Genomic DNA, 142680 nt, shown 5'->3' on the forward strand with positions numbered 1-142680 from the left:
CCGGGCGTGGATTTTTTCATGCTTGTGGAGGTTGGAACGATGGCCAAAGCATTTGCCGCAGACCATGCAACGGTAGGGAGTCTCCTTCGTGTGGGTCCTCTGGTGAGCAACGAAAGCCGATTTGTCCCGGAAACTTTTGGGACATTCGGGGCACTGATAGGGCTTTTCTCCCGTATGGATTTTCTCGTGCTGAACCAGCCCAGCGTTCTGAGAAAAACTTTTCCCGCACTCCGCGCAGTGGTACGGCCTCTCTCCGGTGTGGGATCTCCTGTGCTTCCGAAGAGAAGACGCGTCGCCAAAGCTCTTCCCACATTCCACGCAGACGTAGGGCTTTTCTCCCGTGTGGATCCTCTCGTGGACAATGACGTTAGCCCGATGCCGGAAGCTCTTCCCACAAACCGAGCAGGGGTAGGGCTTCTCTTCTGTGTGGATCCTCATGTGTACGTGGTATGCGGAGGTGTTGCGGAAGCTCTTCCCACAGACGGGGCACTCGTGCGGTTTCTCTCCTGTGTGGATACGCTGGTGCCGGATCACATCGAACTTGTGGGCGAAACTCTGCCCGCAGTCTACGCAGTGATACGGCTTCTCTCCCGTATGTGTCCTCTGATGAGCCAAGAGCCCACTTTTCTTGCTAAAGCTTTGTTCGCAGTCCGGACAAGGGAAAGCCTTCTTTGGCACGTGGCTTTTTTCGTGGGCGGTCAGTTGCGAACGCTGGCTGAAGCTCTGCCCGCATTTGGAGCAAATGAAGGGTTTTTCTCCTGTGTGGATGCTCTGGTGGGCCACCAGCACGTCTATCCCCGAAAAGCTCTCTCCGCAGTCCCAACAGGTGTACGGGTTCTCCACCGAAGCTGGAAAAGAAACAGATTTGCCTGCTAAATTACCTTCGCCGGTTTGGGACTGATCTATGGACGCACCTTTTGTAGGATCCAATCTGAGCCGGTCACTGGGACCAGAGGTTTGTTCTTCTCAGGTTTTCAGCCTTGTGCTGGAGCCCACTTCTCGGTCTCCAAGATACATCCTGGAGATTGACAATTTCCCTGAGGATGGGCTCCAGCCCAAGTCTGGAAGCTTGGAAGGACAAACCTCAGGTCCCACTGACTGACTCTGATTGGATTCTGTACCATTATCCTGGGACACGTATATTTGCCTTCACACAGCTTATGGTTCAGGATCCGGGGATGCGTTCGGCACTGCTCTGTCGGACAGCATCCAAGGTGCTGCAACTCGCCTAGAACTGGAGGGGGGAGGTATTCTTTACTTGCCCCAAAGGCTGAAATAAGGAGAGGTGCTTTATAACGTGGCTTTTGTCTCTGCCAGGGAAGCAGGAGGCTTCCAAGGAAAGGCCCAAACTGGAGTCAAACCACTGGTAGTGCCAATCCAAAGCTTTTTGTAAACTTGGCAATGCCACGATTGTCTCAAGAGTGTAGGGGCAGCTCTGGAAAATCTACCCAGCTCAATACTGGCCTCTTTATCAAAACTGAATGATTAAGTGGCAGCTTAAACAGAGGGATGGCATCGAAGCTATTTTAAATGGAAATTGAGTTTCGTGATCTTGGAGCAGGGAAATCAACATTCTGGAGGTCAGGAGGGGAATAACAAAAGCAAGTGGAACAGCGATGTCACAACATCACTGGAACCCCTAGGACAGGGGTAGACCACCTGGGCCCTTTTATGACTCATGGACTTCAACTCCCAGAATCCCGGAGCCAGTATGGCTCAGCTTGGAAACTTCTCTCTTTCCCCTCAGCATGGCTGGCTCAGGAATTATGGGAGTTGAAGTCCACCAGTCATAAAAGAGCCCAGGTTGCCTACCCCTGGGCTAGGAAGTGTGGGGAAGAATTCTGCTTTTTTATGCCAGTTTTGTTTACCTTTTACCTTGTTGTTTTGGGTTGAAAGGCTGGGAAATCCTTACCCAGTAAAGGGACATCCTCTTCTTTGTTCTCCCTGAACATCGGCCATTCGCTTGACTCCATCGGTGTCCCCACAGACCCATGGAAATCCACAGTTGCCTCTTTGAAGGGCCACAGACCCTGAAAAAGCAGTCAGACCCAATGTCAACACCAGCAGAAGGAAGGAGTGAGAAGTTAAGGAGGATCTGGCCTCTCTTGCCAGCCTAACTCTACGCCTAATCCTCAAATACATCCTTAATTGGGAAAATACGGTCTGTCTACATCAGGGGTCTTCAAACGTGGCCCTCTTTATGACTTGTAGACTTCAACTCCCAGAATTCCTCAACCTGGCTGAGGAATTCTGGGAGTTGAAGTCCACAAGTCATAAGAGGGCCACATCTGAAGACCCCTGGTCTACATATAAGTAGTCCTCGACTTATAGCCACAATTGGGACCGGAATTTCAGTTGTAAGTTGAGTCATCACGTGACTGGATCCAATTTTACAACCATTTTTACGACAATCGTTATGTTGAGTCACTGCAATCATAACCCAAGTCATGCAGTCGTTGTGGGCGAATCGATGGCTTAAGCCGTGGCAGGTTTCGCTGTTAGGTCGCATAAACGTCGCAAATCATGATCAAGTGTCCATGGATGCTGCAACCTGTCACAAATGCGAATTGATTGCCAAATACCCAAATTGTGATCATATGGCAGTGCAGAAAGGATGGTTGTAAACTCCAATTTAGGCTGTGACTAACTTTTTTGAAGGATGCTGTTAATTCAAGCCATTGTTAGTTGAGGGCTACTTATCCAGTGGACACCTGCGTATGCTGGACCCTTTGATTATTATACTGCCTGGTATATACGGTAGTATCTGTATAAGCCATGGGATAGGCAACCTTGGCTCTTTTATGACTCGTGGACTTCAACTCCCAGAATTCCTGAGCCAGTCATGTTGAGGGGAAAGGGAGAGGTTTCCAAGCTGAGCCATGCTGGCTCAGGGATTCTGGGAGTTGAAATCCACGAGACATAAAAGAGCCAAGGTTGCCTACCCCTGGCCTATACCATCTCAGACAATGACTGTCTGGTCCAGGGGTAGGCAACCTTGGCTCTTTTATGACTCGTGGACTTCAACTCCCAGAATTCCTGAGCCAGCATGGCTCAGCTTGGAAACCTCTCCCTTTCCCCTCAGCATGGCTGGCTCAGGAATTCTGGGAGCTGAAGTCCACGAGTCATAAAAGAGCCGAGGTGACCTACCCTTGGCCTAGGCAATCCTTGATTTACAACCACTTGTTTAGTGACCATTCAAAGTTACAACGGCACTGAAAAAAGTAACTTGTGGCCCCTTTTCACACTTACGACAGTGGTCACGCGATCAAAATTCAGGTGTTTGGCCACCGACTCATATTTACGACAACTGCAGTATTCCAGGGTCGTGTGATCACCTACTGTGACCTCCTGACAAGCAAAGTCGATGGGGAAGCCAGATTCACTTAACAACCGGGTCACTAACTTAACCACTGCAACGATTCGCTTAATAACTGTGGTAGGAAAGGTCGCAAAATGGGACAAAACTCACTTAACGAATGTCTCAATTAGCAAAAAAGAAATTTTGGGCTCAAATTTTAAGTGGTTTTAAGCCCAGGGCTGCCCGTACTGCTGATTCTTCTCAAGGATGGGACGAGAAAGCAAAACGGAAAATCAGCCCAGATGACTCGGAAAATCAGCCCAGATGACTCGCATCATCTTATCTCTACATCCCTCCTGATGTGCTGAGACGGCAACTCCCCAGAACTCCCATCTGGCAAAGCTTCTAGGAAGTTGGTGGCCACTCTCTGGCCTGTCAAAAGTGTTTTTTCTCTAGCCAGAAAGGATCCTTTGAACTCTATTGGAAAAAGCAGGGACTCTACCGCCTTCTCAGGCTTGGGGGGGTGATTTCAATGGGCGCAGCCCCTCTTAAAACTGAGATAACTGAGGCTTCCCTCCCCCAGGCATACAGGTAGTCCTCAATCTGCGGTCACACCATTTCTGTTGCTAAGGGAGACAGTTCTGTGAGTGTTGCCCCACTTTACGACTTTTCTTGCCACAGGTGTGAAGTGAATCACTGCAGTTGTGGAATGAGTAACACGGTTGTTAAGTGAATCTGGCTCCCCCATGGACTTTGCCTGTCAGAAGGTTGCGATATAGGAGCTCACACGACCCTGGGATACTGGAACCGTCATAAATGTGAGTCACTGGCCATACGCCTGAATTTCGATCACGTGACCCCGGGGATGCTACAATGATTCTAAGTGTGAAAGGCAGTCATAAGTCACTTTGTTCAGCGCTGTTGTAATTTTGAATGGTCACTAAATGAACTGTTGTTAAGTCACCGGTACTTCCAAAAGCAAACATGCAAAAAAAAAAAAAAAAAACCCAAAAAAAAAAACAAACCCAACAACACTAAGAATATTGCAAAGGCAGGTTACTTTTAATGAACACTGGAGGTTTTTAAGAAGAGACTGGACAGCCATTTGTCCGAAATGGTATAGGGTTTCCTGCCTGAGCAGGGGGTTGGACTAGATGACCTCCAAGGTCCCTTCCAACTTTACTATTTTTTATTATTATTATTATTAATTTTTGATCCAAATCTCTCATCTGCTCGTTTCCACAAAGCTTTCCAAAACAAAGACAGCAGAACCAGCCTGTTATTTTTCTATGCCTGCTCTTTCCCGGATTTAAATCTGCTGTTTGAAACGTTCAACGCTTGTTCCTCCTGATTTGTTTGAAGGAAGCCCTCAAAAGCTGCTACTCGTGGTATCTTTCCTAGCTCACAGTTAATCTTCCGTTCCTGTAATTCCAAACAAATTCCAAACATTCTGGAGAGACCAGGCCTTCCTGACTTGAAGGGGAACAAACATTTGCAGCCTCCGTGCCCGTCTGGAATTTGAAAGCGTTGTACAAAATGGCTGCCGAGGTAAGGTCTTTCCTAGTCTCAAAATGGCAGCCAAAATGCCCAGAAAGTTTAATAGCTATTGAGAAAAATGACTTGTTTCCAATCTCTCTCTCTCTTTTTTTTTTTTTAAAAAAATGCCTGCAAATTTCAAAAGTGAACGTGAAAATAGCTTGGAAGAAGGTATGGGGCAACCTTTATAAAAACATTTAACTTTGTCCAGAGGAAGAGGGTGAGGAATAAATTCAAAATTGGCCCACCCTGACTCTCTTAGATGTAAGAGGAAGAGAGAAGCTGTTAGGTTTTCAAGATTTTGTTATGATATGTAGACTAGACCAGAGGTAGGCAACCTTGGCTCTTTTATGACTCCTGGACTTCAACTCCCAGAATTCCTGAGCCAGCATGGCTCACTTTAGAAACCTCTCCCTTTCCCCTCAGCATGGCTGGCTCAGGAATTCTGGGAGTTGAAGTCCACGAGTCATAAAAGAGCTAAGGTTGCCTACCCCTGCTCTAGAGCATCCAGTGTTTTTCAAACATGGCAACTTTAAGAAGAGTGGACTTCAACTCCCAGAATTCCTGAGCCAGCCGTGCTGAGGGGAAAGGGAGAGGTTTCCAAGCTGAGCCAGGTTGGCTCAGGAATTCTGGGAGTTGAAGTCCACCAGTCATAAAAGAGCCAAGGTTGCCTAGCCCTGGACTAGATGACCTACAACAGGGGTCTTCTTGGCTCTTTTATGACTCATGGACTTCAACTCCCAGAATTCCTGAGCCAGCATGGCTCACCTTGGAAACCGCTCCCTTTCCCCTCAGCATGCTGACTCAGGAATTCTGGGAGTTGAAGTCCACGAGTCATAAAAGAGCCAAGGTTGCCTACCCCTGGACTAGACCAGTGTTTCTCAACCTTGGCAACGTGAAGATGTGTGGACTTCAAGTCCCAGAATTCCACACAGCTTCATACCTTGCCAAGGTCCAAAACGCTGCTTTCACCTGCTGCTTCTCTCCAGCTAAATTTTGGGAGCCGTTCTTGACACCCCTTGTGAAGGCTCAGTTTCACCGCTGACCCTGACCAACCTGTCTCCTCACCTGCCGTTCCCGCCGCTCTGTCCCTTGCTGACGCCCCAGGAACTCCTCCGCCAGGCTAACGGCTTGAAAGCAAGTCTCCGGATGCCTGGCTCGGACCCAATTCTGCATTTCTTCGGGCAAGATGGACAGGAACTGCTCCAGGATCACCAGCTCCAGGATCTGGCTCTTGGAACGCCGCTCCGGTTGCAGCCAGCGATGGCAGAGCTTCCAGAGCATGCCGCAGACCTCGCGGGGCCCCTCGGCATCCTGGTAGCAGAACTGACGGAAACACTGGCGCTCAATGTCCAGGCTGGCGCCGGTCACCTCCAGGCCTTCCTCTCCCACTTCTATGAACTCAGTTTTGTCTTTCGCAGAGGCGCTGTTGACCAACTGATGGGTTCCTTCGCCAAGGTGCAAGAGGGGCTGGGTCACCCTGTTCCGCCGGCGACGCGGCCCGAGGTCGGAGCTTTCCTCCAGGGAAGAGAGCTCGGCCTCCGAATGGCCACTTCCTTCTGCCCTCAGCAGCTGCTCATTCCCCGGCTCGGAAGTTGGGGACTGTTTGCCCATGATAAATTTCTCTTCTTCCACTTCCAAGCGACAGTCTTCCGGGTCGGCCTCTGGCTCCCGCTTAATGGCTTCCGCCGTTACGCTTTCCAGGGATTCCTTGGCCCTCTCCGAGGGGATCCTCACAGGCCTTTCCGCCACCTCCTTCTCGGGTTCTGCTTCTTCCTGCATCTCAATCTTCACCCCGTCCTCCAGATCGGCGTCCAGCTGGAGGTCCAAGCTGGCTGGGTTTCTGTGTTCTCCTGCCATTCTCGCGTCCTAATAGCAAGGTTGGGATCGTCCGAGGGAACACCTCCTTTCTCGGTGATGCCAGTTAAAGTGGAAGGAACAAGGAAGCGTTTCGGCCTGGAAGAAAATTAAAAAGACAATTCAAGAGAATGCCATGAATCAGATTTGGAGCCAGTCGTGGTGTCAGACCTGCCTCAGCTTGAACCTCTAAGTAAAAACGATCCATGACTCTATTTGTGGGTAAAGGTATGTTTATTACAAGTCAAGTGGATTATAGTTATGCAAAGCCAGAATTGAAAATTGTGCCAAAATTTGGTCGCCACGATGTAAAAAAGATGTTTAGACTCTAGAAAGAGTACAGAGAAGAACAACAAAGATGATCAGGGGACTGGAGGCTAAAACATATTAGGAACAGTTGCTGGAATTGGGTATGTCTAGTTCAATGAGGAGAAGGACGAGGGGGGACATGATAGCAGTATTCCAATATCTCAGGGGCTGCCACAAAGAAGAGGGAGTCAAGCTATTCTCCAGAGCGCCTGAAGGCAGGACAAGAAGCAACGGATGGAAACTAATCAAAGAGAGAAGCAACCTGGAACTAAGGAGAAATTTCCTGACAGTGAGAACAATTAATCAGTGGGACAACCTCCCTCCAGAAGCTGTGAATGCTGCAACACTGGAAGTTTTTAAGAAGAAATTGGACCACCATTTGTCTGAAATGGTATAGGGCAGGAGTAGGCCACCTTGGCTCTTTTATGACTCGTGGACTTCAACTCCCAGAATTCCTGAGCCAGCATGGCTCAGCTTGGAAACCTCTCCCTTTCCCCTCAGCATGCCTGGCTGAGGAATTCTGGGAGTTGAAGTCCACGAGTCATAAACGGGCCAAGTTTGAAGACCCTTGAGCTAGAGTGATGGAAAGCCCAAAGATGCTTTCTCAAGAGGCAACTGGACTTTTTTGTGTTTTTCCTTGAAAACGTTTCGCTTCTCACTCAAGAAGCTTCTTCTGTTCAGTTCAGAACTGAAGAAGCTTCTTGGGTGAGAAGCGAAACATCTTCAAGGAAAAAAAAAGTCCACTTACGTCTTGAAAAAACACCTTTGGATTTAACACTAATTAGTGATTGGGTTGATTTAACAAATGTAGAAATACTCCATTTGGAGGGTTGGGATTTACTTTTTGGATGGCATGCCTAGCTAATTTTTAATAAAAAAGTGGATCGGGTTTTTAAATCTCATATTATAAGGATTTCTTTACTTCGGGTTTGGAGGAAATATTATAAAAGTGAGTTTAAAATACCATTATGGGCCATACCTTGGCATGCGATAGAGGGGATAAGAAGAGGAGTTAAAATGGATAGTGTTTCTTATGCGCAGTTACTCAGGTGGGATGGTAAAAATTGGCAGTTAAAATCTTTGGAAGATTTAGCACATGAAAATATTATATATTCATGGTTTCAGTATAGACAAATAGCTGATAGATGGAAGATAGATCGTAATGTGGGTCTGCTCAGAGAAGATGAAAATCTCTTTAAACAAGTAAAAGATCAAAGGCGAACTCACATTAAGAGAATTTATGGGGTGCTAGTAGAACTGGACTCAGAACCAGAACTAATTAAAGAATGTATGATTAAATGGGCACAAAATTTTGGTGAAACAGTTCTACTAGATACCTGGGAAACCATCTGGGTGAGGAATGTTAAATTTACACAAGCCCAGAACTTAAGGGAGAATTTTTACAAAATGTTTTATAGATGGCACCTTGATCCACAAAAAATGTCTTGTATGTATCCTGACTTACAGCCTAAATGTGGGAGATGTGGTTGTTTGGATGCTACTTATTATCATATTTGGTGGTCGTGTAAAAATATAAAAGTCTTTTGGATTAAGATATGGTGGAATATTCAAAGAATTTTTAGAAAGAGGGTAAAATTTACCCACAATTGTTTTTGTTAGGTATTGTTACTGATTGTGATGCTAAGGAAGTTATATTGATGTTAAATTTGATTACGGCCGCTAGGCTGTTAGTAGGGCAATATTGGAAGAAGGAATCTTTGCCTACCTTGCAAGAGTGGTTTTTAAAAGTTTCTTATTTGGCGGAAATGGCAAAGATTTCGGCTTTCTTAAAGGAGCAATCGCAAGAGAAATTCTTTGCGGTATGGGAAAAATGGATAAATTTTATACAATATAAATTGGATATAAAAAATATCATTTAGTTTTTTAATAACTTGTATATAAACTTTAATATTTTATAGATTGTACTTTTTTATATCTCTTTTCTTCTTTCTCTTTTCTTTTTTATTATCTCTTTTTCTTTCAAGTACTTTTTCTTTTTAATACGTATGCTTTTTTTACATATATTTTATTGTTAATTATTTTATAAATTGTTTATGTAAGGTATTTAGATATATTTATGATTTATACTTTTTCAATTTTTTTAAGATTCTTAAAAATTTTAATTAAGCCTATATTCAGCTCTGGGAAGGTCGGGGGGGGATGGAGAGGGAGGGTTGGGGTGGGTGGGTTAGGGTTGTTTTTTTTTGCTTTTTGTAAAAATATCTAAACATTTTCAATAAAAAAGAAAAGAAAAGAAAAAACACCTTTGGGGAACACCGTGGCCTGGATGACTAAAAATCTCCACAGACATTTAGAGGGATGGAAGATCTTGATGTAACAGTAATACCATATTTTAGCCAAACAAATGCACAAAAGATGGCTTAATGTTCAATATATTTCTACTATTGGATTGTCATAAAGTAGCCTAGAGAAGAGACAATTAAAACTGGAGTAATCTTTCAGAATGTGCAACTCAGAGGTTTTGACTGCACTGATCTAATAATAGTAGTAGTAAAGTTGGAAGAGACCTTGGAGGTCATCTAGTCCAACCCCCTGCTCGGGCAGGAAACCCTACACCATTTCGGACAAATGGCTGTCCAGTCTCTTCTTAAAAACGAGGTCTCCCAATTTGACTCCTGCTGGTATCATCCCAATAATCCTAATATTTATACCCAAGTACAAAGTTATGCAACCTGAGGCCAGGTACAGCGATATCCCTTTATTACTCAAAGTTTTTATTAATTAGGCTGATAAACAGAGACAGACTTTGAGGAAATTCTGCTGGGATTACTTTTCTGATATGTTTGTACATATCTGTCTTTGCCTACCCCCTCCTTCCAGACAGACTGTAATTCCTTTTTAAATGGCTGGCTCAGGAATTCTGGGAGTTGAAGTCCATGAGTCACAAAAGAGCCAAGGTTGTCTACCCCTGGGATAGAAGCCCATAGAAGAGGTAAGGAAATTCCAAAAGCAAGGAGGACACCAGGGAAATCATTGATACTCATCAAGAGAATATCTAGCAAACGGAGAGATCAGTGTGTGGCTGAGCAAGAACACAGAGAGAGGGAGGGGTGCCCTGCAAAGCTTGGCAGTTGTGCGGCAAGAAGACTGGCTGGGCGGGCCGGTGGAGAAATCAGTGGCAGATTACTGAGAAATGGGGATGTGAGATGTGGAGGTCCGATCCATACTTTTATGCACCTGCAAACGGCAGACAGGTTTAACAGATCTTTAGGAAGGGAAGTTTTGAGAAAAAGAGAAACTGGAATTTCCAGAAGGCCGAGTTAACCCACCAAAACTGGCAAAGGGAAAGGAGGGAGGGAGGGAGGGAGAGAGAGAGGGAGAGAAACAAAAGGGGGATTGATCAGAGAAGGAAGACCCAGCATCGAACATGAACAGGCGGCTGTCATCCATGGATCAAATTACCTGACTGCCTACCAGGTATCACTATTGGGGTGGGTGGGTGGAGAAACAAAATGTGTAAAAGAAAACATTATTAATCAGAGTCTGGAGTCACCACATAGTCTGACTCACTGCAACGGGTGGGAAATCCAGTGCAATTTACCTCAAGAGGCGGCTGTCCGACCTTAAAAACCTCCAGAGATGGAAGGATTCACAATCTCTACAGAGGAGACCGTTCCAATGTTGCACAGACTCGCCCAAAGGTTTGTCCTTCTATATTATTGTTGTTATTATTATTATTAATAATAACAGTAATAATAAAGTTGGAAGGGACCTTGGAGGTCATTTAGTCCAACCCCCTGCTCAGGCAGGAAACCCTATACCATTTCGGACAAATGGCTGACCAGTCTCTTAAAAACTTCCAATGTTGGAGCATTCACTGCTTCTGGAGGCAGGTTGTTCCACTGGTTAATTGTTCTCACTGTCAGGAAGTTTCTCCTTAGTTCTAGGTTGCTTCTCTCCTTGCTTAGTTTCCACCTGTTGCTTCTTGTCCTGCCTTCAGGCGCTTTGGAGAATAGCTTGACTCCCTCTTCTTTGGGGCAGCCCCTGAGATATTGGAACACTGCTATCCTGTCACCCCTCATCCTTCTCTTCATTAAACTAGACATACCCAATTCCAGCAGCCGTTCCTTATATGCTTTAGCCTCCAGTCCCCTGATCATCCTTGTTGTTTTAAATCAAATGTACATAGCTGCAACTTACTTCTGCTATTTCAATTCTATAGGTAGCCCTGGACTTACGATGGGTTGCTTAGAAACCATTCAAAATTCCAAAAAAAGCTTGCTTTCGACCCCGATTTGAAGTTCCAACATCCGCCTTTCCTAACCCCACAGTCGTGTGATAGCATTTTGGGCACATTTAAGGCCATTTGCAGGCGTTCTGGGGTTACGTGACCACAATTTACGTTTTGGCTGGAAACTGACTTTGACTTACAGTTACTGTCAAAAATTGTCCCAAAGCGAACATTGGGTCCATTTAATGACCACGGGGTTTTCTTTACGATGGTGGAGTTCCCTTAATGACTACTGAAAAGTAGGTCATGAAGTTGGGCTTCGTCGTGACTTAGGACCCATATTAAAATTGAGGACTACCTGCCTTGGAAAACTGTTCTTAACCATCTCCCTTATACTGTAGCTTTCCTTTGTATACCCGATCACATCACATTTTTTCTTTTCTCCAGACAAAACCCCTCATCTTTCTCACAAGGCATGTTCTTAACCAAAGAAAATTATCGATCTATTCACCAAATGAAGTTATATGCTAAATTTAGGAGCCGGCCTCATTTTCAGCCATTCAACATCTTCCTTTATCGATCCTTTATTGCAGAATTGATTTTTCTCTCTCTGTGGGAAGGGAATAATATAGGCCATGTTGCCTGCAACAAAAACTAAGGATTTTCCAAAGTCATATCTTGTACCCAATCATTAAAAAAAAAAAGGAAAAATGGGTTAGATTACCTCCAGAGACTCTTTTGCTAAAAACAATTCCGATTTGAGGGTCAGAAAATTATTCCAAATCATAACGATATTAACTTTTCAGGTTACAAAGCAGGAAAGGGAAAAACAAAGCAAAGCAGGTCTGTATTAATACCCCTGCTGAAGCAGCAGCTTCTTGAACTGCTTCATCAAGAGTTACTTCATCAAGGACTATTCAGCTTGTATTCCTAAAACTGTTTCTTTCAGCATGTACACACTAAGAACCAATAGCCAATTTTATGTTATTGTTCCTCTTTCCGTTTTCTATCTTTCCTCTTAAATGTTAATCCTTAAAAAGCTTACTTTTAAGATCAAAGATTAAGTTTAAGCCTTTCTGTTGATCGTGCTGATTTTTATGAACCAATCCAGGAGCCAGTGTTTGCTAAAGAATTAAAAACATTGCTTTGAGCAACGTTTTTTTTTTTAACCAGGATAATTAGGGTGCCACCCTTTTAATTCATACCATTACAACTATCTCTCCGAAATAGTTACGCTGAATGGAATTCTGTTCAATATATCTGGAAGGATATATTGGACAAGAATATTGCTTGGCTTCCATTTCACTCTAAAATTATGCATTTAAATTCAGAATAATCTTCCTGATTAGACCACATTATGGAAAAGCTATCATTCAAAATAGAATGCAATACACGTGTATCCTATTTTGTTTTTCGTAATATGCAAGAAAATCTTTAACAAGATTTGGAAATTATGTCTGTGGGACCTGGTCTTTGGGTGTCACGTAAATTTCGTTGTATGTGTATACTGTGTATAAACATACAATGACAATAAAGTTTATTTATTTATTTTTAAATGAAAAAGTTCCAATTGGCTCTGTTCGGTAATCTGAAACTTAATAAATGTAGAATTTTATTTATCTCCGGCACAAGGTATTATCTTATATTGCTGTTTATCTTTTAGATTGTTCACTCTCAGGTGTAATATATGCAAATTGGATTCATGGGTTGCAGAGTTTGTGTTCACTGGAGTGGCAATTAAGCTCTGAAAATATCCCAGAGTGATGGACTGAACAAGCTTCTTGGATGAAAAAACGGAACGTTTTCAGAGAAAAAACAACAAGGAAGTCCAGTTACCTTTTGGACATCCCACAGTGGTATAGAAATGCTTATATAAGGTGGTGATCAAGCTTTTTAGACATGCATTCTTATTTGTTATGTTAGATTTATAAACCATGGATTTTGACATTAGACAGAATAGATTTTTCCCTTCTTTTGCTTCTGGATTTTTCCACACCACGCCAAAATTATCAGATCTATAGAGAACATCAGTAAGTTTTACTCATATAAAAAGATGCTGCTAAAAGGATGAAGGCTTTCTTTTTAAAATGGGATCCAAATTAACTTCTGCATTTTGCCCTTTCTGTGGTGTATCTTCCTTTCCATGAAATAAAACCCGGGTGCCTTCTTGCTTACAGCTTAGAAGGGTGCTAAAAAGATTGTCTTTTTAACCGGGCCTTCTGCTGCTGGCTTTTAATGACAGATTTTTATTAACATGTTTGTAAATTGCCTAGACAAGCCAGTAGGATTATGTGTTAAAATCAGCTAAAGCTGTGTGAGATAATTAAAATTCACTGCAGGATATTATTTTTAAAAACCTTATAAAATCCACTGTAGGGCAGTATCTTTTTTAAAAGGAAAATCAAAATGGCACAATCTGAAATCTCCAGGACATTTTCAGAGGAACTGGACTGCATAAAGCCAGGATTAAAAAGCAGCAAATACAGGCACCATTTTTTTTAAAGAAAAAGATTCCTGGTTCTGCTATTACTTTAATTTTGACAGTGACAGGAACAATGCTTACTCATATAATACAAAATTATTCAGAAAATTAAGTTACTTCATATTCTGACAGCCGGACATTTTAGTTTAGGAAAATATAGTAATAGGATTGAGTGAAAGCTTTTCATCAGGTAGAGAGAAAAAAATTTCTTCTAATTCAGGATTTAAAAAATGAATTTAAAAAAATCAATTCAGGACAGATCAGAGATAGCATCTATGGAACAAAGAAAATACATACGATTCCTCCCCAAGTTTTAATTATTTTTCTCTCTCGGATGGATTTTAAAACGGTTAATATTCTGTTTCCAAATGGTTTGTTTTACTTGAAGCACTGATCTGGATTAGGAGCATTTTTAAACTGCTATCTATGAAAATATTGCTTTTATTTTCTAAGAATGACTTTACACTAGCTGTAACCCATCTCAATTAATCTGGAACGGGGAAATAAACACATTTAAAACAAAACAAAAAATGTTGGCTCTTCGTATAATGCAGGGGTCTTCAAACTTGGCCCTTTTATGACTCGTGGACTTCAACTCCCACAATTCCTCAGCCAGGCAACGCTGGCTGAGGAATTCTGGGAGTTGAACTCCACAAGTCATAAAAGGGCCAAATTTGAAGACCCCCACCAAGTTTGAAGACCCCTGATATAATGTATCTGTAAAGCAAAAATATCTGGTTTGTGACCTCATTTGTCAACTTCTCAAAAGCCTCTGTCTGGGCTGCTGCCAGAAAAAAAATGCTCTTACAACAATCAGAGAACTTTAAGGATCTCCCTTTCTCTTATGCTTTTTTGATGGCAATGCCTGCTATTATACTTACTCCAAAACATAGAAAGGCACACATACAATATTCTACAGCTCTTTCTCCTATTACAGGCAGTCCTCTACTTACGACCACAACTGAGCCCAAAATTTAGCTCGCTAAGTGAGACATCTGTTAAGTGAGCCTTGCCCCATTTTTACAACCTTTGTCAAGAGTTGTTAAGCGAATCATCACTGCCGTGGTTAAATCAGTCACACGGTTGTTAAGTGAATCCGGCTTCCCCGTTGACTTGGCTGGTCAGAAGTTCGCAAAAGGGGATCACGTGAGCCAGGGATGCCCCCAAACCGTCAGAACTACGAGTCAGCTGCCAAGCATCCTGAATTTTGATCACGCGACCACGGGGATGCTTATGAGGGTAGTTAAAGCTGGGTGGGTCACAAGTCACTTCTTTCAGTGCTGCTGTAACTTCGAATGGCCACTAAGCGAACTGTCACTAAGCGAGGTCTACCTGTAATTCCGCTGACCCTCAGCATCGCTGGACTTTCTAAAGCAGGGGTCTTCAAACGTGGCCCTTTTATGACTTGCGGACTTTGACTTCCAGAATTCCTCAGCCAGCGTTGCTGGCTGAGGAATTCTGGGAGTCGAAGTCCGCAAGTCATAAAAGGGCCACGTTTGAAGACTGCTCTAAAGCAAGAGGTGAATAACCTAGAGCAGGGCTTTTCAACCAGTGGTACGGGTACCACCTGTGATCCATTGGCACCTGGCAGGTGGTATGCGACCATCCTAGAAAAGTGGTAGCTGGGGAGGGGAATGAGCTGAACCAGTGGCAGCACCGCACAAGCCTGAGCGAGAGATGGCTGGAGCTGCAGGGCTGTCAGGGCTCAGCGGAAGCGCCAGGATCAGTGCCGCTTTCCAGCTGATCGGCGCTTCTTCGGGGCTGAGGGCTCAGTGGAAGCGCCAGGATCAGTGCCAGGCTCCAGCTGGAGCTTGGCACTGATCCTGGTGCTTCTGCTGAGCCCTGAAGAAGCTCCAATCAGCTGGAAAGCAGCACTGATCCTGGCGCCTCTGCTGAGCCCAGAAGCAGCGCCGATCAGCTGGAATGTTGCAGCATCTCCAGGGTCTTGTGATTTACATTCAGATGCTTGGCAACTGATTCATATTTATGACGGTCACAGTGTCCCAGGGTCATGTGAAGTGACCAAAACCTGCTGCAACCACCCAGCAGACGGGGGGGGGGAATAAAAACCAAACACCCCCTCACCCCACTGCCAATCCTCAACAGAAATGCTCACAACAATGAAAACCTCGAACAGGAGGAAGAGTGCCGCCAGGTGGGCAGGCAGGTGTCTTGCTCGGCTATGGCTTGGGGGGCACTTTTTTCAGTGCCATTGTAACTTCAAATAGTCACTAAGTGAAATGTTGTAAGTCGAGGACTACCTGTACTTTATCAGTTTTTTCCTTTTGGGGGGGGGTCATCAAGTTGTTGACACCTTGCTCGGGCCAGGCGACTAGTGGTACTCGGATATTGCCATATCCTAAAAGTGGTACAATGGGTGGAAAGGTTGAAAAGCCCTGACCCAGAGCCCCCCCCTCCCATGGTCCTGGCACTACAAACCCCAGCATCCCCAGCCAACATGGTCTGCAGCCAGTGGATTGGCTGCAAACCCAGCGAGCTGCCTCCCAACCTCTCTGGGGGGAGGAGGAAGAGGGAACGCCTTGGGACCGTTATAGCTGGGAAGGGAAAAGCAGGGACGTGGCTGTGGCTTTCTTGGCAAGCTGCTCCGAGCCCCCCAGCATCCTCAGCCCCGGGTTTGGGAGTGGGGGTCTGCAAGGGCCTCAGCTTGCAAGGACCGCCTGGGGAAGGGGGGGGCTGGATTCGTGGCGATCGGAGACCCCCCCCGGCGCTTGGGGCTCCAGCCAAGCGCTTCCCCTCCAGCAAGGCTGCAAGAGGCGAAGTGGCAGGGAGTAACCAAGGCCCCCTTCTGGCTCCGGCCCCTTCCCACGTGGGGACGAGGCCGAGGAGGCTGCCGTGCTGGGGGGCTACCCCAGATCCCCCCCCTCCTCCTCCTCCCGGCGGCTTTCAACGGGGAGGCCTGCTCCGCGCTCGCCCTGCCTTGCCAGAGGCCTCCGGGACTCACCGGCTTCTTCCGCCCGCAAGAGCCGCAAAATCCCGCCTCGGAGGGAAGGGAGCGCCCGCTTCACGCGCCTGGCAGCCGGGGAGGGAGGGGGGTGAGCAAGAGACGACAGACGCCCCAGAGCGGAGGGTGCCGGGGGGGGGAGGGAGGAAAAGAACGCAAGGGTCCTTCGTCACATCCGGTCTGGACCGCTTCGCTGCTGCTTTTGTTTTTCTTTTTTCTTTTTCCCTCTGGCGAGGCGCTCTAGGACCCCGAAGATTCTCGGTGATAGGAACAACCGGCGGTGGGAGAGACTTTCTAGCCGCCGGCTATCGGTATAGTTAAAGAAAGGCCGGATGATGCCTCCGGGCTCGGCTCCGGAGAGGCGGAGGGCTAGAGCGGTCTTTTCCATGCTCCGGAGAAAGTTAACCCTTCCCTTGCCAGTTAGCCGAGGGGCACGTCCTTCCTCTTTCTTTTCGTACGCTTTTTTGTAAGGATGAACAATAATTGGAGTTGTGTTGGGCTGCTGAAATTGGGTATGTCTAATTTAATGAAGAGAAGGATGAGGGAGGACGTGATAGCCATGTTCCAATATCTCTGGAGCTGCCCCAAAGAAGAGGGAGTCAAGCTATTCTCCAAGGCGCCTGAAGGCAGGACAAGAAGCAACGGATGGAAATTAATCAAGGAGAGAAACAACCTAGAACTAAGGAGAAACTTCCTGACAGTTAGAACAATTAACCTGTGGAACGACCTGCCTCCAGAAGTGGTGAATGCTCCAACACTGGAAGTTTCTAAGAAGAGACTGGACAGCCATTTGTCTGAAATGGTATAGGGTTTCCTGCCTGAGCAGGGGGTTGGGCTAGATGACCACCAAGGTCTCTTCCAACTTTATTATTGTTGTTGTTGTTATTATTATAAAATAACATTTGAGGAAAAGCTCGCTCTAAATTCTGAAAAGCAAATTGCTACCACTTCCAGCTCCTGAATTACTCAACGTTTAATTTGTTTCAATCCTTGGAGATGGGACTATAATTCCCATTCTCCCCAGCGCCACTGAAAGAGGACACCGGATTGGAAAAATCACAGTGGTTATCATAAATCTCTGAAGAGGAGGATTCCAACTTTCCAAAGCTTTGCTATCTTTATGCTTCCTCCCCAAGTTGAATTTCAGTCTGATCTCCATTAAAGGCAGTCCTCACCGTCTGACCACAATTGAGCCCAAACGTTATGTTGCTAAGTGAGAAATCTGTTAAGTGAGTCTTGCCCCATTTTACCACTTTTTCTTGCCACATTTGTTAAATTAATCGCTGCAGTGGCTAAATTGGTGACACGGTTGTTAAGTGAATCCGTTTTCCCATGGACTTGGCTTGTCACAAGGTTGTACAAGGTGATCACGTGATCCCGGGACACTGCAACTGTCATAAGTGTGAGTCAGTTGCCAAGCATACAAATATAAATCACCTGACCATGGGGAGGCTGCTTAAGTGTGAAAAACGGTCATAAGTCACTTTTTTCAGTGGTGGTCATTGGTCAATGCTGTTGTAACTTTGAATAGTCACTAAGAGAACTATTGTAAGTTGAGAATTAGCTGTATACTCTACAGCAGGGGTCTCCAACCTTGGCAACTTTAAGACTTGTGGACTTCAACTCCCAGAATTCCTCAGCCAGCAAAGCTATCCTATCCTATCCTATCCTATTCTAGCCTATCCTATCCTATCCTCTTTCTATTCTATTCTATCCCAGTGGTGGCGAACCTATGGCATGGGTGCCACAGGCGGCACTCAGAGCCCTCTCTGTGGGCACGGGCGCCATTGCCCTAGTCCTAGGCCTTCAGCTGAGTTTTATAAAACCTTTTCTCTTTAGGCCTTTGCCACCGTGTGCAAAAAAAAAAAAGGTTCAATCAGTCAATTTCAACTTCTCGCGGGGAAAAAAAAAAGATCTTGCAAAGTTGGAATTGATTGATTGAACTTTTTAGTCCCACCCAGTCTGCTGTTACCACCACAGCCACGCCCCAATTGGTCACACCCACCCGGCACCCGATGATGCATAATTGGGTTTTGGGTTACAGTTTGTGCACTCAGTCTCTAAAAGGTTCACCATCACTGTTCTGTCCTGTCCTATCCTGTCGTATCCTATCCTATCCTATCTTATCCTATCCTATCCTATCCTATCCTATTCTATTCTTATCCTATCCTATCCTTATTCTATCCTATCCTATCCTATTCTTCCTTATGCTTTCCTCCCATTCCCAGCCCATGAATGAGGCAAGTCTAAATTGTTCTTGTTTATATTCTCGCCTTTATTCTGACATACAAGTAATCCTCGACTTACATTTAGTGACCATTCGAAATTCCTGCAGCTCTGAAAAATGTTACTTACCTCCGGTTTTCACACTTAACCATTGCAGCCTCCCCCATGATCATGTGATCAAAATTCAAACATTTGGCAACTGGCATGTATTTATGACGGTTTCAGTGTCCAGGGGGAGGGGTTTGTATCCCTTTTTGCAACCTTCTGACCAGCAAAATCAATGGGGAAGCCAGATTCACTTAACAACCGCGTTACTCACTTAACAACTGCAGATTCACTTTAACAACTGTGGCAAGGAAGGTCGTAAAACTGGGCAAAATTCACTTAGCCGATGTCTTGCTTGGCAACAGAAAATTCGGGCTGAGTTGTGGACTACCTTGTAATCCGATGGTAACCCCAGGATGTGTTAAATCCATTTGGGAGATCTTTAATAAACCAAAAAAGAAACAAAGGCCAAAGCAAATGTTGCTTGAACCCAGAATGTTACACAATTGTTGAAGGAAAAGTCTTCATCAGAGTTCAGTCCAAGCCGGGCATAAACAAAATGGAGACTGCTTTAGAAAAAAGTTTGCAATTTATTGAAGAGGAGAGCCAGACAAAAAGAGGGCTCTGGCAGAAAAGAGAGAAGGCACATGTAAGGAGTGGGTTTTTATACCCTCTGGGGCCTTTTGTTTGGAGTTGTTCCTGTGGCATGAACTTTGACCTGAGTCTGAGTGTGCCTTTCTGGTATTCTGATGGTGGTGGGTTAATCCTATTATGTCCCAAGGGTCATATCCTGCTTCCCTGGGGTTGTGGCTGATGACTTTTAGATTTTTGGTGCGAGGGGTTATTGATTCTAGGGATCTTTCTTCCTAGTTCCAGCTTCCTGACTCCAATCTTTCTGACAAGGTTATCATATCTGCATTTTTTGCAGACTTGGTTTCTGTTTGGGCAGAGAGACTTGGGGGTGGGGTTGGTTTCTGCTTTTAAAATACTTTAGGGCAGTGGTGGCGAACCTATGGCACGCATGCCAGAGGCGGCACTCAACCCTCTCTGTGGGCACGCGCACTATGCCCCGGAGATGGCAACCGTCCCTCTTCAACCAGCCGCCCACTAACTTTCCAAGGTCCCACTTGGCCGGATGCATCCCAGCATGGCTGGTTTCCCTCCCCCCATCCCATCCCTCCTGGCCTTGCATGGTTTCCCTCCCCCCATCCCATCCCTCCTGGCCTTGCATGCTCTCCTTTTCCTGGGCACGACCCACTGCATTGCCTTCTCAGCTGTCGGCCATCCATCCAGCTGAGAGGCAGCTTCTCTGAACTGCTGGGCTGTGGAGCCACAGAGTATGCTGGTTGAGGGGCCAGCAGGCTGTGGCTGCTAACGGACACTGTCGGCCCCCATGTGCTCGCTGGCCTCTGTGTGCAGGGGCCGACGGTGTCAGGCAGCAGCTGCCCTGGCCTCACCGTGCCCTGCAACAATGGCATTCCCACCCTACCTCACCTCACCCTACAGGATGAGCCTCCTGCCCACCGTCCCACCTGCCACAGACCCCCTGGATCTCCCCCAACCCTGCCCGGCCTCCACAGGTGTCCTTCCCCATGAGCAACATTGAGGTGGCCACACCCACCCAGTCTGCCAGGACCACAGCCACGCCCACCCATTGGGCCACGCCCACCTTGGCCCCCCCCATGATAAATAAGTGGGTTTGGGGTTGCAGTTTGGGCACTCGGTCTCTAAAAGGTTCGCCATCGCTGCTTTAGGGAAATATATTCTGCCTTTTAAATATTTCCAAAAATATTTCTTTCTCGGGGGGGGGAGCTGGGGGGGGCTGACTTCCCACACTCCAAAGCCCATATTGCAGACATAACAATGCAATGACATTAGTTGGAAAGCAGGAAAAACACCATGTGGGGGTTTTGCTGCCCGCAAACTACAGTGTCTCTTCCAGATGTTAACTGCAGCAGCCTTTTCGGGGAGGGGGGTGTTTCCTCCCCTTTTATTTCTTCTTCTGGAAATTTGCAATAAGGGTTAAATCCTGCAAGTCAGCTGCTTGGAGAAGCTGTTTAAAAAAAAAAAAGGAACGAGGGTCTACTGTGAAGTCACTTCCTGTGCCTTCTTTTCTTGGGGGGGGGGGTGTGGAGGAAAATCGGGGAATTTAAGGGGGGGGGCTGAAGATTTACTGGGAGGAGAACAGAGGCTTGCCAGAGAAGTGCACTGACATTGCTGTGCAAAACTAAAATCTGCAGTCAACCATAAGCAGCAGCCCCGTCCAGGTCTGTTTTTTTTTTCTAAAAGAGTTGGGCTTTTAGACTGCAAGGGGGAACACTTTCCAGATATGAGTTAAAGCAGATTCAGCCACGAAATGCTTTTTGTCTTGGCTCTATCTATGTCTGGGAAAGGTTGAGATGAGACAGGGCGGGTCTGACGGGAGCGAGAGAGCTGGGCTGCAAAAGAAAAAAAAAGAAAAAGTTCCAGCCTGCAGATCAGCAAAGCCATCCAGAGATTATTCTTTGACTGTCCGCTCCTGGTCAGCCTGGAGGTTTGACATCCTAAATCTGGGAGCTGAGAGACCTAGAAATAAATCTGCTCAGCTTTTCCATTTCTAAGAGGCTGTCAGTCTCCAGGAGGAGGAGATGGGTTCAGTGGCTGTAGAGCTGGAGAGGTGCTGTAGGCATTGTAGTGCCAGGTGAGTGCAGAGTTTTTCAAGATGGGTGGACTTCAACTCCCAGAATTCCCCAACTAGCATGGAGAGTAGAGGTCCGCATGCAAACAGGCTGGAGAGCTCTGGAAATTGAAGTCCGCCCATCTTAAGGTTGCCAGGGTTGGGAAATACTGGTTTTAGTGGCACCCTGCTTTGTACATCCAGCATTGCATTAGGTGTTAAATGCGTTGATTAACCACGGTTAATTAAGGTTAATTAACCGTAAATACATATAGTCCAGGCCATGGTTTTCCCAGTTGCAACGTATGGCTGTGAAAGCTGGACCATAAGAAAGGCTGAGCGCAAAAGAATTGAGGCCTTTGAACTATGGTGCTGGAGAAGACTCCTGCGAGTCCCCTGGACTGCAAGGCGTTCAAACCGGTCAGTCCTAGAGGAGATCAACCCCCACTGCTCTTTAGAAGGCCAGATCCTGAAGTTGAAACTCAAATACTTTGGCCACCTAATGAGAAGGAAGGACTCACTGGAGAAGAGCCTAATGCTGGGAAAGATTGAGGGCAATAGAAGAAGGGGACGACAGAGAATGAGATGGCTGGATGGAGTCACTTAAGCAGTAGGTGTAAACTTAAATGGACTCCAGAAGATGGTAGAGGACAGGAAGACCTGGAGGAACATTGTCCATGGGGTCGCGATGGGTGGGACACGACTTCGCAATTAACAACAACAAACCGTAAATAATTAAGGCTCTTTCTAATACTCTGCCTTCTATAGCTGGCTTATGCCATGCGGTAGGGCAGGCCATAATGGTTTACTAATTAACTTTTACATTTAAGGTTTGGATAGACATGTTTTAAAAATCATAAATAAAAACATGTTGATTAAGCTTTGGCAACTAAGCCCCTTGGTTTGTCAACCAGAGTTTGTGGCTTAAAGTACTGTGTGAATCTGGACAGTTTTGCACTCGTGTCAGAAGCACCGAAGCGTTTCTGGGTTGAAAGGATTAGCTGGTGACCTCACCATCCTTTGGGGATGTCTAGTTGGGGGCGCCTTTGATGTCCCCAGCAAGAGCTGGACGAGAGCTCAACCCCCACCCTATGGCAGTTTAATGTGAGCTTGCTAAACTCCTGCCTAGCATTCCAACCGCTTGAGCCACTGTGCCCCTATCTGGACAGTTATAGTTTATCCAGTAAGCCAGTGGTTCTCAACCTTTTTAATGCTGCGACCCCCAACCGGTCGTAAGTCGAGGACTACTCAACCGGTCGTAAGTCGAGGACTACTCAACTGGTGCAGCACCGTTTGCAGAATGGGACTTTTGGCGGGCTCAGCAGGGCAGAGACAGCCTGGACAATTCCTATTGGCTTTTGAAAGCCAATAGAATTAGACTCTATTCAAGAGAGTCTATTCTATTGGCTTTCAAAAGCCAATAGAATAAAAGGGAGTAGCACAGCTAAGGAAAAGGGGGAAAAAAATGGCGGACTGCGTTGTTTGGCAACCCCCGTGAAATGGTCGTTCGGTGGGGTCCCGACCCACAGGTTGAGAACCACTGCAGTAAAACATATTTAAGCAAACTGGTTTAGCACAAAGGTGGATAAGTTTTATTATCCAGTAAACCATAGTTAAACAAACTGGTTTAGCACAAAAGTCAGTAACTTTTATTGTCCAGTAAACCATAGTTAAGCAAACTGGTTTATCCCAAAGGTAGGTAACTTTTATTATCCAGTAAACCATAGTTAAGCAAACTGGTTTAGCACAAAGGTGGGTAGTTTTATTATCCAGTAAACCATAGTTAAACAAACTGGTTTAGCACAAAAGTCAGTAACTTTTATTATAGTTAAGCAAACTGGTTTAACACAAAAGTTAATAACTTTTATTATCCAGTAAACCATAGTTAAGTAAACTGGTTTAGTACAAAAGTTAGTAAGCTTTATTATCCAGTAAACCATAGTTAAGCAAACTGGTTTAGCACAAAGCTGGGTAATTTTTATTCCTCTGGTTGTTGTTGAATTACAACTCCCAGAATTCCTAGGAAATGTGGCTAGAATTGTGCGGGGTGCTAGGAGGGGTTATTCAGCAGTATCTGGAGCAGTGTCTCTCAACCACAGCAACTTTAAGATGTGTGGACTTCAACTGCCAGGATTCCCCAACCAGACACCGACATATCTTAAAGTTGTCAAGGTATTGAGAAATGCTGATCTGGAGGAATTCAGATGACCCTTAATCCTGCCAGTCAGCATGCTGGCTGAGGAATTCTGGGAGTTGAAGTCTGCATATCTTAAAGTTGCTAAGGTTGAGAAACACAGGCCTAGTGCAGGAGTAGCCAACCTTGGCTCTTTTATGACTCGTGGACTTCAACTCCTAGAATTCCTGAGCCAGCCTGGCTCAGCTTGGAAACCTCTCCCTTTCCACTCAGCATGGCTGGCTCAGGAATTCTGGGAGTTGAAGTCCACAAGTCATAAAAGAGCCAAGGTTGCCTATCCCTGGCCTAGTGGCTGAGAATAGTCGCCTAGCATCTACTCTTGTCTTGAATGACTAATTGGGCCTTCTCTCTTCCCATCCTGCCACAGGAGGAGTGTGGGGGAGAAAAGAAGAAAAAGTAGATGGAAGCACATGGGGTCTCTCTGGAAGTTAAAACCAAAGAGACAGAAGCGCCCCCAAGGATTCCAGATGACTCAGAAAGACAGCAGGAAAAGAAAATGGCTGCGGCCGAAAAACAGAGGAATGTATCCATCACCAGTGAAGAGGCTGGCCAGGTGATCCCAGCCGAGCTGCAAATAGCAAGGGAGAAGAGACAGAATGAATGCCACGCATGCGGGAAAAGTTTTTGTTCCACATCCCGCCTCAAAGTCCACCAGAGGATCCACACGGAGAGACGGCCCTATCAGTGCCAGGAGTGCGGCAAGGGCTTCCGGCAGAGCGGCCACCTGTCCCAGCATCGAAGGATGCACACGGGAGAGAGGCGCTACAAATGTTTGGAGTGTGGGAAAAGTTTTAGCCAGAGCACCTATTTTATCTTGCACAGGATCACCCACACGGGAGAAAAACCGTTCACTTGTCCAGAGTGCGGAAAGAGTTTCAGCCACAGCCGGAAGCTGACTATACACCGCGCCGTCCACACGGGCAAGAGGCCGTACAAGTGTTTGGAGTGTGGGCAGAGTTTCAGCCAAAGCACCCACCTGACTTCCCACCGGAGGATCCACACCGGAGAGAAGCCGTATCGGTGCACCGACTGTGGGAAGTGCTTCAACCAGAGCACTCACTTGTCCCTGCACCGGCGGATCCACACGGGAGAAAAACCCTACCGCTGTCTCGAATGCGGGAAGTGTTTCAGCCAGAGCCCGCACTTGACTTTACACCGGAGAATCCACACCAAGGAGAAGATCTATAAGTGCTCCGAGTGTGGGAAGGGCTTCCGTCGGAGCGATCACCTCATCTCCCATCAGAGGATCCACACCGGGGAGAAACCGTATCGCTGCTCCGAGTGCGGGAAGAGTTTCAGCCGAAAGTCGATCCTGCATAAACATCAGAGAATCCACAAAGATGGAGGATCGTCCGTCTGAATTTTTCTCAATGCTAAACTTGATGGGCAGAACTTTTGAGGGTTTTGAATATTGCTTGACTGCTTGTGGATCTAGTGCCTAGTTAGCCTTTAGACCAGGGGTCTCCAAACTTGGCAATTTTAAGACTTAATAACAATAATAACAAAGTTGGAAGAGACCTTGGAGGTCATCTAGTCCAACCCCCTGCTCAGGCAGGAAATTCTATACCAGTGGTTCTCAACCTTTCTAATGCTGTGACCCCATAATACAGTTCCCCATGTTGTGGTGACCCCCAAGTGGGTGTGGCCACCAATAAGAGGGAGTAGGACAGCTAGGGAAAAGGGAAAAAAATGGCGGACAGGGTGGTTTGGCAACCCCCGTGAAATGGTCATTCAACCCCAAATGGGGTCCCGACCCACAGGTTGAGAACCACTGCTCTATACCATTTCGGATAAATGGCTGTCCAGTCTCTTCTTAAAAACTTCCAGTGTTGGAGCATTCACCGCTTCTGGAGGCAGGTTATTCCACTGGTTAATTGTTCTGTCAGGAAGTTTCTCCTTAATTCTAGGTTACTTCTCTCCTTGATTAGTTTCCATCCGTTGCTTCTTGTCCTGCCTTCAGGAGCCTTGGAGAATAGCTTGACTCCCTCTTCTTTGTGGCAGCCCCTGAGATACTGGAACACTGCTATCATGTCCCCCCTCGTCCTTCTCTTCGTTAAGCTAGACATACCCAATTCCAGCAACTGTTCCTTGTATTTTTAGTCTCCAGTCCCCTAATCATCTTTGTTGCTCATCTCTGTGCTCTTTCTAGAGTCTCAGCATCTTTTTTACATCGTGGTGACCACTTGCAGTATTCCAAGTGTGGCCTTACCAAGGCATTGTAAAGTGGTATTAACACTTCACGTGATCTTGATTCTATCCCTCTGTTAACACAGCCCAGCACTGTGTTGGCTTTTTTGGGCAGCTGCAGCACACTGCTGGCTCATATCTAAGTGATTCTCCACTAGGACTCCGAGATCCCTCTCACAGTTGCTACTATTGAGCAAGGTACCTGTACATTTGGATATTTTTTCCCCTAAATGTAGAACTTTAATTTTTTCACCTTGTAGACTTTTCACTTGTAGACTTCAATTCCCAGAATTCCTCAGCCAGCTATGGGAATTCTGGGAACTGAAGTCCACAAGTCTTAAAAGTTGCCAGATTTGGAGACTCTTGCTTTTTAGAGAGTAGACTAAACTTAGGAATGTTTGGAGAATGTTACTTCATAACAAGCATGCTAGAAGTATAATGAAGTTGGATAAATTGCTGCAAAATATGGGTTAAATGTGGAAATAAGGTGAGGAACGGAAATTGTAATAAAGCAGTTTGGAAAAATACCAATGTTTCCTCCTTGGTTACCAACTGGCGGGGATCATCTCCAGCAATTTATCTGTACCAGATGCTTTTTGAATTTGTCAACTATAAGATGTGTGGACTTCAAGTCTCAGAATTCCCAGGCAGGCAAGGAAATTTTGGGAGCTGACGTCCAAACATCTTAAAAGTTGCCAAGTTATTTTATACCCATAGCACCGTGTGGACTGTCTAGGAAGCAAAGAAAGCTGGAATGAATATAGAAAAGAACTATGTATTGCGAGAAAGGAAATTTTAAAAATGGAACATAGGAAATGAAAAGCACATTTGGCAGTATATCCCATTTTAATATCCATTTAGAGGCTGACGCTGAAAATAGTGGAGCACTCTGGAACTAAACTGTTAGTCAAGGGTCAATGCCAGTGGGTCGGAAATTTTTAAGATTTTTCGGCTGAAGTTTTCATTTTAATTGCAGTTGGGCCATGCCCCAATTTTGGGTAGGGGGAGCATTTTATAGATGCACTTTTAACTTGTTTCTGATTTTGCAAGCATGCGCCGTTGTTAGAGAAGCAGTCCCTGTAGATTTTATCCGCTAGACCAGGGGTAGGCCACCTTGGCCCTTTTATGACTCGTGGACTTCAACTCCCAGAATTCCTGAGCCAGCCATGCTGAGGGGAAAGGGAGAGGTTTCCAAGCTGAGCCATGGGTGCCTCAGGAATTCTGAGAGTTGAAGTTCACCAGTCATAAAAGAGCCCAGGTGGCCTACCTTTGTACTAGACCAGTGTTTCTCAACCTTGACAATTTTAAGGCATGTGGACTTCAACTCCCAGAATTCCTGAGCCAGCCATACTGAGGGGAAAGGGAGAGGTTTCCAAGCTAAGCCATGGGTGCCTCAGGAATTCTGAGAGTTGAAGTCCACCAGTCATAAAAGAGCCCAGGTGGCCTACCTTTGTACTAGACCAGTGTTTCTCAACCTTGACAATTTTAAGGCATGTGGACTTCAACTCCCAGAATTCCTGAGCCAGCCATACTGAGGGAAAGGGAGAGGTTTCCAAGCTGAGCCATGGGTGGCTCAGGAATTCTGGGAGTTGAAGTCCACCAGTCATAAAAGAGCCCAGGTGGCCTACCTTTGTACTAGACCAGTGTTTCTCAACCTTGACAATTTTAAGGCATGTGGACTTCAACTCCCAGAATTCCTGAGCCAGCCATACTGAGGGAAAGGGAGAGGTTTCCAAGCTGAGCCATGGGTGCCTCAGGAATTCTGAGAGTTGAAGTCCACCAGTCATAAAAGAGCCCAGGTGGCCTACCTTTGTACTAGACCAGTGTTTCTCAACCTTGACAATTTTAAGGCATGTGAACTTCAACTCCCAGAATTCCTGAGCCAGCCATACTGAGGGAAAGGGAGAGGTTTCCAAGCTGAGCCATGGGTGCCTCAGGAATTCTGAGAGTTGAAGTCCACCAGTCATAAAAGAGCCCAGGTGGCCTACCTTTGTACTAGACCAGTGTTTCTCAACCTTGACAATTTTAAGGCATGTGGACTTCAACTCCCAGAATTCCACAGCCAGCCATACTGAGGGAAAGGGAGAGGTTTCCAAGCTGAGCCATGGGTGGCTCAGGAATTCTGGGAGTTGAAGTCCACCAGTCATAAAAGAGCCCAGGTGGCCTACCTTTGTACTAGACCAGTGTTTCTCAACCTTGACAATTTTAAGGCATGTGGACTTCAACTCCCAGAATTCCACAGCCAGCATTGCTGGCTGTGGAATTCTGGGAGTTGAAGTCCACATGCCTTAAAATTGTCAAGGTTGAGAAACACTGTACTAGACGTTGCCAACTATAAAAGACGGGGCTCATCTCTATTTCAAGGCCATTGAGTCAGCGCTAAAGATATTTCTGCGCTCATGTGGAGCACCGTTACCTTCCCACTGAAGTGGTACCTATTGATCTATTCACATTTGCAGGCTTTCGGATTGTTAGGTTGGCAGGAGCAGGGGCAAGGACGGCAGCTCATCCTGTCATGTGGCACTTAGGTCTTGGACCCAAGCTGCCAGCTTTCCAGCTGACAAGCCCAGCGTCTTAACTGCTGAGCCACTGCACTGGCCCTTGTTAGGGAAAACTCCAGAGAAAATTGTGGACAGCTAAAAAACCCAAATGGATCATCAAACAAATCAAGCCAGAGTTTTCATTAGACATGCAAATGAAAGCCCATTTGGCACAGTGGTAAAGGCACTAGGCTAGGAACTAGGAGACTGTGAATTATAGTCCCACCTTAGGTATGGAAGTTGGCTGGATGACTTTGGGCCAATCACCAGGAGACTGTGGGTTCTAGACCCGCCTTAGGCATGGAAGCTGGCTGGATAATTTTGGGCCAATCAGCAGGAGATTGTGAGTTCTAGTCCCGCCCCTAGCTGGATGACATTTGGCCAGTCCTCTCTCTTCAGTCCAAACCACCTCACAGATTGTTGTGGGAAAAACAGGAGGAGGGAGGAGTATTGTATATACCAGGGGTAGGCAACCTTGGCTCTTTTATGACTCGTGGACTTCAACTCCCAGAATTCCTCAGCCAGCCACACTGAGGGGAAAGGGAGAGGTTTCCAAGCTGAGCCAGGCTGACTCAGGAATTCTGGGAGTTGAAGTCCACGAGTCATAAAAGAGCCAAGGTGGCCTACCCCTGCTATATACGCTGCCTTGAGTTATTTATAAATAACAATAAAAGCAGGATATTAATAAACAAAATAAAGTGTCTTTTCCAGAGTAGCATGCACATAAATAACAAACCTTTAGGAGGATTTATATTCAATCTTTTAAAATTTCTGAGATGTGCATGTGTGAACGTGTACGCTTGAGGGCATGGGCACTGCATATTGACGGTGTTGCAAAGGTTACAAACAATACATTTAAAGATTGGATTTAGGGCTGGACTACAGACGGAAGGCGAACAAGTCTCAAATGGAACGATCCCGTGTGTCCTGAAAAAATAGGATAAAAAGAAGGAAACCTGGATGGAGAGGAAGACACCAGGGCCAAGATGGATGACAAGGCAGAAGAATGTTGACACACGTTAAGAGATCATTTTTATTATCTTTATTAATGCTCAAAAGAAACAAAGAAAAACCAAGAGCCCAAGTGAGGCGCGAAACAAAGCATATTCACATTCAAAGCAAAGCCAGAAAGCTGGGGAGGAGAGAACCCCAAAAAACAAGAGCGTTACAAACATTTTGAAAGGGGGAAGGGAGGGATTAAAAAACAGTCTATTTGGATACTGGAGCAATATTCCAGAGCAGGAGACAAGATCAAAGAGGCCTCCCCATTTCTAACAATGTACAATTCACACAAGTAGGTCTTGCTTATAGTCAGAAAGGTGGCTTTTACATAAAACCCCACGCCGTGTTTTTCAATCTTGCGGACTGGAAGGTGGGTGGACTCCCAACTACCAGAATTCCCTGTGGCTAGCTGAGGAATTCTGGGAGTTGAAGTCCACCTACCTTCCAGTTGCCAAGGTTGAGAAGCACTACCCCAGTGTTTCCCAAACTTGACAATTTTAAGGCATGTGGACTTCAACTCCCAGAATTCCACAGCCAGCGTTGCTGGCTGTGGAATTCTGGGAGTTGAAGTCCTCATGCCTTAAAATTATCAAGTTTGGGAAACACTGCACTACCCTAATAGGAGAACGCAAATGGTGATTGGTGGAGCGCCAGTCCCCCAGGATTTAAATTTTCAGTGTAAATTTCAGAATTTCTGAAAGCGCAGTAAAGTCCTTTCAGGGCAGGGGCAGGCAACCTTGGCTCTTTCATGACTCGTGGACTTCAACTCCCAGAATTCCTCAGCCAGCATGGCTCAGCTTGGAAACCTCTCCCTTTCCCCTCAGCATGGCTGGCTCAGGAATTCTGGGAGTTGAAGTTCACGAGTCATGAAAGAGCCAAGATGGCCTACACCTGCTCTAGGCTATATAAATAATACTTAGAATAGCCTTTAGACCAGGGGTAGGCAACCTTGGCTCTTTTATGACAAGTAGACTTCAACTCCCAGAATTCCTCAGCCAGCATGGCTCAGCTTGGAAACCTCTCCCTTTCCCCTCAGCATGGCTGGCTCAGGAATTCTGGGAGTTGAAGTCCACGAGTCCTAAAAGAGCCACGGTTGCCTACCCCCGTTTTAGAGTACCCAAACTAACGGGAAAAGCCCGTGAGGAAGCCATTGCTTGTACCTGTATTAGACTTTGTAAAAAAAAAAAAAAACAAGCAGAGAAAAAAAATAATTTTCTACAGCATCAGATTATAGGAGCCTATACAAGTGTCACGTATTTGACATCGAGGGACCAACAATCTTTCCAGATTCCCCAGCTCCAAAGAGTGCTCACAAGTTAATTATTAAAAGAAATGATCCCCCATCTCACAAAACATCAAGTAATCTTCCATTGGCCGTCGAAAACCTTATGTGATGTCTCGCAAAATATGGACGTCTCATGAGATGTTTAACAGCCTTGCAAAACAGCAGCTTTTTGCAAACACTTAAAAAAATAATAACTTAATCATGGTTATTTTCAGGTGTACTGACAGAAGAGGACATTTGAGGCTCAGGGTTGTAATGAGGGGGTCCTTGGTGCTCTCTCTTGCAGACCTTTCATTGCCCTAAAAGGCAACATCATCAGTGCTAGAAGAGGTAAACCCCGCTCTCTTCCAGCACAGATGATGTTACCTTTCAGGGAATGAAACATCTGCAAGAAACCAATCAAATTCAGAGAGGACCTCACATTTTCAGATGCACTTTGTGGTGGAAAGCAACCACTGATTTAGCCTCTAAAAGAGTCTCAGTGGCACAGTGGTTAGAGAGCTATAAAGTAAAACTAACTCTGCACACAGTTGAGTTCGATCCTGATCGGCTCAAGGTTGACTCAGCCTTCCATCCTTCCAAGGTCGTTAAAATGAGGACCCAGATTGTTGGGAGGCAATAGGCTGACTCTATAAACTGCTCAGAGAGGGCTGTAAAGCACTGTGAAGCGGCATATAAGTCTAAGTGCTATCGCTATCACTATATTAACCCAAAGCCTGGATACTCCTGGTTGTTTTTAACTCCAAATTCTGTTCACATTCACCCTAACTCTAAGGGTGATAGGAAACCCTAAGCCACAGTCCGTACAAACCAAGGTTGGGGATGGATAGCTTATACATGGTTTAACTTGCAAGTTAAACAATTTTGCAAGAGGCAAGTCCCGTGACAGAATCACACATCACGTTTGCACCAACACTTTGAGCAAAAAATGCAAAAGGATGGCCTGTGTGGTGAACTTCTCGGAAGGAAATAAGCATGAATTGGCTGGCTGAGGAATTCTGGGAGTTGAAGTCCACAAGTCTTAAAGCTGCCAAGTTTGGTGATTCCTGGTCTAAAGGAAGCTCTGTCCTAAGGATGTCAACGGTTTTTATTTTTTTTTCATGATTTTACTTCGCAAGGAATCCCAGCGGCCTTCGCGAGACAAAATTTGTGCAGAATTTTGCCTCGTGTGAGGAAAAATTCTGTCACAGAGACATTCCCCTCCCTTCTACAGAACCTCAGGACGCTTAAACTGGTTTATAACTGGATTCAACTGGGTGTGGCCAACGCAAAGCTGATGTCTTATAACCCTCTTTTTTTTTGCAGAATAAGTTGGCAATTATCCAAGCTTTATCTTTTACCACTTGAGAGGAAAAAATATGGATTCCCCCACTTAAGAAATAGTTTACTGTTTCTGTCTAGAACAGGGGTAGGCCACCTTGGCTCTTTGATGACTCGTGGACTTCAACTCCCAGAATTCCTGAGCCAGCCATGGCTCAGCTTGGAAACCTCCCTTTCCCCTCAGCATGGCTGGCTCAGGAATTCTGGGAGTTGAAGTCTACAAGTCATAAGAGAGCCCAGGTTGCCTACTCCTGGTCTAGAATCTACCGTGTTTCCTGAAAGTAAGACCCGGTCTTACTTTCTTTTGGGCTGTGAAGTAAGCACTAGGATCTACTTTCGGGGATGGCTTACTTTTTGCTGGTACCAGTAGGCCGCAAGCCCGCGGGTGGGGCAGGGCCTGTGCATAGGGTGAAGCAACGCAGCAGCGAAACGGGGTATGGTACCGGTGCAGGTGGGGCGTGCATGCCCTTCCAGTGCCAGGCCAGCCCCTGCAGCCCCGAGGCGGCCATGCTGGGTGGCAACCAGGCCGACCAAAGCGGCAGGTGGAGCGCCGGAGGCTCAGGGAGGGTGGTGAAACGGGCGGGCGTCCTGCCGTCAGCACCCATGCCGGCTGCCCCTTCCTTCTCCGTGGATCTGGAGAGCTGGCCCCCCACCGCCCAAATGCCCTTGGTTCCCCCAGGAATTGCATTAAGGAAAGTAATGCAGCCCCATTTCTCCTTCACGATCCTCCGCTACCGCGTGCAGGAAAACAAAAGAAGCTTGTGGGGGGCCCAAGAAGTTGAAATTAATTGATTGGCCTTTCCCCCCCCACACACACACACTTCTTTTTGTTTTCCTGCACACGGCAGCGGAGGATGGTGAAGGAGAGACGGGATGGGGCTGAAAGACTTCCCACGCCGTTGCCATTGTTTGGGGCAGGATGCCGCGAGCAATAGCAACGGCGTGGGAGGCCTGGCTGTGGTGGTCCTACCGGTAAGAGGGTGTGGAGCGCGTGGGGCAGCTTCACCCCTCCTACGCCGGCCACAAACCAAACTAGGGCTTACTTTCAGGGGGGGGACTTATATTAGGCCCACCCGTAAAAATCAAGCTGGGGCTTACTTACCTACCTACTTACTTACATACCTACCTGGAGTGAACTTGTAGTCTGCAAAGAGAGAGGGCCGATTCCTGGACCCCTAACTTATAATGAAGATAAAATCCAGAATTCTATACTTCTTCCCAAACCTCACACTCCTCAGATGTGTTGAAACTACAATTCCCATAATTCAAAGTCAGCAAGGAATGAGGCTAGGGCAGTGATGGCGAACCTATGGCACACGCGTGCCAGAGGCAGCACTCAGAGACCTCTCTGTGGGCACGCCTGCCGCCACCAGCATCTCGCGCAGGTCCATTAGGCCGCTGCTGGCGCCCGGAGCAACAGCCTCGTGCAGCACAAAGGAGACGAAGCAGCCAGCTAGCAAGCTGGAGTAGAGGTGGTAGAGCACGCCCCCATGCGCTCGCTGGCCTCTATGTGCGGGGGGCCAATGGTGTCAGACAGCAGCCGCCCCTGCCTCGCCTTGCCCTGCAGCAATGGTATCCTTGCCCTATCCCCTGCCTCACTCTGCAGGAAAAGCGTCCTGCCCACTGCCCCACCCACCAGAGATCCCCTGGATCTGCCCCAATCCTGCCCAGCCCGCACAGGCGTCCCCCCCCCACGAGCAACATCAAGGTGGCCATGCCCACCCAGTCTGCCATGACCACCGCTGCCACACCCACCCAGTGGGCCATGCCCCCCCCTGCTGCCCCCCAAGTGCACCACAATGCTGATGCAGCCCTGGCACTTTGCAATAAATAAGTGGGCTTTGTGTGGCGGTTTGGGCACTCGGTCTCTAAAAGGTTCGCCATCACTGGGCTAGGGAAGGCTAAAGGCTGGGTTTAGATTGGAAGTGCAAAGTTAATGGATGATTTGTGTTACTGTAGGATGGTGGGGTTTTTTTTTTTTTTAACTTTGGCAACTTTAAGACGAGTGGACTTCCAAGCCCCAGAATTCCTCAGCCAACCTGGCTGGCTTAGGAATTCTGGGGCTTCAAGTCCACCACCTTAAAGTTCCTACACGCTGCTGTAGGAATAAACGTGAAGAAAAATACTGCCTAAATAGGTTTGTTTATGGAACAGGTTCACTGCAAGCAGTACAAGAGATAGCCTTGTACTTGCCCCCTGAGCTACTAGCTTTCCACTTTCAGGGAGTTAAGTGCAAAACTGTTAAAATTTCGTTTTTGCCTCTCTGGCAACAGAGTTTTTTTTTTGTTTGTTTTTTTTTTTTTTAGGATTGTACCACACCTTCTTGATGTACCTGGAACGCCTTTCTTGAAAAAGATTTGTCTTCAGGCCTGTGTTTTCCTACAATCCCTCTTTATGGAGTGCCCGTCTGGAAAGCTGCCTCTGGTTCCAGCCATCTTGGAACTGGATGTTTCCCACGATAACTGGGATGTCCTACCAAATCACCTTCACTTCATCCAAAGGGAGAAAGTTCAAACTTCTATCTAGCCATCAAATAAATAATAAAAACCTAGTCGGCTGAGCTTGTTACCGAAAGCAAATGTGAAATGAGACAGGAATCGAATTCATTGCTCAAGGTCCCCTATTAATGTCCCCTCCTGTTTCTTTCCCGCTGTGCTGCTATTTTCCAATGCAAGGCAAAAAGGGCTCAGCACTTAGGCAGGCTGGCTCAAGCCGGAATCAAAGGCCAGCTCAGTTCCAAGTGTCTCACGTGCATCCAGTGGGACTTCATGAGATAAACGTTCGTTGCAGCTCAAATCCGTCAAAAAGCTGAGCAAAATTCATTTAAAACTCTTTGTGAAACCGACGACAGGCAACGAGGGGGCACTGGACCAAAGAAGAGCCTCAAAGACGCGTCCCGTGGTTCCTCTACTACAGACCCAACTCTCCAGTTGATCAGGAACTGCATTCTAGGCACTGGGTAATGAAGGACGATACGAAAAATTCAGGCATTCTCTTTCGTTTTCGTATCCACCCGATTCTGTGGTCCTCTCTGCATTTCCAGTTCCCCTCCCAAGGGTCTGAAACGGGCCTGGTTTGGCAACAGGAACCAAAACCGCGATGGCCATCCCATCTGGGGGGAAGGCATTCAGTTGCCCACAGTCACCTTTGGTCAGCGAAACCCGTCCTCTGTCGGCCGCAGGAACAGTCCCCTTTGCAGGATCCGCTCCGTCAAAAGAAGAAGCCGACGATGACCGGCGAAAAAAAAAGCAGAACCCGAGGCCCAGACGGCCTCGTCCGTTCACATCTTGGCGTCGCCGCTCTGTCCCGCTCCTTCGGCCGTTTCCCGATCGGCCTCTTCCGATGCCCGCGGGAGGCCCGGCGTCAGGTTCAGATTCACGCACTCGGGACACTTCTCCGGGCTCTCGGCGGCCGAGGAGAAAATCTTCCCGCAGTCGGCGCAGATGAAGGAGTTCAGCCCCAAGTGGCCGCGCTGATGCCGGAGGAGGGCGGCCTTGGCTTTGAAGCAGCTGCCGCACTCCGAGCAGACATAGGGCTTCTCGCCGGTGTGGGTCCGCTCGTGGGCGATGAGCTGCGAGCTTTCCCGGAAGCCCTTGCCGCAGCCCAGGCACATGTAGGGCCGCTCGCCGGTGTGGGAGCGCTCGTGCGCCACCAGGCTGGAGCGCTGGATGAAGGCCTTCCCGCACTGGGGGCAGACGTAGGGCTTCTCGCCGGTGTGCGTCCGCTCGTGCTTGCTGAGGCTGGAGCGGACGCTGAAGCTCTTGGCGCAGTAGAGGCACTGGTAGGGCTTCTCGCCGGTGTGGGTCCGCTCGTGGGCGATCAGCTCCGAGCTCCAGTTGAAGCCCTTGCCGCACTCCAGGCACTTGTGGGGCTTCTCGCCCGTGTGGGTCCGGATGTGGGCCATGAGGTGGGAGTTTTGGCTGAAGCTCTTCCCGCACTCGGAGCAGGTGTAGGGCTTCTCCCCGGTGTGGATGCTTTGGTGGCGGATGAGGTCGGCGCTCAGGCTGAAGCCCTTGCCGCACTCCAGGCACTTGTAGGGCTTCTCCCCCCGGTGGCTCTTCTCGTGGAGGACCAGGGTGGCCTTTTGGCTGAAGCTCTTCCCGCACTCCAGGCAGGAGTAGGGCTTCTCGCCCGTGTGGCTGCGCTCGTGGATGATGAGGCTGGACCGCTGGTTGTAGCTCTTCTCGCACAGCAGGCACTTGTAGGGCTTCTCGCCCGTGTGGGTCCGCTCGTGCAGCTGCAGGTGGGAGCTCTGGCTGAAGCGCTTGTCGCAGTGCGAGCACTTGAAGGGCTTCTCCCCCGTGTGGGTCCGGCCGTGGGTGTTCAGGGTGGAGCGTTTGCCAAAGCTCTTCCCGCACTCGTTGCATTTGTAGGGTTTCTCCGCCGGCGGGGACTTCTCCTGAGTCCGGAGCTCCGCCACGCTGGCGCTCCTCAGGCTTGGCCCAAACGTTTTGGAGAGCTCCTGGCCTTTCTTCTGGAGGAAGCTCTCCTGGACTGCAAACTCGCTGAAGTCGAAGAAGCCCCCGCCGAACGGGATCGAAATGGGGGCCCTGGCTTCCAGCAGACAATCCACCGTCCTCGAGGGGCTGTCCGGGGCGCCCAACTGGCCCCCAACGCTGGGGGTAAAGCTGACCTCGTCTCCGCCCCACATCATCCTGTTCAGCTGCAGGCGCTCCGAGCCCCCAGGCAAACCGTCCCGTTCCTTATTTTGGTTCCTCCATCCGGCTGCGGAAAAACAAGAGAACTGAGAAGTCAAACGTTCCCGACCAGGTCAAGGAAAACAGGGGACACCAGTTTAAAGGAACGGGGACGGCTGGGGAATTCTGGGAACTGAAGTCCACGCCTCTTAAGAACTGCCAAGATTGGGAAACAATGAGTCAGTGGGAGAGAGCCGGTTTGGTCTTTTGGTTAAAGCAGTGGTTCTCAACCTGTGAATCGGGACCCCATTTGGAGGCGAACGACCATTTCACGGGGGTCGCCAAACAATGCAGTCCGCCATTTTTCCCCCCTTTTCCTTAGCTGTGCTACTCCCTTTTATTCTACTGGCTTTTGAAAGCCAATAGAATAGACTCTCTTGAATAGAGTCTAATTCTATTGGCTTTCAAAAGCCAATAAGAATTGTCCAGGCTGTCTCTGCCCTGCTGAGCCCGCCAAAAGTCCCATTCTGCAAACGGTGCGGCACCAGTTGAGTAGTCCTCGACTTACGACCGGTTGAGTAGTCCTCGACTTATGACCGGTTGTGGGGTCGCGGCATTAAAAAGGTTGAGAACCACTGGGTTAAAGGTCAACGGGACAGAAATCAGACGGTTGCGAGTTCTAGTCTTGCCTTAGCTGGTTTGAGTGACTTTGGGCCAGTCCCTCCCTCTCAGCCCTAGGAAGAAAGAAGGCGGCAAAGGCAAAACTTCCCAAAAATGTTGCTACAGTAGTGGCCAAAACTGTGGAAACCTTTTGGGAAAAGTGTATTTTTGAGGTTTGATGGCTAATAACACCACTTTGGGGGGGGGGGAATAGTACCCTAAAATTATACATCAGTGGAAAGATAATTTAACCAAGAATGTAATGCAACATAGTTTGTTCAATTATCTGTACTGTATTCTATGAAAAGCTATAGCCAAATAACCAGAAAAAGGAAGTACAACTTGCTTAGGTTGATTTCAGGTAGCTTTCCTTCATCTGATTGTAGCCAAGGTGCATGACTGTTTAGACAGCCAATCAGGTGTCATTTTGTTTTGGCAACGAGCCAATCAGATCACAGTAGGATTCAGTTATTGATGTCATGCATTGAAGCTGAGAGGACATTTGTCAGTGTGTTATGTGATCGCTATCAAGTTGGTTGGGGTTTTTTTTTTGTGTGTTCTTTCATTTAGTGAGCTTGTAAAACGTAGTAAACTTAAAGTAACAGTGCAAAAGAGTTGACTGGTCGCCCAGAAAGCGATGTAAAATAGTATTATTAAGTGAACAAGGCTACAGTTGTAAAGAAATTAGAAGAAAAATGGGTGGGAACTTAACCGAAGATGGCATTTCTACTGTTCGCTTTTCCCAAAAGGTTTCCACAATTTTGGCCACTATTATAAGGACACTGCAGGGACTTGACCAGGCAGTCGCCAGGATTCAAGACTGGCTGAAAGGTAGGAAAACGGAATAGGAAGCCTGACTGCGCCACAGGAGTGGAGCTAAAAGTCCCACTGGAAGCCAAAGTATCCCCGGAGCCTCCGGAGACCATATTAGGCCCCGCAAAGTCTGGACATCAACGGGAGGAGACTGACCTTTGAGCCGCAGTATCATTTCTTGGAAAACGGTGCTGTTCTGACACAAACTGCCGTATCTCTGCTTGATCTCCTCCAGTCTCCCAGCCAGCGGCTCGTCGTCCTCTCTGAGGGTCCCAGTGAGACAGAAAGGAGGAAAGGAATTAAGACGACTGATTTACGGAACAGAAACAGGATCACAAAGTGCACATTTAAAAGGACGGAGTTCCTAAAGCAGTGGTTCTCAACCTTTTTAATGCCGCGACCCCAACCGGTCGTAAGTCGAGGACTACTCAACCAGTCGTAAGTCGAGGACTACTCAACTGGTGCAGCACCGTTTGCAAAATGGGACTTTTGGCGGGCTCAGCAGGGCAGAGACAGCCTGGACAATTCCTATTGGCTTTGGAAAGCCAATAGAATGAGACCCTATTCAAGAGAGTCTATTCTATTGGCTTTCAAAAGCCAATAGAATAAAAGGGAGTAGCACAGCTAAGGAAAAGGGGGGGGGGGAAATGGCGGACTGCGTTGTTTGGCGACCCCCGTGAAATGGTCGTTCGACCCCAAATGGGGTCCTGACCCACAGGTTGAGAACCGCTGTCCTAAAGTGTAATCTAGGTGTTCACTGAACTTGATGGGTTTTTTTTTTTACCTTCAGACATTTGATTACCCGATTTGGTAACAGCATCAGCGTTGAGGGAAGGTGGGGCGGAGGGTTGCTGCCTTTTATATGGAATAGCTTGTCCTGCCATTTTGGGCAGGAGCGCACACATAGTCCTCGACTTACGTACACAATTGACCTCCCGCGTTTCTGTTACTAAACAAAACCGTCATCAAGTGAGTTTTTGCCCCATTTTAGGACCTTCCTTGACCAGAGTTGTTGAGTGAATCACTGCAGCTGTTATGTTAGTAACATGGTTGTAATAAGTCAGACATTTCAAACACAAGGCCCGGGGGCCGGATGCAGCCCGCGAAGTGTTTTCATGTGGCCTGCGAAGCCATCCTGGAAACAGTGAGTGAACGGCCAACACTGTCTTGGCCCTGGCCCAGGCCGGCCGGGAGCCAATGGACAATTTTGTAGTGGCCATCTATGCTGAAACGCATTCAGTCTTAGCTCCACAAGGCCATCTGGAAACAGCGAGGAACCAGCCCCTGCCATGTCGGCCCCGCCCCCTGGGTGCATGCTGGGGAGGTGTCACCCTTTGTGAGGAATGAAGAAATGCACCAATGCCTTGGCGCTTGCCCCGGTCCCACCCCCTTCTGCCAGAGACCTTCAGATCTGTCCCACTCGTGCCCAGGCCCCCACAGGCACCCTTGACGCGAACGATGTAGAGCTGGCCATGCCCACCCAGTAGGCCACACCCACTCCATCCACACCCACCCAGTAGGCCACCCCCCCGGCCACCCCTCCACCCCCCCCCAAGGGCAACCGCAATACTGATGCGGCCCTCAATGAAATTGTGTTTGACACCCCTGTTATAAGTGAATCTGGCTTCCCCATTGACATGGTTTATCGGAAGGCCGCAAAAGGGGATCACGTGATCCTCTTAACTAGCTGTCAAGAGTTCTAGTTTCGATCGGTCACGTGACCACAGGGGGGATACCACCAGAGTCGTAAATGTGAAAAATGGTCATTAAGTCACTTTTTTCAGTGGTGTTGTAACTTTGAACAATCACTAAATCAGGAATAAGTAACCTGGGCTCTTTTATGACTCGTGGACTTCAACTCCCAGAATTCCTCAGGCAGCCTGGCTCAGCTTGGAAACCTCTCCGTTTCCCCTCAGCATGGCTGGCTCAGGAATTATGGGACTTGAAGTCCACGAGTCATAAAGCGGCCTAGGCCTAGGCCAGAGATAGGCAGCCTTGGCTCTTTTATGACTCGTGGACTTCAACTCCCAGAATTCCTGAGTCAGCATGGCTCAGCTTGGAAACCTCTTCCCTGTCCCCTCAGCATGGCTGTCTCAGGAATTCTGAGAGTTGAAGTCCACGAGTCATAAAAGAGCCACAGTTGCCTATCCCTGGTCCATAATATCTTCAGCAGCCATGGATGGATTAACTGATTGATTTAATTCAGGGGTCGTCAAACTTGGCCCTTTTATGACTCGTGGACTTCAACTCCCAGAATTCCTGAGCCAGCCTGGCTCAGCTTGGAAACCTCTCCCTTTCCCCTCAGCATGGCTGGCTCAGGAATTCTGGGAGTTGAAGTCCACGAGTCATAAAAGAGCCACAGTTGCCTATCCCTGGTCCATAATATCTTCAGCAGCCATGGATGGATTAACTGATTGATTTAATTCAGGGGTCGTCAAACTTGGCCCTTTTATGACTCGTGGACTTCAACTCCCAGAATTCCTGAGCCAGCCTGGCTCAGCTTGGAAACCTCTCCCTTTCCCCTCAGCATGGCTGGCTCAGGAATTCTGGGAGTTGAAGTCCACGAGTCATAAAAGAGCCAAGCTTGCCTGCCCCTGTGCTAAATGAACGGTTGTAAATTGAGGACTATGTGTAGTTTCTTTCTTACTCCTTCTTCCTTCTGCCAAGAAGGAAACAACACCCCTCATCCAAAACTGGCAAGGAAAACTACGACATTTAAACAGGCAGCGTCCTAATTCTTAGCCCGGAAGAAACTCCACGAACAAAGCAATAAACAAAAAAAACACCACCTCCAATTCTTACCTGCTCCCAATATTTCCAGACTCCTAAGGGAGAAGAAAGACATAATTATACAGGTGGAAAAAAATCTACTTAGGAAGTCCCGCAAAACTAAGGGCCCATGGAACTATTTCACTGGCACGGGATACTGCAGCGGCAGCAATTTCTTTCCTTTTTAATGTCAGTTAAAGTTCATTTATGTCTTTTTAGCTTTAAAATTTGAACGCAACCAGTAGCAACAAAATTTAATGTAACCTGCACACAAAATATTCCTCTTGGCCAATTTTTCTGTAACTTGGCTGGCCGGTAGCCTTCGGTATAACTACTGCCGTATTTTTGCTCAGAGAACAAAAGACGAGAAAGCAAAGAGTTTGGTTCAATTCCCCCTGCCCTATGTGGAATAACATTGAACAAAATACTTAGTTTTGGCTGTATTCAAGGCAATATTCTAGAACTCGGTCTTTTTTTGTTTTGTTTTGTTTTGTTTTTTAAATCTGAATCAACCTTATTTGTCCAAAATGGTATAGGGTTTCCTACCTGAGCAGGGGGTTGGACTAGATGACCTCCAAGGTCCCTTCCAACTTATTATTATTATTATATGTTGAGGTCAGATGGGATAATAATAATAATAATAATAATAATAATAATAGTTGGAAGGGACCTTGGAGGTCATCTAGTCCAATCCCCTGCTCAGGCAGGAAACCCTATACCATTTCAGACAAATGGCTGTCCAGTCTCTTCTTAAAAACTTCCAGTGTTGGAGCATTCACAACTTCTGGAGGCAGGTTGTTCCACTGGTTAATTATCTGCAGAAGATGGGCAGACAGCTTCAATACCATAGAGACGTATAATAATAATAATAATAATAATAATAATAATAATAATAATAATAATAATACACTCCAGACTTAACAATTGTCGATAAGAAAGGCAAAAAAGTCTGGATAATGGACATGGCAGTGCCTGGAGACAGCAGAATAGACGAGAAAGAACTGGAGAAGATAACAAAATACAAAGACCAACAAATAGAAATAGAAAGACTGGCAAAAGCAAGCAAGGGTAGTACCAATAGTCATAGGCTCCTTGGGCGCAATCCCAAAACAACTGGAGCACCACTTGAACACCATTGGCATTGACAAATTCGCTATTAGTCAGTTGCAAAAGGCAGCCTTACTAGGAACTGCTTCCATCCTGCGACGATATCTGTAATACCATCAAACATCCACCTCTGCCTATCCCAGGTCCTGGGTAAGGACTCGATAGGTAGACAAAATGCCAAATCCAGTCTGAATATCTGGCTGACTGTGCGATGATTAATAATAATAATAATAATAATAATAATAATAATGTTGGAAGGTACCACTATCTCCTCACTGCTGTCCTCTTCCTCTTCATCTTCTTTCATGTTGCTCAGGTCAATCATTTCCGAATCAGGCTGCACCTTCCATGGAATAAAACTGTATTAATAGAAACCATGAGGACTTTCTCCTTTTCCAGTTTTCCATCCCCCCGCGACTGAAAAAATAATTGGTTTCTGCTTAAAGACATCCAGGCAACATTTTTCACTCACTCACTCACTCACTCAATCAATCAATTTCAGGAAAGAAAACTTATGCTAGGCAAAGAAATAAAACCATCAACTGATTTTGGCCATAGTGTCTTGGTTTCAAGAAAAAGCTCTTTCAGACTTCCTTATTCAAGCTCTGCTCTATTAGCTTTTAGTAGCAATGAAAGGAGGGAGGGGGGGGGGGAAGGAAAAGAAACAAAGAAAGGGGAAAAGAGGGAGGGGAAGAGAGAAGAAAATCCGTATAAAGGCATCTCAAATTAAACCCCAATTAAACCATTTCAAGCTCCAAAAATCATTGGTTAACAAGGGGGTCCTTGACCATAACTGAGCCTGGAATTACGTGACATGACATGAATTACAGTCGTCGGTAATACCACCTGATTTGACGACCTTTTTTTGGCCAACCTTTTTCGACAACTCTTCTGAGTGTATCTCCGGAACTTTTGCACTCACCACTTCCTAAAGTGGATCACACAACAGTGCGGGATCGGGTGGGGGGAGGGTGAGCAGAAGGGAAATGGGATGAACACGATTGCTACCTGTAGATCATCCTTGGGCGGTGGAGAGCCCCGATTCTTGTTATCTTCTGTTATCTTTTTCTCGCTGTCTTTCACCTCCTGACAATCCTGTCCCTCGTTCTCTCTTTCTTTGCTAAGGTTTACGAGCCTGTCCTAAAGAAAGGGAAAAAAATAAATAAATCCCAGGAGGATTGCAAGAAATATTTCAGCTTCTGTAAACTTTATGTTGTAGGTTTTGCATTTAGCTCCAGGCGGTGCTTCTTTCGTCTTTTTCTTCTAACGCGGTGGTTCTCAACCTTTTTAATGCCGCGACCCCCAACCGGTCGTAAGTCGAGGACTACTCAACTGGTGCAGCACTGTTTGCAGAATGGGACTTTTGGCGGGCTCAGCAGGGCAGAGACAGCCTGGACAATTCCTATTGGCTTTTGAAAGTCAATAGAATTAGACTCTATTCAAGAGAGTCTATTCTATTGGCTTTCAAAAGCCAATAGAATAAAAGGGAGTAGCACAGCTAAGGAAAGGGGGGGGGGGAAATGGCAGACTGCGTTGTTTGGCGACCCCCGTGAAATGGTCGTTCGACCCCAAATGGGGTCCCAACTCACAGGTTGAGAACCACTGCACTAACGCTTCTATCGATGGTTTATTCTACAGTTCTTTCCCCATTTCAAGTTTTTGTACTGAGCTAAGGATGCCGGTTGAATTTTGGTTTCCCAGCACAGCCATTTTTTAACTTGACTATTCCAGTAAATAAAATAAAACGCTTCTATTCAGCTGAATAAAACCAAATTGTAAATACAACCCTGTTTGGCATCGTGGACACCTATAACGTGGTTTGTTTGAACTGGCTTTGTACAAGCAGCAAATCCAGCCCTTAGGCCTCATAAACCACGGTTTACGGCTGTTTGCACACTCAAGTCATGGCGATTCACTCAATAAAACTCATTCGAGCGTGTGATCCAATCCCAACATTCGGAAATTATTCAATGATTACCTCTGGCCTAAGTGGCCAGTTTTCCCATTAAGGTGACTTCTTATTGGGATCGAAGATTGTCTTCGTGCATTGCTGATCTGTGCCTCTTTTCCAAAAAGAGTGGATGCAAAAGATTTGCTTTTTTCAAGATTGGGGCAGTGAATAATCTGGGATGTAAAAACCTGCACTGGGTTCTAAAGCTGTGGGGGGGGGAGCCCATGCCCAGTATTTCTTGCCACTTAAAATGAGCAATGCAAAAAAAAAAAGCACTGTTTCTTGGCAAGATCCGTTCTAAACCTTGAGCTGTGGTGAAGCAGTGGTTAGTAGGCTACTGCTACTAGCAGCAGTTCGGCAGTTCGATTCTCAACGGCTCAAGGTTGACTTAAGCCTTCTATCCTTCCGAGGTCAGTAAAATGAGGACCCAGATAATGATAATGATAATAATGATAATAATGATAATAATAATAATAATAAGAAGGAGAAGGAGAAGGAGAAGGGGAAGGAAAAGGAGAAGGAGAAGAAGTTGGAAGGGATCTTGTAGATCATCTAGTCCAACCCCCTGCTCAGGAAGGAAATCCTATACCTGTAATGGAGAACCTATGGTACGGGTGCCAGAGGTGGCACGCAGAGCCCTCTCTGTGGGCACGTGCACCGTCACCCCAGTCCTAGGCCTTCAGCTGGGTTTTATAAAACCTTTTCGCTTTAGGCCTCCGCCGCCGTGTGCAAAAAAAAAAAAGTTCAATCAATTTCAACTTCTCGCGGGGGAAAAAAAAGATCTCGCAAAATTGGAATTGATTGAACTTTTTAGTCCCACCCAGTCTGCCGTTACCACTGCAGCCACACCCACCCAATGGGCCACGCCCACCCGGCACTCGGCGATACATACAGTAAGTGGGTTTTGGGTTGCAGTTTGGGCACTCGGTCTCTAAAAGGTTCGCCATCACTGCCCTATACCATTTCAGACATCTGTAGAAGGTAAGATTGATTTCTTAAATTTTTATCTTTTTCATTTCCATGAAATATGCCCAAGAGGTCTGATTGCAATAAAAGATGCACCATTCACATGACCTAATAAGATAAAATTATAACATTAAAAATAAATGTGTGCTAATTATAACTACCAAAATGAAACTAAAGTGTTCTTTCGCTTACCCATGGACTCCCCTTGAATTGGGCCTTTGATTTATTAGGTGCCATCAAGTCGATGGTAGCAAATACAGAAGTAGACAGATTTTTTCCATAGGCTTTTCTAGGACTTATTTATGGCAATAAATGTGCTCTAATTCTAGTTGTTTTTCACTAAGACTTATTTGTGGCAATAAACTGGCTCTCATTCTAGTTCTTTTTCACTAAGATTTATGGCAATACACGGGCTCTTATTCTAGGTTTTTTTCCCGCTAAGACTTATGGCAATAAACTGGCTCTAATTCTAGGGGGGGTTTTTTTGCTAAGACTTATTTATGGCAATAAATTGGCTCTAAATCTAGCTTTTGTCCCACTTTGTAATATGCTAATAATAGTAGTAGTAGTAGTTGGAAGGGACCTTGGAGGTCATCTAATCCAACCCCCTGCTCAGGCAGGAAACCCTATACCAGTGATGGCGAACCTTTTAGAGACCGAGTGCCCAAACCACAACCCATAACCCACTTATTTATTGCAAAGTGCCAGGTCTGCATCAGCACTGTGGTGCCTTCAGGGGGGGCAGGGATGTGCCTCTGAGTGCTGCTTCTGGCACTCAAAAACCAGGGGCACAAAAATGGGCCACTGTGCTGCAAGACACAAAAACAGCTGCCATGACACCGCAAAGTGCAGATACAAGGTGCTGCACCACATAAGAACGGGGCAGGGCTAGTGAGTATCATGAAGGCACTAGCCCCGCCCCATTTGCAGTGCGTCCATGCTCGCGGCCCCGTGTGCGCATGCACGCATGTAAAATGCTTCCCCCTCCCTTTTCTTACAGTCCACCAATCGACAATGGTTGGTGACCTCTGCTCTACCACCTCTACTCGAGCTTGCCAATTGGCCTCTTCACCTCCTTTGTGCTGGGTGGGGATCCTGCTCCAGGCGATGGTGGCGGCCTGATGGACCTGCTGCTGGTGGCGGTGGCGGACGTGCCAACAGAGAGGGATCTGAGTGCCGCCTCTGGCACACGTGCCATAGGTTCGCCACCACTGCCCTACACCATTTCAGACAAATGGCTGTCCAGTCTCTTCTTAAAAAGAAGAGGCATTTACAATGCCTTGGTAAGGCCACACTTGGAATACTGCATCCAGTTTTGGTCACCACGATGTAAAAAAGATATTGAGACTCTAGAAAGAGTATAGAGAAGAGCAACAAAGATGATCAGGGGACTGGAGGCTGAAACATATAAGGAATGGCTGCTGGAATTGGGTATGTCTAGTTTAATGAAGAGAAGGACAAGGGGGGACATAATAGCAGTGTTCCAATATCTCAGGGGCTGCCCCAAAGAAGAGGGAGTCAAGCTATTTTCCAAAGCGCCTGAAGGCAGGAAAAGAAGCAATGGATGGAAACTAATCAAGGAGAGAAGCAACCTAGAACTAAGGAGAAACTTCCTGACAGTTAGAACAATTAACCAGCGGAACAGCCTGCCTCCAGAAGCGGTAAATGCTCCAACACTGGAAGTTTTTAAGAAGAGACTGGACAGCCATTTGTCCGAAATGGTATAGGGTTTCCTGCCTGGGCAGGGGGTTGGACTAGATGACCTCCAAGGTCCCTTCCAACTTTACTATTATTATTATTATTAATTTATTATTTATTTATTTATGAGACTTATATACCGCTTTAAGTGCAAGCACTCTCTAAGTGGTGTACACCAGTAAGCAATGTATATATATATATTTTACATTGCTCCCAACAATCTGGGTCCTCATTTTACCTACCTCGGAAGGACGGAAGGCTGAGTCAACCTTGAGCCGGTGAGATTTGAACCGCTGACCTGCTGAACACAGTCAGCTGAAGTGGCCTGCAGTACTGCACTCTAACTGCTGCGCCACCTCGGCTCATTAACTTCCAGTGTTGGGGGCAACATGCTAACCATGAACCCGCTTAGAGAGGGCTGTAAAGCACTGTGAAGCAACATACAAGCCTAAGTTCTATTGCTATTGCTAAACACATTTTGGTATGACGGCAGCATCACATTGCTGAACTATTCATTCAGGAGCCCGATCACTCGTTTTGTCACCAAGACGCACATTTTGCTGAGCTTTTTGAAAAAAAGGCACAGATTTTTTTTAAAGACAGTATTTCCCAATCTTGGCAACTTTAATGGACTTCACCTCCCAGAATTCTGTCTGGCTGGAGAATTCTGGGAATTGAAGTCCATATATCTCAATTTAGATTAGATAACCTTTATTGTCATTTTTTTCCTGTGGGCACAACGGCACACATTAAAAATGAAATTTAGTTGCTTCCTCTCAAAGTGTACACATACATAACACATATTTAAAACATACTACATACAATATATGTATAGACCTACACCAGGGGTAGGCGACCTGGGCTCTTTTATGACTTGTGGACTTCAACTCCCAGAATTCCTCAGCCAGCTATGCTGAGGGGAAAGGGAGAGGTTTCCAAGCTGAGCCATGCTGGCTCAGGAATTCTGGGAGTTGAAGTCCACGAGTCATAAAAGAGCCAAGGTTGCCTACCCCTGTCCTACACCCTTACATATAAGTAACATATGAATATTAATCACTGTCCATCTTGAATACATAACGAAAGGAGGAAGCTTTTGAGTTCACAAGGTTAAAATTGCCAAGGTTGGGGAAACACTGTTTAAGAAGCAGACAATAGATGTAGAGAGTTCCCATGCTGGGCCCAAAGCATCTTTTCCCACTTCAGATCAGATCAACACACACCCCTTGTTTTTCATCAATTCTTCTTCTGCCCCCTTATAAATCAGAATGTCAATGTCTGTGATCATATCAAGGCTTTTTAATGCCTCAAGGATTTTGTCTGCAGTATCTCAGGCTGCCATTAGAGGGCAGCAAAATGACAGAGACAATCTTCCCAGCTGCCACCTAGTGCAGCCTAATTTAGATGGAAAATTTGGTGTCTGAATCTCCACAATCATGTGCAAGCAAAGGTGATGATCTTTGCCACAGACCTACTGACACATCACAACTTAACAGTTAATTTCTACAGACTCAAAAAGAGACAAATACTCTTTTGTTTTAGGGGAATCAGGTTTCCCCTCTCTTCTTTGCCAAATTCTTACTTGCATTTGGTCCTCCTCCGCAGTCTTGTCAATTCCAGCATTCATGGTGAGATTGTTTCGATCTACCGCAAAAAACGAGGCCACTGGAAAAGAAAGGAAGGGACAGAAAAAAAGCAGTCAGGAGAAATGTTTGAAGGGATGGATATAAAAAAAGGAAAAGGGAAAAAGAAGAAAGTGATAAAAGTAATTGTCCCCACTATGACAAAGTGACTAACAGAATATTTGCAAATATAATAATATAATATAATATAATATAATATAATATAATATAATATAATATAATATAATATAATATAAGTAATGTAATATAATATATAATATCTCTTTTAAAAAATGGTTCTCCTCTGGACTTTTCCATCAAGCTGACACACATCAGCAAAGGCCAACATCTGGAACTTCAGATCACAATTCTAGGAGGAAAAAAAAAGTGCCTCTGAACATACGCAGAGTGCAAGTTTCCTTTCAAGAGAGAGAGCAGCCCAGTTCCTCGCCAGTTATCAGAAGGGAATAGGAGAATAAGAAACGAGCACGGCAAGATTTAAGCTTCAGAATTATTATTTTTTTAAATGTAGGGGGGGGAACCCGTCTTGCAAAAATGTGCAGAAAAAGTATTTCCCCCCCCCCGACTCCTCTATCCAAACACCCACGATTAAACGTCCGTCTTCCTCCAAGTCGATAATGGAGACCGAAACGGGGTGTGTGTGGGGAGGGGAGGCCGTCCCAGCAACGGAGGGCGTTGCAAGAGCAAAGGCGAGATTCCTTCCGAGCATGTGCAAAGCGCACTTCCTTCCCGTAATATCGGAGCGCGGCGGCCCTTTTCCTTCCTCGAGCGGGCCGCAAAAGACAAAGGGGGATGGGGGGGGGGAGCGAGAGGCGGCCGCGACTCGGAAAAGAGCCTCTGAGCATGTGCAAAGTCTCTCTGCGCTCTTCACCTCCGGGTGTGTGGGGGGGTGGTTTCCAGGCCGGGAAGGCCTTTCTTTGGAGAAAGGCGGACGAGAGGGACGTCGAGGCAACAAGAGAGGGGAAGAAAAAGCCAGGCGAAAGGTGGCCCCTCAAGGCAGCTGCTCGGCCCCGGCCCTCGCCATTCCTTCGGGGAGGAACGGCTACAGGGCAAACTTGAGACCGGTTGGACGCTTCATTGGCTTCCTCTTCCCGGGGATCGCTGGGAGTTGTAGTTCGCCTCCGCCGGCGGCGGGTCTCGGGCGGGCGGTCTTTCGGGCCCTTCGCGGACTGCGTTTCCCAGGATCCCTCGCGGCGACAGGCGGGGCGGGGGCCTCGCGGCTGACAAGGGCTCTCCGCGAGCGCCTTGCAGCAGCGAGCCGGGCTTTGCTGCAAAGTAAAAGTCGAGTTTCCTTCGCTGGCGATCCGGCGAGGGCGGAGAGGAACTCGGCTTGACACCGGATTAAGCGCCGTTTCCAACGGTCCGCAAGGTTAGCTTTCTCAAGGCAAAGGAACCTGGGACTTGGCAGCGTGCGCTCACCGTTCACACGGAATACAAGACTTAACAGTTCGTTTAGTGACCGTTCGAAGTAACAAGAGCAGTGTGTGTGTGTGTTTGTGTGTGAAGTGACTTACGACCGTTTGTCACTCGACTGGCAACATCCTCACAGTCACGTGATCAAATAGTCAGATGCTTGGCACACTGGTTTGTATTTATGACGGTCACAGTGTCCCAATGATCATGAGATCACCCTTTTTTTGTGCCCTTCTGACAAGCAAAGTCAATGGGATTCACTTAACAAGCGTGTCACTAATTTAACAAATGCAATGATTCACTTAACAACTGTGGCAAGACAAGTCGTAAAATCGGGCAAAGAAACTTAAGAAATGTTTCCTTTAGCAGTGGAAATTTTGGACTCATCTGGTGTCATAACTCGAGGACTATTAACCAGTGGCACAACCTGCCTCCAGAAGCAGTGAATGCTCCAACACTTGAAGTTTTTAAGAAGAGACTGGACAGCCGTTTGTCTGAAATGGCATAGGGTTTCCTGCCTGAGCAGGGGGTTGGACTCGATGACCTCCAAGGTCCCTTACAAGTTCTTTTATTATTACTACCTGGACCTGTGTACAGCCATCACTTTTGGAAGAAGCAAGGCTGCTTTCTCACCCCAGCAAGGAGTTACAACCATCAGTCTCCGTTCCCCAGGGCCTTCTGGCGGGGGCAGCGTTGGACCCTGTGTCTGCTAGGTCTATGGGACAGGTAGAGGTTCAACAGGTGTCACCCCAATATGTGAAGTGACCCCTTTGGTTTCCTAATGAAACAGGCAACTTTCAGCATTCAACCTACTGCACTTTATTATACTGTACATTGTACTGTAAGCTGACCAATTCATTCTAGAATACAGTCATATATACGTAGAGTGCAAGTGTGTTTATCTAGAACAGGGGTCTTCAAACTTGGCCCTGTTATGACGTGTGGACTTCAACTCCAGAATTCCTCAGCCAGCCAGCCTGGCTGGCTGAGGAATTCTGGAGTTGAAGTCCACACGTCATAACAGGGCCAAGTTTGAAGACCCCTGATCTAGAAGGTGCCACAAAAAGTTACTTTTCTTACATAATATTACCGAGACACTATTCTGTACAGGATCTCCTGGTGGTCTTCTATCCCAGGATTAATAACAACCCATACACACGTGATCTGTGTCTGACTTTCTCTTTGACTCCCCAACAATGGTAGCCCTAGATGACCATGTGCTTAAGTATTCTAGCTAGGGTTGATGACACGTAGCTTTTCAAGAGCAGCCAAGCCCAGCTATGAAAAGTGAAGTAAGTGCAACCAGTTTTAGTGGAATGTTTTTTTTAAAAAAGTCTGGATAGTGGACACGGGAGTATCCAGAGATAGCAGAATAGAAGAGAAAGTACTAAGCGACCAAAAAATGTATATATCACAAAACGTAAAGGCCTGCAAATAGAGCTAGAACAGCGGTTCTCAACCCGTGGGTCGCGACCCCATTTGGGGTCAAACGACCATTTCACGGGGGTCACCAAACAACGCAGTCCGCCATTTTTTCCCTCTTTTCCTTAGCTGTGCTACTCCCTTTTATTCTATTTGGCTTTTGAAAGCCAATAGAATAGACTCTTGAATAGAGTCTAATTCTATTGGCTTTCAAAAGCCAATAGGAATTGTCCAGGCTGTCTCTGCCCTGCTGTGCCCGCCAAAAGCCCCAGTTTGCAAACGGTGCTGCAAGTTGTCTGCAGCAAAGGCGAGCTGTCTGGAAGTTTCCACCCCTCCTGCTGATCAACTACTAAAAATGTAAGTAAAAGAGGGCCAGGGGTGGGAGGTGGGAGGCCGGCGGGCGCAGGGAGGGTTGCTGGCGCGCGTGGGGCCCGGCGGGTGCCTTACTTCCCTTGGTCTGGGCCAGCCGGTGGTCGCCCTGCGCCGTCACTGCCCCTTGTCAGCTACGCCTCGGCCGGCGCAAGGGGCGACACCGCGCATGCGCGGCGCTCCCGGGCAGGGAAAGTCCTCGACTTACAACCGGTTGGGTAGTCCTCGACTTACGACCGGTTGGGGTCGCGGCATTAAAAAGGTTGAGAACCATTGAGCTAGAACGACTCCGGAAAAAGAAAGCCAGGACAGCATCCATGGTAACAGGTGGGAAGGCAGAGAAATTCAAGGTTGGATGGCATGGATGAGCCCCTGGACAAAGAGTGGAGATATTTAAAGAACCAAAGGCAACGTATGAAGCAGGAGATGATGGCAGGATATATTTGGAAGGACTGAAAGACAGGAAGATCCTCTTGTCTTATTCCCATGTACTCTTGTCTTTACTCTGCACAAGGGTGGATATATGCCAGTGGTGGCGAACCTATGGCACGCATGCCAGAGGCGGCACTCAGAGCCCTTTCTGGCACACGCACCATGCCCTGGAGATGGCAACCGTCCCTCTTCAACCAGCTGCCCGCTAACTCACCGAGGTCCCACATGGCCAGATGCGTCCCAGCACACTGGCCTCTGTGTGCGGGGGCTGATGGTGTCAGGTCACGGTGAAGCAGTCATTAACTGCTATATAATGCAGGTGGAACTGTGGCAAGGAGGCCAGCCCCAGCCTGACATATATTCCTGGGAAGCTTTTCCTGACTGTGGATGAGGGATTCTTGATTCCAAGATGTACATCAGGAAACTCAGGAACACGGTTTGACAATTTGCATTTTGCAGCTGTGGAAGGCCTCTTAATTTCTCAGTGCAAGAAATATGGAAACGGCTTGCCTGCATTTGTGCATCATTTAACCTGGTTACTGAATCAAGATATTTTGGGGACTTGCATTCTGTGTTGAACCAGGAACTAATAGTACAAATGGGTTCGGCTCACTGTAACTCAGATTCGCCCAAAACAAAAATCTAAATAAACGGACATAGTTTAGGGCAGTGGTGGCGAACCTATGGCACGCGTGCCAGAGGCGGCACTCAGAACCCTCTCTGAGCACACGCACCATGCCCTGGAGATGGCAACTGTCCCTCTTCAACCAGCTGCCTGCTAACTCGCCGAGGTCCCACGTCACCAGATGCACCCCAGCATGGCTGGTTTCCCTCCCCTCCATCCCATCCCTCCTGGCCTCGCACGCTCTCCTTTTCCCGGGCATGACCCACTGCATTGCCTCCTCAGCTGTCGGCTGGCCTTCCAGCTCAGAGGCGGCTTCTCTGAACTGCTGGTGGCGGGCTGAAAAGCCCCAGAATGTGCCGATTGAGGGGCCGGCAGGCTGTGGCTGCTGACGGACACTGTCAGCCCCCATGTGCTCGCTGGCCTCTGTGTGCGGGGGCCGATGGTGTCAGGCAGCAGCCGCCCCGGCCCCTGCCTCACCTTGCCCTGCGACAATGGCACCCCCACCCTACATCGCCTTGCCTCGCCTCACCCCGCAGGACGAGCCTCCTGTCCATCGCCCCACCTGCCAGAGACCCCCTTGATCTCCCCCAACCGGCATCCCTCCCCACAAGCAACATCGAGGTGACCACGCCCACCCAGTCTGCCATGACCACCACAGCCACGCCCACTCAGTGGGCCATGCCCACCTGGCAATAAATAAGTGGTTTGGGGGTTGCTGTTTGGGCACACAGTCTCTAAAACAGTGGTTCTCAACCTGTGGGTCGGGACCCCATTTGGGGTCGAACGACCATTTCACGGGGGTCGCCAAACAAGGCTGTCCGCCATTTTTCCCCCTTTTCTTTGGCCACGCCCCTGGCACCCGGTGATGTATAAGTGGTTGGGGGTCACCACAACATGGGGAACTGTATTATGGGGTCGCGACATTAGAAAGGTTGAGAACCACTGCTCTAAAAGGTTTGCCCTCACTGATATATGCTTTGGAGAACAGGTTGACTCCCTCTTCTTCGTGGCAGCCCCTCAGATACTGGAATACTGCTATCAAGTCACCCCTATTTTTTCTTCTCTCTAGACCAGAGGTCCTCAACCTTTTAGGCACCAGGGACCGGTTCCGTGGAGAGAGGTTTTTCCGCGGACCAGAGGGATGTGTGGTTTCGTGTGCTGCCTGCATCCTGTGGATGGGGCTTTCCTTGTTTGTGTGGACCGGTTGCTGGCATGCCGCGGCCCAGTACTGGCCCACAGACTGGGGGTTGGGGACACCCTGCTCTAGATTAGCCATACTCAAATCCTGCAGCCCTTCTTCAAAGTCTCCAGGCCTTGGATCATCTTAGCTGCTCTTCTCTGAACTTTTTCCAAAAACTCAACAGCTTTTTTTTGTAATGCGGTGAACAAAATTGGTTGCAGTATTCCAGGTGTGTCTTATACTAAGGTTGTATAAAGTGGTACTAAGAAATTCAACCATAAGAAAGGCTGAGCACCAAAGAATTGAGGTCTTTGAACTGTGGCGCTGGAGAAGACTACTGCGAGTCCCCTGGACTGCAAGGCGGTCAAACCGGTCAGTCCTAGAAGAGATCAACCCCGACTGCTCTTTAGAAGGCCAGATCCTGAAGTTGAAACTCCAGTACTTTGGCCACCTAATGAGAAGGAAGGATTCACTGGAGAAGGGCCTAATGCTGGGAAAGATTGAGGGCAATAGAAGAATGGGATGACAGAGAATGAGGTGGCTGGATGGAGTCTCTGAAGCAGTAGGCATGAGCTTAAATGGACTCCAGAAGATGGCAGAGGACAGGAAGGCCTGGAGGAACTTTGTCCATGGGGTCGCGATGGGTCGGGTACGACTTCGCAACTAACAACAACTAATACAGTGGTTCTCAACCTGTGGGTCGGGACCCATTTGGGGTTGAACGACCATTTCACAGGGGTTGCCAAACAACGCAGTCCGCCATTTTTTTCCCCCTTTTCCTTAGCTGTGCTACTCCCTTTTATTCTATTGGCTTTTGAAAGCCAATAGAATAGACTCTCTTGAATAGAGTCTAATTCTATTGGCTTTCAAAAGCCAATAGGAATTGTCCAGGCTGTCTCTGCCCTGCTGAGGAATTGTCCAGGCTGTCTCTGCCCTGCTGAGCCCGCCAAAAGTCCCATTCTGCAAACGGTGCTGCACCAGTTGAGTAGTCCTCGACTTACGACCAGTTGGGAGTCGCGGCATTAAAAAGGTTGAGAACCACTGAACTAATACTTCACTTAACAACTATGTCATTAACTTAACAACTGCAGTGATTCATTCATTCATTTATTTTTTTATTTATTTAACTTATTTGCCACCCATCTTGCAGCGAAACAGCAAGCTCTTGACAAGCGTGGCAAGAAAATCGTAAAACGGGGCAAAACTCACTGAGCAACAGTCTTGTTTAGCGACAGAAATCTGGGGGGGGGGGTCAATTGTGGTCGTTAAGCCAAAGAGCCAGCCGCATTTGCTTCCAGCTTCACCGAGCATTACTGAAGTTTCTTCCTGTGATGCCGCAACAGCGTGTCTCTCTGCCCAAAATCTTCCCCGCCTACGAAACCCCGATACGGCTTCTCTCCCGTGTGGATTCTCCGGTGCCTCAGCAACGTCTCTCGTTGACTGAAACTTTTCGGGCAAGTGGGACACGCATACGGTTTCTCTCCGGTGTGGACCCTTCCGTGTCGAATCAGCTTGGCTTTCTCGCTGAAGCTTTTGCCACACTGCGAGCAGCTGTGCGGCCTTTCCCCGGTGTGGGTCTTCTGGTGCGCAATCAAGTTCCTTTTTCTCCGGAATTCCTTCTGGCACAACGGACACTCGTAAGCCGCCTCTCCGCCTTGCATTATGGGATACTGGTTGGGCTGAATCCACTCGCGGGAGCGTCTCCCGCATGCGCTACGTGCGGCTGACCTCTCCCCCGTGTCGATCGTTTGGCGCGTAAAGCTTTTCTCCACGCCGGGACAGCTGAAAGATGTTTTGTCCTTGGTGTGGACGTCCCGGTGCGCCTTCGGTTTAATGTCGGTGTGGATCATCCGATGCTGGACCGTCGGCGGCTGATGGCGGAATCGTTCCCCGCATTCGGGACATGAATGTTTTTGCTCACTTATGTGGGTTAGATGCTGGTTAAGGGTCTGGCCCTGTTCCCAAAGCCACCTCCTTGGCAGCGTTCTCCCCTCTGGATTGTTTAAATCGGTGTCCCCTTTCTGGAAAAGGGGCCTCACCAGTCCTTCCCCACAGGACCTTTGTGTTTTGTGCGCTCCCTCCAGTTCGAGGCTGCCTGGCTGGAGCGTTTCTTCCTTGATCGCGGTTGCAGTGAGGTGATCTGAGAGAACAGGAAAGAAATTGAAAGCAAGCAGAGGAGGAAAGAAGAGAAAATACAGCTAGTCCTCAGCGTAATTAGTACAGGTAGTCCTTGACTTAGATCATAATTCAGCCCAAAATTTCTCTCAAGCTTCCTCCTTCCATTATATCAGTGGTGGCGAACCTATGGCATAGGGCCAGAGGTGGCACTCGGAGCCCTCTCTGTGAGCACATGCACTGTCGCCCCGGCCCGGCCTCCTCCCACGAACCCCTCCTCTCCAGCAGCCCCCCTGAAGGAGAGTCGCCCTTGAGGGCGGCCCACATTTAGCAGCGCAGCCAAGGACATTTATTTATTTATTTATTTATGAGACTTATATACCGCTTTAAGTGCAAGCATTCTCTAAGCGGTGTACACCAGTAAGCATTGTATATATATATTTACATTGCCCCCAACAATCTGGGTCCTCATTTTACCTACCTCGGAAGGATGGAAGGCTGAGTCAACCTTGAGCCGGTGAGATTTGAACCGCTGACCTGCTGAACAGTCAGCTAAAGTGGCCTGCAGTACTACACTCTAACTGCTGCGCCACCTCGGCTGACATGGCAGCCAGGCAGCGTAGACAAGACTCTGCCCTCATACCCCATCATGCAGTTGATGCTGCAGGGCGCGGGCAGAGGGTGTGGCCGCCATAGCGCTGCTGGGTTGCCTGGGCGATCTGTGGCAGGCCCTGGAGGTGGTGAGTGGTCCTGTGGGCAGGTGGGGCAGGGGATGGGGGGGGGCAGAGTGGGAGTGGGCAGGGGCGGGGCCAGTTTTTGGGCACTCGGTCTCTAAAAGGTTCGCCATCACTGCATTATATATTCAAGATGGACAGTATTTAATATTTATTTGTTATGTATATGTAGGGGTGTGGGTCTATACATATGTTGTACGTAATATGTGTAGGTGTGTGTCATGCATGTGTTTCACTTGGAGAGCGGGCAACTAAACTTCATTTTTGATGTGCGCTGTTGTGCCCACAGTAAAAAAAAAATGACAATAAAGGTTATCTAAACGGGACAATTGTTAAATGAATGAATTTTGCCCTGTTTTGCGACCTTTCTTGCCACAGTTATTAACTGAATCAGTACAGTTGTTAAATTAGAGACCTGGTTGTTAAGTGAATCTGGCTTCCCCTCCCCCACCATTGACTTTGTTTGTCAGAAGGTCTCAAAAGGGGATCACTTAATCCTGGGATCCTGCAACCGTCATAAATATGAGTCAGTTGCCAAGCGTCTGAATTTTGATCATGTGATCGTGGGAATGCTACGACGGTCATAACTGTGAAAAAAAAGTCATGTCACTTTTTTTCCAGCACCATTGTAGCTTCAAATGGTCACTAAATGAACTGTTGTAAGTCGAGGACTACCCGTACAGTGGTACTTTGCGACTCGAAGTTAATTAGTTCTGGAAGGCACGACTGGTACCCAAAATTACAAGTGTCAAACAAACCAGGGGGACCCTTTGCTTTGGCTGGGAAAAAAAATTCTGTCCTTTTTCCTGTATCAGTGACCTTCCCAGCATGGCCAACTTCCTGTCCGCCCTCTGCAGCCGCCCCCCTCTTCCTTTTTAGAATCATTTAGAATAACATAGAACTGGAAGGGACCTTGGAGGTCTTCTAGTCCAGCCTTCTGCTCAATCAGGAGAACCTATAACATCTCAGACAAGTGACTATCTAGTCCCGGGGTGTCAAACTCAATTTCACTGAGGGCCACATCAGCATTGTGGTTGCCCTGGGGGGGGGTGTGGCCAGGGTGGGTGTGGCCTACTGGGTGGGCGTGGATGGAGTGGGTGTGGCCTAATGGGTGGGCATGGCCAGCTCTACATCATTCGCGTCAAGGGTGCTTGTGGGGGGGCCTGGGAAGGAGTGGGACAGATCTGAGGGTCTCTGGCAGAAGGGGGTGGGACCAGGGCAAGCGCCAAGGCATGGTCCATTGGGGCAAGTGCCAAGATGGCCACCACAAAATTGTACATTGGCTCCTGGCTGGCCTGGGCTAGGGCCAAGGCAGCGGGGGCCGTTCCCTCACTGTTTTCATGATGGCTTTGCGGGCCACATGAAACCACTTCGCGGGCCGCATCCGGCCCCCGGGCCTTGCGTTTGACATGTGTGAACTAGTCTCTTTCTTAAAATATCCAGTGATGGAGCACCCACGATTTCTGAAGGCAAACTGTTCCCCTGGTTGATTGTCCTCAACTGTCAGGAAGTTTCTCCTTAATTCCAGGTTGCTTCTCTCCTTGATCAGTTTCCCACCATTGTTTCTCGTCCTGCCCTCTGGTGCTTTGGTGAATAACGTGACCCCCCTCTTCTTTGTGGCAGCCCCTCAGATACTGGAACACTGCTATCGTGTCTCAAATTCTTGTAGAAAACGTAAGAGACTTTTACAAATGCCAGAGGGTTTTAGCAGAGATTTATTTTGCACAAGGTTCAGAAGCAATCAACAACCAGCAATTCTGAACGAAGAGGGTGGGTTCAAACTACAGTTTTATACTTTCCATTTCTCAGGAAAAAAAAAGTTCACATAAATCTACATTGTATTTCCTTCCGTTAGTTTCTCACAGGCATACAATGAAGAGAGTTTTGCTTCATATAATGTTTCTAAATGCCCCGCACATTTGGTTAGTCACAGATTGCTTACACAGCTTTATTCCAGTAACTATGCAGACACATCATTTTTCTTTTAGTGATTTTTCATTATCATTATTATTGTATTAATAATTAATAACTCCCATTAAAACTGGCAAAAATTGAACTCTGATTTAAAGAAAGACTATTTAATCTACAAGAAGTGGGGAAAAAAATTAGGTATAATTTCAAAGATAAATAACGTACAATGTCCTGGGGTCATGTGATCCACTTTGGTGACCTTCTAACAAGCAAAGTCCATGGGGAAGCCACGTTCACTTAACAACCGTGTTACTAACTTAACAACTGCAGTGATTCACTTAACAACTGTGGCAAGAAAGGGCGTAACATGGAGCAAAATTCACTTAACAAATGTTTTGCGTAGCAAGAGAAATTTTAGGCTCAATTGAGGTCAATAAATTGATGGTTATCTGTAATGGAAAGGGGTTCTTTACTTACCCAAAGATGTTCCCTTTTCACGACCGTCTTGCAGGATCTCTTTGTAAAAAGCTTTGGGGGCTGCGTCCAATGAGGAGCTTTCTTCCTCAGTGAAATGCACAGACAGCTCGAAGTCCACCGATTCCTGAGCAGAGAAGAAGCTCAAATTGTGATTATTTTATTTATAATAGTAATAATAGTAATAGTAAAGTTGGAAGGGACCTTGGAGGTCATCTAGTCCAACCCCCTGCTTGGGCAGGAAACCCAAACCATTTCGGATAAATGGCTGTCCAGTCTCTTCTTAAAAACTTCCAGTGTTGGAGCATTTACCACTTCTGGAGGCAGGTTGTTCCACTGGTTAATTGTTCTAACTATCAGGAAGTTTCTCCTTAGTTCTAGGTTGCTTCTCTCCTTGATTAGTTTCCACCCATTGCTTTTTGTCCTGCCTTCAGGTGCTTTGGAAAATAGCTTGATTCCCTCTTCTTTAGGGCAGCCCCTGAGATATTGGAATACTGCTATCATGTCCCCCCTTGTCCTTCTCTTTGTTAAACTAGACATACCCAATTCCAGCAACCGTTCCTTATATGTTTTAGCCTCCAGTCCCCTAATCGTCTTTGTTGCTCTTCTCTCTCTCTCTCTCTCTCTCTCTCTCTCTCTCTCTCTCTCTATATATATATATATATATATATATATATATATATATATATATATATCTACCTACTTACCTACCCAGCCACCTAGTGGTACATTGGCATCTGGCAGGTGGTACGCGACCATCCTAGAAAAGTGGTAGTGGGGGAGGGGAATGAACTGAACCGGTGGCAGCACTGCACAAGCCTGAGTGAGAGATGGCTGGAGCTGCAGGGCTGTCAGGGCTCAGCGGAAGCGCCAGGATCAACGCTGGGCTCCATCTGGAGCTCGGCGCTGATCCTGGTGCTTCTGCTGAGCCCAGAAGAAGCGCCAATCAGCTGGAATGTTGCAGCATCTCCAGGGTCTTGTGATTTACATTCAGATGCTTGGCAACTGATTCGTATTTATGACGGTCACAGTGTCCCAGGGTCATGTGAAGTGACCAAAACCTGCTGCAACCACCCAGCAGGCGGGGGGGAAACCAAACACCCCCCACTCCACCCCCGCTGCCAATCCTCAACAGAAATGCTCACAACAATGAAAATCTTGGACAGGAGGAAGAGCGCCGCGGGCGGGCAGGCAGGTGTCTTGCTCGGCTGTGGCTTGGGGGGCACTTTTTTCAGTGCCATTGTAACTTCTAAGAGTCACTAAGCAAACTGTTGTTAAAGTGGAATGAAATAGAATAACATAGAATAAAAATAAGTATAATAATAATGACGATAATGAAAAAAATCACTAAAAGCAACATGATGTGTCTGCATAATTCCTGGAAGAAAGCTGTGTTAACTATACGTGAATGACCTAATGCATATTGAGAAACATTGTATAAAGTGAAACTCTCTATTCATTGTGTGCCTGTGAGAAACTAACTGAATGTTATACAATGTAGGTTCCATCTATGCTCCCTTTGTTCCTGAGAAAAGGAAACCTAGAAAGCTGTCGTTCGGACCCTCCCCCTTGTTCAGAAATTTGCTGTTTATCACTTCTGAACCTTGTGCAAAAATAAACCTCCCTGTTTCACCCTTTGGATTTTGTAAAAGTCCTTTTTCGTTTTCCACAAGATTTAAAGTCAAGGACTACCTGTACTTTATCATTTTTTTCCTTTTTTTTTTTTTTGGCCATCAAGTTTTTGACACCTTGCTAGGCAACTAGTGGTGCTCGGATATTGCCATATCCTAAAAGTGGTACAATGGGTGAAAAGGTTGAAAAGCCCTGATCTAGCCTAACCCCTGCACAGTGCAGGATCTTCTAAATCAGCGGTTCTCAACCTGTGGGTCGGGACCCTATTTGGGGTCAAACGACCATTTCACGGGGGTCGCCAAACAACGCAGACCGCCATTTTTCCCCCCCTTTTCCATACCTGTGCTACTCCCTTTTATTCTATTGGCTTTTGAAAGCCAATAGAATAGACTCTCTTGAATAGAGTCTAATTCTATTGGCTTTCAAAAGCCAATAGGAATTGTCCAGGCTGTCTCTGCCCTGCTGAGCCTGCCAAAAGTCCCATTCTGCAAACGGTGCTGCACCAGTTGAGTAGTCTCGACTTATGACAGGGTGAGTAGTCCTCGACTTACGACCAGTTGGGGGGGCGCGGCATTAAAAAGGTTGAGAACCACTGTTCTAAGTCTTTTGGACCGACAAATATATCTAGCTTCTGTTGAAAACGCTCTAGTACCTAATTGAGACTGTCATCTTTCTCCGTACAGGTAGTCCTCGACTTACAACTATTTGTTTAGCGACCGTTCAAAGTTAGCAACCACCGCTGAAAACAGTGACTTAGTCCTTGCACTTATGACTATTGCAGCATAATCAACATTTCTATCATATATTGTAGTAACATTCAGAAAAATTATAAGAAATATGAGTATTGTTACTCCTTTGCTGACCATTCAAATATTAAAATACCTGAGAAGCAATGTCATTTCATCCATTTTTTAATGGTGTTCACCTTATGAACGGTTGCTTAGCAACTGTTTGAAGTTATGACGCACCACAAAAGAGATAGGAGCTAGATTCCAAAGACACACACAAACACACACACACACACACCCATGTGACTAGTTTGGGAACTTGGCAACCAGGCTGCATTTATAGCTGTTAGCAATGCCTCATGGTGATCTGACTACAATTTACAATATTTTTGCCAGAAACCAGCAAAAAACACACCCATCACGACTAATGGGTTCATTTAATAACTGTGGCGTTTGCTTAAAGATTGCGGTGTTCGCTTTATGACCACTGCATGGGCTTAATAATCAACATGACTTGAAATCATAATTGTGGGCTCAATGACAGTTGTAAGTCAAGGACTACCTATCCAATATTGCCGCTCTTACAGAAAGCTGGTCACGAAGCCTCCCCCCCTCCCGCCAGATGTTTACAAACCTCAGTTGGTCCAGTTTCAACAAAGTGTTGTCCCTCAGGCAGAGATACTGGATGGTTACAGGGGCTGTTCTCATTATCTAAGGAGGATAATAATAATAATAATGACAACAACAAAACAACAACAATAATAATATTAATAATAATAATAAAGTTGGAAGGGACTTTGTAGGTCATCTAGTCCAACCCCCTGCTCAGGCAGGAAACCCTATACCAGGGGTAGGCAACCTTGCCTCTTTTATGACTCGTGGACTTCAACTCCCAGAATTCCTGAGCCAGCATGGCTCAGCTTGGAAACCTCTCCCTTTCCCCTCAGCATGGCTGGCTCAGGAATTCTGGTATTTGAAGTCCACGAGTCATAAAAGAGCCGAGGTTGCCTACCCCTGCCCTATACCATTTCAGACATCTGTAGAAGACAAGATTGATTTCTTACATTTTTATCTTTTTCATTTCCATGAAATATGCCCAAGAGGACTGACTGCAATAAAATACAATAACCATTCACATGACCTAATAAAACTATAACATTAAAAATAAATGTGTGCTAATTATAACTACCAAAATGAAGCTAAAGTGTTCTTTCGCTTACCCATGGACTCCCCTTGAATTGGGCCTTTGGTTTATTATGTGCCATCAAGTCGATGGTAGCAAAATACAGAAGTAGACAGATTTTCTCCATAGGCTTTTCTAGGACTTATTTATGGCAATAAACAGGGCCTAATTCTAGGGGTTTTTTTTTCCGCTAAGACTTATTTACGGCAATAAATTGGCTTTCATTTTAGTTTTTTTTCGCTAAGATTTATGGCAATAAACAGGCTCTTATTCTAGGTTTTTTTCGCTAAGACTTATGGCAATAAACTGGCTCTAATTCTAGGGGTTTTTTTCCGCTAAGACTTATTTATGGCAATAAACGGGCTCTAATTCTAGTTTTTTTTTCCGCTAAGACTTATTTATGACAATAAATTGGCTCTAAATCTAGCTTTTGTCCCACTTTCTTATATAATAATAATAATAATAAATAAATAATAAATAATAACAACATCAATAATAATAATAATAATAGTTGGAAGGAACCTTGGAGGTCATCTAGTCCAACCCCCTGCTCAGGCAGGAAACCCTATACCATTTCGGACAAATGGCAGACACAGCAATTCTTTTCATTGCAACTGTGCAGGCAATCCTTGACTTATAAGCGGTTGCTTAGCAATCAAAGTTATGACCTACCTGGAACAAGAAAGTTATAATCTGGCTCTGAAGTTCCAAATGGCCACCCCCCCACCCCCACCCCCAACCACTGCAGTCACACAACCGCATTTCAGGTGCTTGACAACACAGCCATTTGCAGAATCTTGCAGTTCTATTATCACACTTTACAACGGTTGCGCCAAAAACGTGAAGTTACTTCCGTTTTTCAGCAAAACCACTCTGTCGTAAAAAAACGGCTTTGCTTAATAATTGTCAGTGAGCATTGCTGGCTGCGGAGTTCTGAGAACTGAAGTCCGCTTGTCTTAAAAGTTGCCAAATTTGAAAAAAAAAAATTCTGAGATTAAATGTTGAAAAAGTTTAATTCTCCTTGCGGATTCTAACACCGGTGTTATTGTCAGAGTTGCCAAATTCTGCTTTAGCCCCTGCGCTGAGACAAATTATGAAATCTGGCTTAGTTTGTCAAGGACAGCATATTGTTTTCTGCTATGAACTGACTGTTGCACAATGTGTTGCTCGTTTTCATGAACCATAATAAAGTATCAGTGAGTGCAAAATTGTAAGGTAATTTTTACACGCAAACCACTCATGAGCTCCCGTGTTCACTCTCCGGAGGACATGTAATAAGCACTTTAAATAAAATACCCAAACCAGGTGGTGCAGCAGTTAGAGTGCAGTACTGCAGGCCACTTTAGCTGACTGTGTTCAGCAGGTCAGCGGTTCAAATCTCACCAGCTCAAGGTTGACTCAGCCTTCCATCCTTCCGGGGTAGGTAAAATGAGGACCCAGATTGTTGGGGGCAATGTAAATATATATATACATTGCTTACTGGTGTACACCGCTTAGAGAGTGCTTGCACTTAAAGCGGTATATAAGTCTCATAAATAAATAAATAAATAAAATATCATCTAGTGACCTCACACTAATGGTTTGAAAGGATAGGATTTGGCACACTTAAATGTTTTTTTTTTTAAATATAAATTTTTTTCCCCCTTAACGTATGTTAATTTTTCCAATCAACGTTGTCTGGAGTTTGCTATGCTAATACATGTTCAATTCCTAATCCTTCATTCTTTTCTCTAGCCAAGAATAAAATAAGTTCCAAATTTGATAGTAATCTGTATCTTCTTTATCTTTTAACCTCATAGTTAATCTGTCCATCTCTGCACATTCCAATATTTTCCTGATTATTTCTTCCTCTGATGGCAGTCCTTCATTCTTCCAGTATTGTGCAAAAATTATTCTCGTTGCTTTAGTGATGTGTAAGATTAAATATAATTTCTGCTTATTAGTCTTTTGAGGCATAATACCTAGTAAAAAAAGTTCCAAGTTTAAAATCCACTTGTTCACCCAATATTTTTTCTAACCACATATGTATCTTTCTCCAATAGGCCTTTGCCCTACCACATGTCCACCAAATGTGATAATACGCGCCTATGTTATGTTTACATTTCCAACATCTATCTGACATATTTTTAAACCTTTTTGCTAATCTTGCTGCTGGTAGGTGCCATCTATAAAACATTTTATACAGATTTTCTTTATATGAAGTTGACATGGTTAATTTATAGTTTCTCTCCCATAACATTTGTCATTTTTCTAATTCTATATTACAGCCAAAATTTTTTGCCCATCTTGTCTCTGTTTCTTTCACTTGTTCACTTTCCATATCTAAAATTAACAAAAAGTTATACATTTTCTTGATTAATTTCTCATCTGAGGTTAACAAAATCTTATCAAACACAGTTTGATCCTTGTAAAATCCATACGTTTTTACATCTTTTTCATATCTACTTTGTAATCTGTAAATGTGGCACACTTAAATGTTTTCCTTGCATCAGACATCAAGTCAACGGTGCTAAATCACAAACCTGGATGTGTTGATCTCCAATCCCTCAGGATGTGCTCTTCGTTCTCCACAAACGGCACTTCCCTTACAGGATTGCGTGCATCTCCTATCCTGTCTTTGGGAGATACTGGCACCTGAAACAGAGATGGAAAAATCCAGTGAGATTTGAAGACTATGTTACAAAAACTATACTTTCACCCAGGTTTTGCGTGGTCTGCGCTGGCTCAGAATGCTTTAATTTCACAGCCTCACAATAAGCGTTTGTACAGAACTGCCATTTCTAAACACCCAACAGTCCTATGAGGAATGTTTCACTGAGGGAAAAAAGATCAGGAAAAGGTGACACTTTTCACACCCAAGTGCGAATTTGAACTCAGAGCTTATCATTCTTATCTAACAAAGTCAATCTGTGAGATGGGCGGTCTCTAAAATTAACATAAATAAGAGAGTACAGGTCGTCCTCAGCTTACAAGCCCAAAATTTCTTTTGGTAAGTGAGACCGTTGTTAAGGAAGTTTTGCCTCATTTTACGACCTTTGTGAATAATGGAAGTTGTTAAATTTAGTAACATGCTTGTTAAGTAAATCTGGCTTCCCCCGTTGATTTTACCTGTCAGAAGTTTGCAAAAGGGAAACAGGAAACCTAGGGACAACTGGGTCATAAATATGAGTCAGTTGCCGAGCATCTGAATTTTGATCATGTGACCACGGGGATGCTGCAACAGTGACAGGTGTGGAAAAATGGTCATGGTAACTTCGAACGGTCACTAAACGAACTGTTGTAAGTGGAGGACTAGCTGTTATAGCTGTTCCTTAGTATAACATTCCTTCCGTGACTCTCCCAGGCTCCCTGTTGTCTCTCCCGGAGCTCTTTAAAGGAGGAATATAATATACAGGTGGTCCTCGACTTACAACTGTTGGTTTAGTGACCATTCAAAGTTACAAAGCCCTGAAAAACGTGACTTACGGCCGTTTTTTCAGAGTTATGACCTTTGCAGCATCTCCATGTGATCAAAATTCAGAGGCTTGGAAAGTGGTTCATATTGCTGTGTCTCAAGGTCAGGGGGAGTCAACCTTGGCTCTTTTATGACTCGTGGACTTCAATTCCCAGAATTCCTGAGCCAGCTCCCAGGAATTCTGGGAGTTGAAGTCCATGAGTCATAAAAGAGCCAAGGTTGACTACCCCTACTCAAGGTCATGAGATCGCCTTTGACCATCTTCTGACCAGCAAAAACAAGGGGGACGCCAGGTTCAATTAACAACCATGTTACTAACTCAGTGATGGCGAACCTTTTAGAGACCGAGTGCCCAAACCGCAACCCAAACCCCACTTATTTATCGCAAAGTGCCAGGGCCGCATCAGCATTGTGGTGTCCCCGGGGGGGGGGAGGGCAGGGAGGCGCCTCTGAGGGCCGCTTCTGGCACGCAAAAACCAGGGGCGCAAAAACGGGCCACCGTGCTGCAAGGCGCAAAAACGGCCGCCACCGCACCGCAGGGTGCAGATACAGGGCGCCGCACCACGCAAGAACAGGGCAGGGCTAGTGAGTATCACGCAGGCACTAACCCCGCCCCCTTTGCAGCGTGTGCGTGCTCGCGGCCCCGTGCGCACATGCAACGCATGTAAAATGCTTCCCCCTCCTTTTTCTTCCAGTCCACCAATCGACAATGTTTGGCGACCTCTGCTCTACCACCTCTACTCGAGCTTGCCAATCGGTCTCTTCACCTCCTGTGCTGGGCGGGGGTCCTGCTCCGGGCGGCAATGGTGGCCTAATGGACCTGCTGCTGGCGGTGGTGGCGCACGTGCCAACAGAGAGGGCTCTGAGTGCCGCCTCTGGCACGCGTGCCATAGGTTCGCCACCACTGTACTAACTTAGCAATCGCAGTGATTCACTTAACAATTGAGGCAAGAAAGGAAATAGGCTTGAATTATTGGCCACCCCAGAAAATTTAGATAACAAAGGACACTCCATTATTAAGGTGATGATGTATTAGGGCAGTGATGGCGAACCTTTTAGAGACTGAGTGCCCAAACTGCAACCTAAAACCCACTTATGCATCGTCGAGTGCCGGGTGAGTGTGGCCCATTGGGTGGGCATGGCCCATTGGGTGGGTATGGCTGCAGTGATAATGGCAGACTGGGTGGGACTAAAAAGTTCAATCAATCAATTCCAACTTTGCAAGAACTTTTTTTTCCCGCGAGAAGTTGAAATTGACTGATTAAATCTTTTTTTTTTTCCACATGGCGGTGGAGGCCTAAAGCGAAAAGGTTTTATAAAACCCAGCTGAAGGCCTAGGACTGGGGCAACGACGCGGGTGCCCACAGAGAGGGCCTCTGAGTGCCATCTCTGGCACCCGTGCCATAGGTTCGCCACCACTGTATTAGGGGGAGAAATAGAAAATGTTTACGAAATAAAATTGGAATATATCTAAGTAAGTAATATGTGCATTTTAGACATTATAATTTTTACATAGTGAGACAAAGGAAATTTGGCTTACCCGAAACTTAAATACTTTGGATATTGAAGGTTAAATTGGAGTACTGTAACTGAAAACTAAAAATTAGGTAAAACTTCAAAACAGGATATGGATATGTATCAGCAAAAAAATGTATTGATACATGTGATAATGAAGTCTTAACAGAGTTTGATACAATTAGAAACTTACCAGCTTAAATAGGATATAGCAAATGTTAAGGGAAACAGAGAAGAAATATTTGAGGATGTAACCTGAGATATGTCCTAAAGATTCTGTTATTGAACTTTTGACTAACCCAATCACCACGTTACTTTCCAAATATTCAAATATAAAACTGGAAAATCAATAAAACTTATATATATAAAAAAAACCAACTGAGGCAAGAAAGGCTGTAAAATGGGGCAAAACTCACTTAACCAACGTCTCATTTCACAACAGAAATTTTGAGCTCAGCTGTGGTCGTAAGTTGAGGACTACCTGCAAATGTAACATATAAAGGTGTTACAAAGGGCTGATGAACTCACCCCTTTTCCAATACCTCCAGATCTCACCTGCCGTTTCCATGTCTTGGCCTCCGGTTGGCTCATCAGGAAATCCTTCGCCAGATCTGTAGTCTGGACCCAGTTCTCTGGGTCACACTCCCAGAACCAGCTCTGGATCTCTGCGGGAAGGATGGCCAGGAACTGCTCCAGGATCAGCAGCTCCACGATCTGCTCCTTGGTGCGTCTCTCCGGCTTCAGCCACTGGTGGCAAAGCTCCCGGAGGTGGCTGTAAACCCTTCGTGGGTCTTCAACTTCCTGGTAGCGGAACTGGCGAAAGTGCTGGCGCTGGGCCTCCATTTTGAAAGTTGCCTCTCGCAAGATGGCAGCCTTGACTTTCCCATAATCCTCTTGGTCCCCGCTTTCTAGGCCATTAAAGACTTCTCTGGCTTCTCTGCTCAGTGCCGGCAGGAGCCGGGCTGTCCATTCAGCTTTAGGCCACTGGCAAGCCTCAGCGACTTGCTCGAAGGAGATCAGAAAGGTCTTGGCATCGTCCCAGGGGTCAGAATTCCTCTGTCCCCCAACCGAATGAGGGAGCCGCCTTGCCATTAGGGAGTCCTGCCCCTGGCCTTCCCGATCCTTGGCCTGCCCTCCTTCAGGATCTCGTTTGATCTGTTTCGATGCTAGGCAGCCTGGAAACTCTCCAGGAACAAAGGCCTTCCCCAAATTCAGATCCATCAATGGGTCTAATTGTTTCATCTTTGCATCCCGCACACAGCCTCCGTTTTCACGCAACTTCCTTTCCTGGCTAGAAATCTTTATTTACAGGATTTATTTATTCATACGGCCGCCTGCTCATGTTCAGTGACTCTAGGCCAGTGGTTCTCAACCTTTTTAACGCCGCGACCCCCCCAACCGGTCGTAAGTTGAGGACTACTCAACCGGTCGTAAGTCGAGGACTACTCAATTGGTGCAGCACCATTTGCAGAATGGGACTTTTGGCAGGCTCAGCAGGGCAGAGACAGCCTGGACAATTCCTATTGGCTTTTGAAAGCCAATAGAATTAGACTCTATTCAAGAGAGTCTATTCTATTGGCTTTCAAAAGCCAATAGAATAAAAGGGAGTAGCACAGCTAAGGAAAAGGGGGAAAAAAAATGGCGGATTGCGTTGTTTGGCGACCCCCGTGAAATGGTCGTTCGACCCCAAATGGGGTCCCGACCCACAGGTTGAGAACCACTGCTCTAGGTGGCTTACAAATAATAAAAAAAATCCAGTATAAAAAGAGAAAAACAATAATACCACCCCCCCCCCGCACACACACACGCCTGGTGACAACAAGCAATCAAACCAATCTTTGCTCTACGTTTAGACTCTTCACCAGCCCAGCAAGAGTCCACTTGTTTGTCAAGTCGGCTGAAGTGATTGATTTGAGGAAGGCAGCTGCTCTTTCATTGAACGGTGCATTTCATGTGGGACGTAGGACAAACTGCATCACATTCCAGAAATCTCCCAACAGATTTCACCTCTAGTCACGGAGGTATCCTGTAGAGAAAAGAATTATTTTTAACTCCTTTGATGAACTCCAGGTCCCATTGTCCCCTCCTACTGTAACCAATGGTCAAATATAATGGGGGAGGGAATGTTACTCCGCAACGCTTGGAGGATCCACATGCTCCTTTTTTCCTGGTACAGGTAGTTCTTACTTAACGATAATTGGGATCGACAACTCACTAAGCCAGTGATGACGAACCTTTTAGAGACTGAGTGCCCAAACTGCAACCCAAAACCCACTTATGCATCGTTGGGTGCTGGATGGGTGCGGCCCGTTGGCTGGATGTGGTCCATTGGCTGGACATGGTGCGGTGGTAACGGGACTAAAAAGTTCAATCGATCAATTCCAACTTTGCAAGATCTTTTTTTTTTCCCGCGAGAAGTTGAAATTGACTGATTGAACCTTCTTTTTTTTTTTTTTTTGCACACAGAGGCGGAACTCACATCTTGTTAATCTTTTATTGCAAAATTATATATTCAGTTCTTAACATAAATTTAATTTGTTGTGTTTAAGGCAAATGTTTATAGTAAATTTTACACTAAAAATTTAAAAAAGATTTTAAATTCACCAATGATTTTTTTAAAATAAATTATTTACCTTTCGCACATAGTCAATCACTGTATGCATACCCACACACATCAGTGGTGTAACGAAACATAACGGTCGCCGCCTGCAATAAGCAGTCAGTGCGCGACCACATGACCCATCACAAGCTGAGCAGTGCTACAGGCCAAGTAGTGCCATCACAACCAGCTCCATCACAACCAAGCAGCGCCATCACAACCAACACGGACAAAATACGCATGCATTGGACTCAATGTACAAGCAGCCCGCATGAACCGTTTTAATGATTTTGCTGCCGACCTACTACGCTCGACAGGGCAATTCAAGTCCACATGGAGCAAACATCAAATTTTCAAAAATTACTTTTAAAAATCCATAGAAAAAAGGTGCCGGAACTCCAATCTGGTGCGTTCTATGACAAAAAAAGCAGTGGGCTTAGGGTTTCACTTCCACTGTGACTGTTAAGCGAATCATCGTGAACACCGAGCAAGACACCATGTCCCCACAATGGGCTTACGATATTACTTCCATTGCCGTCGTTAAGCAAATCGCCTTTAAGCGAGACTTCACACGACTTGCAATTTTACTGTGGGCTCCTTCGTTGATTCTGCTTGTCGGAAGCCAAGTTGGGAAGTGGACAAAAGGTGATCACAAGACACCACGAGAGTTGTACATTGTGAAGTGCCCGAGTCTCAATCACGTGACCGTGTGGGAATGCTACCATGGTCCTTAATTATGATCGGTCATAAAATTGCTTTTTCAAAGCCGTAACTTCAAACCATTGCCAAACTGGGCAGCTGTTAAGGAAGAACTACCTGTAGAGCAGGGGTGTCAAACTGCCGGCTCGCAGGCCGGGCGCGTCACGCAGAAGCCATACCCACCCCACTGCCGTCAAGGGCAAAACAGTCCCGATATGTTGCGCAACGTCACATGATGTCGCAAGTTTGACATGTCTGCTGCAGAGCATCTTTTTCTCAATCCTTTATGATATAGTTCAGTGGTGGCGAACCTATGGCACGGGTGCCAGAGGCGGCACTCGGAGCCCTCTCTGTGGGCACACATGCTGTTGTCCCAGCCCCGCCTCCCCCTCATCAGCAGCCCCCCCCAGAGGAGAGTCACCCCCGGGTGCCGCCCGGACAGAGCAGTGCAGCCAAACATAAGGCAGCTGGGCAGCAGACGATGCTGTGGGGTGCGGGCAGAGAGCGTGGCCACCATGGCGCTGCAGGCCGCCTGGGCGATCTGCGGTGGGCCGTGGATGGCCCTGAGAATGGGCAGGGTGAGGGTGGAGCAGAGCGGGGGCAGGCTGGGGGCGGGGCAGTTTTTGGGCACTTGGTCTCTAAAAGGTTTGCCATCACTGACATAGTTGCTGATGTGCTAAGAAACTGGGATGTGCCCGACTCCTATTGGCTACTTCAGGGGGCTCCTGGCATCTTCCCGCCCCCATCCTGTGTGAGCACCTTGATCCAGACACCTGGTTCCCCAGAGGCGCCTGGTACCCTGATGCTTGTCAGGTCTTATGGAGGCTCTTTCCCTTCATGGATTTAAGGCTCTTTGGGAAGAAGGTCCAGTCCTGGGCTGCACTGTAAGGACCCACCCCACTTTGCATCTTAAGAAGACAGAACTCTTGGAATATTTCTTCCAACAGGCATCCTTTATTAAGAGAAAATGGTTGCAGGCGTTCTAGACAGGACTTGGGAGCCAAGCCCTACGGTTCAAGGTTTTAAGGGGTTCTCAGCAACCCCACCCCACCCCACCATCCTTCCAGTGACAATCCCAGGCGTTACATTTCCACTCCCTTTTTCCTAACTGCCAGCAGAAGGGAGACTTCAGAGGGGAGTAGATGAAAGCTGATAGCCCCATTGTTATGTGTAGTCCTTTTGGTGGTATCCACAAAAACCCCTTTGTTCACCCCCCTTTCCCTTCATCGTATGACAGAATCCAGAGAGGGCAGAAATGGGGTTTTCCATAGTCGATAACTAGAGATGAAATATAATTGGAAGGTCAAGTGAAACGAGGAAAAAGAGCCCGTTATGTCGGTTTCATGCTGCCAATTCCTCCACCTCCCCAGTGTACATTCGTGAGCATTCAGCTCCTTCGGCCCACAAAGGGGGTTTCATTATTCCTGGTCCCTCCTGTGGGGGGTCTCTGCCCTCTTCCCTTCCCAGCTCAAGGAAGATCGGCTGAGTTTGGATCGGTCCCCTCTTTCAGCCAAGAGCTCGGGCACAACTGGAGAAAGAAGTTCAGCACAGGCAGCCATCAGCCTGCGACTGTTTGAAGTTACGACGGACCCAACTCACACACACACACAAAAGGTATTTATGCACCCGGATCCATAACGGGCAGACTCCATTATGGTTGTAAGTCAAGGACCACCTGAACGTATTTATTTTTATTTATTATGAAATTTAGAAACCGCCCATCTCACTCACAAAGTAATTGGTTTGCCTTGTTCGGAAAACATTCATCCATCCATTTGGGTCCACCTGTCTTGTAAAACACAACGCAGGAGGGGGGGGTGCACAAAAATGTTGTTGTTGTTAGTTGCGAAGTCATGTCCGACCCATCGCGACCCCATGGACAATGTTCCTCCAGGCCTTCCTGTCCTCTACCATCTTCTGGAGTCCATTTAAGCTCACGCCTACTGCTTCAGTGACTCCATCCAGCCATCTCATTCTCTGTCGTCCCCTTCTTCTATTGCCCTCAATTTTTCCCAACATCAGGCTCTTCTCCAGTGAATCCTTCCTTCTCATTAGGTGGCCAAAGTACTTGAGTTTCAACTTCAGGATCTGGCCTTCTAAAGAGCAGTCGGGGTTAATCTCTTCTAGGACTGACCGGTTTGAACGCCTTGCAGTCCAGGGGACTGTCTTGGAAAACACAACGCAGGATGGAGGGGGCGCACAACTATAATAGAACCAAAACCAACAAAATGGATGCCTGACACACAAAGACTCACACATGCCCAATCTCCAAATCCTCAGTCCCAACCTTACCGTGACCCAGGACCTGGGGGAAAAACAGCCCTCTACAGCTTTCTGGAAGGCTAGAAGGGTGGGGGGGCCTGCAGGCTCCCCCAGGAAAGGGTCTTCCACAGGGCAGGGGCTGCAACAGAAAAGTCACCCTGGGCCCCACTAGATCAGGGCTTTTCAGCCAGTGGTACGGGTACCACCTGTGGTACATTAGCACCTGGCAAGTGATATGTGAGCATCCTAGAAAAGTGGTAGCGGGGGAGGGGAATGAGCTGAACCGGTGGCAGCACCGCACAAGCCTGAGTGAGAGATGGCTGGAACTGCAGGGCTGTCAAGGGCTCAGTGGAAGCGCCAGGATCAGTGCCAGGTTCCAGCTGGAGCTTGGTGCTGATCCTGGTGCTTCTGCTGAGCCCAGAAGAAGCGCCAATCAGCTGGAATGTTGCAGCCTCTCCAGGGTCTTGTGATTTACATTCAGATGCTTGGCAACTGATTCATATTTATGACGGTCACAGTGTCCCAGGGTCATGTGAAGTGACCAAAACCTGCTGCAACCACCCAGCAGGCGGGGGGAGGAACCAAACACCCCCCCACCCCACCCCCACTGCCATTCCCCAACAGAAAAGCTCACAACAATGGAAATCTCAGACAAGAGGAAGAGCGCCACGGGTGGGCAGGCAGGTGTGTTCCTCGGCTGTGCCTTGGGGGGCACTTTTTTCAGTGCCATTGTTTTGGGCATTAGTTTCATGGAAGACAATTTTTCCATTGGCGGGGGAGGGAAGTTTCAGGATGATTTAAGTGCATTACATTTATTCTAAATTTTCTAAATAAACAAACCGATAAATAATGCCATTTATTTCTGAAGAGATCAAAATGTAACCTTTTATAACCCAGCCATTGTTCAAACTTTGTTTGCGCTCTGTACTTTGCTCAGAGAGAACTTAAAATTGTGCTGAGAAAGAAAATGCTAAGATGTAACTTTAAATGTGTTTGCTAGCCTGCAATGTATCCTTCTCCCGCTTTAATTATATCAGCTCAAGGAGAAAGCTCTGAGCTGCTTGCCAGCAATTGTGTATTCTTGCTCTGTAAATGTTTTTCTGCAGAAACTATAACTATTAGCGTGAGAAAGTACATTAGTTATAAAGGCGGAAAACTTTTTGATTAGTGTGTGTGTGTGTGTGTGTCTTTTCTCCTCTGTCTCTCTGCCTTAGAGACAAGAGATTAGAGACATCCCGGCTTTTCCTTTGGATCAGTGGTTCTCAACCTTTTTAATGCCGCAACCCTCCCAGCCGGTCGTAAGTCGAGGACTACTCAACTGGTCGTAAGTTGAGGACTACTCAACTGGTGCAGAACCGTTTGCAGAATGGGACTTTTGGCAGGCTCAGCAGGGCAGAGACAGCCTGGACAATTCCTATTGGCTTTTGAAAGCCAATAGAATTAGACTCTATTCAAGAGAGTCTATTCTATTGGCTTTCAAAAGCCAATAGAATAAAAGGGAGTAGCACAGCTAAGGAAAAGGGGGGAAAAATGGCGGACTGCGTTGTTTGGCGACCCCTGTGAAATGGTCGTTCGACCCCAAATGGGGTCCCGACCCACAGGTTGAGAACCACTGCTTTGGATCAAAAATGAAGCTGTGTTGTTTTCAGTCGCCTCACGTTCCGAGTGTCTTTGGAACTTATTTGGATGCTGAGGTGAAAAACCTTACATCTCTATTATTATTACATTGTATTAGATCAGTGGTGGCGAACCTATGGCATGCGTGCCAGAAGCGGCACCCAGAGCCCTCTTTGTGGGCACACGTGCCATGCCCCGGAGATGGCAATCATCCCTCTTCAACCAGTCCCATCCCTCCTGGCCTCGCATGCTCTCCTTTTCCTGGGCACAACCCACTGCATTACCTCCTCAGTTGTAGGCCACCTGTCCAGCTCAAAGGCGGCTTCTCTGAACTGCTGGCGGTGGGCTGTGGAGCCGAGTGCGTCAGTTGAGGAGCCGAGAGGCTGTGGCTGCTGACAGACACTGTCGGCCCCCATGCGCTCGCTGGCCTCTGTGTGCGGGGGACGATGGTGTCAGGCAGCAGCTGCCCTGGTCCCTGCCTTGCCTTGCTCTGAGATAATGGCACCCCTACCCTGCCTCGCCTCACCCTGCAGAATGAGCTTCCTACCCACCACCCCACCTGCCGGAGACGCCCTGGATCTCCCCTTCCCCTGCCCAGCCCCTGTGGGGGAAATTGCATGCGCAGCAAACTGCCATGCTTCCCCCCCCCACAAACCTCATAACCTCTTGATACTCTTTGTCTCAATGAAGCAGCCAAAAGGTCATCCCCTTTTGACTTAATATCTCACCTACCTAAATAAATAATATGCTTAAGTTACTTCCTATCTCTTCCTGCCTTTGTCAGTTCTTTCTCCTTTTGATCTATCTGTATTTGTTTTTACCTGGTCTCTGATCAGGTAATATGTTACTAGAAAATAGTTGCTTATATGAAGGAATTTTCCAATGAAGAAACTTTATGTCAGCATCCAATGGTTAAACATATGAATGTAAAATGTCAGCATTTAATGGTAAAAGCCTATGTATGTAAAAAGTATATAAAAACCAATAAACACACAGAGACTCTCAAGCTGTCTCAAGCTGTGACAGGCAGCTCTGCAGCAGCTTCAAATCTCTGCTCAAGACATGCCTGCGTCTTTTTCTTAGCGTCTTTACAGGCCCCCAGAGGCATCCCTCCCCACGAGCAACATTGAGGTGACCATGCCCACTTTGGCCACACCCACCCAGTTTTCCAGGACCACCACAGCCACGCCCACCCAGTGGGCCACGTCCCACCTGGCACCCAGCGGATAAATAAGTGGGTTTTGGGTTGCAGTTTGGGCACTCAGTCTCTAAAACAGTGGTTCTCAACCTGTGGGTCAGGACCCCATTTGGGTCGAATGACCATTTCACGGGGGTCGCCAAACAACGCAGTCCACCATTTTCCCCCCCTTTTCCTTAGCTGTGCTACTCCCTTTTATTTTATTGGCTTTTGAAAGCCAATAGAATAGACTCTCTTGAAAAGAGTCTAATTCTATTGGCTTTCAAAAGCCAATAGGAATTGTCCAGGCTGTGTCTGCCCTGCTGAGCCCGCCAAAAGTCCCAGTCTGCAAACAGTGCTGCACCAGTTGAGTAGTCCTCGACTTACGACCGGTTGAGTAGTCCTCGACTTACGACCGGTTGAGTAGTCCTCGACTTACGACCGGTTGAGTAGTCCTCGACTTACGACCGGTTGGGGGGTCATGACATTAAAAAGGTTGAGAACCACTGCTCTGAAAGGTTCGCAATCACTGTATTAGATTAAATCAGTGACTTTCTGCTTCTAAAAAAGTGGGAAGAAAGAGAGAGGGGGGGGGGAAGGGGATTCCCTATAGTGCTCATGGGGAAATGTAGCTTCTCCCCTCTCCCCTCGCAAGCCTGGTAGGAGCGCTCTTGGCTTGCAAACTTGAGAGCTGCACAAAGACTGAACACATACACACACACAACAAATTAAACCACGAAAAGCAAGCAGGAAATTGCCAAAACATAAGGCACCTGGAGCAGCATCAAAACAAAAGCAAAAAAACCCTCAGCGGTCTTAGAAAAGGTGTAAACGTTGAGAGAGATTCCCTTGAAGACGCAGGGCTTAAATCAGTGGTTCTCAACCTTTTTAATGCCGTGACCCCCAACCAGTCGTAAGTCGAGGACTACCCAACCGGTCGTAAATCGAGGACTACCCAACCGGTCGTAAGTCGAGGACTACCCAACCGGTTGTAAGTCGAGGACTTTCCCTGCCAGGGAGCACCGCGCATGCGTGGTGCCGCCCCCTGCGCCGGCCAAGGTGTAGCTGGCAAGCGGCAGAGACGGCGCAGGGCGACCACCGGCTGGGCCACCAGCTGGCCCAGCCCAAGGGAGGTAAGGCACCCGCCGGGCCCCATGCGCGCCAGCAACCCCCCCTGCGCCCGCCGGCCTCCCACCTCCCACCCCTGGCCCTCTTTTACTTACATTTTTAGTAGTTGCTCAGCAGGGAGGGGTGGAAGCTTCCAGACAGCTCGCCTTCGCTTTAGACAACTTGCAGCACCGTCTGCAGAATGGGACTTTTGGTGGGCTCAGCAGGGCAGAGACAGCCTGGACAATTCCTATTGGCTTTTGAAAGCCAATAGAATTAGACTCTATTCAAGAGAGTCTATTCTATTGGCTTTCAAAAGCCAATAGAATAAAAGGGAGTAGCACAGCTAAGGAAAAGGGGAAAAAAATGGCGGACTGCGTTGTTTGGCGACCCCCGTGAAATGGTCGTTCAACCCCAAATGGGGTCCCGACCCACAGGTTGGGAACCGCTGGCTTAAAGTGAAAGGTAGCTTCTCCCAGCTCCTATTTGCATCCTGAGAAAGCACCCTCGCAAACACATACCTTGGGGGGGAGGGAATCCCCCTCCAACAAGGGGGATTCTGGGGGAAGCTGCCGGTTGCAAGCTGGGCTGGCACACACGCTTGTCTTGCCAACTTGGGAGACTTGCGTGAAGGGAGTGCGAGCCCAGATGGGGGTGCCTGGAGAGGGAGAGGAGGAAAGTGAGGAAGAAGAAGAGGAAGAAAAAGTAGTAGGAGGAAAAGGAAGCAGGAAGAGGAGGAGGAGGCAGAAGAAGAGATAGCACAAGGGGGACTGGAAGCTAAAACATAACGGTTGTTGGAATTGGGTCTGTCTAGTTCAGGGGTAGGCAACCTTGGCTCTTTTATGACTCGTGGACTTCAACTCCCAGAATTCCTGAGCCAGCATGGCTCAGCTTGGAAACCTCTCCCTTTCCCCTCAGCATGGCTGGCTCAGGAATTCTGGGAGTTGAAGTCCACGAGTCATAAAAGGGCCAAGGTTGCCTACCCCTGGTCTACTTTAATGAAGAGAAGGACGAGGGAGGACATGATAGCAGTGTTCCAATATCTCAGGGGTTCCCCCAAAGAAGAGGGAGTCAAGCTATTCTCCAAAGCACCTGAAGGCAGGACAAGAAGCAATGGATGGAAACTAATCCAGGAGAGAAGCAACCTAGAACTAAGGAGAAACTTCCTGACAGTTAAAACAATTAATCAGTGGAACAACCTGCCTCCAGAAGCGGTGAATGTGCCAACACTGGAAGTTTTTAAGAAGAGACTGGACAGCCATCTGTCCAAAATGGTATAGGGTTTCTTGCCTGAGTAGGGGGTTGGACTAGATGACCTCCAAGGTCTCTTCCATCATCATCATCATCATCATTATTATTATTATCATTATTATTATTATTATGAACCAGGAGGAGGAACAGGAGGAAGTACGCGGAGCTCAAGAGGTTGCAAGCCAGTTGCAAGCGCAGCCGCTGGAGAACCTTTGCACAATAGTATGGCGTCTGTCCTGCCACTCCACCGCCCCTACCCAGACTCCTGCAGACTCGCTGCATGCCTCCAGCTGCACGGCCCGGTTCCTAACTGACCAAGGCCCGGTACCGGGGATTGGGGTCCCCTGGTCTAACTTTCAAGGCAGATACCTGCCTGAATTTTAAAAATTCTCTCCCTGAATTTTAAAAAAAGTTTTCCAGTGCATTAAGAAGTTCAGCCATCCATTATCTTGAAGGCACTGAGGAATCTGGATTAAGAAAATAGCCCTGAAACAATCACAGTGACAGGTTGTCTAATACATACATACATACATACCTGCCTCCAGAAGCGGTGAATGCTCCAAAACTGGAAGTTTTCAAGAAGAGACTGGACAGCCATTTGTCCAAAATGGTGTAGGGTTTCCTGCCTGAGCAGGGGGTTGGACTAGATGACCTCCAAGGTCCCTTCCAACTTATTATTATTATTATTATTATTATATACATACATACATACATACATACATGTCGTTGCACACCGAACTAAAGAAATCGATGCCCATGCATTACTAAAATAAATAAATAAATCAGAAATCCCCAAAAGTGCCAAGCATCAAAACAGGACAGATGCGTTATTCACAGCAATTAACTTAGATTATTACCTTAAAAATACGCCTCGCTTCGCAGACGGTAAAAATCTATTCATGCCTGTTGGACCACGAAGAAAGCCTCCTTGGACAGAAGAAGTCTACCTGACCCGCAGCGGGGCGAGGTGGTGGTGGTGGGGGGAAAGGATCTCGCTGCCCTGCCCTTTGGGGACCCCCTTAAAGAAAAGCAGCAGCGGGCTCAGCCTTCGCTTTTTGCAGGACGTCACCCAGCCACTTCCAAGCCTCTCGCTCCCGGGCGACGCTCTCCACTCCCGGGTTCCCAGGGACCCACCCAGGACGACCGACACCCCCCCCCCCCTTCCAAAAGACGCTTTGCCTCCAAGATCAGGATGAGCAGGAAATGTCTTTGCGGACAGGTCTAGGAGCCGAACCCGATCGTTTTAACTCTTTCATACCTCCCTCTAGTACAGACTATCAAGGAAGAAGAGCGTTCATGCAGGAGACAACCACTAGGGGCGGTGGCGCCCAGCTTGGCCCGAGGGCAAGGAAGCGGAAGGGAAAAAGCGGAACCAAAGCCGGAGTGGTCCTTCCGGAAGTGCCTCCCATTTCCTGTTGTTTCCCGAGAGCGGCTACTTTACAAGCCGGAAAGGAGTCGCCAGGCTGCTCCTGCTCATCCTCCCCGTCTCCTGCGGGCGTTACTGAGCAACCGACAGAGGGAAAGGCCGCGGCCTGGACTTCCGTCGGCCTTCTGGTGGCTTCCGGTACGGTTATGGGGGGGGGGACTTTCCTGGATCCCTGGGATGGAGAGAAGGAGGCCGCGCAGAAAGGGGCGAGGGGTCTCCGCGGGCAGCCTCAGAGGCCGCCCCGCCTTTTCCTTGGAGCCTTGAAGGGCTGCGCTGGGTGATATAGGGCAGGGGTCCCCAAGCTTGGCCACTTTATAACTTGTGGACTTCAACTCCCAGAATTCCTCAGCCAGCGTTGCTGGCTGAGGAATTCTGGGAGTTGAAGTCCACAAGTCATAAAGTGGCCAAGCTTGGGGACCCCCTGATACAGGGGACCAGTCTGATTCAGTTGAGGTGTGACCCTTTCCCCACTCAGGGCTTTGGGAAAAATGATTAGGAGAGCCAGAAGCGTCTCCTGGTCCTTCTTTCCTTCTCCACGGAGATCTCCCACCGAGCGGAGGTAGTCCTCGACTTACGACAGTTCGTTCAGTGACCGCTGAAAGTTAGAACAGCGCGAATGTGACTTAGGACCCTTTTTTCACAGTGAGGACCTTTGCAGCCTTTCCCCATGGTCATGTGATCAGAATTTGGACGCTTGGCAACTTGACTCACAGTTATGACGGTGGCAGTGTCCCGGAAGTCGTGGGATCCCCGTTTTGCGACCTTCCGACAAGCAAAGGCCACGGGGAAGTCAGATTCACTTAACAACCGGGTTACTAACTTATCAGCTGCGGTGATTCAATTAACAGCGGTGGCAAGAAAGGTCGTAAAATGGACCACAGCTCCCTTAACAACCAGGTGATAGGTAGTCCTCAACTTATGGCGACAATTGAGCCCAAAGTTTATGTTGCTAAGTGAGACATTTGTTTTTTGCCCCGTTTTAGGACCGTTCTTGCCACAGTTGTTAAGTGAATCATTGCAATTGTTGTTAACATGTTTGTTAAGTGAATCTGGCTTCCCCATTGACTTTGCTTATTAGAAGGTCTCAAAAGACGATCATGTGATCCCAGGACGCTGCAACCGTCATGACTCAGTTAAATTTTGATCACGTGACCCTGGGGACGCTGCAACGGTCGTAAGTGTGAAAAATGGTCATAAGTGACTTCAGTGATGTAACTTTGAACGGTCACTAAATGAACTGTTGTAAGTCGAGGACTAACTGAACTAACTTATCAACTGTAGCACTTCACAATGGGGGCAAGAAAAATCATAAAATGGGGCAAAACTCACATAAATTTGAGGCTCAATTCCAGTTGTAAAGTTGAGGACTACCTGTGTGTGGGTTGAGTTTAGTCCCCCCCCCCTTGCCAAGGCTGAAGTCACCCATCCTCGCGCCTCCCTTGACTTTAGGGGGCAAATAATGCCCTGAAAAGCTGCAGGATAAGCAATAATTCCACGAGTGGCCCTTTTGTGTTTGCGTTACCCTGTCAGGATCCTGCCTGGCACCTCTTCCATTTTTAAACAGGTACACAGGATGAAAGTGTAGTGGGAATAAAATGGGTACATGTGGTAGGACCTGGTTTTGAAAGAATACAGTGATGACTTAGTTCAGGGGTCTTCAAACCTGGCCCTTTTATGACTTGTGGACTTCAACTCCCAGAATTCCTCAGACAGCGTGTCTGGCTGAGGAATTCTTGGAGATGAAGTCCACAAGTCATAAAAAGTCCAAGTTTGAAGATCCCTGACTTAATTGCTCTGGGTTAAATTGCATCATGTCTTTTCTTCTTTTACATTTTGGAAAAGAAAAGTAGCTTCCTTTAAGTTTCTTTCTCTGTGAGAATATTTTAACCTTTTCTTTCTTTGGACATGCGACAGGAGGGTAAAAATATAATTATTATTTCCTGATTGGATAAATGGAATAAAATCAAAGACTTTTTTTAAAAATTTAAATATTTAAAATTTCAAAATGTAAGACAGTGTTTCTCAACCTTTTTAATGCCGCAACCCCCAACCGGTCGTAAGTCGAGGACTACTCAACCGGTCGTAAGTCAAGGACTACTCAACTGGTGCAGCACCCTTTGCAGAATGGGACTTTTGGCGGGCTCAGCAGGGCAGAGACAGCCTGGACAATTCCTATTGGCTTTTGAAAGCCAATAGAATTAGACTCTATTCAAGAGAGTCTATTCTATTGGCTTTCAAAAGCCAATAGAATAAAAGGGAGTAGCACAGCTAAGGAAAAGGGGAAAAAAATGGCGGACTGCATTGTTTGGCGACCCCCGTGAAATGGTCGTTCGACCCCAAATGGGGTCCCGACCCACAGGTTGAGAACCACTGATGTAACAGCTAAGTATTCAGATCAAAAAGGTCAGCTTCCTTCCATAATTGTACTTGTAAACGTAACTATACTTATAAACTCCCTCAGATATCTTAACTGCAGTAGGATAGATTGAAAGACAAAGGATGAGAAAGCAATGAGTCAGCCAAGACCTGCTGGGACAGATCGAGAGCCAGAAGGAACGTGAAAAACCTGCAGTGTGGTTCATCGCCAGCGTAAGAAGGACAGCCTAGGATGGGGAGCGTCACAAGAGAGCCGAAGGAGACCTGTCATGGGATGCAGGAGCGCTGGGAAGGCCAACTCCAGCAGTTCCTGAAATCTCTGCAGCCCATTTTAGCAGGACGGGGAAGCTCTGGAATGTCTGAGGCTTCTCCTTGGGAGGACACCAAGGAGTTCCTGACTTCCTTTGAGCAAGTGGCCAAAGCTTGCCGATGGCCTCGGGACCAGTGGGCGGCCCATCTCCTGCCAGCCCTGAGCGGAGAAGCGGAAGAGGCCTTCCGAGGTCTGGAAGCCAGAGACCAGGAAAACTATGAGAAGGTGAAGGCCGCCATCTTAAGGGGGGAAGCCCTGAGAATGGAGAGGCAGCGGCAGCACTTTCGACAGTTCTGCTGCCAGGAGGTAGAGGATCCCCGGAGGATCCACAGCCAGCTCCAGGAGCTTTGCCGCCAGTGGTTGAGGCCGGAGAGACGCACCAAGGAGCAGATCCTGGAGCTGCTGATCCTGGAGCAGTTCCTGGCCAGCCTCCCACCGGAGCTGCGGAGTTGGATCCAAGCCAGGAGGCCGGAATCGTGTCCCCAGGCGGTGGCCCTGGTGGAGGACTTCCTGATGAGTCAACAGGAGGCCAAGAGCAGGACACCTCAGGTAGGTTTTACTATCCAGATCCTCACGTTACTAACAGGTTGCACAGAACTGGTGTTAAATCACCCTCAGGTATTAACTGAAACTCGAGAGCGCCGAATAATTTTAAGAGGTTATTTTTAAGATCGTTGTCAATAAGAACCCGTCTGCAATGCCTATCTTTGTGCGATCATCGACTGGTCAACAATTAGTTATATAGCTTGCTCAGTTCCACCATATTTTGAATAATGTTATGTGTAAACAATTCATGTCGATGTTATTTACCATCACTTGCTCGATTTCGCTAATTTGTGAGGGGAAAAAGGTAACGATGATTTGACCCCCAAGCAACCTACAATGACGTCGATTGCACATATCCTAGTTGCTACAGTCCTACAACAAACGTAAATTTTAATATACTCCCTTTCGCAGCTTTTTGTGTGTGTCCAAGGCATCGAAGCTTAAACGTTCCCAGAGTTGTGCAACGCAGTTCAAGGTTGCGTTTTTGAATATTGAACAGAGATTGTGGGGACAAACTGTTAGCGATAGCTTTCCTCCTTTATATAACCACAGTTTGTGAACAAGCCAACATTAATTATGTGTCATCCTGAGGCCTTGACCAGGGGTCTTCAAACGTGGCCCTTTTACGACTTGTGGACTTCAACTAAGTCCACAAGTCGTAAAAGGGCCACGTTTGAAGACCCCTGGCCTTGACTTTTGAACTAGGGAGGCTGGATTCTTACAGCACAAGTAATCCTCGATTTACAGCCAATTGGCACCGGAACATCTGTTGCTAAGCAGTGCAGTCGTTATGTGACTTACACAATTTTATGAGCATTGATGCTACGGCCATGAAGTGACTTGTGGTTGTTAAGCGAATCTGGCTTCCCCATTTGATTTTCCTTGCTAGAAACCCTCTGGGAAAGTTGCAAATGGTGATCACATGACCCTGGGACCCTGCAACCTATAGAATAGAATAAAATACAATAGAAAATAGAATAGAATAGATAGATAATAGAAAATAGAATAGAGAATAGAATAGAATAGAATAGAATAGATAATAGAAAATAGAATAGAATAGAGAATAGAATAGAGAATAGAATAGAAAATAGAATAGAGACTAGAATAGAATAGAAAATAGAATAAAATAGAATAGATAATAGAAAATAGAATAAATAGAGAATAGAATAGAATAGAAAATAGAATAGAATAGAATAGATAATAGAAAATAGAATAAATAGAGAATAGACTAGACTAGAAAATAGAATAGATAGATAATAGAAAATAGAATAGAATAGAATAGATAATAGAAAATAGAATAAATAGAGAATAGACTAGACTAGAAAATAGAATAGATAGATAATAGAAAATATAATAGAGAATAGAATAGAATAGATAGATAATAGAAAATAGAATAGAATAGATAGATAATAGAAAATAGAATAGAATAGATAGATAATAGAAAATAGAATAGAATAGAAAATAGAATAGAAAATAGAATAGAGAATAGAATAGAATAGAAAATAGAATAGATAGAAAATAGAATAGAGAATAAAATAGAGAATAGAATAGAATAGATAGATAATAGAAAATAGAATAGAATAGAATAGATAGATAATAGAAAATAGAATAGAATAGATAGATAATAGAAAATAGAATAGAATAGAAAATAGAATAGAATAGAAAATAGAATAGAGAATAGAATAGAATAGAAAATAGAATAGATAGAAAATAGAATAGAGAATAGAATAGAATAGATAGATAATAGAAAATAGAATAGAATAGAGAATATAATAGAAAATAGAATAGAATAGAAAATAGAATAGAATAGAATATAGAATAGAATAGATGGATAATAGAAAATAGAATAGAATAGAGAACAGAATAGAATAGAAAATAGAATAGAATAGAAAATAGAATAGAATAGAAAATAGAATAGAATAGAAAATAGAATAGAATAGAATAGAATAGAATAGAATAGAATAGAATAGAATAGAAAATAGAATAGAATAGAGCTGGAAGGGACCTTGGAAGTCTTCTAATCCAACCCCCTGATCAAGCAGGAGAACCTATACCATCTCAGACAGGTAACTGTCTAGCTTATTCTTGAAAACCTCCAGTGATGGAGCGCTCACGATTTCTGGAGGCAAAGCTGTTCCACTGGTTAATTGTCCTCACTGTCAAGAAGTTTCTCCTTAATTCCAGGTTGCCAAGTGCCCAGATCTTGATTACCTGACCTAAGGAACACATTGCCATGCTTGCAAGCGTAAGGACCAGTCGGAAGTCTCTTATTTCTAACACCGTTGCAGTTTTGAAGCATCATTAAATGGACGGCTTACAGGTTTACTCGCCTGTAAACCAGTGAGCCAAAGCAGCCAACAATCCCGTAGGCCAGGGGTAGGCAACCTTGGCCCTTTTATGACTCGTGGACTTCAGCTCCCAGAATTCCTGAGCCATCATGGCTCAGCTTGAAAACCTCTCCCTTTCCCCTCAGCAGGGCTGGCTCAGGAATTCTGGGATTTGAAGTCCACGAGTCATAAAAGGGCCAAGGTTGCCTACCCCTGACTTATGGAGTCAGCAAAATTCAGCTGGGAATTGTCTGTAAAGCCACCCAGAGTTATGGTGCCTAACGTGGACTGTTATGAAAGCCTTTAAAATAAACAAATAAGGGGTGTTCGTGCAATGATAACTGGACTGCTGCTGCATTTATCCCCAATATATCCTGGCACTGGTGCAGGGAACTTGGCAATCCTAGCCAAATGATTAGACCAAGGGTCCCCCAACTTTGGCAACTTGTAAGCCATTCGTGGCTGGCTGGGGAATTCTGGGAGTTGAAGTCCACAGGTCTTAAAGTTGCCAAGGTTGGGGATCCCTGGATTAGACCAGGGCTTTTCAACCAGCGGTACGGGTACCACCTGTGGTGCATGGGCACCTGGCAGGTGGTACGCAACCATCCTAGAAAAGGTAGTGTTAGTGGGGGAGGGGAATGAGCTGAACCGGTAGCAGTACTGCACAAGCCTGAGTGAGAGACGGCTGGAGCTGCAGGGCTGTCAGGGCTCAGTGGAAGCGCCAGGATCAGTGCTAGGCTCCATCTGGAGCTCGGCGCTGATCCTGGTGCTTCTGCTGAACCCTAAAGAAGCACCAATCAGCTGAAATGTTGCAGCCTCTCCAGGGTCTTGTGATTTACATTCAGATGCTTGGCAACTGATTCATATTTATGACAGTCACAGTGTCCAAGGTCATGTGAAGTGACCAAAACCTGCTGCAACCACCCAGCAGATGGGGGGAATAAAAACCAAACACCCCCTACCCCACCCCCGCTGCCAATCCTCAACAGAAATTCTCACAACAATGGAAACCTCGGACAGGAGGAAGAGCACCACCGGGCGGGCAGGCAGGTGTCTTGCTCGGCTGTGGCTTGGGGGGCACTTTTTTCAGTGCCATTGTAACTTCAAACAGTCACTAAGCCAGTGATTCTCAACCTTTCTAATGCCGTGACCCCATAATACAGTTCCCCATGTTGTGGTGACCCCCAAGTGGGTGTGGCCACCAATAAGAGGGAGTAGGACAGCTAGGGAAAAGGGAACAAAATGTCGGACAGCATGGTTTGGTGACCCCCGTGAAATGGTCATTTGACCCCAAATGGGGTCCCGACCCACAGGTTGAGAACCACTGCACTAAGCAAACTTATACTACTGTACTTTTTTTTTTTTTTTGGTCATCAAGTTTTTGACACCTTGCTAGGCGACTGGTGGTACTCGGATGTTGCCATATCCCAGTGTTTCTCAACCTTGACAACGAATTCTGGGAATTGAAGTCCACATGCCTTAAAATTGTCAAGGTTGAGAAACACTGCCGTATCCTAAAAGTGGTACAATGGGTGAAAAGGTTGAAAAGCCCCGGATTAGACAGCTAATTTGACTTTCAAAGAGCCTCTTTTGTTTCTTTTTAAAGCTGCTCAGATCTCTTTTTCCACTAAAAAAAAATCAGAAACCACATTGCTTTCCGAGCTTCTTTTCGCCCCAATTGTGCCATTCTGTTTCTTCTTTGCAGGTTCTGTTAAAAGAAGAGCCGGTGGATTTCCCAGTAGCGGAGAACGAGCCCCCAAATGCCTCAGCTGAGCCAGATGTGGATGCCAAATTGCTGGGTCAGAAATCCGAAGCTCTTATAACATTTTTCCTCTACCTTTTCCTTTCGTGAGTTTTTAAACGGGCGGTCCAGTTTGGGGGAGAGGAACAGGGGCAAAATGCCTTCAGCCTCTTCCAGCCTGGCGGAGGAGATAATTGGGGAATGATTTTAGTCGACGGCCAAGGATCGTGGATTGCACCTCTGTTCTATTCTTCCAACTGGTCAGACCGGTAAAACTTTGGCCGTGATGTATGTAGGTGTCGGTCAATCCATCAAGCAATTTATTTATTTATTTATTTTATGAGACTTATATACCGCTTTAAGTGCAAGCACTCTCTAAGCGGTGTACACCAGTAAGCAATGTATATATATATATTTACATTGCCCCCAACAATCTGGGTCCTCATTTTACCTACCCCGGAAGGATGGAAGGCTGAGTCAACCTTGAGCCGGTGAGATTTGAACCGCTGACCTGCTGAACACAGTCAGCTAAAGTGGCCTGCGGTACATAAAATTTTTTAACTTCCCATCTCCTTCCCAGAGGGGCTCTCGATGAATCTTAGCAACAGACAACTCTGTATCTAAGCATGACTTTAGGATCAGAATCTTTCTCAAATATTTCATTCTTAGCTAGCGCAGTTCATTTTTCTGAAGTCTGTGCAAGATCATTGCTGCAAAGAGTGCAGGATCTATGTTGATTGGATAGAATAGAGAAGAGGAGAGAAGAGAAGAGAAGAGATAATAGGATAGGATAGGATAGGATAGGATAGGATAGGATAGGATAGGATAGGACTGAATAAGATAGAGAATGAATACAATGGAGAATAGAATAGAACAGTGATGGCGAACCTTTTAGACGAGACCGAGTGCCCAAAAACTGGCCCCGCCCCCGCTCCACCTCCTGCCCCGCCTCCATCCCCACCCCGCCTGTCTGCAGGGCCACTCCCCGCCTCCAGGGCACGCCGCAGATCGCCCAGGCAGCCCAGCAGCGCTATGGCGGTCACGCCCTCTGCCCTCGCCCTGCAGCATCAGCTGTGCACAATGGGGTGTGAGGGCAGAGTCTTGTCTACGCTGCCTGGCTGCCATGTCTTTGGCTGCGCTGCTCCGTGTGGGCCATGCTCAGGGGCGACTCTCCTTCAGGGGGGCTGCTGGAGAGGGGGTCATGGGGGGAGGCGAGGCTGGGGCAACGGCACGTGTGCCCACAGAGAGGGTTCCGAGTGCCGCCTCTGGCACCTGTGCCATAGGTTCGCCACCACTGGAATAGAGAATAGAATAGAATATTTGGGATAGGATAAAATAGAATAGAATAGAGAAGGATAGAGAATAGAATGAATAGAATAGAAAATAGAATAGAAAGTAGAATAGGATAGGATAGAGAATAGAATGAATAGAATAGAAAATAGAATAGAATAGAATATTTAGGATAGGATAGAATAGAATAGAATAGAATAGAATAGAATAGAATAGAGAAGGATAGAGAATAGAATAGAATATAGAGCAGCGGTTCTCAACGTTTGTGTGACGGCGACCCCGTCACACAAACGTTATGCGCATGCGCGGTGCGCATGGGGCGGCGCCCCTGCGCACGGCGCGCATGCGCGACGGCGCCCTTCACGTGCGGCGCACATGCGCGGCGGCGCCCCCGGAAGTGCGGCGGCGCCCCATGTGCGGTGCGCATGCGTGGCGGCGCCCCCCGGAGGCGCAGCACCGCCCCCCCCGGAGGTGCAGCGCGCCCCCGGAGGGGACAAAATGGCGGATCGCCGCCTTTGGCGACCCCGCAAAAGAGGTCGATCGACCCCAAATGGGGTCGCGACCCATAGGTTGAGAACCGCTGATATAGAGAATAGAATAGAATATTTAGGATAGGATACAATGGAGAATAGAATAGAGAAGGATATAGAATAGAATAGAATAGAATAGAATAGAATAGAATAGAATAGAATAGAATAGAATAGAATAGAGAGAAGGATATAGAATAAAATAGAATAGAATAGAATAGAATAGAATAGAATAGAATAGAATAGAATAGAGAGAAGGATATAGAATAGAATAGAATAGAATAGAATAGAATAGAATAGAGAATGATATAGAATGAATACAATAGAAAATAGAATAGAAAGTAGGATAGGATAGAGAACAGAATGAATTGAATAGAATAGAATATTTAGAATAGAATAGAATAGAACAGAACAGAACAACAACAGAACAGAACAGAATAGAGAATAGAATAGAGAAGGCTAGAGAGTAGAATAGAGAATAGAATAGAATATAGAGAATAGAATAGAATATTTGGGATAGGATAGGATAGGATACAATAGAGAATAGAATAGAGAAGGATATAGAATAGAATAGAATAGAATAGAATAGAATAGAATAGAATAGAATAGAAGCTGGAAGGGACCTTGGAGGTCTTCTAGTCCATCCCCTGCTCAAGCAGGAGAACCTACACCATCTCGGACAGCCTCTTTTTAAAAGCCTCCAGTGATGGAGCGCCCACGATTTCTGGAGGCCAAGCTGTTCCACTGGTTAATCTTTGGTATACAGGCCGTCCTTGAGATATGACCGCAGCGTAGTCCAAAGTTTCCATCGCGAAGCAAGACAGCTGTTAAGCGAGCGCTGCCCCATTCGACAATCTTGTTAGTGTTGTGAGGTGAATCAGTGCCGTTACATTAGCAACGTGGTTGTTAAGAGAATCAGACTCCTGTCATTGATTTAGAAGCTGCTTCTCCTTGGAGCTGGTCTCCTACCCTCTTTTATGATACTTTTTACGGAACAAACGCGTAAAAGACTTTCCATTTTGAAATCCCCTATTAAAATCTCTCTCTTTTTTTTTTTCCTTCTGCCTAGTCAACGGATTCCAGCTTCCAGGTCTCTCTCCTTTGCCCTCTCCTCGCGAAGGAGTGGGCCAGACTGACGGGAAAGAGGTATGTGTCACGTTTTATTGTGTACGGGTAGTCCTCGACGTACGACCATAGTGGAGCCCAACACATTTATGTCGCTAAGGGAGACAGTTGAATAAATTCGGCCCCATGGTATGACCCTGCGGTCATTAAGTGAGTAACATGGTTAAGTGAGTCTGGCTTCCCCATGGACTTTGCCAGTCAGAGAGTCGCAAAAAGGGGTCATGTGACCCTGGGGACACTGCGCCCGTCATAAATATGAGTCGGCCGCCCAAGCGGCTGAATTTTGATCACGTGAACTATGGAGATGCTAAGCGTGAAAAACGGTCATAAATCGTCTTTTTTCAACGCCATTGTAACTTCCAACAGTTACTAAACAAACCATTGTAAGTCGAGGACTACCTATGCATAAACAATCCTTTGTAGACATCATGGCAATTGTTTATAGGAGAACAACACATTCTGAGGAAGTCTGAAGTTTTGCCTTCACACTGAGGGAGGGTTTTGTTGTTGTGGTTGTTTTGGCAAAATCTGGATGGGATGGTGAGTTTGTTAGATCCGCCCTTGGCCTCAAGGGAAGTGTGTGTATCCCAAAAGTGCTTTTTTCAAGAGGCAACTGTTCTTCCTTGGGTTTTTTTGAAGACATTTTGCTTCTCATCCAAGAAGCTTCTTCAGCTCTGACTGGATGGTGGGGAAGGAAAGGATTTCTATTCCTTGCAGACAACTGGTCATTTGCCTTCTTTTAAGAGAGTTGTTGAGGTCACTTGGGGGTTTATCTGTGCCCTCAGGGTCACCTGAATCAGATAGATGGATGGAGGGAGGGAGGGAGGGACGGACGGACGGACGGACACAGACAGACAGACAGATAGATAGATAGATGAATGGAGAGATAGATGATAGATAGATGGATGGACGGATGGACGGATAGATGATAGATAGATAGACAGACGGAGAGATAGATGATGGATGGATAGATAGACGGATGGATGGATAGATGATAGATAGATGATGGATGGATGGATGGACAGATGGACAGACGGACGGACAGAGAGATAGATGATAGATAGATGGACGGATGGATGGACGGACGGACAGACAGATAGATGGATAGATGGATGGACAAATAGATAGAGAGAGAGATGGATGGATGGATGGATGGATGGATGGATGGATGGATGGATATGATAGACGGACGGATGGAGATAGATAGATAGATAGACGGACAGATAGATGACAGAGAGAGAGATAGATAGATAACCCTTATTAACATTTTTTTTCCTGTAGGCACGATGGCACACATTAAAAATGAAATTTAGTTGTTTCCTCTCAAAGGGTACACATACATAACACACATTTAAAACATACTATCAGAATGCAAATGGGGGTGGAGCCTTCTTGGGACTGCTGAAAGAACTGTGTTGTAGCCTGGAGATAGATGAGGTCGTATCCCTTCCCCTTCTGTTAAGAGAGAGCTGTTCAGTGTTGACTCAGAGGGCCTCTTTGACCCCCTCTTTCAAACCAGCAGTCCTCTCTGTCCAAAATGTGGAGACTTTGCTGTCTCCGAAAGAGCGGCCTTTTTTTAAAAGAAAAAAGCAGACGGACTGCTGAATCTTGTCCTGATGGGTTTTGTTCTCCTCTGTTGTACATTTACCAAGTGGCGTTTTTTGTTTCCCCAATGTACAGATCTGCACAGAGCTCACTGCACTGTACTGTAAATGCCACATGGCTCAGTTTGTGTCTGGGTGCTTTATCCTTCAGGCAGACAAGCTTCTGCCTTAGGGTATTCTTGGGTATTTGCACGTATGTTGTATTGGCTGAAGATCTTCCTGATCCAGGACAACCATGACCTGGATGACTGAGAATCTCCATAGACAAGTGTGTGTATGGTTTCCCCAGTTGCAATGTCTGGCTGTGAAAGTTGGACCATAAGAAAGGCTGAGCGCCAAAGAATGGAGGCCTTTGAACTATGGTGCTGGAGAAGACTCCTGCGAGTCCCCTGGACTGCAAGGCGATCAAACCGGTCAGTCCTAGAGGAGATCAACCCCGACTGCTCTTTAGAAGGCCAGATCCTGAAGTTGAAACTCAAGTACTTTGGCCACCTAATGAGAAGGAAGGACTCACTGGAGAAGAGCCTAATGCTGGGAAAGATGGAGGGCAACAGAAGAATGGGACGACAGAGAAGGAGGTGGCTGGATGGAGTCAGTGAAGCAGTAGGCGTGAGCTTAAATGGACTCCAGAAGATGATAGAGGACAGGAAGGCCTGGAGGAATGTTGTCCATGGGGTCACGATGGGTCGGATATGACTTCGCAACTAACAACAACAACAACAACAATCTTTGCTGATAGCCGTGTTTCCCCGAAAATAAGACCGGGTCTTATTTTATTTTATTTTATTTTTGCCTCCAAAAGAGGCACCAGGTCTTATTTTCATGGGGTGTCTTTTATACTCAACTCTGGCAATGACAGCCCTGCCCAGTTGGCCCACTTCTTCTGGGGCCGAAGGAGCAGCTTCATTCTGCAACTGCATTTTGCAGCCGGGCCTTTCCGGAAGGCCTACGCAGCCGAGGACCGAGCTATGGATTCAATCCATAGCTCGGTTCTCGGCTGCAATGGCCTTTCCGGAAAGGCCTGTGACTGAGAAATGCAGGCCCGGCTGCAGAAGAGGCCACAGAAGAAGAAGTGGGCCAGCGAGGAGAGAGGCCTGGCTGTAAGGTGAGTGGGTGCAGGGCGCGTGAGGCAGTTCCACCCCCCCACACCTCCCACCCTAGCTTGATTTTTAGGTGCGTGCCTCACCCCAACACTAGGGCTTATTTTTGGGGTAGGGCTTGCTTTCGGGGAAACAGAGTAGTCAAACCGCAAAATATTGAAAAGGTTTGGTGTCTCTTGCTGTTTGCAGGGATCCAGGGAACTCACGGAAACTGGAGGAACTTTGCAAATCGTCCAGCAGGGCGTGACGCAACCAGGCCAACGGACTATGCTCTGGCAAGTTCTGCAGGAGGCCGGCAACCCCACGGACAGAGATGCTTCGGGTAAGGCTGTCTTCTTGGATTCAGAGCCCCCCCCCAAATATTACGCAGATCTAATTTGATTAGACCAGGGGTAGGCAACCTTGGCTCTTTTGTGACTCATGGACTTCAACTCCCAGAATTCCTGAGCCAGCCATGCTGAGGGGAAAGGGAGAGGTTTCCAAGCTGAGCCATGGCTGGCTCAGGAATTCTGGGGGTTGAAGTCCACCAGTCATAAAAGAGCCAAGGTTGCCTACCCCTGGTCTAAGAGCTATTCTAAGTGTTATTTATATAGCCTAGGGCAGGTGTAGGCCATCTTGGCTCTTTTGTGACTCGTGGACTTCAACTCCCAGAATTCCTGAGCCAGCCATGCTGAGGGGAAAGGGAGAGGTTTCCAAGCTGAGCCATGCTGGCTCAGGAATTCTGGGAGTAGAAGTCCACGAGTCGTAAAAGAGCCAAGGTTGCCTATCCCTGGATTAGACTGAATTTCTAATTTTTAGAAGGGAAGGGAACTCATGGAGAGATGGTTTTCCGTCCTCCAACGTAAATGGATGTCAACTTCTTCCCACTTAAGTCTAGTTCAGGGGTCTTCAAACCTGGCCCTTTTATGACTTGTGGACTTTGACTCCCAGAATTCCAGAATAGAATAGAATAAAATAGAATATAGACTATAGGATAGAATATGGAAAATAGAATAGAATAGAATATGGAATATAGAATAGAATAGAATAGAATAGAATAGAACATGGAATAGAATATGGAATAAAATATGGAAAATAGAATAGAATAGAACTGGAAGGGACCTTGGAGGTCTTCTAGTCCAGCCCCCTATTCAAGCAGAACCTATACCATCTCGGACAGGTGGCTGTCTAGCCTCTTCTTAAATATCACTTAGCAACTGTTTTGCTTAAGAATAGAAGAGAAGAGAATAGAGAATAGAATATGGAAAATAGAATAGAATAGAATAATAGAATATGGCAGTGTTTCCCAAACTTGACAATTTTAAGGCATGTGGACTTCAACTCCCAGAATTCCACAGCCAGCATTGCTGGCTGTGGAATTCTGGGAGTTGAAGTCCACATGCCTTAAAATTGTCAAGTTTGGGAAACACTGGAATATGGAATAGAATATGGAAAATAGAATAGAATATAGAGTATAGAATAGAATATGGAATATAGAATAGATTATGGAATAAAATATGGAAAATAATAATAGAATAGAGAATAGAGAATATGGAAAATAGAATAGAATAGAGTAGAATATGGAATAGAATATGGAAAATAGAATAAAATATAGAATAGAATATGGAATATAGAATAAAATATGGAATAAAATATGGAGAATAGAATAGAATAGAATAGAATAGAATAGAATAGAATAGAATAGAATATGGGATGAAATAGGAATAGAATAGAATAATAGAATATGGAAAATAGAATAGAATATAGAATAGAATATGGAATATAGAATAGAATATAGAATAGAATAATAGAATATGGAATAGAATATGGAAAATAGAATAGAATATAGAGTATAGAATAGAATATGGAATATAGAATAGAATATGGAGTAAAATATGGAAAATAATAAAGAATAGAGAATATGGAAAATAGAATAGAATAGAATATGGAATAGAATTTGGAAAAAATATGGGAAATAGAATAGAATATAGAATAGAATATGGAATATAGAATAGAATATGGAATATAGAATAGAATATGGAGAATAGAATATGGAAAATAGAATAGAAGATGGAATAGAATATGGAATATAGAATAGAATACGGAATAAAATATGGAAAATAGAATAGAAGATGGGATGAAATAAGAATAGAATAGAATAGAATAGAATAGAATAGAGTCAAAGTCCACAAGTCATAAAAGGGCCAGGTTTGAAGACCGTCTGGTCTAGTTAAACATAAATCTGGGAGAATACAGTGCAGGTGGCCCTCAGCTTCAAAGCATTCATTCAGAGATTGTTCGAAGTTACAACGGCACTTTAAAAAAAAGTGACCGAAGACCGTTTTTCATACTTAAAAGACCCCCGCAGCGTCCCCAGGGTCACGTGATTAAAATTCAGATGCTTGTCAACCGACTCATGACGGTTGCAGTGTCCCCGGGTCACGTGATCGTCTTTTGCGACTTTTCTGATAGGCAAAGTCAACGGAGTTAAGCCAGATTCGCTTAACAACCTTGTTACTAACTTGATCAGCCGCGGCGATTCGTTTAAGAACTGTGGCCAGGAAGGTCATCCAATGGGGCAAAACTAACTTAGCATCCGACTCGTTTAGCAGCAGAAATTTTGGGCTCAGTTGTGGTCGTTAAGTTGAGGACCACCTGTACCCCCTGAAAAATAGCCATCCTGAATGGCCAGGGACTATCATCTGAACATGTCTATGCAAGGCTAAGAAGGAACGGAAAAGAGCCAGTGGAGATGGTGGAGGGTCATCTGCGTGTTTGGGATACTCTACTGTAGTGGTCACCAACTGGGACAGTGCCGCCGTCACCTCCAGGTTTTCAGAAGACCAGAGAATTTAGGAAATCCACTTTTTGGTGCTTAGACCAGGGCTAGGCCACCTTGGCTCTTTTAGGACTCGTGGACTTCAACTCCCAGAATTCCTGAGCCGGCCTGGCTCAGCTTGGAAACCTCTCCCTTTCCCCTCAGCATGGCTGCCTCAGGAATTCTGGGAGTTGAAGTCCATGAGTCATAAAAGAGCCAAGGTGGCCTACCCCTGCACTAGGTTCTCAAAACAACCTAGTACCTATGGCAGGGGTAGGTAACCTTGGCTCTTTTATGACTTGTGGACTTCAACTCCCAGAATTCCTGAGCCAGCCTGGCTCAGCTTGGAAACCTCTCCCTTTCCCCTCAGCATGGCTGGCTCAGGAATTCTGGGAGTTGAAGTCCACGAGTCCTAAAAGAGCCAAGGTGGCCTACCCCTGGCTTAGACCTTCAAATAATAATAGTAACAGTGATAGACTTTGGCATCCCAGGAATTAGAGAAGCTCACTTCTCTCCATCTTGTTATTGAAATCTCAACACTTCTTGCATTGTGTGAACAGATCAGATAGATCAGAGGTCCCCGATCTTTTGGGCACCAGGGACCGGTTCTGTGGAGAGAGATTTTTCCACGGACCGGAGGGGGCGTGGTTTTGCCTGCTGCCTGCATCCCGCGGATGGGGCTTTGTTTGTGCGGACCGATTGCTGGCATGGCGCAGTCTGGTAGCGGTCTACAGACCGGGGGTTGGGGACCCCTGAGATAAATCATAGGTAGTCCTCATTTAGTGACCATTCACAATTACAGCGGCACTGAAAAAGAGACTTATGCCCTTTTCCCACAATTGCCATCTATGCCACATCCCCCACGGTCACCTGATCAGAATTGAGATGCTTGGCAAGCTGGTTCCTATTTATGACCGCTGGCTGTGTCCCAAGGACACGGAGTCAGCTTTTTGTGACCTTCTGACAAGCAAAGTCAATGGGGAAGCCAGATTCTCTTAACAACTGGATTACGATCGTGTTTCCCCGAAAATAAGACCCAGCCAGAAAATAAGCCCTAACGTGCTTTTTCAGGGTGCTCGTAATAGAAGCCCTACCCCCAAAATAAACCCCAGTTCAGATTGCCACCCAGACGTCCGTTGCAACTCACGACGGACGTGTTGAATGATAAAATAATGTCAATACAGTATATAATTAAATATAAATACTGTAAATAATATTGTTGACGTTCATACTTAAAATAAATGACAATATAAATTATAATTAAGTATTTGTACATACTGTACCCAAGCGGGCGCCTTTGGGCAAGAGGTAAAGGTAGCTATATGTCAGTGGTTCTCAACCTGTGGGTCGGGACCCCATTTGGGGTCGAACGACCATTTCATGGGGGTCGCCAAACAACGCAGTCCGCCATTTTCCCCCCCTTTTCCTTAGTTGTGCTACTCCCTTTTATTCTACTGGCTTTTGAAAGCCAATAGAATAGACTCTCTTGAGTAGAGTCTAATTCTATTGGCTTTCCAAAGCCAATAGGAATTGTCCAGGCTGTCTCTGCCCTGCTGAGCCCGCCAAAAGTCCCATTCTGCAAACGTTGCTGCACCAGTTGAGTAGTCCTTGACTTACGACCGGTTGAGTAGTCCTTGACTTACGACCGGTTGGGGGTCACGGCATTAAAAAGGTTGAGAACCACTGCTATATATAAACCGATGAACTCGCGGCAACGAGCATGGAGGGGCCGACAGTGTCCGGCAGCAACCACAGCCCACCAGCCCCTTAGCCGGCATGCTCTGGGGCTAAGAAGCCCGTGCAGCGCAGGTGAGTGGGAGCGTTGCTGTTGCCGGCCCAGTTCTCCCAAGGAGCAGGCAGAGGCATGGGGGGGGGGATGAGGCATGCAATCCAGCCCACCGGACGCGCCGCGCAGCCACCTGCCCACTTCATCCCACTGTCTACTTGCCAGAGGCTGCAAAGGGGCAGGTGACTGCCTGATGCGTCTGGTGGGCCGGTGATGCCACCACGAGATAAGGCAAGTCAGGTGGGGGGTGGAGCTGCCCCCTGTGCCCACACCCCACACATCTCAGGGCTCTGCAGCCATGCCACTCCCCCACCCTGCCTCTCCTTGCTGCGGTGGCAGCAGCAGAAGCCCCACCACTCCTCAACCCCCTCACCCTGACCGGGAAACCCAGCCCAGGCAAAGAGAGCGAGTACAGCAGGAGCTCAAAGGCCAGGCCGAGAGGATTGGCAAGGCTCCTCAGGTGGATCAGGCCCTGGCACCCACCCCGCTCCACTAGAGACCCCTAGATCCCCCCCCAGACCCACCTGGGGGGGCCCCCAGGGCAACCACAATGCCTAACCCTCAATGAAATCGAGTTTGACACCCCCCTCCCGATTTAACAGTAGATTTAAAGGGAATAATATTTTGACCCCCAGACAAGATGAGTGCAAAAAGAAACAGCTATTCCGTCGAGTTCAAGAAAGGCATCGTGGAGGACTCTCGCGGCAAGAATCTTACGGCCTTCTGCAAAGAGAGGAAGTTGGCTGTCCGAATGGTCCGGAAATGGCGAGCAGAGTACGAGAACCTCAGCCAGCAGGTGGACGAGGGAAACGCCAAGAAGCGCAAGTGCGGATCAGGCCGGCAGCCGTTATTTCCTGAACTGGAAGACAGCGTCTGCGAATGGATCGCTGACCGGAGAGCAAAGGCTTTGGTCGTGCGCAGGGCTGACATTCAAGCTTTTGCCCTGGCGATGGCATCGCAGTTAGAAATATCCCCAGAATTCAAAGCCTCACAGCACTGGCTGGATTACTTCCTTCAGCGATATGAACTGTCTCTCAGAAGATCGACGGCACCGTTCAAGCTGGAAGATGCCGAGCTTCTTAAACGTGCGCTTGCATTCAAGTCCTATGTTGACGGCGTCGACTTTTCCCAGTACCAGCTCTCTAACATGATTGCCATGGATGAAACGGCGGTGTTTGTGGGCCCAGGATCTGAAACCGCAACGGACCAGAGGGGGGCCTCGTCAATCTGCGTTCCCTCCCCTGGTTTCGAAAGCGCACGGGTCACCTGCATTTTGGCCATTCGTCTGGACGGAACGAAAGCCCCACCTCTCATCGTCACCAAGGGCGCGAGAGACAAGCTTGAATGTATTTCAGACATTTATGTTCTCGAAACCAAAAAAGCCTGGTGCACGCAAGCCGTTATAAGGACATGGGTCGATTTAATGCTGCCCCTTGTTTTGCGAGGCGGGCAAAGGGGTCTGCTCATTTGGGATTCAGCCAGCACTCACCGCGCAAAAGACATGAAGAAGTTCCTCGCAGAGAGAGGAATAGACCAAATAACGATTCCCGCGGGAATGTCTGCCTATCTCCAGACTCTGGACATCGCGATCAGCAAGCCGTTCAAGGACCACTTGCACAGGGAAATCAACGACTACATGGACAATAGAACGGAGAGAGATCAGGGAGGAAACGTGGTGAGGCCTGGCCTGCCGGAGGTCGTGACGTGGGTGAAGAACTCGTGGGATAAAATCACTGGCAGCTGTGTGGCCGACGCACTCCGAGCAGGCTACGTGGACAAGAAGGGCTCCTTCAAGGAGAGCTCCGTTGCTGGACACGAGCGATTGGGACCGATGGTTGTGGAGGAAACGGAGTCGCGAAAAACTCAGGCTGGAATTCGGGGTTTGGAGAGTTACGACGATATTGCAGAAGAGGATGATATGACTGTATTTGAATAAATGTAGATTGTTGTACATCAGCATTCCGGTTGCTCCTGTGTGTGTGTGAGAGAGAGAGAGACGGTTAGTCGTTGTGGATGCCCTGTGGGGGGAGTTTAAGGCTAGGCATTGTGGTTGCCCGGGGGTGGGGCTCGGGCAGGGCTGGGATCTCTTGAGCTGCTGCTGTGTTTGCTCTCCTTGCTTGGGCTGAATTTCCTGGTCGGGGGGGGGGGAGGCTGATGGGGGGGCAGGGCTCCTGCTGGATGGGGCTGCTGCTGTTGGTGCTGCCCCTGCAAGGGGAGGCAAGGCAAGGGGCAGGGCAGGGGTGGCCTGGCTGTGGGGCCCCAAAGTGTAGGGGTGCGGGGCGTGTGGTGCAGCTCCACCCCCCCATATCTGCCTCGTGGTGGGAACCTCGGCCCACCGGACGCTGCACAGCTGCCTGTCCCATTGCAACTGCAGGAAAGCAGACGGTGGGATGGAGAGGACCGGGCTGGCGGTAACAGCCTGTCCCACCCGCCTGTGCTGTGCGGGCTTTGCAGCCCCAGAGTGCACTGGCCAGTGGCTGCTGCCGGTCACCGTCGGCCGCAGCCTGCTTGCCACCTCTTGTACATGAAAAAATAAAACATCCCCTAAAAATAAGCCCTAATTGGTCTTTTGGAGCAAAAATAAATATAAGACCTGGTATTATTTTCAGGAAAACATGGTAGCTTATCAGCTGCTGCGATTCATCTTAACAACTGGGTTACAACCGCCCCGGAAAAAAGGGACTTATGACCTTTTTTCACAGTTGCAGCATCCCCATGGTCACGTGATCCAAATTCAGCCGCTTAGCAACTGACTCGTATTTACAACGGTCGCAGCGTCCCGGGATCCCCTTTTGTGACCTTCTGATAAGCAAAGTCAATGGGGGAAGTCACGGATTCCTCTTTAACAACTCTGTCACGGATCAACTGCGGTGATTCCCTCGCCGCAACTGCGGCAAGAAAAGTCATAAAACGGGGCCAAACCCACTGAGCAAATATCTCGCTTGACAACAGAAACGATGGGCTCTGTTGTGGTCGTAAGTCGAGGACGACCTCTGTTGTGCACAGGCCACGGGTCTCAAGGCCTACCTGTCATGGTTCCGACAGATGAAACTCTTCAAAGGACCTCGAGGCATTGTTGATATTAAAGAATCTTTATTCGAGTAGCATAGCATCAGCACGTACCTAGGCCAAGCCAAAATCTGAATTCCCCTCCCCTGACACATAGTATCAAAGCACAATTCCCTCCTCTAACTAACATTCATACATCACATTCTCCAATTAGTTTGAAATGCAGGCTTTCCCTCCAGTTCTTCAGCTCGCCATTTCTTATCTCTTATTGCAAAAAACCTTGGTTCTCACCCTTATATGGTATTGTTATGTCTAACTAAACTCCCATCCACATTCCTCCTCCCCCCTCCCCCAGTATTATCTAATTCTAACTCTAACTCTAAGAGTAAAACATAAAGTAAAGGAAAATGGCTGCGTCTCCATATGTTGTCAAAGCAAGAACATCCGATGTTAGCAGTGTTGACACTACCTCTCCTGCTACCGGTCCAAGAATGGTCGCTTCTTCGCCCATCTTTCCTTTTCCGTCCCTCCTACATGTATCCTTTACGATTTTGAGTACTTAAGAAGTTGGAAGTGACTTCCTCTTATTTTGAAAAGGTGCCCCAATGAAAGTGATGTACCTCGGTCTGAATAAATAAATATAATAATAGTAATAATAATAATAATAATAATAAAAGCAAGCAAGGGTAATACCAATAGTGATAGGCTCCTTGGGTGCAATCCCAAAACAACTGGAGCACCATTTGAACACCATTGGCATTGACAAATTCGCTATTAGTCAATTGCAAAAGGCAGCCTTGCTAGGAACTGCTTCCATCCTGCGACGATACCTGTAATACCATCAAACATCCACATCTGCCTATCCCAGGTACTGGGTAAGGACTCGATAGGTAGACAAAATGCCAAATCCAGTCTGAACATCTGGCTGACTGTGCGATGATCCATAATAATAATGTTAGAAGGGACCTAATCTAGTCCAATCCCCTGCTCAGGCAGGAAACCCTACACCAGACATGTCAAACACAAGGCCCGGGGGCCAGATGCGGCCCGTGAAGCCATCCTGGAAAGTGAGGGAACAGCCCCCGCTGCCTTGGCCCTGGCCCAGGCCGGCCGGGAGCCAATGTACAATTTTGTGATGGCCATTTATGCTGAAACGCATTCAGTCTTACTCCACAAGGCCGTCTGGTAACAGCGAGGAACCAGCCCCTGCCGCGTTGGCCCCATCCCCTGGGTGCATGCTGGGGAGGTGTCACCCTTTGTGAGGAATGAAGAAATGGACCATGCCTTGGCGCTTGCCCTGGTCCCACCCCCTTCTGCCAGAGACCCTCAGATCTGTCCCACTCCTGCCCAGGCCCCCACAGGCACCCTTGACGCGAACGATGTAGAGCTGGCCACCCCCACCCAGTAGCACCCAACCTGGCCACACCCACACGGCCCCCCAAGGGCAACCGCAGTGCTGATGCGGCCCTCAATGAAATTGAGTTTGACACCCCTGCCCTACACTGTTTCAGACAAACGGCTGTCCAGTCTCTTCTTAAAAACTTCCAGTGTTGGAACATTCACCGCTTCTGGAGGCAGGTTGTTCCACTGGTTAATTGTTTTGTTGGGAAGTTTCTCCTTACTTCTAGGTTGCTTCTCTCTTTGGTTAGTTTGCATCCGTTGCTTCTTGTCCTGCCTTCGGGCGCTTTGGAGAATAGCTTGAAAATAGCTTCTCCTTTTCCCTTCTCTAGCCCAAAGTACAGGCGGTCCTCGACTTACAACAGTTGGCTTAGTGACCATTCGAAATTACAGTGATGGTGAAAAAAGTGACTTATGGCCATTTTTTCAGACTTACGATCGCTGCAGCATCCCTAGGGTCATGTGATTTACATTCAAATGCTTGACAGCTGACTCACATTTGTGACACTTGCCGTGTCCTGAGGTCAAGTGATCCCGTTTGGTGACTGTCTGAAAAGCCAGATTCACTTAACAACCATGCTCCTAATTTAACAAATGCAGTGACTCACTTAACAAACGTGGCAAGAAAAGTCGTAAAATGGGGCAAAGCTCACTTAGCAAACGTCTCACTTAGCAATGTACATTTTGGGCTCCGTTGTGGGTCCGTAAATTGAGGACTCCCCGTACTTTGGCCCTGATGCCGGTTGGAGCCTTCCTTACAGTACTGTTTGTCTGGTTTCGCTTTACGGTTTCGCAAGAGCTGGCGAGCAAGTGGAAACCTCGGCACCTTATTTGTCCCTTGGCAGCGTGATTAATAGTGCCCCTTTTGTCTCCCCCAGGAAATGAAATGGGAAATTACATCAAAGTTGAGATTTCTCAGGAGGGAGAAACCGAAACAGAGGACGCTTGCAGAATGGAACCGCACACCAGCTACGACCGTGTGCCTGTAAGACGCAAGAGGCTGGAAGGAAGATCTGAGCCGCAAGGAGGGCCGCCAGTTGGGGCGGGAAAGGAATGCGATGAGCTGGCAGACGTTCATCGGAAGAGATACTGGAGAACACCTGTTCCAGATTCCCTTCCCAGGGAGGGCGGTCACGGGGTGCGGAAAACCCTCTCGAGCAAACCGTCCACCCTCAAGAGACCCCGCACCAGTCCGGAGCACAGCGTCGTGTGGAATCACTGTGAGTTGGATTCAGAGGAACCCTGCTACGGCATCTGCACGCACTGCAAGAGGCGCATCAGCCGAGGCAAGAACGCAAAACGTTTTTCCACGTCGGGGTTGCTGAAACATCTGCAGAGGCATCACGCCAGCTTTGTTCCGGCTGTCGTGGCCGCGCCACAAACTGTGTCGCCGACCAGCAGAAAGGCAAAAGGACCTGCTCTGCCGCAGGACTGGATGAAGAAGAGGTTGCCCGGGAAAAAGCAGGCTGGTTCAAAGCCGTCAGAAGTGACCCGGGCTGTTCCCCGGATGGTGACTCTGGACGACCAGCCCTTCAGCGGGGTGGAAGAGGCGGGTTTCCAGCACCTCCTGAAGTTGCTTGCCCCCAGCTATAAGATCCCGTCCTGTACCGCCTTCAGCAGACAGATCGTGCCCTCCCTGTATCAGGCCTGCGGGGAGGAGGCTGTTCTGTCCCAGTCTATGTGAGTCCTTGTTAACTCACAAGGACCAACCCCTCTTTTAACAAGGAGGCTGGAAATGCAGGGAAAACAAACCCTTTTTATTAATTAGGTACAGACCTGCAAAAAATATCCCAAAAGCAAAGGCAAGCAACACGATTCAAACGGAGAATTGTTCACAAACAAGGCAAACAAAACAGGACGCCATGAAACTGGAGTCCTTTGCAAACGGTTGCCTTCAGCAACCGGCACTGCCCACACCTTCCCTTTTTATTATGCAGCCCCAAGGCGTGGCTTCTCCTCCTCCCTTGGAGCCGCCCCATTGCCTCCCTCTGTTCTGCTCTTGTTGCCTGTCTGCGTTTGCGAGCATCAGTAATGTCTTCCAGCTGTGAGTCCTCACAGTCTGACTCAGCTTCCCCGCACAGCTGAATCTCAGCCTGAGCACGAGTGGAGGGGCAAGGCTCTTCATCAGATTGTAAGTCCTGGAGCTCATCAGAGCCTTCCTCCAACTCTGGCAGCTCTCCAGGCCCCTCCTCCTCCTCTTCTGATTCCCCGGATTCAGCTGCCGGATCCAATGGCTGGCACGGACTCACAACAGAGGCCTTGGGGATGCTTCACACGCCAGGACCCCCTGCCAGGGTGAACTTGAACTCTGATGAATGAATGAATGAATGAGAGGCAGCTTCTTCCTTCCTTTGATCTTTGGTTGCTCCTGTGAGCTGTCATGGTTCCGACAGATGAAACTCTTCAAAAGAACTTCGAGGCATTGTTTACCTTAAAAAATCTTTTATTCGAGTAGCGTAATATCAGCACTTACATAATCGAAGCCAAAAACTGAATTCCCCTCCCCTGGGCACATAGTAACAAAGTACAATTCCCTCCTCCAATAAACAGTCATAAATCACATTCCCCAATTAGCTGGAAGCACTGGGCTTCCTCTCCAGTTCTCCAGCCCGCCAATTCTTTTATCAGCTCTGGGCTCAATAACCTTGATTCTCACGCTAAGTTTAGTGTTATGTCTACTCTAGCTAGACTCTCATTCGCATTCCCCCCCCTCCCCAGCATCATCTAACTCTAAAAGGGAAAGGGAAAAAGATGGCTACATTTTCAACTGTTGTCAATGCAAAACATCCGATGTTAGCAGCGTTGAAATGAGCATCTGTAGGGGCCCAGTGCTGGACGGTGGTAGCGTAACCCATTTTAATTCACGGAATAAACCCATCACACCCCCAAAATTGAAATAATAACCAAACGTGTCAGCAAAACGTAGAAAAGCAAGGGAATAAACTATGCCTTGTATTAAGAAAAAAGGTTAGGCCATAAAAAAATGAACTGGTTGCAGTGTTGGGACCGAAGAACATCATTGATAAAAGAGCTGTGGTGGTGCAATAGTTAGAATGCAATATTGCCGGCTGATTCTGCCCACTGCCAGCAGTTCGATTCTGACCTTACTTATCAAGGTTGACTTAGCCTTCCATCCTTCTGAGGTTGGTAAAATGAGGACCCAGATTGTTGGGGGGGGGGGAGAGGGCAATAGGCTGACTCTGTAAAGTGCTTAGAGAGGGGCTGTAAAGCACTGTGAAGCGGTATATAAGTCTAAGTGCTATTGCTCATAGGAATTAACTAATCAGCGACAAACATAGAAGAAGCTTAGAAATCCTTAACCTTCTCCCACTGTTTAACTAACTTAAGCGTTTCGGTGCAAACGGGTAACAAATCCCATCTGCCACTCCAATGGATAATGCAAGATACTTACCTTCTATCCAGCGGGGGGGGGGGAAGCTGGCGTATGTATTACAAATTTCCACATCATAGTTCAAAGGTAGAAATATTTTAAGAAAATATTGAAAACAGGAAAGCTCTACAGAAGAAGTCACTTCTATAAAGCAGTCAGAAATTGTTGCCCATTTTACTTAAGAGGAAGAACACTTCTGAAACTTCAATATTCTGGTGCCATCAACTTCCAGATACCTAATGTGTATCCCACATCGGCGTTTTCTCACACATAAGACCCTTTCTAGAGCTCTCTCAAATATCCTGAGGGTATTGCTCATACAGTAAGGCCGGGGTCTTCAAACTTGGCCCTTTTAGGACTTGTGGACTTCAACTCCCAGAATTCCTCAGCCAGCATAAAAGGGCCAAGTTTGAAGACGCCTGCAGTAAGGAAATAAATACTTTTGTCCCAGTTGATACACATTTTGTACTGATTACTTACAAGTTGGGAGAGGCACGATGGCTCAGCAGTTCAGATGCCCAATGGCCTTGAAACAGAGATGAGCGCCACCCCTTAAATTGTTGTTAGTTGCGAAGTCGTGCCCGACCCATCGCGACCCCATGGACAACGTTCCTCCAGGCCTTCCTGTCCTCTACCATCTTCTGGAGTCCATTTAATCTCAGGCCTACTGCTTCAGGGACTCCATCCAGCCACCTCATTTTGTCGTCCTCTTCTTCTATTGCCCTCAATCTTTCCCAGCATTAGGCTCTTCTCCAGTGAGTCCTTCTTTCTCATTAGGTGGCTAAAGTACTTGAGTTTCAACTTCAGGATCTGGCCTTCTAAAGAGCAGTCGGGGTTGATCTCCTCCAGGACTGACCGGTTTGACCGCCTTGCAGTCCAGGGGACTCGCAGGAGTCTTCTCCAGCACCATAGTTCAAAGGCCTCCATTCTTTGGCGCTCAGCCTTTCTTATGGTCCAACTTTCACAGCCATACATTGCAACTGGGAAAACCATGGCCTGGACTATACGCACTTTTGTTGGCAGGGTGATGTCTTTGCTTTTTAGTATGCTGTCTAGATTTGCCATAGCTTTCCTCCCCAGGAGCAAGTGTCTTTTAATTTCTTGGCTGCAGTCCCCATCTGAGGTGATCTTGGAGGCCAGGAAGATAAAATCTGTCACTGCCTCCATTTCTTCCCCATCTATTTGCCAGTAAATTGAGAGGGCCGGATGCCATGATCTTGGTTTTCTTAATGTTGAGTTTCAAGCCAACTTGAATAGTCACATCAATAGTCAGCTACTAATGGAGTAAAATCCGCAAGGGCTCCTTTACTTACTAGATCAGTGGTTCTCAACCTGTGGGTCGGGACCCCATTTGGGGTCGAACGACCATTTCATGGGGGTCGCCAAACAACGCAGTCCGCCATTTTTCCCCCCTTTTCCTTAGCTGTGCTACTCCCTTTTATTCTATTGGCTTTTGAAAGCCAAAAGAATAGACTCTCTTGAATAGAGTCTAATTATATTGGCTTTCAAAAGCCAATAGGAATTGTCCAGGCTGTCTCTGCCCTGCTGAGCCCGCCAAAAGTCCCATTCTGCAAACAGTGCTGCACCAGTTGAGTAGTCCTCGACTTACGACCGGTTGAGTAATCCTCAACTTACGACTGGTTGGGGGTCGCGACATTAAAAAGGTTGAGAACCACTGTACTAGATGAAAAAATTAACTTCTTCAATCACCTTCCTTCTTAATTGCCACCTCTTTCTCTTGCCTGGAGATTTTTTTCTGGGAACAAAGAGTCCTGTTCTTTGATCCCCTCCTCTTTTTGGCTGAAAAGGAAGTGACCTCGCAGCCCCTCTTGACATTCAAGCCTTAACCAGAACTTGGAAGTGGTAAGAATGAAAATTGATAGCAAAGATAAAAATAATCCTGAAGTGTAATATTTCACTAATTTAAAACCTAACATTAATGCTAGTTGTATGGATGGATGAGTAAAATAAATGCTCATGCCCAAAGATATAAAACATGTACATTTATACTTCTCTAATCAAGATCACGTGAAGTGTTACCACTTTACAATGCCTTGGTAAGGCCACACTTGGAATACTGCATCCAGTTTTGGTCACCATGATGTAAAAAAGATGTTGAGACTCTAGAAAGAGTACAGAGAAGAGCAACAAAGATGATTAGGGACTGGAGGCTAAAACATATAAGGAACGGTTGCTAGAATTGGGTATGTCTAGTTTAACGAAGAGAAGGACAAGGGGGGACATGATAGCAGTATTCCAATATCTCAGGGGCTGCCAGAAAGAAGAGGGAGTCAAGCTATTCTTCAAAGCACCTGAAGGCAGGACAAGAAGCAATGGATGGAAACTAATCAAGAAGAGAAGCAACCTAGAACTAAGGAGAAACTTCCTGGCAATTAGAACAATTAACCAGTGGAACAACCTGCCTCCAGAAGCAGTGAATGCTCCAACACTGGAAGTTTTTAAGAAGAGACTGGACAGCCAGTCAGAAATGGTATAGGGTTTCCTGCCTGAGCAGGGGATTGGACTAGATGACCTCCAAGGTCCCTTCCAACTTTATCATTATTTACCCACTAAAGGAAGACCGAGATAAGAATTTCAGAACAGTTTGGTTAAAGAAAGTCAAAGTAACAACTGCCTAAAGCAAAAAGTATGTAATCTCAAATGGCTTAAAAACTTTTCTCAACTTTTGTCTATTTGTCTTTTTTTTTTTTTTTTTTTACAAAACAACAGCTTTAATCAACTCCACACTGTTTTGTAAAGATCAGGACAGGTCAGCTAAATTCTGGTATTTTCTTTTTAAGTGCTTGTTTTAGTTTAATTCCTTATTCTAAAACTTCCTCCATTAGCTTCCTTATAGCCTTGATTTATGGTTCAAGTAGCTCTTAATTAACCCTTCCCTGAAGTCACTCAGAGCAGGAGTTTGGTTCTGGCTTTAACAACCCTTGCTTCTTGTATCTTTGTTTTATTTAAATTTGTTTAGATTCTCCTAATATAAAACAACTTGTAAATTACATAGTTGCCAACCTGTTCAAACACGAAGCAAGTATATGAAACACATAAATATAACTCAGAATTTGACTTGCACAATTTTGGAGGCATATAAATAAATGAAGGGATAAGACAAATACGCCAATGTCCCTGAATTGTAAAAGAAAGAAAAAAACAGTGTAATGCTTTAAATCAGTGGTTCTCAACCTTTTTAATGCCGTGACCCCCAACCGGTCATAAGTCGAGGACTACTCAACCGGTCATAAGTCGAGGACTACTCAGCTGGTGCAGCACCGTTTGCAGAATGGGACTTTTGGCGGGCTCAGCAGGGCAGAGACAGCCTGGACAATTCCTATTGGCTTTTGAAAGCCAATAGAATTAGACTCTATTCAAGAGGGTCTATTCTATTGGCTTTCAAAAGCCAATAGAATAAAAGGGAGTAGTACAGCTAAGGAAAAGGGGGGAAAAAATAGCGGACTGCGTTGTTTGGCGACCCCCGTGAAATGGTCGTTCGACCCCAAATGGGGTCCTAACCCACAGGTTGAGAACCACTGCTTTAAATTAAGACAGGGAAAAAAAGGCAATTAAACAGCACAGGTGGCCCACAATTGGTTATGGTATCCTAGATAACATGACTCCAAATAGGAAGGACACAGGTGCCCCTTTGCCATTTGTCCCATGCATTAAGAAGACACATCAAAAATCTTGCACAAGTGAGACTCTTCACTAAGGTGAGGTATATATTTGTATGTAAAACTCTGTAGGAAAAAACAGGCAGATAATCAGAGTTTAGATTCGGTTGAGAAATGCCAATAAAATTATAGCCCCTTTCTGGATCCATAGTTTTGGGAGAGGACAGGTATACATTGGGAGAAATTTGATAGACTGTATATTGATCCATCTGTTTTTGTTTGTGTGCATATAATAAAGAAGTACCAGGTACTGAGGAATTTTTTTTTTAATTTTTATTTTTAACCAACAAGACAAAACAGAACAAAGCAAAACATAACACACATACACACACAATATATATACTCCTCCTTTTTTTACAGCAATTACATAACGGTAATCTAATATTTACATTTCCCCCTTATTCTTCTTTAGAATATTTGTCCTTATAGCCCCGTTATTTCTTATTTACATTTTTCTTCCTTCATGTTCTACTTCTTACTAAGAATAATTCATATTATTATTATTATACATTATTATACACATATTTTCACTTTTGACCTTTCCATATTTATTCTCCTCTATTATTTCTAGTCTCCAATCAGACATACAACTTGTGAGGAAAAGTTTTTTCATGCTTTGTCTGCTTGAGCTCTTGGTCTGTCCATTCATGCTGTGGGTAAGATTCTCCCAAATTTCAGCAGTTAAGATTCACCACAGAGTTCAAATGCTTTGCAATTTCCTCACGTCTTGGCAGTTTTAAGACTTGTGGACCTCAACTCCCAGAATTCCTCAGGGGTCTTCAAACTTGGCAGCTTTAAGACTTGTGGACTTCAAGTCCCAGAATTCCTCAGGAGTCTTCAAACTTGGCAGCTTTAAGACTTGTGGACTTCAAATCCCAGAATTCCTCAACCATGCTGGCTGAGGAATTCTGGGAGTTGAAGTCTACAAGTCTTAAAGCTGTCAAGTTTGGAGACTTCTGTCTTAAAAGAATTGGGACAGATGCTGTATGTTAAGGCAGGAGTCCCCAACCCCCGGTCTGTGGACCAGCACCAGCCATGGCATGCCAGAAACCGGGTCCACACGAACAAGCAAAAGCCCCATCCACGGGATGCAGGCAGCACATGAAACCAAGACCCCTCCAGTCTACGGAAAAACCTCTCTCCATGGAACCGGTCTGTATGTCTATAAATATACAATTGGGACCAGAACTTCCATTGCTAAGAATGCTGTGATTGTTAAGGGAGTGGTCCATGATTTTATGACTTTTTTGGCCAGGGTTGTTAAGTGAAACACTGCAGTTAAGTGAATGCCGTGGTCATTAAACAAATCCACTGGCTTGCTGGAAGCCAGCTGAGGTCGCAAATGGAAATTGCCAAGTGCTCAAATTTGGATCAAATGCTGAGGATTCTGCAATGGTCATTAAATGTGAAGACTGTTGTTAGTCACTTTTAGTGCCACTGACACTTCAAATGGTTGTAAGTCAAGGACTGCCTGAAGAGGGGGAAAAGACTGCCCTTGAAGTACAGGAAGAACTAAGGGAACTAAGACTTGAACACTGGGCGCTATCTAACAATATGAAATTCAATGGTGAAAAAAGTAAGGTTCTACATTTAGGCAAGAAAAACCAAATGCACACGTAGAGTATAGGTGGTACCTTGCACAATAGCAGTAACTGTGAGAGGGATCTCGGAGTCCTAGTGGACAATCACTTTAATAATAATAATAATAATAATAATAATAATAATAATAATAATAATAATAATAAAGTTGGAAGGGACCTTGGAGGTCATCGAGTCCAACCCCCTGCTCAAGGCAGGAAACCCTTATCCCATCTTGGACAAATGTTGTCCCAGTCTCTTCTTAAAAAAGGCACAGTGTTGGGAGCAGTCACGAGCTTTGGAGCAGGTTTGTTCACTGGTTAATTGTCTCACTGTCAGGAAGTTTCTCCTTAGTTCTAGGTTGCTTCTCTCCTTGATCAGTTTCAATCCGTTGATTTCTTGTACCTCCCTTCAGGCGCCTTGGAGAAATGAGTTTTTCCGACTCCTTTTACTTTGTGGGAGTCAAGATGAGCCCAGCAGTGTGCTGCAGCTGCCAAAGAGCCAACACAGTGCTAAGCTTCATTAAAGGGATAGAAGCAAGATGAGTGAAGTGTTAATATCACTTTTACAATGCCTTGGTAAGTCACCATTGGAATACGAATCCAGTTTTGCGTCACCACGATTGTAAAAAAGTATGTTGAGACTCTGAGAAAAAGAGTACAGAGAAAGAGCAACAAGATGATTAGGGGACTGGAGGCTATAAAACATATAAGGAACTGTTGCAGGGAATTGGGTGTGCATAGTTTAAGAAGAGAAGGACGAGGGGGGACATGACAGCCGTGTTCCAATATCTCAGGGGCTGACCAAGAAGAGGGAGTTTCAAGCTTTCTCCAAAGCGCGCTGAACGGGCAGGACAAGAAGCAACGGATGGAAATGATCAAGGAGAGAAGCAAACCTAGAAATAAGGAGGAAAAACTTCATGACAGTAGCAACAATTAACCAGTCGGAACAACATGCCTCCAGTTGTGAATGCTCACATCACTGGGACGTTTTTTTAAGAAGAGACTGGACAGCATTTGTCTGAAAAATGGTATAGGGTGGTCCTGCTGAGCAGGGGTTGACTAGATGAACCTCCAAGTTCCTTCCAAATCCATATTATTATTATTGTTATTATCTAAGTCCCTCCAAGTTCGCATACAGGGAGAAAAGAGAGAGGTAGGAGGGGGAAGGCACCATCCAGATGGTTTGATAAGGATCATCGCAGCATTACATGGTACGCAATGAAAAATTCAGACGCTTGGCAACCGAACTCCATGTATGTCCAGGGGACACGGATCACCTTTTGAAACCCTTGGGAGAAGAAAAGTCAAAGGGGGGACAAGCCTAGATTCACTTAATCAACAGCCTTCCTAACGAAGAACCGCAGTGATTCGCTAAAAAGTGGGGCCAAGAAAATTGAGTCAATGGGTCAGATGCCCTTACAGACATCTCATCAAGCCAACAGAAGGTGAGGGCTCAATTGTGGCCGTAAGTCGAGGATAAACTCCTGACAGTAGAAACAATAAACAAGTGGTACAACATGCCTCCAGAAGCGGGGAATGCTCCAACACTGGACGTGTTTAAGTCTTTACAGGGGTTTCTCAAACGTTGGCAACTTTAAGAGTGTGGAACTTCAACTCCAGAATTCCTCCAGCCAGCAAAGCTGGCCTAGGAATTCTGGGAGTGAAGTCCAACCACGTCCTTAAAGTGCCAAGTTGAGAACCCCTGGTTTAAGAGGAGACCTTGGGACAGCATAGGCAATATAGGGCAAATGTTTCTAACACCTTGACAATTTTAAGGCATGTGGACTTCAACTCCCAGAATTCCACAGCCCGCATTGCTGCTGGGAATCTGGAGCTGAAGTCCACATGTCTAAAATTGTCAAGGTTGAGAAAACCCTGGTATAGCTGTCCTGCATGAGCAGGGGGTTTGCACTAGATGACCTCCAAGGCTCCTTCCAAACTTTATATTATTATAAGCTGTAATGGGAGGGCGAGGAAGGGAGGAAATGAGGGGGTTTCCGAGCAGACAAAAACGTGACAATAAGGGGGAGCTGCCTTTCTTGCTCCAGGACCCAGGGAAGAAGGGCAGCGAGAAGGGAGAAGAGGCAGATCCCACGTTTCTCCGGGACCGCCCGGCCATTCGGACGGAGGGGAAAGGGTTCAGGCTAGCCCCGCAGCAGCCGAACACCAAAAAACCCCAGGTAGGAGGCAGAGCCGTCTCAACCGAGAGCGGCAGCTTCCTCCTTGGAGCGAGAGAGCCAATTCCCCCCATTGCTGGGGCCGCAAAGCGATAGCATCCGCATTTCCCGGCTCCTCTCCGCCCTGAATCTACGGGGGGGGAATGGCGCTGACGGAAGGAGGAGGAGGGGCCCGCCTGGGCCGAAAGCGCGCAGCAAGGCAGGCCCCGCAGCGGGTGAGAGACCTCCCCGGCCGCCGCCAATTTTCCGACACCGCGGATTTCTGGGTGGCTCCCATCCTTTCCGCGGTCCCCCGGCCCGGCTTCTCTCGGCGTAGGGCGGAGCTGCCACGAGAGCCGCCTCCAGTCGCTTCTCGCCCTCGCGTCCTCGCAGGAACAGAGGAGGAGGAGGCCGCCGGCGAGGGAGGGGACCCGCCCTCGGCCCGAAGGTCGGCGCTATGCGGAGACAAGGCCTCCCGCCTCATCAGCCCTCCCTCCGCGGCCGGGGGCTCCCGCGGCCTCAAGGCGTTTACGTATGTGGGGGGGGGAGGGGGAGGGGTCGACGCGGCAGGAAGCACCACGTGGTCGCGGGCGGGGCGGCGCCGGATCGGGGGCGTGTGGCCATGGCCGTTGGTCGGCTCGTGGGGGTAGGGAGGGGGAGACCCCCCCCTCGCCGCTTCTCCCGGGACTGGCTGGGCCCGGGCGGGTACAGCCGTCCGGGGAGCCCACGGAGGAGGGCGGCTTCCCTTGCTTGGGGTGGGGTCCCCCAACGTTCGGCGCCCCCCCACGTCAAACGGGGAGACCCGCGCGGGGCAGAGGAGAGGCGGGTGGGGATGATGGCACCCCCTACCGCCTCCGGGGCTTTGGTGGCGACCCCATCCTCCCGACGCTTCGCCTCGCCTTGGCTGCTGTATGTAGTCCTCGGCTTGCAACGCCGTTTCGTTTCATGACTGCTCCAAGTTACAACAGGCACTGAAAAAAGTGACTTGGGACTCTTGTCACAGTCACCACCTTTGCAGCAGCACTCTCTGTCGTCCTCACTCCAGCAGCAGCAGCAGGACGCCCATGGTCGTGTGTGGATCCAAAAACCAGAGGCTTGCCCACTGGGTTACATTTTATGAACCATTGCTGCTGCGTTCCCAAGATCACGGGATCCCTTTTTGGGCGACCTCTGACTATGGGGAAGCCATGATTCATCTTAACAACTGGGTACCAGGTTTGAAAAAAGTGACTTGGACCGTTTTTTTCACGCTTAACGACCGTTGCAGCCTCCCCTGGTCGTGTGATCAAAATCCAGAGGCTTGTCAATAGACTCATATTTATGACGGTGCAGCGTCGGTGGGATCACCTTGCGATCTTCTGGGGTCAATAGGAAAATAGGGTCAAAGATTCTCTAAGAAACTGTGTGGCTAATCAACTGCAGTGATTCATTTTTAAGTAGTGGGCGAGGAAGGTCGTAAAAATGGGGCCAAAACTCACTTAACAAAGGTCTTGCTAAAAACAGAAATGTTGCCGGATTTTGGGGTCGTAAGTCGAGGACTACCTATAGTGCTCTGAACAGTCTCAGGACAGGCAAGCAGTTCCACAGGCGGTCCTTTTCGGTGGAAAAAGGCCTCGAAGGGCTGGTGTAGCCTCTGCCTGAATTGTTCTTTTTGCATTTTCTGATGCCTGGAGTTCCTGGGGTGAGTGGGCCACAGGTTTGCTCATTTTTTTTTTAAAATAAGTAAATAAATAAAAAGCATTAATAAATTTACAGAGTCCTCAGCTTGCAGCAGTTATTAGTGACCGAACTTAACAACAGCACTGAAAAAAAGTGACCTATGACCATGTTCATGCGTACGACCGTTGCAGCATCTACCAGGGTCATGGATTACATCAGATGCTTGACAACCTGACTCATATTTATGATGATGCTGCCGGCTCCCGGGATCACGCGATGCTTGCAAAGTCAAGGGGAAAAACAGCTTCACGTAACAACCCATATTACTAATTTAAACAACTGCCGGATTCACTGAACAAACGTTTGGTGAGGAAAGTCGTTATAAATGGAGCAAACTCGCTTACAAATTTGCAAGTGCAACATAAATTTTTGGGCTCATAAGTTGAGGTTTACCTGTATATTTGTTCTTTGCTTTTGCAGAGGTTGGTTTGATTGAAGCCGCCTGCCTCAGTTGTGCAAAGAGATTTGACCCAGGCCTTTCTCAGTCAAGGCGTGAGTATTACAGCCTCCCGCCTTTCTGGACCCATATAGAGACCCCCCCAAAAATAGCCATTGAATGGCATGATTGAAAGCTTTTTTTTTTAACTATTTTTAAAAGAATCCCTTTCTTCACTCCAACTTCTTTAAAAAAAAAAGGCAGTAATATCTGAACAGGAAAATGTTCATGGAATATTTGTGTTACTCTTGAAAAACCCTTTATGATTTTGACCGATAATGTATTCTGAAAGTCTTAATCTGAATTTGGGAAGTGTACAATCGGCCGTAGAAAGCAATGAATCAGACAAGAAGGCTGGGGAACAGATCGGGGAGCCAGAAGGAAACGGGGGACAAAACCCCCGGCGGTTTCATCACCAGCGTAAGAAGGACGCGCTGGATGGGGAGCGTCACCAAATTGCCCGAAGGAAACGGTGTCATGGGATGCAGGAGCGCTGGGAAGGCCAGCTCCCAGGAGTTCCTGAAATCTCTGCAGCCCATTTTAAACATGACGGGGAAGCTCTGGAACGTCAGAGGCTTCTCATCTGGCCACGAGGATCGGAAGAGGGCTGTTTTTCCAGGCGTCTCTGGGGCCCCCGGCAGGACGAGGAGGAGGGGGCTGGAGGACACCAAGGGAATTCCTGCATCTTTGAGCAAGTGGCCAAAGCTCTTGCCGATGGCCTCGGGACCAGTGGGAGCACACTATCCTCGCCAGCCCTGAGCGGAGAAGCTGGTAAGAGGCCATTCCGAAGTCTGGAAGCCAAGACCAGGAAAACTATGAGAAGGGAAAGGACGCCATCTTAAGGGGGGAAGCCCATGAGAACGAGAGGCAGCGGCAGCACTTTCGAACAGTTCTGTTGCCAGGAGATGGAAGATCCGGAGGTCACAGCCAGCTCCCGGAGCTTCTGCGCCAGGGCTGATGCCGAAAGCGACGACACCAAGGAGCAGATCCTGGAGCTTGCTTGATCCTGGGAGCAGTCTCCCTGGCCAGCCCTCCCACCGGGAGCTGCGGAGGTTGGGATCCAACCAGGAGGCCGGAAATCATGCTCCCCAGGCGGTGGCCCTGGTGGAGGACTTCCTGAGAGTTCAACAGGAGGCCAAAGAGGCAGGACACCTCAGGTAGGTTACTATCAGACCTCTAAAGTTTATTATTTAGCCAGTGGGTTGCAGTAATTAAGTTGCTGGCCTAGAAACAGGGGTACCCAACCTATGGGGACTTTGTTGGCCTGTTTTTTGGCAGCGGCAGCGCGCTGCTCGGTCATAATCTAGGATTTGTCACTAGGACAGGGATTTTCAACCTTTTCACCATTTGTTTACCACTTTTAGGATATGGCAAATATCAGAGTAAACCACCAGTTGCCCTAGCAAGGACGTCAAAAAACTTTGAGAACATAAAAAGGAAAAAGAAACAAAAGTGATGGAAGTACAAGTAGTCCTCGACTTTATAACAGTTCGCTTAGGAACTGTTCGAAGTTACAAGGCACTGAAAAAAGTGCCACAGCCAAGCCAAGACACGTGACTGACACCCTGGCGGTGTGCTTCTACTATTCAAGGTTTTCATTTTGTCGAGCATTTCTGGTTGAGTGATTGGCCAGTGATGGGGGGTGGGGGGTTGTTTGGTTTTTATTTCCCCCCCCCCCCCGTCTGCTGGGTGGTTGCAGCAGGTTTTGGTCACTTCACATGACCCTGGGACACTGTGACTGTCATAAATATGAATCAGTTGCCAAGCATCTGAATGTAAATCACAAGACCCTTTCTTGTAGCCCTTCCAACCTCACAGGGTTGTTATTAATGGGGAAAATGGGAGGCAGGATCATTAGGTGGATTCACAGCCTTGAGTTCATGCAAAAAAAATGATAAAATGTAATCTCCAACTCTACAACAACCTTGCGGTTACCATTAACAGTCATAAATTGTATTTATATGTTTAAACTGTTAATTGTTACAAAGAACAATTGGAATGCATTGGCCCCTTAATTTCTGTCCCAAGATTTAGATCTGGTAGAGCAGGGGTCTTCAAACTTGGTCCTTTTATGACTTGTGGACTTCAACTGGCTGGGGAATTCCGGGAATTGGTCCACAAGTCATAAAAGGGCCAGGTTTGAAGACCCCCTGGTCAAGGCCCCAAGTTGACACGTAATTAATGTTGGCTTGTTGATAAATGAGGTCACAAACCAGATATTTTTGCTTTAAAGATACATTATATCAGGGGTCTTCAAACTTGGCGCTTTTATGACTTGTGGACTTCAATTCCCAGAATTCTTCAGCCAGCGTGCCTGGCTGAGGAATTCTGGGAGTTGAAGTCCACAAGTCATAAAAGGGCCAAGTTTGAAGACCCCTGTGGTAGAGTTTAGATGCTCCGGATCCCAGCAGTAAAGGATTTGACATTTTATGAGACTTCCAAAATGTGTTCCCCTTGTAGCTGGGTCAGCCCTGTGCAACAGCATTCTTCATCTGGCCAAGAGGGCCCCAATCCTGCTGAGCTTTGGCAAAGCTGTAAAAACTTAGTTCTTTTAGCATGCCCTGGGGCAGAGGTAGGCCACCTTGGCTCTTTTATGACTCGTGGACTTCAACTCCCAGAATTCCTGAGCCAGCCATGCTGAGGGGAAAGGGAGAGGTTTCCAAGCTGAGCCATGCTGGCTCAGGAATTCTGGGAGTTGAAGCCCACGAGTCATAAAAGAGCCAAGGTTGCCCACCCCTGCCCTAGGCAGCTATGTTGGCTCGGGAATTCTGGGAGTTGAAGTCCATGAGTCATAAAATGTGAGGGAAGGGAGAGGACCCGTTGTAAATTACTTTTTTCAGCACTGTTGTAATTTCAAATGGAGACAAAGCAAATGGCTGTCATTTGAGGACCACCTATATTATGCTCAATGCCAGGGGTGGGCCACCTTGGCTCTTTTATGACTCGTGGACTTCAACTCCCAGAATTCCTGAGCCAGCATGAGGGAACTATGGCCCCCTCATGACTCGTGGACTTCAACTCCCAGAATTCCTGAGCCAGCCTGGCTCAGCTTGGAAAGCTCTCCCTTTCCCCTCAGCATGGCTGGCACAGGAATTCTGGGAGTTGAAGTCCACGAGTCATAAAAGAGCCAAGGTGGCCTATCCCTGCCCTGGGTTAAGAGGCAGTCATTTTTTTTCCCATTGAAATGATTCATATGGCTGCCCATCTCTCAGCGATGACTCCAGGTGGTGTACCAGAACCAACAACAAGAAAAATCAGCAATCCAAATACAATAGCACATGTCTGAAGTCAAAGGAACCATTCCAATTATAGGAAAAACAACAACAAAACCACAATTAACTAGAAGAGTTTGCTCCAGGGCCCTGGCACTGGGGGCGGGTGGGAACAGCCTGGTCCTTCAAGCCTACCAGCAAGGCCATCTGAGCAGTGTTTCTCAACCTTGGCAGCTTTATGATGTGTGGTCTTCAACTCCCAGAAATACTGCCAAGGCCAGCTGGGGAAGTCTGGGAGTTGAAGTCCAGATGTCTTAAAAGTTGCCAAGTTTGAAAAAAAAAACAAAAACTACTACTCTAGAGAGATGCTGTTTCACAAAGCAGACACCCAGGTCAGCGAAGGCATGTCGTTCTTCCCGTCTATATTAGTCTTTTCCATTTTTAATACTGAGATTAAGATGGCTATATTTCCCAACTATGTTGACTGCCTTATTCTTTTTTTAAATATTTTGCCACTTTTTAAAAATCCTAACACAGTGATGGCGAACCTTTTAGAGACCGAGTGCCCAAATTGCAACCCAAAACCCACTTATGCATCATCGGGTGCCGGGTGGGTGTGGCCCATTGGCTGGGTGTGGCCCATTGGGTGGGCATGGCCCATTGGCTGGGCGTGGCTGCGGTGGTAATGGCAGACTGGGTGGGACTAAAAAGTTCAATCAATCAATTCCAACTTTGCGAAATCATTTTTTTCCTGCGAGAAGTTGAAATTGACTGATTGATTGAACGCTTTTTTTTTTTTTTTTGCTGTACACGGTGGCGGAGGCCTAAAGTAAAAAGGTTTTATAAAATCCAGCTGAAGGCCTAGGACTGGGCCGACGGCGCGCGTGCCCACAGAGAGGTTGCCATAGGTTCGCCACCACTGTCCTAACATATAAACACCCGGAGTTACTGTGCATTTGACACAGCATACAAACTGATCATGAAGTAAAAAAAACTTTTATAATGTTCTTTGTACCGTTTCCCCAATTTGTGAGGAAAAGAATCAGCTAATGCCATTTCTTTCCCAAAGTAGCCTTGGTTACAATCATCTCTCTAGCAGTTCTCCAGTATATCTAGTGCAGTGGTTCTCAACCTTTTTAATGCCGCGACCCCCAACCGGTCGTAAGTCGAGGACTACTCAACCGGTCGTAAGTCGAGGACTACTCAACTGGTGCAGCACCGTTTGCAGAATGGGACTTTTGACGGGCTCAGCAGGGCAGAGACAGCCTGGACAATTCCCATTGGCTTTTGAAAGCCAATAGAATTAGACTCTATTCAAGAGAGTCTATTCTATTGGCTTTCAAAAGCCAATAGAATAAAAGGGAGTAGCACAGCTAGGGAAAAGGGGAAAAAAATGGCAGACTGCGTTGTTTGGCGACCCCCGTGAAATGGTCGTTCGACCCCAAATGGGGTCCTGACCCACAGGTTGGGAACCACTGATCTAGTGCCTTGAAGGAACTTGTTAACTTAACTTCTGCAGTGTAAGATTAAAGGCTGAATTTTGAGCAGAGTTTGGGTTGGGTACAAACAGTCAGGTGTAGTTTTTCTCAGTTATGTACTTTGTTGGTTCAATAGGTCTGATTTACTGGTTCCAAACAACTTGGTAAAGCTAATGCAGTCCTGGATTGTATAAGCAGAGGCATAGAATCAAGATCACACAGAGTAATATTACCGCTTTATAAAGCCCTTAGTAAGACCACACCTGGAATACTGCAGCCAATTTTGCTCACCCTATCACAGAAAAGATGTTGAGAGTTTGGAAAAAATTCAGAGAAGAGCAACTAAGATGATCAAAGGCCTGGAAACTAAAACATGAAAAACGGCTACGGGACTTGGGTTTGGCTAGTCTAAAGAAAAGAAGAAACAGGGGAGACATGACAGCAGTGTTCCAGTATCTGAGGGGCTGCCACAAGGCAGAGGGGGTCAGGTGTTCACCAAAGCACCAGAGGGCAGGACAAGAAACAATGGTGGGAAACTGATCAGAGAGAGAAGCAACCTGGAATTAAGGAGAAACTTCCTGACAGGGAGGACAATCAACCCGTAGAATAGCTTATCCCCAGAAAGCGTGGGTGCTCCATCACTTTAGATTTTTAAGAGGAGACTGGACAGTCACCTGTCTGAGACAGTATAGGTTCTCCTGCTTGAACTGGGGGCTGGATTAGGACCTCCAAGGTCCCTTCCAGTTTGTCAGAATCCAATTATATTTCATCTTTAATTATCAAACATAGAAACTCCCAATTCTGCCTTCTCTGGATTCTGCCATAAGAGGGAGAAAAGGGGGAGAGCAAAGGGGCTTTATGGCCCTCACTTCCTTCAGCACACTTCAAAGGACTGAATGTGTGTTTATTGTGGCCTCTAAGCTTTAACATATCAAAGAAGAGTAATTGCCCTTTCATGTAGTTATCTGAAGTCTCCATCCAGACGGAAGAAGAAAGGGGATGGAATTGTGATACTTGAAACTATCACTGGAAGGGGGGTTGATTGGGTGGGACTACTGGGGAACCCCTTAAAACCTTGAATGGGAGAGCTTGAACCCCAAGTCCTGTCTAGCATGCCTGCAACCATTTTCTCTTAATAAAGGATTCCTGTTGGAAGAACTATTCCAAGAGTTCTGTCTTCTTAAGATGCAAAGTGGGGTGGGTCCTTACATTAGACAGGACTTGCAAAATTAATCCACCTGGAAGGTAGACCCTTGCCGGGGGATTTTGCAAAAATTTACCATGTCAGACAACGAAGCAAGAGAGGGAGAAAACTCCCTGGAAGGAGAGCCGCTGACCCAGTTGGAACCTTGCCAGATGTTGGGATCCGAGAGGCCAGATTTCTCAGAAGAAGAAGTGGTGGAGACACAGGACCACAAGCCTCGCTGGTCGATGGGCGTTGGAAAGAAAAGCGAGTGGGGAAAGGAATCAAGAAAAGTGACCCTGAGACGGGGGACCAAGCAACCAGAATGGAAGCAGGAGATGGAGAAATCCCTGCACGCATGTGAAGAGGGAGGAAGCTGTATGCCGTACTCAGACTGGATCCTAGAGAGAGCTATTGACCTGATGAAGAGAACTCTCAGCTCCCTAGGAGAGGAGATTCCTGAGCCCTACGCCCGCCCCAGTTCCTGGAGCCACAAAGGGAGAGACACCGAGGGGGACGTGGAACCTGCAACCCCAGGGACATTTACTGATCCAGGAGCTCCCACCCCCTACCGGACCACAGATGGAAATCTGGACGGAAGACACTACCACCCACAATGGAGGCACCGATCCATTCCAAGACGTCCACCGTTGGAGTGAAATTCAAAGGGGAGCCAACACGCTTGGGGTTTTTCCTAACCCAAGTCCTCAGCTACATGGAGGAATATGGGCAGGACATCCCCAGCGACAAAGCCCGCATCCGGATCGTGCAATCTGCCCTGGATGGACCAGCTGCAGATTGGGTGGTGAACCTGCATGACTCCAATGCCCCAGAACTCAGTAACTTCAACCGTTTCATGTCCTCTTTGAGAAGACGATTTGAAGACCCCCTGGCTGATCGCAAAACCCGTGAAAGAATAACAACGATGAGGCAGGGCAAACGCCCAGTGGCTGAGTATACACAAGAATTCCGAGGCCATTGCCAGCAAACTGAATTGGCCAGAAGACATCCTCCTTGGCCGTTTCAAAGACGGACTAAACTATGATCTATATGATGCTTGCCTGCCCCGAGGAGACCCACATCGACTTGAGGAATGGTACGTCTTGGCAGAGGAAGCAGAGATCGACATATTGAAGAGGCATCGCCGAGGAAAACAATGGAGCCGCCCCCCGCCTGAGCTGACACACCAACCGGTGAAATCATCGGATACAGCCAAGAAGCAGATGGGGTGTTTCAAGTGCGGAAGAGAAGGGCATCGAGCTGTAGAATGCCGCTCAAAGGCCCCCCAGCACAACCCAGACAGATCCCCAATCAACAAACCCAGAGGGTATTCAGCTAAGCCAAAAGAAACAGCCATGAAAATGATGGAAATTGCAGAAAACCCCACCTCTGCTCACCAAGGGGAAAGAACTCCAGCCTACACCACAGGGACGGTGGATGCCTCAGATGACAGCTCGGAAGGCGAACCCCTGGTAAGTGGACGCATCACACCCATCTTCAAAACAGTGACTATATTAATCCCCCCCATGCCCGAAGCTGTGAAGGTGAAAGCCTTAATAGACTCTGGCTGCACCCGCTGCCTCATTAGCCCAACACTAGTGGGGAATCTGGGCATCCCATCTGTGGTAGAGCCAGCCCAGCCACTCTGCCAATATCTCTCCCTGGGCAACCATGAAGAGGACTTAACGTTTGTGGTGACCCCAGGTATGGAATGCCCAATGATTCTAGGGATGGAATGGTTGAAAAAATGGAACCCCTGGGTAAATTGGAGGACGACAGAAATCAAATTCCCGAAGGGGGACCCTATGGACTTAAAACCCCAAGGGAGGCTACCAGAATCAAGAATAGAAAAAGCATCCATAGGAGAGGAAAAAAGATTAACAGAAATACCAGAGGAATATAGGGACCTTGCTGAAGTCTTCAGTGAGGAGAGGGCGAATGAGCTTCCCCCCCACCGACCCACAGACTGTACCATTGAATTCAAGCCTGGGGCAAAACTCCCGAAACCCAGATTATACTCCATGAGCCCAAAGGAGAAGGAGGAAATGGAAAGATTTATAAAAAAAAACCTGGAGAGAGGTTTCATTGAACCAGCTAAGCCTAAAGTGGCTGCCCCGGTCCTTTTTAGAGAGAAGAAGGATGGCTCTTTACGTTTATGCGTGGATTATAGGGCCCTGAACACAATCAGTGAAAGCAACCTATACCCGCTGCCCCTCATGAAAGACATGCTGTCACACCTATCGAAAGGGAAAATTTTTTCTAAACTAGACTTAAGGGAAGCTTACTATCGAGTGAGAATCAAGGAAGGGGACGAATGGAAGACTGCATTTAACTGCCCCATGGGGTGCTATCAATTCAAAGTCTTGCCATTTGGATTACAAGGGGGCCCTGCAGTCTTTATGCAATTAATCAATGACGTTCTAAGGGAGCACCTGTTTAAGGGGGTCCTTGTTTACTTGGACGACATTCTTATCTTTACCGAAACAAAAGAAGAACACGTCAAACTTGTCAGAGCGGTTTTAAAGAAGCTGCGAGCCGCTCACCTATATGCCAAACTCTCAAAATGCGAATTCCACCAGGAAAGGATAGACTACCTAGGCTATCGCATATCCCCACAGGGCATTGAAATGGACCCAGAGAAGGTCAGAGCAGTATTAGAATGGGCACCACCCCGCACAAGAAAGCAACTACAAAGTTTCCTGGGCTTTGCAAATTTTTACCGCCAATTCATCCCCTCATTTGCACAGATAGCCTTGCCCCTCACCAACTTACTAAAAACGAAGGGAACATCCTCAGTAAAACCTAGCCAGCCACTAACATGGACAATGGAGTGCCAAGCAGCGTTTGAGAGACTAAAGAGACTTTTTTCTGCCGAACCAGTACTAAGGCACCCAGACATGGACAAGCCCTTCATAATACAGGCAGATGCAAGTGATGTGGCAGTGGGGGCTGTGCTATTACAAGAAAATGATGATGCAGTATTGCAACCCTGTGCATATACATCTAAGAAACTCACGGAAACAGAACAGCGCTGGCCCGTATGGGAGAAGGAGGCTTATGGGATACGTTGGGCATTACTCACGTGGCGACAGTTCCTGGAAGGCAACAAAATCCCCTTCCAGGTATGGACTGATCACAAAAATTTAGAAGCCCTGAAAACTTCCAGGAAACTCAATCCCAAACAAGCCCGCTGGTCCCAGCATTTTCACCAATTCCAATTTAAGCTCAAACATTTACCAGGAAGAAAGAACTTCCTGGCAGATGCACTATCTCGCATGCCCCAATATAACAGCGCACGAACCACAGACTCTAGACCAATAATGGCAGAATCACAACTGGCAGCGCCAGTAACCACAAGAACCCAAGCCAAAATAAAACCACAACTGGACAGCCAAACTGGGATTGAATTCAGAAAAAGTTTGGAAACAGATGATTGGTTCCAGAAAAACAAACATGTGTGCACAATGAGAGACGGATTGCCTTGGGTAGGGGAAAAGTTATATATACCAACAACTCAAAGACTAACTTTCATGCAACTTTGCCATGACACAAAATCAGCAGGGCATTTTGGATTTGTAAAAACTTTACACTTAATTAAACGGCAATTTTGGTGGCCATCAATAAAAAAGGACATAGAAAGTTATGTTGCCAGCTGCCCAACCTGTGCATCAGCAAAGAGGTTGCAAGGGAAATCGCCAGGGCTGTTACAACCAGTGGCAAGTCCCTCAGCCCCCTGGAGGGAAATAGCCATGGATTTTATAGTGGAATTGCCTGAAAGCAATGGGAATACTGTTATCTGGACAGTCACGGACCTATTTTCCAAACAGGTGCACTTTATCCCTTGCCAAAAAATTCCCACTGCAAAGGCCTTAGCAAAACTTTTTATCCAGCACATTTACAGATTGCACGGGGCACCCCAACGCATCATCTCTGATAGGGGAGTGCAATTTACGTCTACATTTTGGAAGGAATTTTTATCCCTCTTAGGGACCACTCAGGGACTGACATCTAGCCATCACCCTCAGACAGATGGACAAGCGGAACGCTGCCAGTCGGTACTTGAGCAATATTTGAGATGTTTTTTAAATTTCCAACAGAGTGATTGGACGGACTTACTTCCTTTTGCAGAAGTTGCCTACAATAATGCAGTCCACTCCAGCACAGGCTACACTCCTTTTCAAATAGCCAACGGCCAAAGTTTCAACCCTATGCCAGAGTTGACCCCAAAAGAACCAACGATCCCTTCACTGAAAGAATGGATGGAAAGCCTACAAAACACCTGGCCAATAGTCAGAAAATCACTAGATGAAGCTAGGCGGGCATACAAAGCACAAGCCGATAAAAAAAGGGTTGAGCCTACACCATTCATTATAGGAGAAATGGTGTACTTATCTACAAAATACCTAAAGTCCCTACAGCCCTGTAAAAAACTTGGACCAAAATATATAGGACCTTTTCCAATTAAAAGGATCATAAATCCAGTAACAGTAGAATTAGAATTACCCAAAAACCTCAGGCAAATACACCCAATTTTTCATTGCAGCTTGCTGAAAAGAGAGCATCAGTCACCTCTACGGCCAAAAATCCCCCCCCACCACCTCCAATCATGGTGGAGGGGGAACAACACTTCGAAATAAAAGAGATCCTTGACTCTAGGAGATATCGTGGAACAACTCAGTACCTAGTTGCCTGGAAACACCTCCCTGCCTCACAAAATGAGTGGGTCCATAAACGTCACGTCAGAGCCCCGAAGCTATTGAAGAAGTTTCACACAGAGTATCCTAACAAGCCTAACTAAATTTTTTACTTGTGTTTTCTTTCAGGTGGATCTCTCTTATTGTTAAGAGGGGCCGGATGTCAGAATCCAATTATATTTCATCTTTAATTATCAAACATAGAAACTCCCAATTCTGCCTTCTCTGGATTCTGCCATAAGAGGGAGAAAAGGGGGAGAGCAAAGGGGCTTTATGGCCCTCACTTCCTTCAGCACACTTCAAAGGACTGAATGTGTGTTTATTGTGGCCTCTAAGCTTTAACATATCAAAGAAGAGTAATTGCCTTTCATGTAGTTATCTGAAGTCTCCATCCAGACGGAAGAAGAAAGGGGATGGAATTGTGATACTTGAAACTATCACTGGAAGGGGGGTTGATTGGGTGGGACTACTGGGGAACCCCTTAAAACCTTGCATGGGAGAGCTTGAACCCCAAGTCCTGTCTAGCATGCCTGCAACCATTTTCTCTTAATAAAGGATTCCTGTTGGAAGAACTATTCCAAGAGTTCTGTCTTCTTAAGATGCAAAGTGGGGTGGGTCCTTACATTAGTTTCTATTCTGTTCTACTCTACTCTACTCTACTCTCTATTCTCTGTTCTCTAATACAGGGCTTTTCAACCTTTTCACTGATTGTACCACTTTTAGCATATGGCAATGTTTGAGTACCACCTTGCAAGGTATCAAAAACTTGATGATCCCCCAAAGAAACTCCAAACCTGTTCAAAGCTGCAATTGCACTGAAATGACGTATGACCATTTTTCACACTTATGACCATTGCAGCATGCCCAGGGTCATGTGATCTATATTTGAATGCTTGGCAACTGATTCATATTTATGATGGTCACAGATTTATATTTATGATGGCCATGCACATTTCCAGGGTCAGGCGATCCCTTTTTGCAACCTTTTGACAAGCAAAGTCAGTGGCAGGGCTGCTGGTGGCCAAGTGCTAAGGCGGGACTTCCTCCCTCTTTCTCATGCCCACCTCCTTCTGAAGGAAGAATTTGAAACACCCCCCCCCCCATATTTTCTCCCTTCCATATATTCATCAAACAAAGAAAAGCTTCCAGGGACAGAAAAGACAAACTGCTGAGTGAACTAGCTTAAAAAGGCACATTCCCCTTTAAGAATTACCTACTGGCTAGAAAGGAAAGTTAAGGAGTGCAGCCGGCACTTAAGGAAGGGAATAAAATGTAGTAAGTATTGACTGCTGGCTAAGGCAGCCTCTCCAAATGGCTCCATTCATAAGTAAAGGAATGCTACAGGCAAAATCCATTCAGGAGAAAAATGCTTCAAAATCCCTTGCAGCAAAACTTACAGCTAACAATAGCAGAGCAATAGAAGCTAACTGGAGACATCAGCCATCAGTCAAATAGAAATTGCCAAACACTCCTTAAGAACACAAAGTCCACATTGCACAAATCCCAGAACTTCAAAGTCACAAAAGCACATAAGAATCCTTCCACTCTCCATCTCCCTCCCTCCATGCCTCACCTCCAGCCAATGCTGCCTTTTTTCATTCCGCTTGGAGAGTGACCCCTCCCCCACTGCATTTCTTGCCTGTATACTGCTGCCAGCACAGGTGGCTGCCACAGCAGTTGTAGATCAGCCATGATCTCTCCTCTCCCCCCCACCTTCCTCCTCCTTTCTCTTTGATGCAGCTAGAGCTGACTCCCCCTCCTCCCAAGGCTGCTGCTTTTTCTCCCTCTCCTGCCCAAACTGCCTCCTTTTATAGCCTCTCCTGTCTCTGGCCCCCTCCTCCTCCTTTCTCATGCGGGAGGGTGAGCCAGAAATGAGCCTTGGGCCTTTGCCTCGCCCCAGCCACTCTGCAGCTCCAAAAGACTCTCTCACAGTAAGTCCTTGCCTGCGCTGGCTCTTTCCCTCCCCCACTACACTTGGCTAGGCAGGGCTGCGTACCACCTGCCACTCATTAACGTACCACAAGTGATACGCGTACCACCAGTTGAAAAGCCCTGCTCTAATCTACTCTCTATTCTCTATTCTACTTTATTCTATTCTCTATTCCATTCTATTCTCTATTCTATTCCACTCTATTCTCTATTCTACTCCCTATTCTCTATTTTACTCTACTCTATTCTATTGTACTCTATTCTCTATTCAACTCTATTATATTCTATTTTCTATTCTATTCTATTCTATTCTATTCTATTCTATTCTATTCTATTCTATTCTATTCTTCCGAAGCACAGGGGCTGAGATCTTTTATCCTAATCCACATATGTATAACTCCAGGCCAAGGGCAATATTTTTTAAAAATTTTATTTTTATTTATTTATTTATTAAATGTATATCCAGGGGTGGCTAGTCTGCCGCATATCACAATGAACATTTCTAAGAATGTGCTGATGATGGGGTTGGCCACTCTACTAATTTTAGCTAACTGATCTTGGAAGAATCTCAAGAAAACAAAGAACTTTGCCATAGTGGTGAAAATATCTGTAGCTCGGGTGTAGGATGAGGCTGGAGGTTCGTTCTCCGAGCTTGTGGGTTGGTTTCCGAACGTTTTGTTACCAGGCTAGGTAACATCTTCCAGCGGAGTTTAGGCGGTGTCAAAAGAACACTGACATCCCCTAAACCCGGCTGAAGATGTAACCTCACCTGGCAACGACATGTTCAGAAACCAACCTGCAAGCTGAAAAAAACGAAACTTCCCCCTCAAACAACAAACCGCTGGGGGCTCTCTTTTTTAGGTAGAAAAATCAGATTAAATACCTTCCCAGCCTCTTTTTCCCATTTTGAGATTATATTTCTTGCTTCAGGAGCGTTTAAAGGAAAAACCCGTGGATTTCCTAGTCGCAGAGAAAGAGGCCCCGAATGCCGTGAAGGGACCCGTCTACGGTGAAACTGATCTAACTGTGGATGGCAATTTGCCAGGTGAGAATTCCTGGAACATTTACATTTTCTTCTCCATTTCCTTTTGTGGGGTTTTGTTTTGCTTTGTTTGGCTGTGTAGTGGGGAGGGGGAGAGCTTCCTTCGACCTGTCAGCCTGGCGGAGGAGATAATTTGGGAAACTTAGCTTGATGGTCAAGGATCAGGGAAGCTACCCCAACTGATCCCAAAGGTGCTTTTTTATGAGGCAAATTGGACTTTCTTGTTTTTCTTTGAAGACATTTTGCTTCTCCTCCAAGAAGCTTCTTCAGCTTCTTGGATGAGAAGCGAAACGCCTTCAAAGAAAAACAAGAAAGTCCTTTATAAGAAGAGCAACAAAGATGATTAGGGGACTGGAGGCTAAAACGTATAAGGAACGGTGGCTGGAATTGGGAATGTCTAGTTTAATGAAGAGAAGGACGAGGGGGACACGATAGCAGTGTTCCAGTATCTCAGGGGCTGCCCCAAAGAAGAGGGAGTCAAGCTCTTCTCCAAAGCACCTGAAGGCAGGAAAAGAAGCAACGGGTGGAAACTAATCAAGGAGAGAAGCAACCTAGAACTAAGGAGAAACTTCCTGAAAGTTAGAACAATTAACCAGTGGAAGAACCTGCCTCCAGAAGCGGTGAATGCTCCAACACTGGAAGTTTTTAAGAAGAGACTGGACAGCCATTTGTCCGAAATGGTATAGGGTTTCCTCCCTGAGCAGGGGGTTGGACTAGACAACCTCGAAGGTCCCTTCCAACTACTACTACTACTACTACTACTACTTCTTCTTCTTCTTCTTCTTCTTCTTCTTCTTCTTATTATTATTATTATTATTATTATTATTATTGATCATCACACAGTCAGCCAGATGTTCAGACTGGATTTGCCATTTTGTCTACCTATCGAGTCCTTACCCAGGACCTGGGATAGGCAGATGTGGATGTTTGATGGTATTACAGATATCGTCGCAGGATGGAAGCAGTTCCTAATAAGGCTGCCTTTTGCAATTGACTAATAGCGAATTTGTCAATGCCAATGGTGTTCAAGTGGTGCTCCAGTTGTTTTGGGATTGCACCCAAGGAGCCTATGACTATTGGTACTACCCTTGCTTGCTTTTGCCACAGTCTTTCTATTTCTATTTGTAGGTCTTTGTATTTTGTTATCTTCTCCAGTTTTTTCTCTTCTATTCTGCTGTCTCCAGGCACTGCCACGTCCACTATCCAGACTTTTTTGTCTTTCTTATCGACAATTGTTAAGTCTGGGGTGTTATGTTGCAGGTGCTTGTCTGTTTGAATTCTGAAGTCCCAGAGCAGTTTAATTTTATCATTTTCTATGACTTTCTCTATTTTATGATCCCACCAGTTTTTGCTTACAGGCAAATGATATTTTTTGCAGATCTTCCAATGCACCATTGTTGCTACTTTGTCATGCCGCTGCTTGTAATCAGTTTGTGCAATATTCTTGCAACAGCTTACCAAGTGGTCCACTGTTTCTTCAGCTTCTTTGCATAGGCGGCACTTACTGTCTGTTGCTGTCTTCTCAATTTTGACTTTGTATGCATTTGTCCTTAAGGCTTGGTCTTGTGCAGCCAGAATTAGTCCCTCGGTCTCTTTCTTCAATTTTCCTGCTCTTAGCCATTGCCAGGTTTTATTATTATCTGCTTTCCCAGCTATTTTTTTCATGTATTGGCCATGTAGTGCTTTGTCTTCCCATGCCTCTATTCTGTTCTTCATTTGGTCTTTCTTGTAGGCCAGTTTGGTCTCTCCAGTAGTTAGTAAGCCTTCCTGATATACTAATTTCAGTGCATCTTCATCATTGTTCTTCAGATATTCTTCCAAAGCCATTTTTTCTTCTTCAACCATCTGATGTACTTGTAGCATTCCACGCCCACCTATTTGCCTTGGTAGATAAAGTCTATCAATGTCACTGCGTGGATGAAGGGCATGATTCATTGTCATTATTTTTCTGGTCTGCCTATCCATTGCTTTTAGTTCTGCTTGAGTCCAGTCCACTATTCCAGCTGTGTACCTAATGACTGGGATTGCCCAGGTGTTGATTGCCTTTATGGTATTTCCTCCATTGAGTTTGGACTTTAAGATCTTCTTCACTCTCTTGATGTATTCACCTCTAATCTTTTTCTTGACTTCAGTGTGCTTGATGTTGTCAGCTTGAAGGATACCCAAGTATTTGTAGTACTCTTCCTCATCCAGACTCTTAATGTTATTTTCGTGGGGCATCTTGATTCCTTCAGTTTTCACTATTTTTCCTTGTTTGATAGTAAGTGTGGCACATTTGTCCAAGCCAAACTCCATTACAATATCTTGGCTATATATACGGACAGTGTTGAGCAGCGATTCTATTTCAGATGATGTTTTTCCATACAGCTTCAGATCATCCATGTAAAGGAGGTGGGATAGTCTAGCAGATGTTTTTGATGTTTGATTATTATTATTATTATTATTATTATTATTATTATTATATAGGAAATAGTAGACATCAAGAGAGAAAAAAGAAGTATTAAATGTTGAAAGAAGAGAAATTTTGGTTATTAAATTGAAGACATTTGGAAATCAACAGAAAATAAGAATGTTCTACTGTATTATTAATTAGTTGACGCAAGATGATGAGAAATAGAATATATTCAAATAGATAAGACGTGTCTCCTGAACATTAGATTTTGCAGTGAATTGTGATAAAGGGAACTGGGGTTATTTAAAACTTGGAAATTATGAATTGTTGTTGTTAATTGCGAAGTCGTGTCCGACCCATCGCGACCCCATGGACAACGTTCCTCCAGGTCTTCCTGTCCTCTACCATCTTCTGGAGTCCATTTAAGCTCACGCCTACTGCTTCAGGGACTCCTCCAGCCACCTCATTCTCTGTCATCCCATTCTTCTATTGCCCTCAATCTTTCCCAGCATTAGGCCCTTCTCCAGTGAGTCCTTCCTTCTCATTAGGTGGCCAAAGTACTTGAGTTTCAACTTCAGGATCTGGCCTTCTAAAGAGCAGTCAGGGTTGATCTCTTCTAGGACTGACCGGTTTGAATGCCTTGCAGTCCAAAGGAAATTATGAATACTAAACGTCAAATTTAAATATTAATGGGAAACTAAAAATTGGGAAAAACTAATCAGGACATTAATTGTCTATAAAGATTGGATGTTAAAATAACTAGGGTATGTACAAACTAAAAATTATTGATAAATGTAAGAAAGTTATTTTTATTTAATCAATGTAATAAGAATTGTTATTAGTTTAAATATGAGACAGTAAGTACTAAGGGGAAAAGAGAGAAAATATTTAATGTAGTCATTTGAGATTTGTACTAAAGATACTTGTACTAAAGTTAACTATCGATTAACTCAGCCGCCACGTTGCTTTTTAAATATTTAAATGTAAAACTAGAAAATCAATAAAATTTTCTTTAAAAAAAAAAAGAAAAAAAAGGAAGTCCAATTGCCTCATGAAAAAGCACTTTTGGGATCAGCTGGATGACTGAAAATCTCCATAGACATCTACCCCAACTGAGTTCGGGAAGAACCAAATGCATATATATATAATAAATTTAATAAATAAAATCAAGCTTTCGATGGCTAGCATCTGCCATCATCGTCAGGATAGCCATTGAAAGCTTGACTTTATTTATTAAAACCTTGGTGTTTTATTTCCTGGTGATCGCTTCCTTTTTTATTGAAATGTATGTACCCAGGAATCGCTGTTCTTCAATTTTTAATGTAATTTATATATATATATGCTATTCTTGCGTCTGTGTAAAACTGTGGTTTTGGTATATCTTAACCACATAACCACCACCTTTGTATCTCTGTAAAGGAGATGGGCGGTTTCTAAATTTGATAAATAAATACAAAATCTAAGCATGCCTTTATGACCAGAATCTTTGTGATCATCTTCCTGAACAAGGCCTAGCAAAAACTGTTAACCAAAAGCCTCCTTAGAAATCGGAGAGGCAGAATTTTCCTGTTTTGAAATTCCCTACTGAATTCTTGTATGTTCTTTATAGGCAGTGGACCGAAATACTCAAGTGTCTCCCCTTTGCCGTTTCCTCCAGAAGGAGACCAAGCGGGCCAGACTGGTGGGAAAGAGGTAGGGTCATGTTACGTTTAGGGTGTACGTGGATGGTTTAATCAGGGCTACCGGTTAAAGAGAAACAACACATTTTTAAGAAAATCTGCAGCTTTTGCTTTGCCACAGGTTCTTCTGCAGAATCTGATAGGAGAAGAGATAAGATAAGATAACCTTTATTGTCATTTTTTTTACTGTGGGCACAACAGCACACATCAAAAATGAAATTTAGTTGCCCGCTCTCAAAGTGAAACACATACATGACACACACCTAAAACATACAACCTATGTCTAGACCAGGGGTAGGCAACCTTGGCTCTTTTATGACTCGTGGACTTCAACTCCCAGAATTCCTGAGCCAGCTATGCTGGCTCAGGAATTCTGGAAGTTGAAGTCCACGAGTCATAAAAGAGCCAAGGTTGCCTACCCCTGGTCTAGACCCACACCCTTACATATATATAACAAATAAATGTTAAATACTGTCCATCTTGAATATATAACGCAGACATGTCAAACACACGGCCCGGGGCCGGATGCGGCCCACAAAGTGGTGGTTTCATGTGGCCCACAAAGCCATCCTGAAAACAGTGAGGGAACGGCCCCCACTGCCTTGGCCCTGGCCCAGGCTGGCTGAGAGCCAATGTACAATTTTATGGTGGCCATCTATGCTGAAATGCATTCAGTCTTAGCTCCACAAGGCCGTCTAGAAACAGTGAGGAACCAGCCCTTGCTGTGTCGGCCCCTCTCCCTGGGTACATGCTGGGGAGGTGTCACCCTTTGTGAGGAATGAAGAAATGGACCGTGCCTTGGTGCTTGTCTCGGTCTCACCCCCTTCTGCCAGAGACCCTCAGATCTGTCCCACTCCTGCCCAGGCCCCCACAGGCACCCTTGAGGCGAACGATGTAGAGCTGGCCATGCTCACCCAGTAGACCACACCCACTCCACATCCACCCTGGCCACACACACATACCCCGAGGGCAACCGCAATGCTGATGCGGCCCTCAGTGAAGTTGAGTTTGACACCCCTGAATAACGGAAGGAGGAAGCTTGAGAGTTCACAAGGCTAATGCTGTATGGAATGAAACTATGGCTGAATCTGGATGTTCTGCAGTGGATATCACAAAGCCCCCTCCTCCCAGAAGGTAGCAAGGAAAACAGGTCGTGAAGAGGACACGTAGTGTCCCAGACAATCTTGCGGGCCCTGCTCAAGCAACGCTTCAGAGGGAACTGCCAACAATCTTTTCAGCCATCCTCGCCACTCTCTGCACCGACCTTCCTGTCCGAAGCAGGGATGCTTCCAATCCAGACCGTGATGCTGTACAACAGGATGCTCTCGATCGTCCCCCTGTAGAAAATGGTCCAGGACAGGGGAAGGAAGATGTGCTTTTCTCATGCGACGCAGGAAATGCAGGCGCTGCTGTGCCCGCTTCGCCAGTTTCTCGCTGTTGAGCGACCAAGCCAGCCGTTAGGTTTTGGGGTTTTGTTTTGTTTTTTTATGTGCAACGGATCTCAAGGAGAAGTGAACTATTCCCGCAACATTCACTGAAGGGATATTGAGTTCTCTTTCTCTTTGCAGGGATCCAAGGACCTCAAGGACACTGGAGGGTCTTTGCAGATCGTAAAGCAGAACGTGTCCCAGCCAGGCCAGCAGACAATGCTATGGCAAGTCCTGCAGGAGGAGGAGGAGGATGCAAATGCGGATATTTTGGGTGAGACCCGAGTTCATCCAAGCTGCTGTTTTTAGAATGGAAAGAGTTCCTCGAAATTTACTTTGTAGTGAGAACGTTAGAACAGGCAAGATCAACAGCAAAGGCCCTGAGGAGACCCAACTAATCTGTTACAGTAATATTGAGAGGTGGCAGCTGCTCTTCACACCACAAAACCAATGCCTCCCCCCCCTCCTCCAGTCTTTTCAAAACATAGATGGGAGAAAAAGATGTTTGCAGGTTGCGGTTTCTGGTTTTCTTCCCTCGTGCGAATTGCCTTTCTAATCTCTGTATGTGTTACCTTATCAAGAAAGTGGACCTAGTCAGCCTGCCCGCCTTGTTCCATTACAGATAATAATAATAATAACAACAACAACAATAATAGTAAAGTTGGAAGGGACCTTGGAGGTCATCTAGTCCAACCCCCTATACCATTTTGGACAAATGGCTGTCTAGTCTCTTCTTATGAGCCGAGGTGGCGCAGCAGTTAGAGTGCAGTACTGCAGGCCCCTTTAGCTGACTGTGTTCAGCAGGTCAGCGGTTCAAATCTCACCGGCTCAAGGTTGACTCAGCCTTCCATCCTTCCGAGATAGGTAAAATGAGGACCCAGATTGTTGGGGGCAATGTAAATATATATATATATATATATATACATTGCTTACTGGTGTACACCGCTTAGAGAGTGCTTGCACTTAAAGCGGTATATAAGTCTCATAAATAAATAAATAAAATAAAAGCTTTCCATGTTGGAGCATTCACCGCTTCTGGAGGCAGGTCGTTCCACTGGTTAATTGTTCTAACTGTCAGGAAGTTTCTCCTTAGTTCTAGGTTGCTTCTCTCCTTGGTTAGTTTCCATCCGTTGCTTCTTGTCCTGCCTTCAGGTACCTTGGAGAATAGCTTGACTCCCTCTTCTTCGTGGCAGCCCCTGAGATATTGGAACACGGCTATCATGTCCCCCCTCGTCCTTCTCTTCGTTAAACTAGACATACCCAATTGGAAGGGACCTTGGAGGTCATCTAGTCCAACCCCCTGCTCAGGCAGGAAACCCTAAACCATTTCAGACAAATGGCTGTCCAGTCTCTTCTTTAAAACTTCCAGTATTGGAACATTCACCGCTTCTGGAGGCAGGTTGTTCCACTGGTTGATTGTCCTCACTGTCAGGAAGTTTTAATTCCAGGTTACTCCTCTCCTTGATAGCTTCCAACCATTGTTTCTCGTCCTGCCCTCTGGTGCTTTGGTGAACAACCTGGCCCCCTCTTCTTTGTGGCAGCCCCTCAGATACTGGAATCCTGCTATCGTGTCTCCCCTATTTCTTCTTTCCTTTAGACTAGCCAAACCCAAAGTCCCTTAGCCGTTGTTCGTAAGTTTTAGTCTCCAGGCGTTTGATCATCTTTGTTGCTCTTCTCTGAATTTTCTCCAAATTCTTGACATCTTTTTTGTGATACGGTGACCAAAATTGGCTGCCGTATTCCAGGTGTGGTCTTACTAGGGATTTTATAAAGCGGTACTAATGCTTCGCATAATCTTGATTCTATGCCTTTGTTTATACAACCCAGGGTTGTGTTAGCTTTTTTTTGGTTGCTGCTGCTGCTGCTGCTGCTGCACACTGCTGGCTCCTAGTCAAGTGATCGTCCACTAGGACTCCAAGGTCCCTCTCACACTCACTGTTTTTGAGCCAGGTCTCGCCCAGTCTGTATTTGTGCCTTTGGTTTTTCCCGCCTAAGTATAAGACTTTGCTTTCCTCCACATTGTAACTCATTTTGTTGGAGAGGGCCCATTGTTCAAGTGAGAGAGACATGAGAGAGACGTTCTCCCTTGGCGTCCAGGTCTCCTTCACTTATTGTTATGGTGTGATTTTGTGCTTTGAGGAATGTTGTCCTGTTCAGAGAGTGGCACTGCCTCCTCCAGATTTTTGGAATGTTTCCGGAAGACATAAGAGTTTAGGAAATGTAGACTTTGGTGTTCAAACCTTCGTATAGTAATGGAGAAGGTTGGACAGTCCCTCATGCATATGATGGGAAAGTTTAGTTATTGTAGGAGAAGGCGTGGCAGAACTTTGGGGGGTGGAGTCAAAAGAGGAATCAGCCTAGAGTCTGTACGTAGCCACAAGTGACTAAATCCAAGCCCTCTTGAATTCCGTTGACCCTATCTAACCCCAAGATAGTGCTAACTGTTAGTTGAGTAGATTCCTGTGCATAGGCATGATTAGTAATAAATCGGTTTAATCAGAATTACCGGCCCTTCACACCTGACAGTTCTCTTATTATTGATGGCTAGCCTTAGAGCTTCTCCTAGACTGCTATAGAGTGATTATTATTTTTTTTATTAAAAGTTTTAAAAATTTCACACAATATATATCCCCAATCCCTCCCCCCTCCCCCCCCACTGATTACAGGGTTACAAATAAACAAACATAATCTAAATAACATTACCCAACTATATTATTAATCAAATCCATAACATACTTTAACTGTTCTTCAAAATAAATATTAACAAATTGAAAACAAAAATAATTATATGATTATATAATTAAACCATAATACTAAAAATAATATAATATAAAATATTATATAAAATAAAATAATATAAATTAATCATATTAAACTGTTAATAATAATTTAAAAATTACTCATAAGCAAGATAATATTTTTCAGTCTGATATTTCTTTTGAATATAATCAATCCATCTTCTCCAAACCGAAATATATTTTTCTTGTGAATGGTCCTTTAAATAAACGGAGATTTTTGCCATTTCTGCTAAATTAGACACCTTAAGTGTCCATTCTTCCATAGTAGGCAAAATATTTTTCTTCCAATATTGCCCCACCAGTAATCTGGCAGCTGTTATAAGACTCAACATCAAATTAATTTCTTTAACATCAAAATCTACAATAACACCTGACAAAAATAATTGCGGCGTGAACTTTACCTTTCTCTTAAAAATCTTTAGAATATTCCACCAACTCTTAATCCAAAAAGCTTTTATATCTTTACAAGTCCACCAAATATGAAAATAGGTTGCATTTAAGCTTCCACATCTCCAACATTTAGGCTGTAAATTAGGATACGTACAGTGTATCATTGTGCATAGTCAATGGATGTCTGGATCAGAAGGCTCCACTGTTTCTCCTTGCCCAAAGGTGACTGCTCCTTCGCCCACCGTTTTTTCCCCATCTCCACTGTATCCCTAACTCCAGCTTTAAGCAACTCATTGTCAAGGTTCCGACTAATGAAGCACTTCAAAGAACTTTTAGGCATGTTTCCTAAAGTCTTTATTACAGAGCTACAAATTGCCGGTCACCATCATGGACGTTTTGATGCCAGAATCTGACTTCCTCTCGCTGGCATCAAACTTTTCTTGCTAAACCCCTCCCTTGTCTTGCAGTCACAAGTCACATTATCCAATTAGTGTGAAGGTCAAAAGTTTACTTCCTCTTTCTTTCCCGGGCTTCCCCCCCCCCGAGCTATGTATTAACCCAGTAATTACCAGACAGTTTTGCATATGGTCAAAGCAAGAATATACAGTATTTGCAGCATTGGCACTAGAGGATGAGAACCATCATCTTTGCAAGTTTCTTCCACAAATAAATAAGGGGCCCAGGTGGTGCAGTGGTTAGAATGCAGTACTGCCGGCTACTTCTGCTGGCTGAGGGTTGCCAGCCGTTCAGGTCTCACTGGGTCAAGATTGATCCAGCCATCCATCTTTCTGAGGTTGGTAAAATGGGAACCCAGATTCTTGGGGGTGGGGAGCAATATGCTGACTCTGTAAACCGCTTAGAGAGGGCTGTAAAGCAGAGGTCCCCAACCTTTTGGGCATCGGACCGGTTCCGTGAAGAGAGGGTTTTTCTGTGGACCGGAAGGAACGTGGTTTCATGTACTGCCTGCATCCCACGGATGGGGCTTTGCTTGTTTGCACGGACTGGTTTCTGGCATGCCACGGACCGGGACCGGTCCACGGATCGGGCGTCGGGGACCCCTGCTGTAAATTCTGTAAAGCAGTGTGAAGCAGTATGTCAGAATCCAATTATATTTCATCTCTAGTTATCAATTATAAAAAACCCCATTTCTGCCTTCTATGGATTCTGTCATACGATGAAGGGAAGGGGGTGAACAAAGGGGCTTTATGGCCCTCACTTCCTTCGGTACACTTCAAAGGAATTGGATGTGTGTAACTAACCATAACAATGGGGCTATTACTTTTCATGTAGTTTTCTCTGAAGAAAGGAACTGGATGTGTGTATCACCAAAAGGACTAACCATAAGAATGGGGCTATTACCTTTCATGTAGTTTTCTTTGAAGTCTCCATCCAGCCGGCAGTAAGGAAAAGGGGGTGGGAGAGTAATGCCTGAGACTGTCACTGGAAGAGGGGGGTGATTGGGTGGGGCTACTGGGGAACCCCTTAAAACCTTGAATGGGAGAGCTTGGACCCCAAGTCCTGTCTAAAACGCCTGCAACCATTTTCTCTTAATAAAGGATACCTGTTGGAAGAATTATTCCAAGAGTTCTGTCTTCTTAAGATGCAAAGCGGGGTGGGTCCTTACACAGTATATATGAAGTCTAAGTGCTATTGCTATGATGCAAAGAGTGTCTGATTTTACAATCTCCTCTCCCTGGGCTCAAGCACGTGGCTCCCGTCATCCGGTAGAGCAGTGGTTCTCAACCTGTGGGTCGGGACCCCATTTGGGGTCGAACGACCATTTCACGGGGGTCGCCAAACAAGGCTGTCCGCCATTTTTTTCCCCTTTTGTTTGGCCGCGCCCCTGGCACCCGGTGATGTATAAGTGGTTGGGGGTCACCACAACATGGGGAACTGTATTATGGGGTCGCCGCATTAGAAAGGTTGAGAACCACTGCGGTAGAGCATTTGGTCTGGCCAAGAGCTGGTCCATGGAGGTTTGATGGGAACCTCGGCATCAGCCAAACGCCTTCAGGTGCTGTGCTCTTGACCGAGAAGCTGAGGGGGGGGGAGCTGTCGGAAGAGACGTGGGATCAGTCATCGCAGGCCCAGGGATCGTCCAGTTTTCTTCCTTGGGGCGGATTCCTCTGTCCTCGTTTGGAAAGGCCATGTTGTTCTCGGTGCCAAGGAAGCTGTTGCAGGAGCACCGTGTGTTTCTCAGATTGAGCTGTTTTCACATCGGCACATCAAGTAATCGTTAATGGTGCCACGTTCCTCTTTCTCGGAGGGAGCTGCGGAGTCATTCAGGGCTCTTTCCTGCCTCAGAAGCAGGGAGAATTGAGCCACTTGGTGGAGAAAAATCAAGACATCCCAGAAGTCTTCATCCAGACGGTTGTTGGGCTGTCCTCCGAGTTTGGCAATTCGGCTGCAAATGTTTCGTCTCCGTTTGCGGGGGGGGAGGGAGACACATCTTCAGCGCAGCTTTGAATTGTGCCTTTTTAATACCTTTTTGTGTGAGGTAAATGGGTGGTGGGTGTTATTCCTCTGGATGTTGCTGAGTCATGGTCTGGTTTCGGGCTGTTTGATTGGCCGGGTTGTTGTTGCTGGACGATATAGTCCAGGGGTAGGCAACCTTGGCTCTTTTATGACTCGTGGACTTCAACTCCCAGAATTCCTGAGCCAGCAGGGCTCAGCTTGGAAACCTCTCCCTTTCCCCTCAGCATGGCTGGCTCAGGAATTCTGGGAATTGAAGTCCACGAGTCATAAAAGGGCCAGGTCTGAAGCCCCCTGTCCTAGCTTAACAATAACAACTGGGACTCACCAACTCAAGGTGCCCATCCCGTAAAATTAGCAAAAAGTGCTAACTTCATTTAACAAATTTGGGGCGGTCATTTCAACCTCTGCACATTTGCTTGTTTTCAGTGTCCTCCTTTCTTTTTCCTCAGACGCAAAGGAAACTTTTGTTACGGGGTTTCTAAAAAAAAAACAAAAACCCCAGATTCATTAACTGACCACAACAAAATAAAAAAATAGGGTGTTTGGAGGTCTACAATTTTTTAAACTTAGTCTGCCTAAAAGTCTTGACGCATGTTGAGGGGGGGGAGAGGGAGGGAGAGGAAGAGAGAGAGAAGAGGGAGAGGGATTGTGAAAGGGAGAGGAAGAGAGGGAGGGAGGGAGAGAGGAAGAGGTGAGGGAGAGGGAGGAGAGGAAGGAAGAGGGAGGGAGAGAGGGAGAGAGATGGCTAGAGGGAGAGGAAGGGAGAGAGGGAGGGGAAGAAAGATGGAGAGAGGGAGAGGAAAGGAAGAGGGAGGAAGGGAGGGGGAGAGAGGGAGATAGAGGGGGAGAGGAATGGAGAGAGAGGAGAGGGAGAGGGAGAAGAAGAGAGAGAGAGGAAGAGGGAGGGAGAGAGGAGAGGAAGGAGGAGAGAGGGAGAGGGATGGAGAGAGGGAGAGGAGGGAGAGGAAAGGAAGAGGGAGGAAGGGAGGGGGAGAGAGGGAGATAGAGGGGGAGAGGAATGGAGAGAGAGGAGGAGAGGGAGAGGGAGAAGAAGAGAGAGAGGAAGAGGGAGGGAGAGAGGAGAGGAAGGAGGAGAGAGGGAGAGGGATGGAGAGAGGGAGAGGAGGGAGAGGAAAGGAAGAGGGAGGAAGGGAGGGGGAGAGAGGGAGATAGAGGGGAAGAGGGAGAGAGGGATGGAGAGAGAGGAAGAGAGGAGAGGGAGAAGAGAGAGAGAGAGGGAGAGGCAGAAAGAGAGGAAGAGGAGGGAGGGAGGGAGAGAAATCACCTAGAAGGGTTTGTTCTTGTGAAAAGAGATGAGCAAAGCATGAATAAAGTTCCCTTTTTGTCTCCTTAGGGAACGAAATGGGAAATTACATCAAGGTGGAGATTCCTCAGTGTGGAGAAGGGGAAACAGAGAATTGCTCCAGGATGGGACCGGAGATCAGCTACGACCGGGTGCCCGTCAAACGCGAGAGGCTGGAAGAAAGATCTGAGCCGCGAGAGCCACAGGAGGGAGCGCCCGTCGGGGCAGGAAAGGAACGTTTTGAGCTGGGAGAAGTTCACTGGAAGAGATGCCAGAGAATTTCCGTACTGAGCTCCTCCCAACTTCCTAGAGAGGTCGGTCATGAGATGCCGGAAGTCCTCCCAAGCCACCCGCCTCCAGCCAAGAAACCCCGCAACGGTCCGGAGCACAGCGTCGTGTGGGACCACTTTGAGTTGGATTCGGAGGACCCTTGCTACGGCATCTGCATGCACTGCAAGAGGCGGGTGAGCCGAGGCAAGAACTCCAAACATTTCTCAACCTCGGGGTTGCTGAAACACCTGCAGAGGCATCACGGCAACATAGTCCTGGCTGCCATCGCCACGACGCGAGACATGTTGCCGACGAGCAGTAAGTCAAACGGACCTGTTCTGATGCCAAGCGCCTTGCCCCAGTGCTGGACGAAGCAGAAGTCGCCCGGGAAAAGGCAGGCTGGCCCAAAGCCGTCGGAAGTGACCCGGGCTATTGCCCAAATGATGACTCTGGACGACCAGCCCTTCAGCATGGTGGAAGAGGCGGGCTTCCAGCACCTCTTGAAGTTGCTTGCCCCCAGCTATAAAATCCCGTCCTGTACCGCCTTCAGCAGACAGATCGTGCCCTCTCTGTATCAGGCCTGCAAGGAGGAGGCCTTGGGGGTGCTTCAGACCCCAGGACCGCCTGCCAGGGGGAACTTGAGCTCCGATGAATGAATGAACAAGAGCCGGCTTCTTCCTTCCTTTGATCTTCGGTTGCTCCTGTGAGCATCTGTAGGGGCCCAGTGCTGGACGGTGGGAGCGTAACCCATTTTAATTCACGGGTTAAATCCATCACGCCCCCCCAAAACTGAAATAATAGGCAGACGTGTCAGCAAAACGTAGAAAAGCAGGGGAAACACAAATGTGAAGTAAACTATATATTTTTAAAAAAGGTTAAACCGTTATAAATGAATCCGTTACTGTGCCAGAAATGCACAGTATTTGCTGCGTTGAAACGTCTGCAGTAGAAGCACACCAAACCCTGCCCATCTCTGTTTAGATAATTTAAGTATTTAGGTATTCCGGGCAAACAGAGGTAACAAATCCCATCTGCCACTCCAATGTACAGATCAAAAGTCCTATTCAATTGAGGAAAAAGCTGCTCTCTGTTTCAAGAAGATTCCTTATGGCAGAGTTCAAAAGTATAAAGAAAAATAGAGAATATTGGGGAAATAGTGAGTGCCTAAATACATCTCCAATTTCTCAGTCACTTTCTAGCACTCTCTGAGATGCCTTTCTGATATATCTTTAGTCAGAAACAATTGTCCACATTAAATTACTCATCAGACTAAAAAGCCAGATCATTTCTTTGGTTTCCATTCTCCTTAATTGCCTTCCCTCCTTGAAATTTTCAGACAGTATTCAGAGCCAGGCGTCATAAATCTATCCATCACATTTTGTTGTCTTCAAGGTAACTTCATCCATTCCCCTGTGTTTAGCTTTCAAGCCTTATCTAAATCTTGGGAAGGTCTCTAAGAATTAAAATTGAACATGAAAATAATTCTGAAGCATCATGTTTTACTAAAAAAAAAAATAACTCTTAAAGCTGGGTAAATGGATTGGCTGCAGCAAATAAATATCTTTTCAAGTGTTGCAAACATTTTAAAATTGGAAGTTTATGTTTCTCATTAAAGGAGAGTTCTTTTGTAACCCAAGTTGTTAACATTCGGAAAAATTAAGTGAAGAAAGTTGAAATCGTACAACTTGTTTAAAGCTTAGTAGATTTAATCTAAAACAATTGGAAATCTTTTCCAACCTCTTTCTAATTTTACTAGAAAAATATTCTTAGAATTTCTGCATCGTTGCATACACAAACCGGCTAATTCTCACACCTTTTAATTAAGTTACTTATTTTAATCTTTCTGTACAATA

The 142680-nt window shown here is 46.6% G+C and overlaps 4 protein-coding genes across 7 annotated transcripts in view; 1 reads left to right on the forward strand and 3 right to left on the reverse strand.

Annotated features, from left to right (window-relative positions):
• Window positions 1–16791, reverse strand: part of LOC120308819 (zinc finger and SCAN domain-containing protein 2-like) — a 17929-nt gene extending 1138 nt beyond the window's left edge. Inside the window, exons 1-4 of the mRNA XM_039345339.1 lie at window positions 16637–16791; window positions 5903–6790; window positions 1913–2030; window positions 1–848 (exon numbers count right to left, since the gene is read on the reverse strand). The exon at window positions 1–848 is cut by the window's left edge and continues 1138 nt beyond it. Coding sequence (XP_039201273.1) covers window positions 1–848; window positions 1913–2030; window positions 5903–6694 — 1758 coding nt within the window. The 5' untranslated portion in view covers window positions 6695–6790; window positions 16637–16791. The remainder of the gene's footprint in view (window positions 849–1912; window positions 2031–5902; window positions 6791–16636) is intronic.
• Window positions 16792–19518: 2727 nt separating this feature from the next.
• LOC120308823 (zinc finger protein 239-like) lies at window positions 19519–25316 on the forward strand. 3 transcript variants are annotated; one of them, XM_039345350.1, is made up of 2 exons: window positions 19519–19556; window positions 24125–25316. In XM_039345350.1, exon 2 carries the CDS (start codon window positions 24158–24160, stop codon window positions 25115–25117), a length of 960 nt encoding a protein of 319 aa, XP_039201284.1. In that variant the 5' UTR covers window positions 19519–19556; window positions 24125–24157; the 3' UTR covers window positions 25118–25316. The 3 variants fall into 3 exon arrangements, with proteins under 3 accessions (XP_039201284.1, XP_039201283.1, XP_039201285.1); XM_039345349.1 differs by lacking the exon at window positions 19519–19556 and adding an exon at window positions 21071–21174; XM_039345351.1 differs by lacking the exon at window positions 19519–19556 and adding an exon at window positions 21488–21587.
• Window positions 25317–34052: 8736 nt separating this feature from the next.
• Window positions 34053–50670, reverse strand: LOC120308816 (zinc finger protein 2 homolog). Of its 2 annotated transcripts, none has more exons than XM_039345335.1 (7): window positions 49204–50670; window positions 48272–48354; window positions 43086–43217; window positions 42340–42420; window positions 41004–41026; window positions 38358–38464; window positions 34053–36816 (listed from the first exon to the last, which is right to left on the reverse strand). In XM_039345335.1, the coding sequence occupies exons 2-7, from the start codon at window positions 48314–48316 to the stop codon at window positions 35372–35374; spliced, it is 1833 nt and encodes a 610-aa protein (XP_039201269.1). In that variant the 5' UTR covers window positions 48317–48354; window positions 49204–50670; the 3' UTR covers window positions 34053–35371. The 2 variants fall into 2 exon arrangements, with proteins under 2 accessions (XP_039201269.1, XP_039201268.1); XM_039345334.1 differs by lacking the exon at window positions 49204–50670 and adding an exon at window positions 48919–49182.
• A 4197-nt stretch (window positions 50671–54867) lies between these two features.
• On the reverse strand, window positions 54868–68996 carry LOC120308818 (zinc finger protein with KRAB and SCAN domains 7-like). The gene is made up of 5 exons (XM_039345338.1): window positions 68075–68996; window positions 65073–65184; window positions 62002–62078; window positions 59011–59134; window positions 54868–55913 (listed from the first exon to the last, which is right to left on the reverse strand). Exons 1-5 carry the CDS (start codon window positions 68759–68761, stop codon window positions 55084–55086), a joined length of 1830 nt encoding a protein of 609 aa, XP_039201272.1. The 5' UTR covers window positions 68762–68996; the 3' UTR covers window positions 54868–55083.
• Between the last annotated feature and the right edge of the window lie 73684 nt (window positions 68997–142680).

This window comes from Crotalus tigris, unplaced genomic scaffold (genome assembly GCF_016545835.1).
Source record: "Crotalus tigris isolate CLP2741 ecotype Arizona unplaced genomic scaffold, ASM1654583v1 scf7180000017950.1190679, whole genome shotgun sequence".
NCBI lineage: Eukaryota > Metazoa > Chordata > Lepidosauria > Squamata > Viperidae > Crotalus > Crotalus tigris.

Coding starts and splice junctions, on each gene's coding strand:
- LOC120308823 (XM_039345350.1), top strand. CDS start 24,158: ATGGAAGCACATGGGGTCTCTCTGGAAGTTAAAACCAAAGAGACAGAA.
- LOC120308818 (XM_039345338.1), bottom strand. CDS start 68,761: ATGAAACAATTAGACCCATTGATGGATCTGAATTTGGGGAAGGCCTTT. Junction 59,135..62,001: donor TTGAAACTGGACCAACTGAG/GTTTGTAAACAT, acceptor TTCTCTGCTCAG/GAATCGGTGGACTTCGAGCT. Junction 55,914..59,010: donor TGAAAAGGGAACATCTTTGG/GTAAGTAAAGAA, acceptor CTGTTCTCTCAG/ATCACCTCACTGCAACCGCG.
- LOC120308816 (XM_039345334.1), bottom strand. CDS start 49,177: ATGCTCAGAGGCTCTTTTCCGAGTCGCGGCCGCCTCTCGCTCCCCCCC. Junction 41,027..42,339: donor ACAGCAGTGAGGAGATAGTG/GTACCTTCCAAC, acceptor CTTCTCCCTTAG/GAGTCTGGAAATATTGGGAG. Junction 36,817..38,357: donor AATGATACTGCGGCTCAAAG/GTCAGTCTCCTC, acceptor GTTTTTCCGCAG/CCGGATGGAGGAACCAAAAT.